Below are 144,179 nucleotides of genomic sequence, written 5' to 3' on the forward strand. Positions count from 1 at the left end.
TCTGGAGCTGGCATGTCAGTTAACTGCTAGTAGTCTGTTGTTATTTATGTATTATTGTCATTTTATTTATTTTCTTTTGTTACATCTTTTGACATCAGACTCGGACTTCTCTTGAACTGAATTTTAATGTGCGTATTGTTATTGTTTTACTTTTCTACATTGGCTAGAGGTATAGGGGGAGGGTTGAGATCTCATAAACATGTTTAACCCCGCCGCAATTTTGCGCCTGTCCCAAGTCAGGAGCCTCTGGCCTTTGTTAGTCTTGTATGATTTTAAATTTTAGTTTCTTGTGTATAATTCGGAGTTTAGTATGACGTCCATTATCACTGTACTATTATGCATATTTTAGGGGCCAGCTGAAGGACACCTACGGGTGCGGGAATTCTCGCTACATTGAAGACCCATTGGTTGCCTTCGGCTGTTGTTTGCTCTATGATCGGGTGGTTGTCGCTTTGACATATTCACCATTTCCTTTCTCAATTTTATTTGATGAAGTTAAAGTTACATCAACTTGAAACTTAGTACACATGTTCCCTATGATATGATCTTTCTAATTTTAATTCCAAATTAAAGTTTTGACACCAATTTCATGGTCCACTGAACATAGAAAATGATAGTGCGTGTGGGGCATTCGTGTACTATGGACACATTCTTGTTTCTCTCACTTTTCCATTATTTTCAACCTGTAGTAAATGTGGAACAACACATTATAGAACACTCATCTAGAGGTCTCTTCTAGAACCTTCTCAACTAAACAAGTATTATATAACTGTACCTCCGAAATATTTTTATGTGAGTAAACCATTAACCAAATTTTTAACATGATATAGGACATATAAACAGATGAAACGACAACTTTAAATTCTTCTCATATGACTTTATTAAATTTTTTGCACAAGTGATATTTTCAGGTATACAATAAAATTTAACATTATTCTGCAAAACAAACATTATAAAGCAAAAATGTTCTAATACAAAAATTAACAATGAAAGTAGTTCATTAAAACATATTGCAAATAAAACTGTAAACACTAAGATATTTCAAAATGTTGTTAAGACATCTAGAAAAAAAAACAGCAATTTGTTTGATAATGTATGATGCATCATGCACATACATACATTTTGTATATATATGGATTTTTTTAGGAATTTATATGAATTTGACACCCTTCTATGATTTGTTAGGGCTTCTTTTTATCCACTTAATTAACAAATATTGCATAAACATGATCTTGACTTATCAGCAAACTAAACATTTAAGAAATGCAAAATTGAAAATTGGTAAGTGGAACATAATATTTTTAATCCAATTAAACTATATAAATGACAAACTTGCCAAATAAAACAGTTTATCATCAGAATTGTTGCTTAAAGAACAAGATTTAAAAGCTTGATAAAGTTAAAGATGGAAATGTCAAACCTATGTCTTGTCTCCAGAAGAGCGATAGAAAAATAAAACATATCTAAATCATATAACTGATTATTGAATAGAATCTTGTTTCTGATACTTTTTAAGTATGAGGGGGAACAAAATCTATAACAACTTTATAAAGGAATCCTGATAGAAGCTCCAGTAGGAATGCTAAAAACATGTAACATTTACAGAACAAAAAACAAAAAAGCCTTTTTCTTTGATGCAGCTAATCAGCTATCAACCTTATTCCTACATTAATAAGAGAATAATGTTACATAACAAGTTATATCTTGACACAAATATTAATGAATCACATCATATGATTTGCACCCTTCTCCCATGATTTAATATTTCATACCTGAATGGTTAAAATATGGCTCCTTGGTCATAACCACAAAACAATTTGCATAACTTATCTCATGTATGATAATAGATGAATAGTTATTAACTACCTAATTCATGTCCTAGATGTTCTGAATATATAATCACTGGTTTTGAATATTGCATGATTTATATGACTATGAAACAATCAAACAAATAATCTTATAATTCAAAACACATAATTCATATGAATATGAAATAAAAAAGCGATGATTGTACAATTTTAAACATATGATACTTGTTAACAAATAATAATAATTTTACATATATAACAATATAAATTAAAAAAAAAAATAAATAAGAAACAACAACATAAGTATCTGAAATATTAAATGCCTAGAACAACACGTTATGTTTTTTTGAAGCATTTCAGTTATGCAATGCCATCTTCATTTCTCTCCTTTTTTTACAAATCAATTGCTGTTTGGAAAAACCTTTGAAGAAAATGACCCAAAAAAATCTGAATTAAGTTAGTCCCTTGATTAATTTGCAAGATCTTACTTCCACCATCTATATCAACCGAATAATTTGTAACATAAAAAAATGATTCTTGAACACTGAGCTAAAATTATCAACATATGATTTTGTTTTGTACTACAGATCATTGTATGAAAATTTCATTGAAATCAGAAAAACATTAAAACATCTGTTTAAAATGATTGACAACAACAGTAACAGTGAAATGCTGTACAACTTCAGGTAAGATACTAGTAGTTATTTGTATGATTTATAACTGTTGCAAAGTAATCTATGGTCGCATTGATTCAAGTAACCATGAAAGTCACCAAATACTTTTCTGCATGATCAAATATAGTTATTACTAAATAAATTACATTTTCAATGAGTTAAACCCCACCTATTGTGAGTACACTTAATGACTGAAATTGCAAATAGACCCAGTCAATTAAACTGAATCACATTTTCCATTCAATGCATGTTTTCTGTATAAAACTCCTATGTTCATTCTTATTGCACAAACATACAACTATGACATACACAAGTTTAACAAATGTTTCTATCACAGAAAATATATGGTTTCATATTCTTGTAGACAGTGCTAAACATTTCAACATTCTGGAATTCTAGTTTTTTGTCTATTAGTTCTATTCATCTACTATCAACTTTTATTTCGATGTTCTTCTTTCCAGGCTTCAATCTTCTCCTGTAGTTCTGCATGTGGTATAACCATATCTAATGATAATGCCTCCCTGTTGAATGGATCATTCTGATCGCTGAAAAAAAAAAAGAAATACAAATTACTTCAAAGGTTGTCAAATTTACAACTCATAACATGTTACCATTACAAATAAGAAAAGACCTCTATTTTCTTGAGAGTAAATAATGCATAACACTGATTTACTGGTAGGTCTAAGGATCCAGTATCATGGAACTTGTATTGATGCATCTAATTGACTAATGTTTGGTTATGGTAGATCTATATACTAAATTGAGCCCATGAGTAAATTAGATCTATCTATGAAATTGATCATTTGAGTGAATTATCTCCATCTACAAAATTGAGCACATTAGTAAATTAATCTATCTAGGAAATTGAGTCAGTACATGAGTAAATTGGATTTATCTTCAAAATAGGACACATCAGTAAATTAGATCTATCTAGGTTACTGAGCGCATCAGTAAATGATCTATGAAAGAAAATGAGCATATGAGTAGATTAGATCTATCTACAAAATTGGGCGCATGAGTAAAGGATTTATCTATGACAATTGAGCACCTGAGTAGGTGTCTGATTATGGTAGTCTTTGGTAGATCTGTCAATGAAATTGAGTAAAGTGTTTGGTTATGATAGATCTATCCACAAAATTAAGCAACTCAGTAAGTGTCTGGCAGATCTTTTTTTCCATTTTAGAATCTGAGTAAGTGTTTGATAAATTTATCTACAACATGAATCACATATTATACCTGAGTAAATGTCTGGTAGATCAATTTTAAAATTTAGAATCTGAGTAAGTGTTTAATAAATCTATCTACAACATGAATCACATATAATACCTGAGTAAATGTCTGGCTATGGTAGATCTGTCCACTATATTCCCAGAAGAAGGTAATATCACAGGATCTTTCATTAATGTTCCCATAATTTCATCTAAGAATTCTTCTGGAGGATCAGCAAATAGTTCTTCATCTGCTTTCTGTTGTACTCTTAGTTTCTATAAAAAAAAAATTCTGAGTCATATAAACTTGCATGCTATCTTAAAATGCTCATGACACAATCCTTTAGTGGTGTACTGATTGATAGTTTAGTTTATGAAAACAGGGGTCATCTGTTTCCAACCATGCGAGGGCTGTATATAGCCGGTCAAGGTTGTTAAAAACTTCCATTATCATTTATCTATTAAAATTAAAATTTGGATTTGACCTAGCTTTCCGTATCTGTGAGTACTTAAAACAACCTCTCAAGAGCCTGAATCGCTCACCTGGTAAACAATGCCTTATTGAACATATTGAACCATGCCAGGCAAACATGTACAGCTAACAATTCTTCAATATTACAAATATATATGACTTACTGTTTATAAATAAAGAAAATGAGACCAAAACACAAACACTTAAAACTTAGCAATGGACTGTGAAAATGAGGTCAAGTTCAAATAAAACCTGCGTAACCGACATATAGATCATAAAGTATTTTCATACACCAAATATAGTTGACCTAATGCATAAAGTATTAAAAAAATAGACCAAAACTAAAAAAGTTAACTTTGACCACTGAATTATGAAAATGAGGTCAAGGTTAGATGACACCTGTCAGCTAGACATGTACACCTTACAATCATTCTATACACCAATTTTAGTAAACCTATTGCATATATAGTATAAGAACTAGAGGCTCTAAAGAGCCTGTGTCGCTCACCTTGGTCTATGTGAATATTAAACAAAGGAAGCAGATGGATTCATGACAAAATTGTGTTTTGGTGATGGTGATGTGTTTGTACATCTTACTTTACTGAACATTCTTGCTACTTACAATTATCTCTATCTATAATGAACTTGGCCCAGTAGTTTCAGTGGAAAATGTTAGTTAAAATTTACAAATTTTATGAAAATTGTTAAAAATTGACTATAAAGGACAATAACTCCTTAGGGGTCAATTGACCATTTCCGTCATGTTGACTTATTTGTAAATCTTACTTTGCTTAACATTATTGATGTTTACAGTTTATCTCTATCTATAATAATATTCAAGATAATAACCAAAAACAGCAAAATTTCCTTAAAATTACCAATTCAGGGGCAGCAACCCAACAACAGGTTGTCAGATTCATCTGAAAATTTCAGGGCAGATAGATGTTGACCTGATAAACAATTTTACCCCATGTCAGATTTGCTCTAAAGGCTGCGGTTTCAGAGTTTTAAGCCAAAATCTACATTTCACCCCTATGTTCTATTTTTAGCAATGGCGGCCATCTTGGTTGGTTAGCCAGGTCACGGGACACAATTTTTAAACTAGATACCCCAATGATGATTGAGGCTAAGTTTGGTTTAATTTGGCCCAGTAGTTTCAGAGGAGAAGATTTTTGTAAAAGATAACTAAGATTTACGAAAAATGGTTAAAAATTGACTATAAAGGGCAATAACTCCTAAAGAAATCAACAGACCATTTTGGTCTTGTTGACTTGTTTGTAGATCTTACTTTGCTGAACATTTTTGCTGTTTACAGTTTATCTCTATCTATAATAATATTCAAGATAATAACCAAAAACAGCAAAATGTCCTTAAAATTACCAATTCAGGGGCAGCAACCTATCAACGGGTTGTCCAATTCATCTCAAAATTTCAGGGCAGATAGATCTTGACCTGATAAACAATTTTACCCGATGTCAGATTTGCTCTGAATGCTTTGGTTTTTGAGTGATAAGCCAAAAACTGCATTTTACCCCTATGTTCTATTTTTAGCCATGGCGGCCATCTTGGTTGGTTGACCAGGTCACCGGACACAATTTTTTAACTATATACCCCAATGATGATTGTGGTCAAGTTTGGTTCAATTTGGCCAAGTAGTTTCAGAGGAGAAGATTTTTGTAAAAGATGACTAAGATTTACGTAAAATGGTTAAAAATTGACTATAAAGGGCAATAACTCCTAAAGGGGTCAACAGACCATTTTGGTCATGTTGACTTATTTGTAGATCTTACTTTACTGAACATTTTTGCTGTGTACAGTTTATCTCTATCTATGATAATATTCAAGATAATAACCAAAAACAGCAAAATTTCCTTAAAATTACCAATTCAGGGGCAGCAACCTATCAACGGGTTGTCCGATTCATCTCAAAATTTCAGGACAGATAGATCTTGACCTGATTAACAATTTTACCCCATGTCAGATTTGCTCTAAATGCTTTGGTTTTTGAGTTATAAGCCAAAAACTGCATTTTACCCCTATGTTCTATTTTTAGCCATGGCGGCCATCTTGGTTGGTTGGCCGGGTCACCGGACACAATTTTTAAACTAGATACCCTAATAATGATTGTGGCCAAGTTTGGTAAAAATTGGCCCAGTAGTTTCAGAGGAGAAGATTTTTGTAAAAGTTAACGACGGACGACGACGACGACGGACGACGGACGACGGACGCCGGACGCCGGACGCCAAGTGATGAGAAAAGCTCACTTGGCCCTTTGGGCCAGGTGAGCTAAAAACAGACCAAAACACAAAAACTTACCCCTATGTTCTATTTAAAGTAAGGGCGGCCATGTTTTTTGACGGATCAAAAATCGAAGCACACACTTTGTGCAGGATAATCTAAGGAACTATCATGCTAAGTTTAATCCAAATCCATTCAGTAGTTTCAGAGGAGAAGATTTTTTAAAGTTAGCAAATATGATGAACAAATTGTGAAAAATTGTCATTAAAGGACATTTACCCCTTAAGGGGTCAATTGACAATTTTGGTCATATTAACCTATTTGTAGATCTTACTTTGCTGATCATTTTTGCTGTTTACAGTTTATCTTTATCTATAATGATATTCAAGATAATGACCAAAAACTGCAAAATTTCCTTAAAATTACCAATTAAGTGGCAGCAACCCAACAATGGTTTGTTTGATTCGTCTGAAAATTTCAGGGCTGATAGATCTTCACCAAATGAACATTTTTACCCCATGTCAGATTTGCTCTAAATGCTTTCGTTTTTGAGATATAAGCCAAAAACTGCATTTGACCCCTATGTTCTATTTAAAGTAAGGGCGGCCATGTTTTTTGACGGATCAAAAATCGAAGCACACACTTTGTGCAGGATAATCTAAGGAACTATCATGCTTAGTTTCATCCAAATCCATTCAGTAGTTTCAGAGGAGAAGATTTTTTAAAGTTAGCAAATATGATGAACAAATTGTGAAAAATTGTCATTAAAGGACATTTACCCCTTAAGGGGTCAGTTGACAATTTTGGTCATATTAACCTATTTGTAGATCTTACTTTGCTGATCATTTTTGCTGTTTACAGTTTATCTTCATCTATAATAATATTCAAGATAATGACCAAAAACTGCAAAATTTCCTTAAAATTACCAATTAAGTGGCAGCAACCCAACAATGGTTTGTTTGATTCATCTGAAAATTTCTGGGTTGATAGATCTTGACCTAATGAACATTTTTACCCCTGTCAGATTTGCTCTAAATGCTTCCGTTTTTGAGATATAAGCCAAAAACTGCATTTGACCCCTATGTTCTATTTTAAGTAACGGCGGCCATGTTTTTTGATGGATCAAAAATCGAAGCACACACTTTGTGCAGGATAATCTAAGGAACAATCATTTTAAGTTTCATTCAAATCCATTCAGTAGTTTCAGAGGAGAAGATGTTTGAAAAATTGTTAACGACGACGACGACGGACGCCAAGTGATGAGAAAAGCTCACATGGCCTTTTAGGCCAGGTGAGCTAAAAAAGATACTTTGAGTTTGAATGTATTGTTTTTCTGTTAATTGTGTTTGCCTTAATGTAAATTGGATAAATCAAGCCTTTTTCAGCTGATTTTTGTTCTTATGTTGAGTTGTTACACCAACACTGTCTATGATGATGAAAAGAGTTAAACACTCACAAACAAGTTTAACAAAGCCACATCCTTTATGTGCCATATAGGCCTTCACGTGCTAGGATCATGTAATCAAGCAGTTGCTATTTGTGTTAGAATGCATTTAGTTGCTTATTTGTTGTAATGGTATCATTTAGGCCATTGAATTTCTCTTATGAAGGTAGTTTGAAAATGTAAAATACAGTTCAAAACTTAATTAATTTACCTGATTTTTTAAATGAAGATTTTCCATATTTTCTAACATTGAAGCAGGTTTATGTATTTTCTTGAGAACGTTAATAGCTTTAGGAAAGAGATCATCGGAGTAAGATCTTCCATCATTAACAACAGCAATACAAAAGTTAACATCCTCCTCTAAGTTGAGATAAATCTGTGATATGTCAGATACTGTCTCTTGAGGTTTAAACTCATATTCATCTTTGTCTTTCACTTTAAAATTTCTTTGTTTTGGTCCAACCTGAAATAATACATTTATAAATATCATTTTCTAGTAAATTTGATTACTAATCAAAAGGTTTAACATCTAAGCTTTTAAAAAAAAATATAATGAAGAAATTTATAATAAGCAAGTTAACATTTGTAGTATGTGCGTTTGGATTGATGATGTATCTTTTTGTAGTATTCACTGTTGTGACAGTGAGTAATGTTTTTTCATAATTGATTTTTATATACTAAGCTGCTCATTATTGAAAAACTCTGTGAACATTTACTATGGCAAGCATGTGAAAGTTAAACTCCCTTAAAATTTCATTTTTATCTAATATTTCATGGTAAGTGTTTCTCAGTTAAGTTTTCTTTGTGTACTGTTGTATGTCTGTTTGCTTTTTTTTCTTTTAGCCATGAAGTTGTCAGTTTATTTTTCTTTTAGCCATGAAGTTGTCAGTTTATTTTTCTTTTAGCCATGAAGTTGTCAGTTTATTTTTCTTTTAGCCATGAAGTTGTCAGTTTATTTTTCTTTTAGCCATGGAGTTGTCAGTTTATTTTTCTTTTAGCCATGAAGTTGTCAGTTTATTTTTCTTTTAGCCATGAAGTTGTCAGTTTATTTTTCTTTTAGTCATGAAGTTGTCACTTTTATTTTTCTTTTAGCCATGAAATTGTCAGTTTATTTTTCTTTTAGCCATGAAGTTGTCAGTTTATTTTTCTTTTAGCCATGAAGTTGTCAGTTTATTTTTCTTTTAGTCATGAAGTTGTCACTTTTATTTTTCTTTTAGCCATGAAGTTGTCAGTTTATTTTTCTTTTAGCCATGAAGTTGTCAGTTTATTTTTCTTTTAGCCATGAAGTTGTCAGTTTATTTTTCTTTTAGCCATGAAGTTGTCAGTTTATTTTTCTTTTAGTCATGAAGTTGTCACTTTTATTTTTCTTTTAGCCATGAAGTTGTCAGTTTATTTTTCTTTCAGCCATGAAGTTGTCAGTTTATTTTTCTTTTAGCCATGGAGTTGTCAGTTTAATTTTCTTTTAGCCATGAAGTTGTCCGTTTATTTTTCTTTTAGCCATGAAGTTGTCAGTTTATTTTTCTTTTAGCCATGAAGTTGTCAGTTTATTTTTCTTTTAGCCATGAAGTTGTCAGTTTATTTTTCTTTTAGCCATAGAGTTTTCAGTTTATTTTTCTTTTAGCCATGAAGTTGTCAGTTTATTTTTCAACTTCTGAGTTTGAATGTCCTTTCTTCTCTTTTAAAGTAAGGTTTTGCACTTTCAATATGTTAAAAGCTTTTATTACAGGCATACATGCAAGGTATTTTTTATTTAAGTGGGCGTTTAGATTGTTTGTGGTTAAAGTTGAAACTAAAATATGGAAATTGGGTATTACTGCCAAATGAACAACTATCAATAACATCAAAAGAATAAACCTATCCTATAGGCTCTGGACTTGCAACAGGCATGTTTATATGTATGTGGCAGGGTCTAATATGTTGGTGAATGCTAAAACCTCCCCTCACTTTGGATAATAGTGTAATAGTGAAGCAATTTGACTAACTGTATAAAAAAGCAATTTGACTAACTGTATAAAAAAGCAATTTGACTAACTGTATAAAAAAATAACTAGTAAAATGCACTTATTAAATCAGGAATATTTATTTTAAAATAATATAGATTTCTGTGTGATTGGTATTCTGTGTCTTACTGTCTGAAGGCTTATCAATATGGCTACAAGTAGCAGGACAATGTTACAGGACTTCTTCACCACTTATTTATGTAGAACTATTTGTTTGCCCAACCATTAGGCAGAACATATTTTTTTTATTGTATTTTCGTATTCAATAAAGTTTTTACTCATACTTACTAAATTGACCAAGAAGTAATTTAACATTCCTGAGATTCGATCAACCATAGAATTATGACAAAATATTGTTTTGATCTCTCTAGTCAATAGTTCTAACATATGTATGGTATGATTTCCCATCACATTATGATAACGAGCTATCATACTAAGTTGTCGTAGACTCATTTCAGCTTCCTGTCTTTGTTCAGGTGTCATGTTGGTCCATTCCCCTTGTTCTTTGGCTTGTTCCTTATCTTTGATTTGACTCATGTACTGCATTGAAAAGAACAATTTTATACTTTTGTTTTTTCCATTTTATCAATTTTAAATTGAAATCATGTATTTTCATTAATTTGCATTCTATTTTAACCATGTTCTCTTTGTATTTTTTTTTTGTCTTCTTCTGTTAAAATCTGATCACTTTCAAATACATGTATATAAAAACTGTCAATATTCAAAATGAAAGAACAAAATAGTTTTGACACATTGTCTCAATAATGAATAACGGTAAAGTGTTACAAAGGTGAATGATGAGATGTTAATATTAATAGTACTAATTTTACTGTACAAGAGGCATTAAGTTATATTATAACTGTGCTGTCAGATATTAAAAAATATCTGATAATGTGTAAATATTTCAATATAGGTGAAAAACCATATATAATGTTTTGGTATTTTTTAATTTTTTTTAGGTAGATATCTGATTGAAGTTTACCCAACATTATATTTCTTAACAATAACTATAATTAAACTTACATCTAATGCCTCATCTAACAGGAAGATAGCATCGTTAATGAGGAGATTTATAAACCTCAGGAATAAAGGTGCATCTGTTGCTTCTATATTCTCTTCAGCAAATCTGGATAAACTCTGAAATATAATTTAGGAAAATTCTATAATTGGAAAATTACTTCTATATTACTTTAGTTTGTTTATATCTTGAGTTTTTTATGGGATTGTTTTCATTAAATAAATCTCTTAACTACCAAGGGTTATCTCCCCTATCAGAATAATCAAACTATTTCATGTCATATATTAACAACTGAGATTTTTTAACAGACCATAAGAGACAAAATAGACGAAATGTAAACTAAACTGACCAGAAGAAAAAAAACATGGTTTGAATACATTTTTATATAAATTCCTTTTTTTGCATTAAAACTAAGCTGTTTTACAATGTTTTGTATAGCATTCAAATAAAAATATTGAATAATTAACTAGCGAAGTCTTTGATGGCTTCCGTCCCCATCTTTTATGTAAATATTCATTGTGTTTATAAAATAATGTTTATTTGAACATTTCACATCAAAAGCAGTTATGTTTAGAGATGAGGAATGGAAACTAAGAAAGATAAATATATATATTTATCAAACAATTATTCACTTATCATATTGCATTCTTTTTTGACAAGCTTTGTGTTTCTTGATTTTATCAAAGTACCTTAATGGCATTTCTATGTGATTCTATTTCCCATATATGTTCTAGTACTTGGTACATAGGTCTTCTGTAATTAAACTTCTGTTCAAACTGTACACTCTGGCCTGTCATCTCTATACTAACAAATACATGTAGTAACTTTTCTGCCAAATGGTCAATTAATGGATGCTGTACAAATAACTGCCCTTTATAATATCTGTAAAACATGGGTTAAATCTATTAGATGAACAGGTTGGTAAGAAAAACTTTTTTTCTGGAATATGACAGCATTTTTGTAATTGTTCAGATTTGGTTTTTAAAAGTTGCATTTTTGGTTTAGTTTCAATTTTTAAGTTAGCCTTAAAGTTTTGAACAGTGCTTTTCTCATTGTAATTGCAGATATTACAATCTCTGGCTTATTCCTTGTAATTGCAGATAAGATCATAAAAAACATACATAGAGATATAAATGTGTATCTGACCATCTTACAGTGTTTATATATCTCAACTTGTACGATTCGCTCGTGTATGTAACAATGTTTTGATTTTAAGGAGAGAAATGTATGTATAACTGAAAAATTATTACACCAGGGTTTTCGATATCACAAACTAGTCAAAACATTTACTAAATTTTATCATCGGTATAAGGACATCATTCGGAAATATAGCTCAACATGCAGACTTCTTAAACGTTCAGGTATTTCATATCCAATATTTTATGGAAATATTCTTTATAAAGCACAAAAATGTTAGTATTCACCTCAGAAGCTAACAAAACCTTTAAATAGACTTATCAAGAAGGGATATAGTTACAATACTGTTGTCAGGTCATTAAAGATTGCATATTTTGGCGTTAATATTGATTCACTAATAGGGTCTTTGCATCGGAACTAAACACATTTATTATTAATAAACCAGTTGTTGGCATGACACAGGTTATGTTCTTCTCATATATGTTATGATGGTATGATACTAAACCCCTTACGGGGAGGATTGTGTCTGATATTCATATGATGAAGAGATAATTTTTCAATCAGTTTAATTGAAGTCTGGAGCTGGCATGTCAGTTAACTGCTAGTAGTCTGATGTTATTTATGTATTATTATCATTTTGTTTATTTTCTTTGGTTACATCTTCTGACATCAGACTCTGACTTCTCTTGAACTGAATTTTAATGTGCGTATTGTTATGCTTTTACTTTTCTGCATTGGCTAGAGGTATAGGGGGAGGGTTGAGATCTCACAAACATGTTTAACCCCTACGCATTTTTGCGCCTGTCCCAAGTCAGGAGCCTCTGGCCTTTGTTAGTCTTGTATTATTTTAACATTTAGTTTCTTGTGTACAATTTGGAGTTTACAATGGCGTTCATTATCACTGAACTAGTATATATTTGTTTGGGGGCCAGCTGAAGGACGCCTCCGGGTGCAGGAATTTCTCGTTGCATTGAAGACCTGTTGGTGACCTTCTGCTGTTGTCTGCTCAATGGTTGGGTTGTTGTCTCTTTGGCACATTCCACATTTTCATTCTCAATTTTATTACAAGTAGCAAAACAATTCTAGTTTTACAGCTCACATAATTACTTAATTAACTTGCTTAGCAATGATAAACATTCTAAATATTTCAAAATTTCAACTAAATCAGGCAAAATTATAAATAATGTATTAACCTTGATAAAAGAGTATGTCTGTACTTTACCACAAGTTAACAATCATGTGGAATAACAATGGAACTTGTGTATTTACCTTGACATTAGAGCTCTGTTCTGGGTTTGATCACTTGGTAACAACATAGCTAAAGTTTCAGCTAATTCTGCTCTCAAATGTGGGTTCTTCATACGATCTGGATTACCCATATATACCAATATCAATGTCATAAAATGGCTTAGTTTCTCACCAACAAACTGAAAGAAAATCATAGTTATTAGCTGCTTTATACAAATACTACATGTATATTCAGGATAACTTAAGAACATAAATTGATGTGTACAAATGCTTAAATTATATTTGCTTAATCTATGTTATTGAGCTGCTGTCTAATTGAAGTATAACTGTTTCCCTTTTTTTATAGTTACTACAATAAAACATGCTGAAGAGATGGCTCATGTTTAACATACCATTGGTAAAAGGGAGGCAACACACAGCCTAAACCACAAGCTACATGACAGATATAACCATGGTGGACAGTTCATCAGGAGCATTACCAAACCAGTTGTAGTAAAATACTTGTGAAATGATCCTGATTAACTTCTTAGTTTTTTAGTTAATCCTATTATACCTATTGGACACCTTTACCGTATTAACATACCTCAAAGACTTGATCTTTAAATCGATGCAAAAATTGTGTAAAGTCTGTAATATTTCCCATAATAAATTCTGGAATGCATGATAGACATTTTGGTGCTTCATCAGGAAGAGGGAGTGTAATATCACTGAAGCATTGTGGGTTATCCTTCACAGCAACAAGGCACATCCATGTTGCAGTTGATATGTGAAAGTTCAATGACATTTCTAAAAATTTGGGTTCTGTTACAGCTGCCCTAATACTTAGGTAAATAGTCATTCCTGTATAAAAAAAAATACATGTATCATTAAGGTTAAATGAATTACAAAAGGAAAACTTAATCTCATACTATAAAATGTGTGTAATGTGTATGCACATATCTATGAATGTAATCTGGATTTTTTTAATAAAAATTGTAATAAATATATCTGTATTTCAGTTTAATATGAGTTCAGTCTTCTTTTATAAATGTCTCTTTTCGGTTCACCCTCTTTTCAATAGTATTAATAGTTAGAGGGATAAAAGTAATCAGTCAAAATGCTAAATATTTAATCCATAGATGTTCTCCATCCCTGTAATAGATATTTTAAACACGATCTACTGAAAACCAACTTATTTTCGTGAATACTTGAGTTCACAATAACCCCTTCGTAGCCTACTTCATGTTAACATGTTTTTGTTTAAGAAAGTATCCAAGTATAACAATTTTAGAACAATTAATATTGGCTATACATGAAAATAAATTGTTTGTCAAAAGTAGTTTGTTTACAGTAAAGTCTGTTCTAGAAAATGCTATGTCCCCCCCTCACCCGCCAGGGAAGGCATTCTTTATTTTAAATATTATGTGGGTGGTTGTATTTGAAATACCAAAATGCAAAGGGGAGTGTTGTTCTAATTTATTTTTATTTCTGAGTTTGGTGGGGATTAATAATAAGTGCTGTTCCTTGGGGGTGGGGGTGGAGGGAGGGACATACTATTTTCTCGAACAGCCCTAATGATAACAGATGCTTCATACCTTCTTCCATTTTACTTTTGAGCTGTCTGACTGGTTCCATTGAATCATTTCCTCCTTGGTTTGTAGCATCCTGATATAAACGTTGTATTCTTCCTAAACTTTGATTTAGCTTTACAAACTTTTCATTCAAAGGTTTGAACCCCATATTTAAACATTGATGAGTCAAGAAAAAACACTCAGATATAAAATTGTAAGATTCTAAAGGTTCCAATTGTTCATTTTCTGCCAGTGGTATTAAACATGTCTCTTTATTCAACCCTAAAAATAAACAAAATTATTTTAAGAAATTTCAATACAAAGTAAAAAGAGTTTTAATTAGGTCTTTCCACTTTTCCGTGGAAAGACCTATTGGATTTCTTCTGATTGTTATTATTTTTTTTTTTTTTTTTTTTCTTCCACCTAATTTTTTTCCTTCGCTGTTTTTTTGTTTCGCAAGATGTCGCTTAGATTTTTGGAATATGATATCGAACAGTTTATACGCTTTTGAAACCAACTCTGCTTAACCGAATACTTTCCCAAATAAGAGTTATCCCCCCGAACACTGTTTTCCTTGTTATCTCTAAGGCTTCGTAACCGTATAAGAAACAGACAAATTTATTTTTCCAAATTGCTCGTTATATCATCAGGATGTTGTGTTTTATTTTGACCGAAGCCGTATATACATGTAGATTCCATATGAGAGTTATCCCCCCTTTTATGTTTGATATAAGAATATGCATTTCTAACTGGTAAACCATAAGTGATAGAGACCTAGGGTCTTTTGATTTGAGATCCTTGGTCCAAAAAAATGAAAATAAGGTCAAGGTCAAAGGGCAAGGTCATATTATAAATTTTGATTTTGGCTTATTTTCACTTATTTTCAAAAGCCATATAACTTATCGACAAATTATTTTTACTAAATTGTTAGTTGCGACATGTCGTAACTTATAAATTTTGGTTGAAAGGGTGCGTAGACAATAAATGGGAGTTTTCGCCCCTCCTATGTTTAGAATTATGCATAAAGTGATATTACTCATGAACTATACATATTAAGGAACTAGTGTCTTTAGGTTTAAGATCCTTAGTCTATGACCTTGAAATTGAGGTCAAGGTCATAGGTTAATTGGACGTTCTAGATTTTGACCTTTGCTCCAAATTCATATTTAGACATCATAAAGTCATAGGAACTGACATATCAACTGAATTTTTAATATTTTCACATCAAAATATGTTGTAAGTGGTGGAAAGACCATCAATGGTTCTCTGAACAATTGGTTTTTAATTTAAGTTTGTAATTTTTAATAAATAAATTGCTTTTAGTAGCCTTTTTGAAAAATATTCCCTTTCCATAAATAAACAACTATCATGCATATAAACAATATACATATATAGAAAATCTGTTTAAACATAGTAATAGTGGATCCAGAGATGATTTCCTCATTCTTTCAGGTAATAATTCTCAAATACATCTTTAGATAAGAAAATCAAAATATGAAGTCTAATAATGGTAGTAATTCTATTTGATTTCACTGATTTCCTAAAGCACTAGATAAATAAAACAGCAGCCTTGCTTTACTTGTACAGAAAACTGAATTAAATCCATAAAAATATTTGTCTTTTAAAAGCGTAAGTATATGTAACAATGATTTTCTAAATTACAATTTAGGGGAGACAATTACTTTACTTACCAAATGCATGTATATTTTTCTGTTGGCTCTTGTCGTTGTCATTATTAATGTCCACAGAACAATAGGTGGGTTGCACTTTAAGAAGTTTGTCACATTGTGGTTCAGAGAAAGGCACAGACAGTTTTAACATTAAATAACATAAATTTAAACAGAATCCATCATATGCATACATCTGATTAAATAACTGAGGCATCTGAGCTGACCAAATCTTAGATTTACCTACAATAAAAAAAAAGGAGTCAAAAATGTTTTTAAATGATGAACGTTTTGGCCACCTATTCATGGTACATAAGTTGATAAATGAGTTAATCCATTGGTTTCAAACAAGTTTTTTGACCACTTTTTCCTAGTACATGAGCTGAAAAATAAGTTAAACCATTGATTTAAAATAATGTTTTTGACTCGTTGAACAGACGAGGACAGAATTCACCTAACATCAAGGGATGAAAAGAGCTCACAATTAAGTCAATGATTTATAAGAAGTGGTGTGTAGTGAAATAAAAATTCTATCATATGTTAATTTGGATGAGGCTTTTATCAAATAAACTTGATACTGATTGATTTACTGTGAACTTATGTTTTAGAGGGCAGAAATTTTTGGAATTGAGGGAAATTCTATTTTTTTTGGATTTGCCAGTCTGCATACCAGCCTATTGAAAACAAGTACTTTGTTCAACATTTGAAATTTTTGTTTACCTATAAACAAAAAATAAAAAATATATTGGTAACCTCATAGAAAAATGAGATCACACTATACCCACCTGAGTTAGCAGATATACATCTACCTATCCACAGTAGTGTACCATGTTTAGCCTGTGAGGATGATTTGATTAAACTTAGGAAGAAGGTATGAACTTTATCTCCAATTCTTGTCAAAGGCTACAATAAAAATTACAATGCAGTTACTAAATAAAGAATTAATATACAATGAAAAAACCGTAGACACCTGATTCAGGTAGATACATTTTGTAAAAAGTGATGGCTAAAATGTTTCTTGCTTTTTTTACAATCCAAGAAAAGGATCAAATTGTTCAAAAAATTATACTATTCCAACTTGATAAAAACAAAAAACATATGAAGTGTATTAACTATACCTGATGAATATTGTTCTCCATAGCATCAATATCTCTTTGTGATTTTGATGCTGGATCTGAGAAAAATTCACATGGGCCAAGTTCTGACCTAGGAATAGAACTAAAGCAGAATAACGACCCTAGTAAAGTCTGTTCATAGGTCTTTCCTTTGTTCCAATCTCTTGGTGCACTATGGTCCAGCAGTACCTATAAACACCATATTTATTATATAAATATATTTTCAATATTATAACTAAAAAATATAAATAATGAACCTTTTAGTTAGGAAGCTGATTATGTGTAGATGGGGAAGCTACAGATATTTGATGTGTTTTTTTTTAATTTTTATTATTTATAACTTCCAATTTACAACATAATAATATACACAAATATAATAGCAATAAATAATATATAAATCTATAGATATTATCTAATAAATACATCTTTCTATTAAGGAGCAATTTTTTTTTAAACATGTATACAAATATAAGATAGAGAGTAAAGCAGTTTGAACACCAGAGAGAGAGAGAAAAATAGAGAGGGAATATTGTGGTGAGTGTTCAATATAATTAATCTAGACATTGAATTCTATTTTAGTATAGTAAGTATATATATATATATATAGATATTTGATGTTGATTTTCTTCTCAAGAAAGAAGTTGGAATGGTGAAAGCAAGAAAAGCAATTGAGATGAGATGACAAATGATAATCTGATAATCGCTATTTTACCTATGATTACGTTGTTAATTTCATTGACAACATGCATGTGTGTCCTTGGTTTCTAGCAATAATTTTTCATATCACTTGACTGTGCTGAGAAAGGAAACTATTAGTTAGATCAAAGGACAATTTCGAAAAATAGCGATAATAAATTTAAAAGTTATTTTGATAAATGATTGGTCAGTATTGAAAACATATTATAGTGATTGTGAGACTTACCTTAGCCATTTCTGGATGTCTTGTAAAAAATACCATAAAATCTATATTTTTGAGAACATTTGGGTTCATCAAGGTACTATCTTTCATCATATTGTTCTTCAGTGATTCTAGAACTGGTTTAAATACGTCATTTAAAGATCCATCTTCTTTACTTTTATCTATCTCTTCCACAACTCGATCAAAAAATTCTACCATAATCACATGACTATATGCTGTAATGTAGAAACACAGATAAATTCATTATCCTTTCAATACCACAAGCATTGGTGTGGCTTTTGAAATTTTGGTCCTTCAAACCAAAAGACATATTTTTCAAGAATTTGTCACTTTTGCATATAAGTTTAGTAACATAACAATTATAAAACAAAGTAAATTCAGGATTTCCAACATACCAGATTACCCATGTAATATTTTAGAAGAAACTATCAATCAATCATCATTTGTTCCTACTTACATGATAAGAAACTGTCCTCTGACTGATAAATATCAACAAACTGTTTGGACAAGTTCTGTTCATATAAATCTGGTTGTTGTAAACAGGTCTTAGCATTCATAACAATCACCGCCTTGCATTTATTCATTTCTGCTTTCATCTTTGGCATCTGCAATGAAATTGTGTGTGTGTGTAAATAGCCTTAAGAAATGTACAATGAACTCAATGGTTTGAAACAAGGCATCAAGGTAATGATATAACTCCCAAGATACTATTTAATCAGAACTAATCTCTTAACGTGATAAAGATATTGCTCACATAACTCTTACTATAATTTTCAATAAAACCAGATGAAATCCTGAGAACATTTCCATTGAGGAATATCATTAAAAATATTTGTGGGCACCTTTTCTTTATCCAGACTTACTTATTTGTAATATTTACTGTTAAATAAATCTAAGCACAAGATCCAATATAAAATCATTTCCAACTCCAATGAAGTTTAGTCCACATTTTCAATGGTAATATCTCAAGTAAATCATATATGTACCTTATTTTGACTTTCCATGTTCTTTACTCTAACATAACACTGATATAGGTAATGTAGAACTTGTGATTCTCCAGCTATTCTTGCAGACTCAGCATCTTCTGTTTTAGCTGATGTAAGTGATACTATATATAATCCTGGCTCTCTCATAAGTAATCTCTCAAATACAGCCTATTGATAGATCATACTAAATATAATGAACAAGTAATGTTTATACATTCCTTGCAAAAAAAAGAGGCATCTAGAAATCTATATGGCTTGGTTGACTCCTCAATTTATGTTTTTGTGTGTTTACATTGATATATCTTAATGGTAATAAAAAAATTGTTTTACACAAATTTCTACTTTATTGAAAATCTCTAATCTGAGTTTCACTGAAAAGTAGCACCTTTAGATAACTAATCCAGTCAATTGATTCATCCTGATTAAAAACCCATTGATAACATAGCCAATGGATCTGTTGCAATCGGCAGAGTAACAACAGATAAATTACCCAACAATGGATAACATATTATCCAGAATGTATAACTTCACCCATCAGGTTGGATACATATCCAGTAACGGGCTACAGCCAGATATTGTAAAAGGAGCTAGGAGTGATAAGGCAATATCATTATCATCAAGCACTGTTAATTTTGAGCAACTTTTTCTATATATTTACTTAGGCTTAGTCAATTTGTTTCAGTAGTACAAATTTGGAGAAACAGTCTGTCGGTCAACAGATACTTACTTGTTCTAAACAGTCCATATCTAACCATGTTTGTCCCTCTAAAGTCTGTGCTAAGTCTGTCATAAATACACATCTAGATGGTCTTTCTGTATAGGCTTCAGGGTCTGTAATGTAGGAAATATCATGCATAAAACGTATCCTAACAATTAAATTCACATGTAATCACTTAGCTTTTATCATGTTTATCATTGTAGTATATAAAACTAAGAAACCGTTTTGTAAAAACTGTATAAAGCCTAGCAGTGATGTAACTGTACAAATAAACAAAAAAAAACATCAAATTTATTTTTTCGGTAATAATTATATATAATCAAATTAAACATATATATATATAAATACATTCCCTATTTCAATTCTTAATCTTAAAAAATAAATAAATGAAATTTAAAATAACATTCAGTACATAAAATCAAAAATTTGGATAGTATTTTTCCTTGTACCTAACATGTTCAAATGCAAGGGTGATAAGTTTGTTATTGCCTTATAACTGTCTTCAAATGAAACTGACCTTTTTCAAGAGTTAGCAGAAAAATGGTTTCTATGAGATTGTTGATTTCTAGTTTATACTCTGCCACAGATTTCCAGTCTTCAGCTTTCATTTCTACTGCTATAACTACAAAATCATTTGATAATGTTTATCTATACTTGGAACTTGTATAATTGTATATTCAAAACTTGAAACTGCATTTAAATATTCTTTCATTTTTTAATGAATAAATTAGGCTATTTTATCTGGAGATAAATTTAAACTAGGAGCTTGCTTAATGTTGATGAAAAACTAACTTATGACATGAACTTCATAGGTTGAGTTCCATAATGTAAGAAAATCTAATGTACACCCTATTCAGTAGAAATGGAAACTCTAATCTGCCAATTATTGATAAATGTGTAAAGTATATCATTGATGTTGATGAGTGTTACATTTTAAAATCCACCTCATAATCAGGCAATATCACATGATGATGAACTTGATACCAAATTTCAGGAAGCTCTGATTTGAAGAAAATTGCCATTAAAATGTTTATGACAGACAAACATTTCGAGATGTTTTTTCTGCATCAAAAATGTCAACAACAACAACAACAATACTTTATTTAACATTAAGCTATATAACTTATCTTCCCTTAGTTCCTAATCATAGAAAAAGCATAAACAAAAGGGCAAACATATATGGTATATTAGTAAAAAAGTCAAGTATGATGATTATATTCAATACAACTTGGTAAAAAAAATAAAAAAAATACCCATGATAAAATAGTCTGACAGTCACTAGATAAGATATAAAATGGCTACACTAGCAAGCCAAACATATATAACATAAATAAACATGATTAATATGACTACATCCTATAAATAAAATAGACATACCTGGTTGTGATTCAGGTGTTTCCTGTTCTTCCTTAGAAGATTGGAAGCTATAGGGCACATCTCCACCAGTCAGCAAAGCTGCAAATGGATTGTTTGATAAATCTTTCTGTTCCGTCATCTTTTCATCAGATATCCTGCAATATTTAAATTAAAAGCATGAATAAAAGGAGATCTATATATATATATATATATATATATATATATATATATATATATATATATATATATATATATATAACTCGTCTAAACATCAACCCAACAATGTTAGATCTGTAAATTTGCTTTCGCAAATTTTTGGTTCTTCCCTCGCCGGGATTCGAACCCATGCTACTGTGATATCGTGACACCAAATCGCCTGCACTGCAGCCGTCCCGCTAGACCACACGACCACCTGGGCTCTCAAAAAAAGAGCTTTCGGTGGGCATGTGTTACCTTTCCACGTCAGTTTTAATCTAGCGGCGTACTACAGTACATGATATATAAGGCATGAAGATGTTATTGTTACAGATCAGCTAAATTATCTATAGTAAAGGATCCTACAAATTAATGTAAGATACAGTCACAGAAAATAATTATATTCATAAGTACGTCTGAGTCAGTGACAACCCTACAACAGATGTATCCATCGGATCGCCATCAATGATGGTGATACATGGCTGTGTACATAATGTATATACAACTCGTCTAAACATCAACCCAACAATGTTAGATCTGTAAATTTGCTTTCGCAAATTTTTGGTTCTTCCCTCGCCGGGATTCGAACCCATGCTACTGTGATATCGTGACACCAAATCGCCTGCACTGCAGCCGTCACGCTAGACCACACGACCACCTGGGCTCTCAAAAAAAGAGCTTTCGGTGGGCATGTGTTACCTTTCCACGTCAGTTTTAATCTAGCGGCGTACTACAGTACATGATATATAAGGCATGAAGATGTTATTGTTACAGATCAGCTAAATTATCTATAGTAAAGGATCCTACAAATTAATGTAAGATACAGTCACAGAAAATAATTATATTCATAAGTACGTCTGAGTCAGTGACAACCCTACAACAGATGTATCCATCGGATCGCCATCAATGATGGTGATACATGGCTGTGTACATAATGTATATACAACTCGTCTAAACATCAACCCAACAATGTTAGATCTGTAAATTTGCTTTCGCAAATTTTTGGTTCTTCCCTCGCCGGGATTCGAACCCATGCTACTGTGATATCGTGACACCAAATCGCCTGCACTGCAGCCGTCCCGCTAGACCACACGACCACCTGGGCTCTCAAAAAAAGAGCTTTCGGTGGGCATGTGTTACCTTTCCACGTCAGTTTTAATCTAGCGGCGTACTACAGTACATGATATATAAGGCATGAAGATGTTATTGTTACAGATCAGCTAAATTATCTATAGTAAAGGATCCTACAAATTAATGTAAGATACAGTCACAGAAAATAATTATATTCATAAGTACGTCTGAGTCAGTGACAACCCTACAACAGATGTATCCATCGGATCGCCATCAATGATGGTGATACATGGCTGTGTACATAATGTATATACAACTCGTCTAAACATCAACCCAACAATGTTAGATCTGTAAATTTGCTTTCGCAAATTTTTGGTTCTTCCCTCGCCGGGATTCGAACCCATGCTACTGTGATATCGTGACACCAAATCGCCTGCACTGCAGCCGTCCCGCTAGACCACACGACCACCTGGGCTCTCAAAAAAAGAGCTTTCGGTGGGCATGTGTTACCTTTCCACGTCAGTTTTAATCTAGCGGCGTACTACAGTACATGATATATAAGGCATGAAGATGTTATTGTTACAGATCAGCTAAATTATCTATAGTAAAGGATCCTACAAATTAATGTAAGATACAGTCACAGAAAATAATTATATTCATAAGTACGTCTGAGTCAGTGACAACCCTACAACAGATGTATCCATCGGATCGCCATCAATGATGGTGATACATGGCTGTGTACATAATGTATATACAACTCGTCTAAACATCAACCCAACAATGTTAGATCTGTAAATTTGCTTTCGCAAATTTTTGGTTCTTCCCTCGCCGGGATTCGAACCCATGCTACTGTGATATCGTGACACCAAATCGCCTGCACTGCAGCCGTCCCGCTAGACCACACGACCACCTGGGCTCTCAAAAAAAGAGCTTTCGGTGGGCATGTGTTACCTTTCCACGTCAGTTTTAATCTAGCGGCGTACTACAGTACATGATATATAAGGCATGAAGATGTTATTGTTACAGATCAGCTAAATTATCTATAGTAAAGGATCCTACAAATTAATGTAAGATACAGTCACAGAAAATAATTATATTCATAAGTACGTCTGAGTCAGTGACAACCCTACAACAGATGTATCCATCGGATCGCCATCAATGATGGTGATACATGGCTGTGTACATAATGTATATACAACTCGTCTAAACATCAACCCAACAATGTTAGATCTGTAAATTTGCTTTCGCAAATTTTTGGTTCTTCCCTCGCCGGGATTCGAACCCATGCTACTGTGATATCGTGACACCAAATCGCCTGCACTGCAGCCGTCCCGCTAGACCACACGACCACCTGGGCTCTCAAAAAAAGAGCTTTCGGTGGGCATGTGTTACCTTTCCACGTCAGTTTTAATCTAGCGGCGTACTACAGTACATGATATATAAGGCATGAAGATGTTATTGTTACAGATCAGCTAAATTATCTATAGTAAAGGATCCTACAAATTAATGTAAGATACAGTCACAGAAAATAATTATATTCATAAGTACGTCTGAGTCAGTGACAACCCTACAACAGATGTATCCATCGGATCGCCATCAATGATGGTGATACATGGCTGTGTACATAATGTATATACAACTCGTCTAAACATCAACCCAACAATGTTAGATCTGTAAATTTGCTTTCGCAAATTTTTGGTTCTTCCCTCGCCGGGATTCGAACCCATGCTACTGTGATATCGTGACACCAAATCGCCTGCACTGCAGCCGTCCCGCTAGACCACACGACCACCTGGGCTCTCAAAAAAAGAGCTTTCGGTGGGCATGTGTTACCTTTCCACGTCAGTTTTAATCTAGCGGCGTACTACAGTACATGATATATAAGGCATGAAGATGTTATTGTTACAGATCAGCTAAATTATCTATAGTAAAGGATCCTACAAATTAATGTAAGATACAGTCACAGAAAATAATTATATTCATAAGTACGTCTGAGTCAGTGACAACCCTACAACAGATGTATCCATCGGATCGCCATCAATGATGGTGATACATGGCTGTGTACATAATGTATATACAACTCGTCTAAACATCAACCCAACAATGTTAGATCTGTAAATTTGCTTTCGCAAATTTTTGGTTCTTCCCTCGCCGGGATTCGAACCCATGCTACTGTGATATCGTGACACCAAATCGCCTGCACTGCAGCCGTCCCGCTAGACCACACGACCACCTGGGCTCTCAAAAAAAGAGCTTTCGGTGGGCATGTGTTACCTTTCCACGTCAGTTTTAATCTAGCGGCGTACTACAGTACATGATATATAAGGCATGAAGATGTTATTGTTACAGATCAGCTAAATTATCTATAGTAAAGGATCCTACAAATTAATGTAAGATACAGTCACAGAAAATAATTATATTCATAAGTACGTCTGAGTCAGTGACAACCCTACAACAGATGTATCCATCGGATCGCCATCAATGATGGTGATACATGGCTGTGTACATAATGTATATACAACTCGTCTAAACATCAACCCAACAATGTTAGATCTGTAAATTTGCTTTCGCAAATTTTTGGTTCTTCCCTCGCCGGGATTCGAACCCATGCTACTGTGATATCGTGACACCAAATCGCCTGCACTGCAGCCGTCCCGCTAGACCACACGACCACCTGGGCTCTCAAAAAAAGAGCTTTCGGTGGGCATGTGTTACCTTTCCACGTCAGTTTTAATCTAGCGGCGTACTACAGTACATGATATATAAGGCATGAAGATGTTATTGTTACAGATCAGCTAAATTATCTATAGTAAAGGATCCTACAAATTAATGTAAGATACAGTCACAGAAAATAATTATATTCATAAGTACGTCTGAGTCAGTGACAACCCTACAACAGATGTATCCATCGGATCGCCATCAATGATGGTGATACATGGCTGTGTACATAATGTATATACAACTCGTCTAAACATCAACCCAACAATGTTAGATCTGTAAATTTGCTTTCGCAAATTTTTGGTTCTTCCCTCGCCGGGATTCGAACCCATGCTACTGTGATATCGTGACACCAAATCGCCTGCACTGCAGCCGTCCCGCTAGACCACACGACCACCTGGGCTCTCAAAAAAAGAGCTTTCGGTGGGCATGTGTTACCTTTCCACGTCAGTTTTAATCTAGCGGCGTACTACAGTACATGATATATAAGGCATGAAGATGTTATTGTTACAGATCAGCTAAATTATCTATAGTAAAGGATCCTACAAATTAATGTAAGATACAGTCACAGAAAATAATTATATTCATAAGTACGTCTGAGTCAGTGACAACCCTACAACAGATGTATCCATCGGATCGCCATCAATGATGGTGATACATGGCTGTGTACATAATGTATATACAACTCGTCTAAACATCAACCCAACAATGTTAGATCTGTAAATTTGCTTTCGCAAATTTTTGGTTCTTCCCTCGCCGGGATTCGAACCCATGCTACTGTGATATCGTGACACCAAATCGCCTGCACTGCAGCCGTCCCGCTAGACCACACGACCACCTGGGCTCTCAAAAAAAGAGCTTTCGGTGGGCATGTGTTACCTTTCCACGTCAGTTTTAATCTAGCGGCGTACTACAGTACATGATATATAAGGCATGAAGATGTTATTGTTACAGATCAGCTAAATTATCTATAGTAAAGGATCCTACAAATTAATGTAAGATACAGTCACAGAAAATAATTATATTCATAAGTACGTCTGAGTCAGTGACAACCCTACAACAGATGTATCCATCGGATCGCCATCAATGATGGTGATACATGGCTGTGTACATAATGTATATACAACTCGTCTAAACATCAACCCAACAATGTTAGATCTGTAAATTTGCTTTCGCAAATTTTTGGTTCTTCCCTCGCCGGGATTCGAACCCATGCTACTGTGATATCGTGACACCAAATCGCCTGCACTGCAGCCGTCCCGCTAGACCACACGACCACCTGGGCTCTCAAAAAAAGAGCTTTCGGTGGGCATGTGTTACCTTTCCACGTCAGTTTTAATCTAGCGGCGTACTACAGTACATGATATATAAGGCATGAAGATGTTATTGTTACAGATCAGCTAAATTATCTATAGTAAAGGATCCTACAAATTAATGTAAGATACAGTCACAGAAAATAATTATATTCATAAGTACGTCTGAGTCAGTGACAACCCTACAACAGATGTATCCATCGGATCGCCATCAATGATGGTGATACATGGCTGTGTACATAATGTATATACAACTCGTCTAAACATCAACCCAACAATGTTAGATCTGTAAATTTGCTTTCGCAAATTTTTGGTTCTTCCCTCGCCGGGATTCGAACCCATGCTACTGTGATATCGTGACACCAAATCGCCTGCACTGCAGCCGTCCCGCTAGACCACACGACCACCTGGGCTCTCAAAAAAAGAGCTTTCGGTGGGCATGTGTTACCTTTCCACGTCAGTTTTAATCTAGCGGCGTACTACAGTACATGATATATAAGGCATGAAGATGTTATTGTTACAGATCAGCTAAATTATCTATAGTAAAGGATCCTACAAATTAATGTAAGATACAGTCACAGAAAATAATTATATTCATAAGTACGTCTGAGTCAGTGACAACCCTACAACAGATGTATCCATCGGATCGCCATCAATGATGGTGATACATGGCTGTGTACATAATGTATATACAACTCGTCTAAACATCAACCCAACAATGTTAGATCTGTAAATTTGCTTTCGCAAATTTTTGGTTCTTCCCTCGCCGGGATTCGAACCCATGCTACTGTGATATCGTGACACCAAATCGCCTGCACTGCAGCCGTCCCGCTAGACCACACGACCACCTGGGCTCTCAAAAAAAGAGCTTTCGGTGGGCATGTGTTACCTTTCCACGTCAGTTTTAATCTAGCGGCGTACTACAGTACATGATATATAAGGCATGAAGATGTTATTGTTACAGATCAGCTAAATTATCTATAGTAAAGGATCCTACAAATTAATGTAAGATACAGTCACAGAAAATAATTATATTCATAAGTACGTCTGAGTCAGTGACAACCCTACAACAGATGTATCCATCGGATCGCCATCAATGATGGTGATACATGGCTGTGTACATAATGTATATACAACTCGTCTAAACATCAACCCAACAATGTTAGATCTGTAAATTTGCTTTCGCAAATTTTTGGTTCTTCCCTCGCCGGGATTCGAACCCATGCTACTGTGATATCGTGACACCAAATCGCCTGCACTGCAGCCGTCCCGCTAGACCACACGACCACCTGGGCTCTCAAAAAAAGAGCTTTCGGTGGGCATGTGTTACCTTTCCACGTCAGTTTTAATCTAGCGGCGTACTACAGTACATGATATATAAGGCATGAAGATGTTATTGTTACAGATCAGCTAAATTATCTATAGTAAAGGATCCTACAAATTAATGTAAGATACAGTCACAGAAAATAATTATATTCATAAGTACGTCTGAGTCAGTGACAACCCTACAACAGATGTATCCATCGGATCGCCATCAATGATGGTGATACATGGCTGTGTACATAATGTATATACAACTCGTCTAAACATCAACCCAACAATGTTAGATCTGTAAATTTGCTTTCGCAAATTTTTGGTTCTTCCCTCGCCGGGATTCGAACCCATGCTACTGTGATATCGTGACACCAAATCGCCTGCACTGCAGCCGTCCCGCTAGACCACACGACCACCTGGGCTCTCAAAAAAAGAGCTTTCGGTGGGCATGTGTTACCTTTCCACGTCAGTTTTAATCTAGCGGCGTACTACAGTACATGATATATAAGGCATGAAGATGTTATTGTTACAGATCAGCTAAATTATCTATAGTAAAGGATCCTACAAATTAATGTAAGATACAGTCACAGAAAATAATTATATTCATAAGTACGTCTGAGTCAGTGACAACCCTACAACAGATGTATCCATCGGATCGCCATCAATGATGGTGATACATGGCTGTGTACATAATGTATATACAACTCGTCTAAACATCAACCCAACAATGTTAGATCTGTAAATTTGCTTTCGCAAATTTTTGGTTCTTCCCTCGCCGGGATTCGAACCCATGCTACTGTGATATCGTGACACCAAATCGCCTGCACTGCAGCCGTCCCGCTAGACCACACGACCACCTGGGCTCTCAAAAAAAGAGCTTTCGGTGGGCATGTGTTACCTTTCCACGTCAGTTTTAATCTAGCGGCGTACTACAGTACATGATATATAAGGCATGAAGATGTTATTGTTACAGATCAGCTAAATTATCTATAGTAAAGGATCCTACAAATTAATGTAAGATACAGTCACAGAAAATAATTATATTCATAAGTACGTCTGAGTCAGTGACAACCCTACAACAGATGTATCCATCGGATCGCCATCAATGATGGTGATACATGGCTGTGTACATAATGTATATACAACTCGTCTAAACATCAACCCAACAATGTTAGATCTGTAAATTTGCTTTCGCAAATTTTTGGTTCTTCCCTCGCCGGGATTCGAACCCATGCTACTGTGATATCGTGACACCAAATCGCCTGCACTGCAGCCGTCCCGCTAGACCACACGACCACCTGGGCTCTCAAAAAAAGAGCTTTCGGTGGGCATGTGTTACCTTTCCACGTCAGTTTTAATCTAGCGGCGTACTACAGTACATGATATATAAGGCATGAAGATGTTATTGTTACAGATCAGCTAAATTATCTATAGTAAAGGATCCTACAAATTAATGTAAGATACAGTCACAGAAAATAATTATATTCATAAGTACGTCTGAGTCAGTGACAACCCTACAACAGATGTATCCATCGGATCGCCATCAATGATGGTGATACATGGCTGTGTACATAATGTATATACAACTCGTCTAAACATCAACCCAACAATGTTAGATCTGTAAATTTGCTTTCGCAAATTTTTGGTTCTTCCCTCGCCGGGATTCGAACCCATGCTACTGTGATATCGTGACACCAAATCGCCTGCACTGCAGCCGTCCCGCTAGACCACACGACCACCTGGGCTCTCAAAAAAAGAGCTTTCGGTGGGCATGTGTTACCTTTCCACGTCAGTTTTAATCTAGCGGCGTACTACAGTACATGATATATAAGGCATGAAGATGTTATTGTTACAGATCAGCTAAATTATCTATAGTAAAGGATCCTACAAATTAATGTAAGATACAGTCACAGAAAATAATTATATTCATAAGTACGTCTGAGTCAGTGACAACCCTACAACAGATGTATCCATCGGATCGCCATCAATGATGGTGATACATGGCTGTGTACATAATGTATATACAACTCGTCTAAACATCAACCCAACAATGTTAGATCTGTAAATTTGCTTTCGCAAATTTTTGGTTCTTCCCTCGCCGGGATTCGAACCCATGCTACTGTGATATCGTGACACCAAATCGCCTGCACTGCAGCCGTCCCGCTAGACCACACGACCACCTGGGCTCTCAAAAAAAGAGCTTTCGGTGGGCATGTGTTACCTTTCCACGTCAGTTTTAATCTAGCGGCGTACTACAGTACATGATATATAAGGCATGAAGATGTTATTGTTACAGATCAGCTAAATTATCTATAGTAAAGGATCCTACAAATTAATGTAAGATACAGTCACAGAAAATAATTATATTCATAAGTACGTCTGAGTCAGTGACAACCCTACAACAGATGTATCCATCGGATCGCCATCAATGATGGTGATACATGGCTGTGTACATAATGTATATACAACTCGTCTAAACATCAACCCAACAATGTTAGATCTGTAAATTTGCTTTCGCAAATTTTTGGTTCTTCCCTCGCCGGGATTCGAACCCATGCTACTGTGATATCGTGACACCAAATCGCCTGCACTGCAGCCGTCCCGCTAGACCACACGACCACCTGGGCTCTCAAAAAAAGAGCTTTCGGTGGGCATGTGTTACCTTTCCACGTCAGTTTTAATCTAGCGGCGTACTACAGTACATGATATATAAGGCATGAAGATGTTATTGTTACAGATCAGCTAAATTATCTATAGTAAAGGATCCTACAAATTAATGTAAGATACAGTCACAGAAAATATATATATATATATATATGTAAGGTATTATTATAACACAATCTGACTAATGTAAATTTGACTAACATTTGTATAAAAATTTATGCATTTTATGTTACTTATTTGTATTGTTGTATAGCATAATTTATTATTTGAAAGGTTTGTTGAATGCATACCCATACTGATTTCTAAAAAAACTGTATCCCTACTAGCGAACGGAAACCTTCAATATATACATAATGATTAGTACAAGTTATTCAATATTTTCCTTTTTTTTTTTAAATTACTGCCAATTGCATTGAGTGTGTAGTAAAGGACTAGGCTACTTTGAAAGAATGGTAGAATACCTTACCCATTGTGTATCATCATTACAGCGGATATAGGTACTAACCAAGCGGGCATGATCTATTTTGACCTTACAGGTTAACGAAAATCTTTGTTTTGCTTTATCAGTATTCAATGTACATTTCTCAACATTTGAAATTCCTGCTCCCAAATAATTTTTGCATCGATTTTTTCCTATTTATAAAACAATTTTGATATTCTAATAAGAACAATTTACTTGTACATGCGCAAATAGTTGTTAATGTCAACACAAACTTTCAATTTCGATACAGTTGTCGAGACATTTACATGTTTTATCTGAAAGAAAGCTAATACAGGGCAAAAATAATAGTTACCAATCATTAACCTACCTGTGATTACTCATTCCTTGAAATGTTTTGGGTAATAAAAGAGTATAAAAATAAAGTTTTTGTGTACGGTGTACAACAACTCAACTATGCACCATACAGAAGGATTTATGTGATCAGCTAACCACCGTACACAACACTTCTTTTGGAAAAATAACACTCTATGTATTAAAGATTTCAAATTATGCAGGAAGGCATCAATGCTTATAAATAGCCTTCCAATTAGCAAGACGATTCCTCGTACTGAGGATTTTCGTGCATTTCAAATGCATTGTGATATTGCAATTTCCATTGAAAAAACATGCTTTTGTGCCTGTCCCAAATCAGGATCCTATAATTCGGTGGTTGTCGTTTGTTGTGTTTTGATCCCGCAGACTGCAGTATACCCAGTACAGTAGTCAGTAACTCAAATTGTATTATGTTGTAAATAGTGTTACTATGCGTGGACCTAATAATTGTCTTTCGTTTGAAATATTTGCTACGTTTTTATATTTCTGTCACCTTTCTTACGTTGAAATTAAAAATAAATATACATAGAATCAAAGACACGTCAGATTAAATGACAGACCTAAGGACTTCCATAGGAAATCATCCCGAACAAAAGTAGTTCACCAATAAACCCGTCTTTCCTTCTATCTTTTCTTTAAAAAAAATAACTAAATTATGTGGGAAAACAATCTGAATATTAAAGTTCAACAATTAATTTAATGGTTAATATTTCAGAAACATTTAATTTTATTCCTGTTAGAGGGAAACTTTGTTCAATGAAGTGATCATTTGCTCGCTCTTCAAGTGCAACCGAGTTCACCTTTTCGTATCCTGGTTCCCGGTGGGCCGGTACTACGTTCCAGGTATTAGCTAATAGCCATACTCTCTCATATTGGTATATGTGTAACATACTGAATCTCAGTACTGAATATTGCATTCGGGGTTCCAGTCTAACCTTTTCGCTAATTTTTATATCGGGAAATGTGCAAGTTTGAAATCAACATAAAAATGTGTACAAAAGAGAAAAATTAAAATAATCGAGACTAGCAAAAGATGAAAATTAATAGTATTCTGTCATAAATAAATCCTTCTTCCCTCTGGAGATTTTCTTCCGCCGGAAAAAGTACACTGGCGGAATCAAACCACTGTTACAAATCCAGAGATTGGCAAAACAAAGATATCAAATACCAACGAAAATGCAAATTTCCCCCAATCTACGAAAATTTATACCCACAAAATTGATGAGTCCTCAGTATATTATATAAATATATATTGAATTATTCGAGTGCATCAGCACATTGTAATTATTATTTCTAAATGTTATGGTTAAATTCTGTGATCATTGCCTTTATTCACTTATCTGTACATACTTTTATATGTCCTAATGTTTTCAGGTGTATACAGTTGCTATTTTATTATTATTATTATTATTATTATTAGTATTAGTATTAGTATTAGTATTAGTATTAGTATTAGTATTAGTATTAGTATTAGTAGTAGTAGTATTAGTATTAGTATTAGTATTATTATTATTATTATCATTATCATTATCATTATCATCATCATCATTATCATTATCATCATTATCATCATTATCATCATTATCATCATTATCATCATTATCATCATTATCATTATCACTATCATTGTCAAAAATATTTAGTTTCGTGATCGTTTTTTTTTTTTTTGTCGCAATATATATTTCGTTCAATTTTTTTACTGTGCCATTTCTTAATTTTCAAGGACTCGAAATATCTTGCTGCTGTTATTGTGAATGATATTTTTAGACAATAATCAAAAAGACAATGTTGATATTCGACTACATTTATCGACCAGATAGATTTTTCACCAGATGTTGCAATCTAACAGCACTGAAATGAACACTTTATTGTTTCAAATATTCATTATCAGGGTTACACTAATGACTGGACCGAATGACAGGACCAAATGAAAAATGATAATAACTTTTTATCAAATGATGAAATCTTATTATATTTCAAATTTGAGATCAATCCTTTGAGAAATGAAAAAGTTATTAGCATTTTTCATTTGGTCCTGTCATTCGGTCCTGTCATTCGGTCCAGTCATTAGTGTAACCCTCATTATCATATTCATACGCTTCGCTCTTCAAAATTGAGATTAAAAAAGCTGATGTCAACACTGGCGGAAAGTTTAAAGAAACAATATAATCTAAATGGATAGTTCCTCATCTTTTCGTTCATTTTCGTCAGAAAACCCATGGAGTGCTACTGGAAGTACGCTGGCTCCACTGACAAATGCGTTGAAAATAGCTGAAAATACAGGCCATATTAGAAAGGTTAGGATTTGAGCACTGAAAACTAGTCTTGTTGCAACTTGCTAAAATTATAAAATATAATATGAGGCAGGCATTACCTGTGAATGGGGACGAAGTTTGTTTAAATTGGTTTTTTTTTGTATTTTTAAAAATATTTGTTAAAAAAAGATACGGAAATACCGTAACGTTTCCGATTTTGGTTCTGTTGTTAGGGATTTTACTTGTGACGTTATTTAAGTTATGACGCAGGGATGATTCCAGGTGTTTTCAAATGGGTCCCTTGAACATCAAATTGGGAATTTTATAAACATAAAATCTAAGACGAAATAACATTATTTTCCTGTAAACACGGAAAATGTATATTATTAAGTTTAACCTGTACACTGATGTTCATTTAAATTGTAACGTTTTGAATAATTCTGGATGGGCTACTGTTATGACATGAATATCATTGAAAATGATGCACTAGTCTATCATCTTAGCTATAGTCACCTAGGCCTATTACAAAAACATATATTTCAGCTAGCATAAACCACTGAAAAAATTATTCATCAGGTATTTTTTCAACAGCAGGTCATCTCTAAAAATTTACCTTGATTCAAATGGATTTCAAATTGGACTGGTCAATTGTCGAATTCAGAAAAGCAATTACAAAAGTATACTTAATTGATAAGATATTTAAAACAATATTGGACTAGTGTTCTTTAAAATTATTTTGAATCATCTTCAAAACTTTTGAAATAGTTCCAAAATGATGACATCGTATTTCATGAATGGTCTATCATCAACATTATTTTCAAAAAACGCTCAAACTTTTGTCCTTTGATGAAATAATTTCTTTTACAAAACAAGTTTTCATCATATTATATAACCGGCTCTGCTGGGCGATCTGCTTTTACGAGATCGGCACCCATTAAACTTTATCCATCAATGTTATATCAAAATTTGAATTTTCTCTCTGCCGAGGTCTGCTTTGACACCCATTTTTATCAACCTGCTCGGCGATCTGCTTTTACAAGATCGAATACTCCTATAACATATTAATCAATTGAATTCGGCTGATAAAATTTTTTGCCACATTTTGACTGACATAATTAAATGGTTGTTAATAAAATGAGATCGTAAACATCTAGCATTCTTATCCGGATTTTAAAACGTTTTGACAACAAACTATGAAAAATTATAGTTGCCTTAATCGGTGACAGACACTTTTCCGGAAATATCGATTTTTATTTTATTTTCCTGAATTGGGAATTCATTTTCATGTACATTTTTTTGGGGCCGCTGTCCGATTTAAGGGCCGCTAAGCGGCCCTAAACTATATAGTGGAATCATCCCTGTGACGTCATGTTCAATGATAACAAAGAAACGCAATGCATCAGGTAGGCCTAACGTTAATTCATACCAAAGACAAAGAATGATTAAAAATGAAATATTGGTATTGTGTTCCTTGAGTTCCTATATTTTACTAGACTAATCAAAGTCTCACGACAACAAGACCGGAAGAAGGAAGTAGAGTTATGTGTTCTGCGCAGATCCGGAAATTAAAAAACACGACAAAAAAAAAAATTGAACGATTTTGAGTTCATTAGTACAATGAAAAATTCGGGAAATTTTCCCAATTTTTTTTTTTTTTTTTTTTTATTGAATTTTCTACTGTAATAGGGGACTTCGTCCCCATATAATTATGTCTGGTTTATCAGATAAAGAACATATATACAATAGCCTTATGTTTTACTGTATTGGACACTTAAACAGAATATAAGATGTGACATTGGCGAATCCACGAGGGGGAGGGGGTTGTAACCCCTTTTTTGCCCGAACAATGCATTTGAATGGGAACATATAGTTGGAACCCCCCTCCCCCCCTTTGTCCTGGGTTGGGTGTCCCCAGGACAAAGGGGGGAGGGGGGTTTTTAAATGGCTGGATCTGCTACTTTTGGTATGATTGCCAATTAATGATCATGATCAGACAACTTTCAACCAAAATTCCACTGATCAGCTGATAGTGGGCACTATACACCTTATCATTATCCCTGGCTGACCAGAGAGAATCTATCCCGCTTGCACTAATGATGTCAAACCACAATAACTTTTCCATTATAATGGCATCAGATATTTTGTATTATGAAGTCAAAATTTTTAAGGGAACCTGTGTGATGTGCAGTAATGGCAAATAGTGATAAGATGTGTTAAATGTACTTTATCGTTGTGTCATATGTTTTGGTATCATCCATACATGTATTTCATCAGTTTCGTTTGCACACACATATATTTTGACGTTTTTTTTTCGGTTTCTATATTTGGAACAACAACAACACTACAACTTGACAAATTTAAAACATATTCAAAGTCACTTTAGAAGACACTAGGACAAATTTAATAAAACTGACCAGTTAAGCCATTTTAATTAAATTTCAAAAATATGCTTCACTAGAATAGTTGTTGAGAAAAAATCTGAAGGGTTACATAAAGTACAGATTTGTTGTTTGCATGTTAGACACCGGATCTTCAAGACATGTGACTGTCATGTGTATTTTTAGTCGTTTTTATTACAAACCAGCCAGTTAAAATTGACAGGGTTCCTATGTAAATAAACTCATCATAGATACCAGGACTAAAATGGTTGTTCAAACTCCATTCCTTCAATATTCTATTAACAATCCTTAATACATTTGTACATTAAGGGACCACATCAAAAGTTCAATGTAGGATAAAAAACTTAATTCACATAGTTTTTTCACTGACTCCCCCACCCCCCTCTTAACATAATTTGAGAAAAATTGATTGACCAATAGGGATATATGTAAAAATCGATTTTGGATAAACAAAACTTGCAGAATTTTAACCCCCCACCCCCAAACTATTCGAATTCAGTTTTTTATCCTACATTTTTTTGTACATGTACATCCATCTTTTGATGTCGTCCCTAACTTGGCCTAAGATGAAAACAGTCTTAGTTTTTTACATTTAGTCACAAATTTTGAAAACTGCATTTTTAATTCAAAAAAGTAATGTCTTTTGTAAAAACCCAGTAGGGAGTACCAATCTGAAAAAAAAATGACAATGTTAAAATTCAGGCATGAAGCATCAACCAAAAACTATTTACAAGATACTTTTAGAACTGAAAAGAATTAAATAACTTTTTTATGATTCAATCAATAACCTGAACCATATGACTTTAGAAAATACTCATTTCCGGATTTTATAGTCATTTCCTGTCTGTGTACTGATCCAGTTTTTATACGACAGCAAAAATAAATAAAAAAATTTGGTTGTATATTGGTATCACGTTGTCGTCAGCTTCATCGTCGTCAGCGTCGTCTGAAGACGGATGGTTTCCGGATAATAACTTTAGTACAAGTTGATAGAAATCAATAAAATTTTAACACAATGTTTATAACCACAAAAGCGAGGTTGGGATTGATTTGGGGGTTATGATCCCAATGGTTTAGAAATTAGGGGCCCAAAACCAGCATTTATCTTGTTTCAGGACAAAAAGTTGTGGATAAGTATATCAATTGCTCTGAAATTATACCACAATGTTCATACCATTAAGTAGAAGGTTGGGATTAATTTTAAGGGTTATGGGCAAACAGTCTAGGATTTAAGGGCCAAAAAGGGTCCAAAAACAAGCATTTTTGTAGTTTCAGGACAATAACTTATGTATTACTATATGGATCTCTCTGACATTGTACCACAAGGTTCCATATAACGAAGGGAAGGCTTGGGGTTAATATCCCTGAACATTTAGGAAAAAGGGCCAAAAAGAAGCATTTTTCTAGTTTACAGACAATAACTTTTGTTCAAGTGTATGGATCTCTCTGAAATTATACCACAAGGTTTTTACTACAAAGGAAAGGTTGGAATTGAGTTTTGGTGTTCTTTGTCCAAGGGAAAGGGGGGTCAATAATGGAGGGGCCCAAATAAGCATTTTTGTAGTTTTCAGTCAATAACTTGTGTTTAAAAGTTTCCATACCATGAAGGGATGGTTAGTATTGACTTTGGGGTAATGACTCAAACTGTTTTAGAATTAGGGGCAAAAAAGGGGAAAAATTAGGTTTTTCTGGCCAATGGACAATTAAGACAATTTGAAAACAGAAAAAAAGGGAGGTAATTCAAAAACATTTAACATACAATGTTGAGTATGTTTAAAGGAGTAAGTTCGGTAAGGGCCATATTTGGCCCCAATTATAAAGTTCATGGTTAGAAGACAATAATTGTTTTAAGTTGCCTTAAAGACATGTGAGAAAGTTAAACAGAGCTGTTTTTGTCAAAATTTAATTCTAACACGTTGATTTTTACATCCCAAAAAGGTCAAGATAAGGGATTTTGGTGAAATTTGACAAAATCAGCTGGATTTTAACCAAATAAAGGACCAGAAAACATAGAGCGCAGGCGTCGACAAGCTTAATATTCAAATAAGACATGTTAAATGTCTTCACAAACATTATTTTAAAAGATCTTTGTTGTCGACGTATGCGCTCTATGTTTCCTGTCAAATAATCTTTGGAAATTTACCCATTTTCATTGATTTTTTCGTGAAAAATCAATATGAGTACAACTTGTGACGTCATAATGAAACGCAAAAACGTAAAATTTTCAACAAAATGGCTTATATCCTATATAGTCAATGTATTAGCTATGATTTATCGTGATATTGGTCAATAAATCCGAATTTAAAATCTACGCTAAAAAAGGGGGCCATTTTAGGACCTTATGGAACATACTCCTTTACCTCCCTTGCACTGCTTGTAAATTATGTATAAAGAAATGTCAGGTTTTGGACTAATTGCAAAAAAAGGGGGGTAGTAGTTTTCATATTTTTATTCCTCCAAATTTCTCAAATTTCCAAATTTTTGAAAAGTTTAAGAAGAAATCTTTAATTGCACAATATTGTGCAATAGGTTTGTAAGATCTTGATATTTTTTTTTGTGTCAGAAACTCATATTATGTCAAAAATTTGATCAAAATCCAAATTCAGAGTTGTATCAAGCTTGAATGTTGTGTCCATACTTGCCCCAAAAAAAAAATCGTAGAAAGCCTTGACAAAAAAATCAGACAGAGCATGCTTTTGAAATTTTAGTACACAAATGGAGAAAAACTCAACAGTGAAAACCTTAAGCAGTGAAAATTGTTATTAGTACGAAAACACATCACACGAGGATAATACATACTTTCCTTATGATACTTTATGATGTTTTCCGGTACAGGATACTCACAGTCGCTCTTCACCAGACTCATAGTATTAATATCTCTATAATTTCTGTTGTTGCATCTGGTTATTTCAGCTTAATAATCAGAATTATAGATTTCTTTGTATTCCCAGTACATTATTTAGACTTATTTAATCTATTTTTAAACGCATTTATACATGTAGAAGAGGCTTTTGTTACTTTATCTGGTAGCTGACTTCATGTATTCCGTAATTTGGCAATTCTGACTGCAAAGCTATTTTTCCTCAGACTGGTTTTAAATCGTTGTTGAATGATTTTATAAAATTGAGAATGGAAATGGGGAATGTGTCAAAGAGACAACAACCTGACCATGGAACAAACTAAAGCAGAAGGTCACCAACAGGTCTTCAATGCAGCGAGAAATTCCCACACCCAGAGGCGTCCTTCAGCTGGGCCCAAACAAATATATATACTAGTTCAGTGATAATGAATGCCATGCTTTTAAGAAAGCTTTTGATGTTGTTGATCATGAAATTCTATGTAAAAAACTTCTAATTTATGGCTTCCATGAAGACACTGTTGATTTTTTAAAATCATATTTGAGTGAAAGAACACAGCAAGTCCATATAAATAATCAGTTTTTTGATAAAAAGTTTATAAATTTTGGTGTTCCACAGGGCTCAATACTTGGTCCCATTTTGTTTGTTTTGTTCATAAATGACCTTCCAATACACATCAAAAACTGCCATACAGACTTGTATGCTGATGACACAACTATGCATACATCAGGAAAGACTATTGGTGATATGCAATTAAAAGTACAAGATGATCTCCAATGTGTTGAAAAATGGTGTCATGAAAATAGCATGTTCATAAATTCGGATAAGACGAAATGTATGGTTATAGGTACAAGACAAAGGCTGCGTTTAAATCAAGCAGATCCAGTTCTAACTATTGAGAATAATATTCTTCAAAAATCATCAATTGAAAAATTTTTAGGTATTAGAATTGACTCTAATCTGTCCTGGAAAGGCCATATTAATTACTTATGTTCATCAATTTCATCTAGAATTTTTTTACTCTCTAAAATCAAGAAATTTCTAAATATTGATCTAAGAAAATTATTTTATAATGGTTATATTCTCCCACTGATAGATTATTGTTGTATTATTTGGAGTGGTTGTGCCAAAAATGAGCTAGTCAGAATAATAAAATTGCAGAAAAGGGCTGCAAGACTTATTTTAGATGCTGATCCACTTTCATCATCAGCTCCACTGTTTAAACAGCTTGGATGGATGACAGTAGAGAACAGAATCTCATACCACAAATCAGTTTTGATGCATAAATGCCTTAAGAATGAAGCCCCTGTATATCTCACTGAAAAGTTTAAAGAAATGCCAGAAATAAACCAATATTGTTTGAGAAATGCCTCTTTCAAAAATTTACAAGTTCCAAAAGCCAAAACAGAGCTTTATAAGAAATCTTATATATACAGATATATTCAGGATCTATTTTATGGAATAACTTACCAATATCCCTGAAAAAATCAACCTCAAGTACAAGCTCATTCAAAAAAGATTTAAAAAATTACTTGATGGAACATTAAGAAGCTGTGCATTTTTTATATGCATAATAATTTTCACACACTTACTCAAACTTATGATATTGTTGATGCCAATACTATACATGTCATATATGAATTTGTAACTTTTACCTGTTTTGAAAATTGTATATTTCATAACAATTTTTTATTTCATTATTCATGTATGTGTGTCTGTTTGATATTTTGTAATTGTTTGTTATATTTCATTGTATTTCATGAGGGCCTCAGGGAAGATTAGCTTGTGTAACCCTCTTTGAATAAAGAATTATTAGCTCACCTGACCTGAAAGGTCAAGTGAGCTTTTCTCATCACTTGGCGTCCGGCTTCCGGCGTCTGTAAACTTTTACAAAAATCTTCTCCTCTGAAACTACTGGGCCAAATTTAACCAAACTTGGCCACAATCATCCTTGGGGTATCTAGTTTAAAAAATGTGTCCGATGACCTGGTCATCCAACCAAGATGGCCGCCATGGCTAAAAATAGAACACACGGGTGAAATGTATATTTTGGCTTATATCTTTGAAACCAAAGCATTTAGAGCAAATCTGACGTGAGTAAAATTGTTTATCAGGTCAAGATCTATCTGCCCTGAAATTTTCAGACGAATCGGACAACCTGTTGTTGGGTTGCTGCCCCTGAATTGGTTATTTTAAGGAAATTTGGCAGTTTTTGGTTATTATCTTGAATACTATTATAGATAGAGATAAACTGTAAACAGCAATAATGTTCAGCAAAGTAAGATCTACAAATAAGTGAACATGATCAAATTGTTAGAGGACCCCTTAAGGAGTTATTGCGCTTTATAGTCAATATTGAACAACTTTTCATCATTTTTGTGACTTTGTGTACAAAAATCTTCTTTTCTAAAACTATGGGCCAAATTTAACCAAACTTGGCCACAATCATTACTAGGGTATCTATTTAAAAAAAGTGTCTAATGACCCAGCCTACCAACCAAGATGGCCAACATCGGTAAATACAGTAACAGGTGAGCGACACAGGCTCTTGAGAGCCTCTAGTTATTATATTATTATTATATTATACTAAACTTGAAATTGTACACAAGAAACTAAAATTAAAAATAATACAAGACTAACAAAGGCCAGAGGCTCCTGACTTGGGATAGGCGCAAAAATGCGGCGGGGTTACACATGTTTGTGAGATCTCAACCCTCTCCTATACCTCTAGCCAATGTAGAAAAGTAAACCCATAACAATACGTACATTAAAATTCAGTTCAAGAGAAGTCCGAGTCTGATGTCGGAAGATGTAACCAAAGAAAATAAACAAAATGACAATACAACTGTAATACATAAATAACAACAGACTACTAGCAGTTAACTGACATGCCAGCTCCAGACTTCAATTAAACTGATTGAAAGATTATGTCTTCATAATATGAATATCAGACACAATCCTTCCCGTTAGGGGTTTAGTATCATACCATCATAACATATAACATCATACCATCATAACATATAACAAGAACATAACCTGTGTCATGCCAACAACTGTTTTTTAAATAAATGTGTTTTGTTCCGATGCAAAGACCCTATAACATGTATAAGTGAATCAATATTAACGCCAAAATATGCAATCTTTAATGACCTGACAACAGTATCGTAACTATATACCTTCTTTTAATAAGTCTATTTAAAGGTTTTGTTAGCTTCTGAGGTGAATACTGACATTTTTGTGCTTTATAAAGAATATTTCCATAAAAAATTGGATGTGAAATACCTGAACGTATAAGAAGTCTGCATGTTGAGCCATATTTACGAATGATGTCCTCTTACTGACGATAAGGGCAGGGGTCATTGTTAGTATTAGCTTTATTTAAAGTAAGTTCAACAGGATAAATTTCTTGAGTATACATACTGAAGTCGTCATTATTGAGAGCCAAAATATCATCCAGATATCTAAAAGTATTACATTTATTAAATTTGTGTATATGATGTTGTTTCGATGGGTCTTTGCTGATTTTTGTCATAAATTGTAACTCATAGCAATACAAAAACAGGTCCGCAATTAGTGGTGCACATTTGAATTCCGATAACCTGACGATATACAGAATCTTTTAAGCGAACAAAAATGTTATCTAGTAAATATTCAAGGGCAGAAATAGTATCAAAGCATGTCCAATTGACATAGTTTTTTTGTTTATTGCTACTAAAAAATTACCTAAAAGAGTTTGAACATATACATTCACATTCTGACTTTTTAAATGCCCATTTAATTAGGTGTGTGAATTTTTCCTGAATGAGAATCTGAGGCAATGTGGTATATAGGGTAGAAAAATCAAAACTTTGAACAGATTCAAAATCACTGATATAAACTTGGAATTTATCAAGTTCTTCCAACGAGTTCTTGACACTCCAAAAGTAATTAATTCCACTATTTTCGAAGGCCTTATTTGAACAATTTATTAACAGGTTTTTGATTGTATGGTCAACCAAATGTACTGGTAAGAAGAATAGACAATTTAGTAGTGGAGCAATGGCTTGAAGACAAAATGAATCTATATTTGTACTGTGTTTTGTGTAACTTCGGAAGCCAATACATAGTTGGGACTTTCATTGTATTTTGTTCTGCTTGTAAAGCGGTAGCTAAAAGTTTATGTTTTTTACAGATGTCGTTATCTGAAAATGGAGTCAGTTTGAATGTTGGTGAATTGGTGATTTCTTTTTATAACTATTAACTCTTGTGCTGTGCCTATTTTCAATGTTTAAAACTAGTTAAAGATATTTATGTTCTAGTTTCTGGATTGTATTTTCCGTTTAATATCTTATAGACCTCAATCATGTACCCTCAAACCATTCTATATGAAAATGTTGGTAGCCTTAGTTTTTTCAATCTTTCCAGGTAACTTAATTGAATCCAGGTATCTGGCATGTCACCCTTTTTTATACATTTGATTTTGTCAATAAATTTCTTTTATTTATTTTTACTACTCATGAAGTCCTCCTTGAAACATTCACTCAACTCATCGAAGTTGTGCTCTTAATGTTCTTGTTCTTTTTATATTATAAATATGAAAAATTAAAAACATTTAAAGTTAAATAATAAATGTTAAGTTCATCATATTTATGTATAAAATTTTAAAACCTTTTAAAGCAAACTCACACAGAAACTCGAATGAGACAGTCTACAGAATAGTTGATGTATTTTTGTACTAAAGGAGAAGAGAATCCAAATGAAGTAGAACTTAGCAATTATCATTCAGAGTGCAGCATTCTGCACCCATACTGCACATATGCTTAGTATTAAAAGGCAACTATATGTCTTATGTAAATCAATAGATCTTATAAAACAAGTTTATTATTGTATAATAATGACACTTTTTTCTATGTATTTCAGAGAATAGGTTTTGATGTGCATCAACTTCAAGATGACTACCATCACAAGCTGCCATCTTTAAAACTTATATCACAACTCAAGTCATTGTCTAAAATGAGAAAAGAACACCACAAGGTATTTAACTGTATTTACTTAACTTCATAGGAATAAATCATTCAACATATTTACTGTTTAAAAAGGTTACAATGAACTGAATAGAAAAGAGGAGTGCTAATTTATCTTCAAATTAACTTAAATCTGATTTTGGTCTTGGTTTACATTAAGAAGTATAAAGACTCCGGTACATATATATAAAAGGCTATTATTTGAACTCGGGATTTTTTTCTTATTTTTGGAATTTGCATAATTTCTTGTGCTTGAAATTTTAATTAAATTCCATGTTCATTCTGTACTTAAATGTTCTGTGCTGTGCAAAGAAGATAGTACATTTTCAATAGAATGTACTGTGCCGCGCATAACACTATCTATACAGAATACATTGTATGGAAAGTGTTATGAACTGCTCAAACATTATAATACCAAATTGACATGGAATTTATCAAAAATTTCAAGCACAAGAAATTATGCAAATTCCATAATAAAAAATAATTCCAAGATCAAATAAAAGACTGTTATTATGCTCTTTTTATATTAGACAGTTTTACAGTGCCTCAAACTACAGAAGATATTTTGTACTTAAATTAAGTATGGTTTGAAGTATCATCAGACACAAGTCAGTTGTCAGTCTTTATATTTTTTATCTTTTAACAGGACTAAGGAGAAGATCTCACACACTTAATTTCCAAGGGCTTGTATAACATTTCAGGCATTAATTATTACTGTTTGTATATTTTCTAGCAAAATTTTTAAATAGGTTAAATTTGTGTATCGACTTGGAAATAAAATTGGTTAAAAGTGCATAATTAATTTATCATGTGAACAGGTGGCTATTTATTCTTGAAACTTATTTACATTAATAAAAATAGATATGTAACAATTTGGCTATTGAGGAAATTCAAATCTTTTAAGGGACAATTTCTGCCACAAAATAGGAGATGGTCAGCAACTGTGAAAGTTACCAGAAATAATAATTATAATATTAATGCAATTAAAAAACATGGACCTTATATTTATTTTCAGATAAATTTAGAAGTTCAAGCAAGAATGCAAGACAAAGAAACAAGTGATTTAACACATTTAAAAGTTTTAGGTAATATATATCGAAAGTTTGTATTTTGTTTATATTATTATGAGCACATCCATTTCTTCTTACCCAACAGTGCTGTGTAAGTGGTTACTCTATTTTTCATCAGTCATTTTCAACATCTTAGCACACCATACCATATAAAAAAGAAGATGTGTAACTGATGATATAGTTGGAATTCTTGATGTCCTATTATCTATAATCATTAGCATGAGTTAAAATGTATGTACAACAGCACTATCTCTAACTAACCAAGACATTAACACACATAAACTAAAAATAAGCATCATACAATCCTAAAGTAGCTTAGACTCTTGATAGACAAGACATTGACACACATAAACTAAAAAAAAACATCATGCAATCATACAACAGCTTAAGCTCTAAATAGCTAAGACATAAACACACATAAACAAAAAAATAAACATCATACAATTATAAAGTAGCTCAGACTCTTGATAGACAAGACATTGACACACATAGACTAAAAAAACATCATACAATCATATAGCAGCTTAAGCTCTAAATAGCCAAGAAATTAATACACATAAACTAAAAAATAAACATCATACAATTATAAAGTAGCTCAGACTTTTGATAGACAAGACATTGACACACATAAACTAAAAATAAACATCATTCAATCATACCACAGCTCAAGCTCTAAATAACCAAGAAATTTACACTCATGAAATAAAAAATAAACACAATCATACAGCTGCTCAAACACAAGCTCTTGATAGCCAAGACATTAAAACATGTAAACTAAAAAATAAACTTCATACAATCATACAGACGCTCAAGCTCTAAATAGCTAAGACATAAACACACATAAACTAATAAAATAAAACATCACACAACTATACAGCAGCTCAAGCTCTCAATAGCCAAGACATTAACACACATAAGCTTAAAAGATACTGTAGAAACATTAATTTTCGTGGTGTTAAAATTTCCTGGTTTTGTCCCTATATAAGATTTCATGGGGATTTAACTTCTTGGTTTACAGTAAAAGGAAGTGACATTATATGTAGGTTTAATTTTCGTGGGTGGTTTAATTTTCGAGGATGAACTCTTTCCACCAAATAAAAGAAACTAAATCCTCCAGGAAACATTCTGCTTTTACAGTAAACCTTTTACAATCATTCAGCAGCTCAAGCTCCAAATAGCCAAGACATTAACAAACAAAAGCTAAAAAGATAAACATCATACAATTGTACAGCAGCTCTAGCTCTAAATAGCCAAGACATTAACAAACAAAAGCTAAAAAGATAAACATCATACAATCATAAAGTAGCTTAGACTCTTGTGCAAATAGTCATCTTAATCAAATATAATGATGGCCTCAGCCCTAAGATTTGTGCTATTGAATATTAATCCCAGCATTAGTAGAAAATTCATTTTGATTGATTCCACAAACCCTTTGGAAAGTGCACTTATTTTAAAGATAATTATCTATTGAATTCATTTAATGCACACATGATCTGATAATTGTATCTTATAAAATTGTATTTGTGCTGATTGAAACCAAGATGGCTGGATTAAAAATTGATAGTCTCTTATGCTTTTTTCATACTTTTGTGATTTATAATAGGAAAAATCAGAACATTATTTTTTATTTAGGTGAGAAGATAGATAAAGTTCAAAGTTTAAATTCACATATGCAGTCAATCATTGACAGTAAGGCACAGCTACTGACCAGATTACAGCAACCATATGTTGGAGAATTCATTAAATTAGAAGCACAGTATCACAGGTATGTCATAATTAGATTGACTCTTTTTTAAATGCAAGCACTCTGGCTATTTCATGACAGCCTGTTTTTAATAGAGGAAGAAATGATGAAAACAATCAACTATAAAGAGGAAGTCAAAATTAAAGACGGGCATGCTCATTAGAGATTGGTACTCAACAGTTTTTTTTTCATTGTGATTAAATTGTTAGTTACAACAATTAGAAGGATCCTTGTTTATAGCTGAAATGATGATTTCCTGGGAAAATTAGATGACCTCTGACCATGTGATACAGGTGACTGTTGAAAAGAGTTCAATTATATAAAGAAAAAATTGCAGATGTTCAGAAAATGACCCTAAAGGGAGGTGACTGCTAAACGAGGTGAACGATAAGGCAGGTTTGACTGTGAGTGTACACTGATCTTCAACAGTTCAATAAACCATTTAAAAATGTGAACTTTATCATGCTTTACAACCAGTATCAAATATGTTATTCTATTCAGGAAGATAAACAATTGGATGTAATTTCAAACCACTGGCAAATGATTATGAATTGATTACAAATCATATAAGTCACAGGTTTTAACAATACATTGTATTTTTCATTTCAGATATGCAAGTGAATTTCTTCCCGAGATAGCCCCATTATTAGCAGATCTTAGTACACATTTAGACAATATATCATGGATGAAGTTTCTGAACTTACCAGATTCAAAAATGGTATGAATAAGTCTTCAAAAGAAGCATGCATTTATATTTCATGCCACATAATACTCTGATCAAAACTATTTAAAAATTGTAAATACCTTTATTCCTGTAAAATTTGAGACATGAATTTATTAGTTATTGTTTTTATATTGTACTTTAAAAACAAATTGTTAAGTATAAGCTAGTGAAACAAAATTGTTTTAAATTAAGATTACCAAATTCCAACACATAAGTTAGGGTTTTTTTTATTATGAGAGAGGTTTTACTCATTGTTGAAGGTTGTATGGAGATCTATGTTGTTAATTTTTTTGTCATTTTGTTTCTTGTGGAGAGTTGGCAATCATACCCCATTTTCTTGTTTTTATCAATTTAAGACTTTTTTTCAAAGAAATAAGTAAGCATAATAAAACTACAAATGGAAATACATGTATACTTGTCTTGTGAATAACATGTCTTCATTTTCAAATGAATGAAGATAATTGTTACATACCTCTATTTGGTATTTCTGGTTACCGGAAATGTAGGACATAATTTAGCCTGTTTATTGTATTTTACGGGACTGTATACCTTTTTTATGCTTGTCGGCGGCGAACAGTTAGTGTCGTCTGTCACCCATGTGTTGTGTTAGATGGCAGTAAAATAAAATTTGGAAAACGAAAAGCGTGACTTCAATCCCATAGTCCCCCCAGACAACAAAAAGGATTGAGGCCCACGACATGGTGGAGGACTTAAAAGGCTCTTATTAGCGTAAATATTGCTTTTATTTGTGATATAATTTTTGGTGAACATTATTTTTGCGAACACGTGGAAGTGGACAATTTTGTCAGCGACAAGTCAGCTACATATTTTGATTAGTATCTCATAATTATTTGGTGATAAAGTATCGCCAGTGCATGTCTCAACAACTCAGCAATCCGATATTATCCGTTTTCGTTTATTTAGGAAGGAAAAATGATGCATGCATAGACAGGGTGATAATAGTATCGCCAGTATTATAATATTGCATTCCAAATTAAATAAATGTGCAGTAAACAGTTTTGAATACGTGTGTAGACATATAATATTTTCGATGTTCCAATTAATACTTGTTTGGTGATATTTGTATCGCCAATGAGTTTCAAGTAGTGCCTATTGTATCCATTCTATTAACATGAACACAAAGTTTTGTACCGGTAAATGGTGATTATGTCAGATGAAAATTCCGAGCCTTCTATAGAATACAACGAATATCAAAGCGATTCAGAAACGGACAGTAACATACAAAGTTTATCTTCTAGATCATTATTAAGTGACGGATTCCTTGAGGATAACGAAATTGTAGGACTAACAGAGTTTGATTTACAAAATGTAGGTGATGTTAATTCTCCAGACAACACTGCAAATTTTGAACCAGAAATAAATGTGTTATTAGCCGAGGCAAGTCCAATTACATCTACCCCACAACCGTTAAATGTAACAGAAATCCCCACAGAATCGGTTGATCTACCTATTAAGATTCAGACTACTTCAATAATGAGCAAATTAGTCAGGTGTCGTGAATTTTCAGGATACCCCCAAGATAATGCGAAAGGATTTTTCAGTGAATTTGAATCTTACGCACTTCTCCATGAATTGCCAGAAACAGACAAAAGACGCATTGCAGCATTTCATTTACATCTAAAGGGGCCTGCGTTAACTTGGTACAATTCTTTGAGTGACGAGTCTAAAAGTTCGTGGATAACAATTTGTGTTTTGTTCAAGGAAAAATATATAAATTTTAGTTGGCAAAGCGCAACAGTTATAATGGAAAGTGAAATTTTCCAAAACATGGTATTATCTCCGGGTCAGTCGTTAGAAGATTATTTCAGTCAGCTGTCGGAAAAAGCTCAAATATTAAGAAAGCATGACCACGAGTTAGTAGCAAAATTTATAAGTGGGTTGCCCGAAAAAATGTCGTTTTTTGTACGTGCTGGTCAACCAGTCGATGCACACCATGCCTTAACTTCTGCAAAAATGGCGGAAGCCTGTGGGTATAGACAACACGGAGACTCTATAAATGCTCTTAAACATGAAAATAAACATGCACCTCGGCAGTTGCCAGGAAAATCAAACAGTACTGATTCCAACCAGAGCGAGGTTATCCGTGATTTAAAAAATCAGGTTGCTATTCTTACCGACTTAGTTCAGGGTAAACGCAAGGAGCATGTTCAGAGTGAACCATCACGTTCTGATGTTCATGACATTAGGGATCAAATCGGACAGTTAAGCGGTCTGATAACTAGTATGGCAGTCAGGGAAGTACCCCACAAAGAACCACAAAGACCTGAAAATACAAGCACGAATAATGCAAATACGTCTCGTTTTGACTCAGCTGAATGTAGGAGATGCAAAGGTCTCGGTCATTTTTAAAGAGTTTGTAACTGGAACGGGTATGGTCAATTTCAACCGTCTGATCAATGCCAACTGTGTAATCAGAATGGCCACATTGCTCAATCTTGTACCAAACTGGAGTTTTATGCACAGGGAAACAGAACCAACCCGGGTGTGGGGCACAATCGTCCGGGTTAACTTCGTCTATTGGTGCCGATTTTGATAAAAATTCAACTAAAGATAAATTTTTGTACATAACTGTTTTATTTGGTGATCTAAGAATAGCTGCATTAGTTGATACAGGGAGCTCTATCAATGTCATTTCTAAATCTTTGTATGATTCGATATCCGATCGTCATAAACTTTATTTTGAACAACTAAGTGAATCGGAAATTCGATTAGCCAACAACGATAAAATCAGAATTAACGGAATATCCAAACTTCAAGCCACAATTCATCAGAAAAATGAAATTATTGAAACATATATCATTCCCAAAACATCTCATCCTTTGATTCTCGGTACTGAATATTTACGAGAAAATAAAATTGTTTTAGATTTTAGTGATTTTAGTTGTAATCAGAAGACTGTGCCAGTTAAAACAGTTAAGAGGATAGAACTTGAACCGAATACAGAATACTTGACTTTTGGGAAGTTACCAAATTACGTTACAGTCGGATTGCAAGGGATATGCGTAAACAGCAAATTTTCAGTTAACCACAAGTTTTTAGTTGCCAAATCTTTAGTTGTCGTTCCTGTCAATCGCAAAGTTCCGATTAAATTATTGAATGCTAGTAATGTGAAAATAACGATTCCAAAAGGCAAAAATATTGCTGAATTTTCAACATTATCGAATGAGTACACTTATGTTGCAATGTCTGAAAAACCCGAGATACCCGAAGTGCAGAATATTCAGTTGGTTGCTAATGAAAATGGACTGCGGACCGATAATTCCGAACAGCAATGTGACATTAAAGACAGTCCCGACAGGCAAGAAATTTTGACCAAGATTAAGACAGATTTTGATTTATCCGATCATTTAACACACGATCAAAAATCAGATTTAGCTGAATGTTTGTTGGATAATCTTGATTTATTTGTGACGAAAGAAAATCCAAACCTTGGATATACTCATTTAGTGGAGCATAAAATACATCTGAAGCCGAATGCTGTTGGTAAACATCATAAGCCGTACAGGTTACCCCCTTACAAACGTGAGGTTTTGCGTGAGCAACTGGATAACTTGCTTGAACAAGGAATAGTTGTGCCAGTTAGTGAACAAGAGGAGCTACCCATTACAAGTCCGATAGTATTAGTCACAAAGCGAAATGAAGCGTCGAATAGTAAGACTTCAACTCAAAGTTATAGGTTTGTTTGTGATTTTAGACATTTAAACGCGCAAACAGAAGATTTTAAATATGTTATACCAAACTTACAGGAACTGACGGAATCCTTTGCTGAAATAGTACCAAATTATATAACTTCGATAGATTTATCTTCCGGATTTTTTCAGATGGGCATATCCGCCGAATCTTCAAGATATACCGCTTTCAACACATGTTTTGGAACGTACAAGTTTTTAAGGCTGCCAATGGGGTTAAAGACGGCACCTAACACATTTCAGCTTCTAATGGACAAGGTACTGCGTGGTCTAAAATTCAGAACTTGTTTGTGCTATTTAGATGACGTATTGATCTGCTCTGAAACCTTTGAAAAGCATTTAGACGATATAAAAGAAATCTTTAAACGATTTCGAGATGCAGGACTAAAACTTGGACAGAAAAAATGCCATTTTGCAAGTGAGACGTGTATTTTTCTTGGACACGAGATTTCTAAACATGGGATAAGACCCCCAAAAGATCGAGTGAAGGCTATTGTCGACTTTCCAGCACCACAGAATATAAAACAACTTCGTCGCACAATTGGATTATTTAACTGGTTTAAAAAGTTTATACCAAATTTCAGTGCTATAATTAGTCCACTCACTAAACTTCTGAAGAAAAATCAAAAATTTGAATGGAAAATTGAACAATCTACAGCATTTCAAAATCTTAAAACTCATCTTGTAAATACCGATAATCTCAGTTTCCCCCGTTTCGATTTACCGTTTATATTGGCTGTGGATACTTCATCAAAAGGAATAGGGTACATGCTTTATCAGAAGGACCCAACAAAGGAAAAACCAAATATCATTCGTTTCGGATCAAAGTCTTTATCACGATGGCAGCAGTCGTATGGTCCTACGAAATTAGAGTTGTTGGGAATGGTCACTAGTATTCTTGACTGTGCGGACTATTTAAGGGGTACACAATTTATCGTGGAGTGCGACCACCAAGCACTCCAACCATTGTTTATGAAGCAATTCAAAGGAGCTATTTATGAGCGTTGGCTTGCCATTCTCCAGCAATTTACATTTGAAATTCAATATAAGCCTGCAGAACAAATGAAAGTCGCTGATGCGCTCTCAAGATGTGAAAATCCCCAAAACATTCCGATCGAAAGCCCTGCAGAAGATGATCCGTTTTTCCCCTTGGTAACAGAAAATACAGGAGAAATACGTTTACCCGGTGGAGTGAAATTTGTTGATTTATTTGAATCGAATGATAATACCGACGTTGTTGTACAGGCTATAGACATAGTAGCTGACAAGCACATCGATTTATACAGTGTAGAAACTGACGAGCATGACTCGCTAAATGATCCATATGATGCCGATACGGACGAGTCAGACTCTTATGTACATAATCGCAAAAAGAAATTTGGCAGAAATAATCAGAACGTTGAACAACTTGCTAATACTTTGCGCGATTTTCAAGTTGGTGCAAATACCTCTAACATCAAAAAGTTACAACGGAAAGATAGCGATTTAAAGAAAATCATTGCATATTTAGAAGATGATGTTTTGCCAGATTCACAAAAAGAATCTCGCCGTATTTTATTGGAGTCGTGTGATTTCATTTTAGTTGACGATGTGTTATATCACCGTAGAAAGGCAAAATCAGAAAGGACAAAGAACATGAGTGAATTTCAACTTGTTATTCCTAAGCAATTGATTTCGCAAATTTTAAAAATTACTCATGACTCCCCATTAGGTGGACATAGTGGAATTCAGAATACTTTAGACTCTGTTAGAGAGCGTTATTATTTTGCGCGAATGGGTAAAATAATCAGTGAATACGTGCAATCTTGTCATGAGTGCCAGTCACGTAAAGTTAGCAATTTAAAAACGAAAGCAAAAATAGTAGCATATCCTACTCCTAGTGAACCATTTCAAGTATGGCAAATGGACATTTTTGGACCACTTGTTTCATCAAATAATGCCAATACATACGTTTTTACAGCAGTTGATGCTTTCAGTAATTTCTTGTTTGCTGTGCCATTAAGAAATAACGATGCAATATCAGTTTCTCAGGCAATTTTCAATTTTTTCTGTAATTTTGGTGTGTGTAGCACGGTTATTTCAGACCAAGGATCAGAATTTATTGCCAAATGTACAATGGAAGTTTGCAAAATGTTGAATGTAGAGCAAGAATTTACACCTAGTATGATGCATCACTGTTTGGGTCGCTGTGAACGTACACATCGTACCTTAGCGGAGCGTTTAACGCCTTATGTTTTAGACAATAAACAATGGGAAGAAATGCTTCCTGGAATAGTATTCTCAATCAATAGTTGTGTAAATTCAGGATCAAAATACTCTGCTTTTGAAATTGTCTACGGAAAAAGGCCAAATTTTCCGTTATCGCCTTCTTACATAGTTGATTTTAAAGATATTCCGAAAGATGTAAAAACCTATGTTGAGAATTTGAATGCCCGTTTGAACATTATTCGAGAGCATGTAAAATTGAATACCCTTGTTGCTCAACGGAAAATGGTAGAAACCAAAAATAAAAATGCACATGAACTAGATTTGACCGTAGGCGACAATGTTTATTTATCCAGAGAGCCCGTTGGACAAGGCAGGAAATTTCAGCATATTTATGATGGACCGTTTACTGTAACATGTCTTCCGAGTGCTTATCTAGTTATTTTAAGAGATCCAACAGGAAAGAGAAATTTTCGCCGTCCCGTGCACATCAATAGATTAAAGCTTGCACATATACGGGTGCCCTTACCAGCACCTTATTTTAACCAACAAACCGACGAAAGTGAAAATACTAGCAGTAAGTCGGATAATAGTTCTAGCTCCGTTGACAGGGACACCTCGGAGAATTCTAAGTCTATTTCTACAAATGTTACGACAGAAAGTGACGCCCCGGATACAGATGTGGTTTCTCAACATGATACTACAAATTTAAATAGACCAAGAAGGAATATTCAGAAGCCTGTGCGGTACCGTGATGATAACTATATAGACCCCGATAAAATAGTGGATTCATGCGAAAACAATCAATTGAAAGTAAAACGTATTCTTGCCAAGCGAAAAGACGGTGCAAATTTCGTTTACTTGATTCAGAAAGTAGGAGAACCAGCACAGAATGCAATTTGGCTCCCTTTATCAAAATTACCACCCAAAGCACAAACCTTGCTACTTTCAAGACCACCGCCGTTGATTCAGTAGTTATATTTTTAGTAAAATTTCGCATGGTGATGATTGCATCGCCAAACGATTAGCTCAAGTCAAATATGTCATATATTGAAAAGTTATTCCAATGAAACAATCAGAGTGCCGTAGATGAAATTTCAGAAATCGGTTTAATTCCTTGTTTTGGTGATGATTGCATCGCTAAACAGAAAATGCGTGCGTTGTAAAGTGATGATTGCATCGCTTAACTGAAATTATACACTTCGTTTAAAAATAGCATTGATTGGATGTCTTACAAAATTTAGTTGCGACCTTTTTAAAGTGATGATTGCATCGCTCAATTTATTTACACTTCGTTAAGCAATACCTATGGTTGGACTTTTGAGGAAGATAAATATATATGTATATTGTTGTTTTGGTGATGATTGCATCGCTAAACTAACATAACATTCGATTGCGGGATTTACACAGTTTATATGAACTATGCAGAAGGACATAATCTTCTTGATTTGTGACCTTTTTTTTGGTGATGATTGCATCGCTCAATTTATTTACACTCCGTTAAGGGCATCCGATACAGTTTCAAGGGAGTTAACTCTTGGCGCGACGTTAAGCGTTTGAATTCCCGCAAAACGTCACATTTTGCGGGACGTAATGCGTGTCATTTTCCGTAATAAGAAACGTAATGTGGAATTTCCATGCTCCAATTTCTGTTTCTCCCGCGTGCTAATTTCTACGCCATTAATATTAGTCAGTGCATTTGATTCTACCAGGATAACAGTCTAATAACATAATAAGAAATAAAACACATTACTGTTTCTTTGAGATCTTCAACAAATATCGTATAGTGAGCAATCTCAAGACGACTGACCCTTTTGGTGTTACTAATATCATGCATGTCAATTAAAATTTTATTTTCATTCATCATCCACGATTTGGTCCGGATCCGATTTTTTATTACAGCACAGAAAACCAATGATATTTTAAAACTAATACTGAAAATGTATGTACACGAAGAAGTCAATTTTCTTTCTAAACAATTTATTCAATTTATTTATGTAAAAAAAATAATGGTATACCGCTTATACAAACAATGATACAACTTTAATAAAAGAAGTTTCTATTTCCTCCACGTTGCACGTAGTTTATCTAACAAAAGGCAATAGCAAACAATATGTTTATACACCCGTAAAAATTTTGACGGGACATAATGGTATAAAAATGCCCGCGTCCGTCTGTCCGTCGTAAATATGGTACAGCATATTATCATTAAACTGAACATGGTTGTTTTTTTCAGTCATGATGGTCAAACGATCTGTATCATTTTTGGTTAACTTTATGAGTTACAGGACTTCGTAACAAGAAGTTTTTTTTTAAAGGTCGCGCTGTATCTAGAAAACGTTTTATGACTATTGCTCAAAACTTTACACACTTCTTGGTTACATAATTCTGAAGAATTTGTATATACTTTTGAGAATGATTCAGAATTTGATTTTAAAGTTATTGAGTTTATGACAAAAAGGGGGTGGGAGTTCACATGTCGAGCCCTATCTCAGAAACTATCTATAATTATTGCATAAAACTTCACATACTTTTTAGTTAAATTATTCTTAAGATCTGTATACTTTGGTGATGATTCTTTAATTCATTTTTGAGTTCTTGAATTTTTATTGAGTTTCAATTTGGGGATCATATAAAACATGTTGTGATATATAAACTTCCTATTGAGCAAGAATAATGAATGAGTCAGGATATATCTAGCATGACTTCCCGTACAACCCCCGTGTTATTTTAAAAACATATATTATGTTGTTTTTTGTTTTTTTTTTCATAAGACGAAGGGCGTATCATGCGCTCGAAGCGTAGCTGTTTATTTTTTCCTTTATTTTTTTTATAGATATATTAGAGAAATGACGGAATGACAGAAAATACAATGCAATTTTCAATACAATTAATATTTCCAAATGGCATAACTCTTTTAAAGAATAGTTGATATGCACTGATTTTCGAACGTGTCCATACAATATCAGTTTTATATAAAGTTGGCAAGAATGGTACACTTGAAAAATCTAATTAACCAGAAGTCCGGAAGGACAGACAGGGGAATGGACATTCGGTATTTTATGTACGCGCTGTGGTGAAAAAAATATATAGTTATTTACCATTAAAATTACGCTATGAGAGAATGATTTTAATCGCAACTAATCGTAATATATTCACTCCTCTCGCTATTAATTCAATCGTTTTCTAGCCAAATCAAAAATTTCAAAATTATAGTTTCTCTGTCTGGACAAAAGCATCCATTAGCAAATTGAAGATTCTCCTTTGTAAGATTTTGCTTCTGTTTTCTGACCACATAAAACAGAAGATGTGGTATAATTGCCAATTAGACAACTCTCAACAAGAAACAAACATGACACAGAAATTAACAACTATAGGTCACCGTACGGTCTTCAACAATGAGCAAAACCCATACCGCATAGTCAGCTATAAAAGGTCCCGAAATGACAAGGTAAAACGGCATAATTTATGTGCTGCAATTTATGTACAAAAAAAAGAAGTTCCGTTTGCAGGAGAATGCTGAGTTCACACGTAATTCGAATTAGTTTAATTCGCAATCGAAATGTTTTACGTCCTAGCGTAAATTCTAATTCAAATTGCAATGCGCGTCAAATTTGATTACTGTCCAATCGACGCTAACTTTTTTAAAATTCGTATCAACAAAAACGGATTTTCTCAGTGATAAAAACGTAAATTAAAGGATATTAAGGAGTATGTGTAATGAAACAGCAGCCACCAAACAAAACAAAACAAAGAACAACATATAAAGGTCATCATACAGTATGAAATAATATACGAGTGTGTACGGTAAATGTACCTTCCTGTATGTCATGTTCTAAATTGCCGAGTCTTTAACTTTTGAAAGCCGTAAAAATTATCAACAGTCCGTAATAACTTTTCTTGAGATGTTTCTCACTTAGACCACAAACACAGAGAGGTATTTGTTATTCACATGATTTTACTTTCGAAAACAATGTTACCAATTTATAGATCTATAGTACTTTACAAGCAATTTTTATACATCTGAAAAATGTCGCCGGTAATTTGAAGCGAAAACGTCGAAATTGTCTGCCAGCGACGTCGTGCACTTTAGCGCTAACGTTGAGGTTACAAAGGGGTGACGCAATTTTTTAGGATAAATCGCGATTATCATGGAATCCAGCACGGTGACCTATATTTTTTATTTGAGATTTGGAAAAAGCATGACAAAATGCAGTTTATGTAGAAAAATGATAAAAATGACATTTTCAGAAACAGTTTTTTTTCCATTTTTTTAGGTTTAGAAAAATACCACTTTGAGCATCTGGTCCGCAATGTCAAGCAAGACTTGAATGATTTTATAGTTGTTCGTGTAGTGATTTATTTTTTTCTTTATTGCCATTTATCACAGCTTCAGATTGAACCCGATCTTAATAATATACGACGAAGAATATCTGCTCCAAAAATTTTATAACATTGCCTATTTTTTTTACAAAATTGCACAAATCCCCAATTTTCAGCCTCAATTTTCTCGAAAACAAGCACGGTGACCTATGTTTTATTTTGTGTTTTATTTTATAACTCGCCAAGGCCTACAACATATTTCAAAATTATAAAAATGACATTATATGGAGAAACTGTATCGGATGCCCTTAAGCAATACCTATGGTTGGACTTTTGTTCTGCTGTTTTGGTGATGATTGCATCGCTAAACTTACATACCTTAGATCGCGAGATGTGAGCAGTTACAGTCATACCCTGATTTTCAGCTATGGACTATACAGAAGGACATAATCTTCTTGATTTGTGACGTTTTTGGTGATGATAGCATCGCTTTAATTGAATTGCACTAATGTACTTTTATTTACTGTTATTTTCGTATGATATTACGATTGATTGTTTTGATTTTTCTTAAAGATATGCATTTCTATCAAATGTTTCATTCAAAAGGTATATATATCATGAAGCTAGAAAAGGCATTAATTGAACTAGATGTGTTACATGCAACAGAATTGAAAAGTTTTTCAAATACTTGCGAAAGTTTTTCTCAGTTGAATATATAACGGTGTACAGAGTGTTAGTGTCTGCTGGAGTGAAAACCTGTATATTTTCTATAACATTGTTTATTGAGGCTGAGAGTGTATGTATATATGTCTATCAAAATTATTTTCATGAAACTTCTGGCTACTTTATAAGTGTGTGTGTGATAGTGTTATACTAGATTGTGTTATTTAAAATATTTATATTAAGAGTTTCTGGTCTCTGCTAGCAGCACTGTGATTAGAGCACAAATTGTAACCAATATATAGCAAACTTAAGAGTTGAGTCAACTGTATGAAAGTTATATTCATCTTATATATGATATAGTATATATGCAAGTACAAACAAAACTGTGTCCATGTACGGAGTTAGTAATGCCAGAGTGAGAAAGGGTGTATACAAATTTGAAACGTTTTTTATTATTATTATTATTGTATTATGTCATATTGCTGTCTGCATTTCCAGTGACCAGACCAAAATTTTTCAAATTTTATATTTGGGCGGGGGATGTTATATACCTCTATTTGGTATTTCTGGTTACCGGAAATGTAGGACATAATTTAGCCTGTTTATTGTATTTTACGGGACTGTATACCTTTTTTATGCTTGTCGGCGGCGAACAGTTAGTGTCGTCTGTCACCCATGTGTTGTGTTAGATGGCAGTAAAATAAAATTTGGAAAACGAAAAGCGTGACTTCAATCCCATAGTCCCCCCAGACAACAAAAAGGATTGAGGCCCACGACATAATATTGTATGGATTTCATTGTTAAAATGAAATAATTGTCCGTGGCGGATCCAGGAATTTTCATAAGTGGGGACCCACTGACTGTCTAAGGGGTGGTGGCCCGCTCCGTTCACGATTCAGTGATTCCCTATTTAAGCAACCAAATTTTTTCCCAAAAAGGGGGGGGGGGGCCGGGCGCCCCCCTAAATCCGCCTATGATTGTAGCATAAATTATTCATACCAGAATCATATATTTTATGGAAAATCACTATTGCCATGGTATTTTACCCTTGAAAATAATAGAACAGTATGAAACTTATACAATTAATAAAAGAGATATATATTTTTATTACATTTTTTGGCATAAGAAAATTCTCTCTCAAGCACAATTAGTTATGATAAATGACATTTTATCTTTTCAGGATAACATGCTAACAGAATTAGGTAGTACGTTAGCATCATTACAGACCACATTCCAGTCTTTGTGTCAAATGAGAAACAGTATGACTAATGTTTATTCTCACCAAGCTATAGACTGAGGATGCATTGAATGAAAATCCTTTTTTTTATAAGTTAACACACACAAATTTATACATATGTTTTTATTAAAAAAAATAATAATACATTGTATACTTTAACAATCCTTTAGCCAAAACTTCCTTCAGTCAAATGGTGTTATAATACAATTACATGATCATTATAAATAGATTGATTGATTGTTGGTTGCCATTATAAATAGATATACCTATTTTATTCTTGATCAGCTGAACATCTCAAAAGTTTCATTTTACACAAGCAAAAAGCAGTTGTCTGATTTCAAAACATTGTCAAATAGATACATAGGATCAAAACAGGAAGGTTCAAAGAAGTTGTATACATAGGGTGAACGCTATTGTTTAATTGTCCCTTCCTTATAAAGGTAGGCTGTTCCTGAAAGCTGGTCGCTTTCAAGGTCACCTGATCATTGTGGAATTTAAATTTGAATTTGGAAACATCAAACAATTTTGTAGCTATTCCTGAAGTATCACCATAAAACTCGTCCTTATTTTCTGAAGGATAGAGCACAAATGTCAAATAACCATATATCAATTTCAATTTATTCTTCTCTGTGTGTTTGCCAATCCTAATTTTACCATATGCTTTATTTTTATACGTCCCAATGTATTCTTTCTGACCTCTTGTTATATTTCTGTCTTTTGGGTAGATAGGTTTTACTTGTGGTATGTCGGATTTTAACCATGGTTCAGGATAGGTACATATGGTTGATGTATTTAGATATGGGACATGACCAGTGTAAACATCAAATATATAATTATGTAATGTTAGTCTGTACAAGTAATTTGGATCATTTCCAGTAAATGCTACAAAAATGCCAATATCGGCTTCAGGATACCAGGATAACATTGCTCTATATCCCCATGTTGAGCCAGTATGAACAACCATTCTGTACCCTAAAACAAGAAAAAATGAGAATGTAGTGAAATGTTTCATAATGGCTACAAGTTTTGTATTGTGATCAGTTTTTATTACAGCTGATTGCACTGAGTGTGTAGGAAACAGTAGAATCCTTGGTTAGCTTGCTTGTTAGCTGAACCGTGAAGTCATTACTAGGTTAGATAAACTAGTCCGACAGATAACCAATATATCTATCTGTAGGACTTCAAAAGGAGAGTAGTATACTTTACCTTATAATGACTTCTCGTTTCAGCTAACAAGCAAACTTATGAAGGATTCTACCTTATCATTGATATTGTTATATTTATAAATTAACTGTTTACAAAATATTCAATTTTTAGAAACACTAAGGCTTTTCTACCTCAGGCATAGATTACCTTAGCTGTATTTGGCAACACTTTTAGGACTTCGTACTTTATTTGGCTTTACAACTTTTTTGGATTCGAGCGTCACTGATGAGTCTTTTGTAGACAAAAAGCGTGTTTGGCGTATATATAAAATTTAGTCCTGGAATCTATGATGAGTTTATTCCTACACACTCAATGAAATCGGCTGTAATGGTTTCCATCTATCTATAAAGTCTTCAACATATAAGGCAAAACAGTAAACCAGTTGTTTGTGTGTATAAATTGCCCCAGTCATGGGAATATAATTTAAGGAGTATTTGATTGATTGTTTGTGTGTATAAATTGCCCCAGTCATGGGAATTTAATTTAAGGAGTATTTGATTGATTGTTTGTGTGTATAAATTACCCCAGTCATGGGAATATAATTTAAGGAGTATTTGATTGATTGTTTGTGTGTATAAATTGCCCCAGTCATGGGAATATAATTTAAGAAGTATTTGATTGATTGTTTGTGTGTATAAATTGCCCCAGTCATGGGAATATAATTTAAGAAGTATTTGATTGATTGTTTTTGTGTATAAATTGCCCCAGTCATGGGAATTTAATTTAAGGAGTATTTGATTGATTGTTTGTGTGTATAAATTGCCCCAGTCATGGGAATTTAATTTAAGGAGTATTTGATTGATTGTTTGTGTGTATAAATTGCCCCACTCATGGGAGTATAATTTAAGGAGTATTTGATTGATTGTTTGTGTGTATAAATTGCCCCAGTCATGGGAATATAATTTAAGGAGTATTTGATTGATTGTTTGTGTGTGTAAATTGCCCCAGTCATGGGAATTTAATTTAAGGAGTATTTGATTGATTGTTTGTGTGTATAAATTGCCCCAGTCATGGGAATATAATTTAAGGAGTATTTGACTGATTGTTTGTGTGTGTAAATTGCCCCAGTCATGGGAATTTAATTTAAGGAGTATTTGATTGATTGTTTGTGTGTGTAAATTGCCCCAGTCATGGGAATTTAATTTAAGGAGTATTTGATTGATTGTTTGTGTGTATAAATTGCCCCAGTCATGGGAATATAATTTAAGGAGTATTTGATTGATTGTTTGTGTGTATAAATTGCCCCAGTCATGGGAATATAATTTAAGGAGTATTTGATTGATTGTTTGTGTGTATAAATTGCCCCAGTCATGGGAATATAATTTAAGGAGTATTTGATTGATTGTTTGTGTGTATAAATTGCCCCAGTCATGGGAATATAATTTAAGGAGTATTTGATTGATTGTTTGTGTGTATAAATTGCCCCAGTCATGGGAATTTAATTTAAGGAGTATTTGATTGATTGTTTGTGTGTATAAATTGCCCCAGTCATGGGAATATAATTTAAGGAGTATTTGATTGATTGTTTGTGTGTATAAATTGCCCCAGTCATGGGAATATAATTTAAGGAGTATTTGATTGATTGTTTGTGTGTATAAATTGCCCCAGTCATGGGAATATAATTAAAGGAGTATTTGATTGATTGTTTGTGTGTATAAATTGCCCCAGTCATGGGAATATAATTTAAGGAGTATTTGATTGATTGTTTGTGTGTATAAATTGCCCCAGTCATGGGAATATAATTTAAGGAGTATTTAATTGATTGTTTGTGTGTATAAATTGCCCCAGTCATGGGAATTTAATTTAAGGAGTATTTGATTGATTGTTTGTGTGTATAAATTACCCCAGTCATGGGAATATAATTTAAGGAGTATTTGATTGATTGTTTGTGTGTATAAATTGCCCCAGTCGTGGGAATATAATTTAAGGAGTATTTGATTGATTGTTTGTGTGTATAAATTGCCCCAGTCATGGGAATATAATTTAAGGAGTATTTGATTGATTGTTTGTGTTTAACCCCACTTTCAGCACTATTGGCTATGTCATGGCCACCAGATTTTATTTGGTGGAGGGCATAGTAAATTGTGACCTTTGGTAGGAAAATTGGTAATCCTATTGGTAAATTATTACAGTCAAAATCCCCTGTTAGGTGTGGTGTTCGATCCAAGCTCATCAGTAGTGATAGGCTAGTGATAGATGAACGAATTGTACAACTCTGTCACCAAGGCCTCTTTTTTAATATTGAAAAATGTTAAATGTGTCAAATTTGCCTCTGCTCAGTGTTTCATTAAGTTTTGCTAATTATCAAATCAAGTTGCTGAATGAAAATCCGACTATTCTGCAACATCCATGGGCACACATCGAACGAATTAAACTGTTGAATGTGTCAAAAAGTAAAATAACAAACTCGGAGGAAAATTAAAAAAGAAAAGTCCCTCATCAAATGGAAAAATGAAAAGCTCAAATACATCAAACGACTTGATACAGGCATTTTGTTCTGTAGACTAATGCAGAAAACATTAGATTGTTAAAACTGGTTTTGTAGCTAGCCAAACCTCATAAATACAGGGTACATTCATATTTCATAAACATTTATGCTCATGAATATGCATTTAATATTGGACACTAGATGTTAAACTATCAATCAACCAAGGTTTGTTTTGCTAGAATGACGAAATTAATGAATGCCAAAAATATCGACCGGGTATTGAACGGACAAAACTAAAAAAAATAGTAATGGTCTGATCCTTGCAGCAGGTACATTGAAAAGAGATATTGAGTTTTTAAACTGTGTTCATGTTATCTTTAATTTGACTCTCGTATTGAAGTTATGAACACAGTAATTAATTAGGTTTTTGAAAGTGTAGTGGTAAGAAATAGACATAATTTGTTTATGATTTTTCTGGCCTGTTAACACATTTTCTCTGATTACTTGCCTCTATAATATCCGATTCTCCAACCCAGTGCGTAGTTACTTTGAATATTCGTGAGTGGAATGTCCGGCTTGGAGAAGTATTTGTGTGTGTAAGTATAGGAAATTGTATTCACCGGAGTAGTTATATCTATAAAGGCCTGTTCTGAAATCAATCTGGTACCGTCTTGAAGCTTTCCTCCATTTAGAAAGAAACGTGTCCACTTAGACATATCATTGGCAGTAGTAAGTATGCACACTGATCCACATATTTCACCATATTGCCTGAAAAATGTATATTAGTATTTCATCTAGTTGATATATATCCTTTTTTCTCATTCAAATCAACGTTTTTTAACGGATTTTATTTTTACCATTAATGTGATAGTTAAAAAAAAATATTCGATCACAAACGTTGAATGTTATGAACCTAGGATGTTCTAATATATTTTAGGACTACGTTTAACCGTATCACAGTAGTCACAATTCAATGGTGCGTTTTGGGGTTGAAAACAAACATGGTTGACGCAATAGCATTTTATCATTTATACCTGGGACTATTATACTAGTCCCAGTTTATACATATTTTGTTTTCACTAAGACTAAAAGGTGCCCAGCTCTCTTCCTGTTTCAAATTCTGTATCCGACGATGCAGCTACAATTTTCAGTAAAAATAACTATTGCCTTGTTGGTGTCACTCAAATTTTAGGAATAAATTAGAGTACTTGCCTTGTAAAGTTATATTCCACCGGATGGAGTTCACCGTAATATTCCACGTATCCTTTGGCCAGCAAAATCTTTTCTGGGTCTGCTGTTGTAGCAAATGTTGATGTATTCATCCCTAAAGGTTCAAATATGTGCTTGGTTACTAAATTCTCCCATGAATCATTGCCTATGAGTTCAGCAAGGTAGGTAACGACTCCATACATCAAATTGTTATACATGTAACTACCTCTAAATATACCCTCTGGTTTCAGATATTTAAATCGACTGTAAATATATAGAAATAAGAAGATGTAGTGTTAGTGACAATTAGACCAAATGTATGTAGATGTAAGAGACGCAAAGAGTTGATATTATGCGTGATTTTGTTTGATAATTTTTTACACCAATCAAAAAAAATTTCATTAAACTTTTTGTTCTTACTTTAATGTTATAATTCTCACATACAATCAATGATTATACTTTTCAAATCTCTGGTACTATGTTCTAAAAGTGTGATATTGTTGTCTGTCATTTTTTCTTAATTTCACTGTTATACTCACGCTAATAGATTTTTCCGGGTAAGATCAGTGTCAAATCTCATCTCATTGTGTTTCGGGATACCTGTTTTGTGGGAAAGTAAATCTCGTAGTGTGACGTAGTCAGATCTTAAACTGTCGTAGAAAATCTTCTTTCCATGTAGAATTTTCTTTAATCTTGTATCCAATGTATAGCTATTTAAAAGAAAAAAAAATCAATTTGTAAACAAATTAAGTGTAGTACAAGCTCCAACGGTTAGATCACCTATTGAATAAACCAGAAATCTTTTTAAAATCCACATTTCCCATCACTTGGCGTCCGTCGTCCTTCGCTGCGGTCATTCCTTTTACAAAATGTTTCTCGTCTGAAACTACTGAGGTAAATTCAACCAAACTTGGCTACAATCATCATTTGTGTGTGTATTCAGTTTTAAAATGCGTCCGTTGACCCTATCTATCAATCGACACAGCAAAAAATATTTCACCAAGACAAGTTATAAGCCAAAATGACGGAAATCATCAGTCGAATCCTTATTGGAATTATTGCTCGCCAATAAAGGCAACAGTAGTATACCGCTGTTCGAAGATAACGATTTTAGATTTTTAGACTAAAAAGACAGACAGACACTTTGAATAGCAAAAATTATCAGAATACAAGATCTTGAATAAGACACATTTTGATGAGGTTAGAATCAACAAAACAGCGATGTGTTTTTTCATGAATTGTATTGCTATCTACACTGTTGCTTAGAGTTCATTGTTGAAGGTGCACATATACTAAGATGAGCATCACAGATTCTTTAAGGTCTTTGGTTTATACTGACTGTGTACTAGCAAGTGACTTACAATGAACAGAACACAACAGATTCAAAAACAAACAAAAAATCAAAATTCATTCAAAATCAATCATTATCTATTGTAATGATCGTTACACTGGGGGGAATTTATGCTGTACTAGGAATATAATAAATTAATGTGTCTGTTTCATACTAACCTTTTGTTAATGTCTGATATTCATAGTAATGTCTCCCTAAACATTTTTTTCTAACAAGCCATTTGTGGTTATCACATGTAATGAAAGCTTGGTGAACAGTCAGATCGAAAAACAATTGATAATAAAATGTGTTATAACATGAAACGATTCACGAAAGGTACCAGAGGGACAGTTAAACTCATAGATCGAAAATAAACTGACATCGCCATGGATAAAAATGAAAAAGACAACCAGGCAAATAACAGTACACAAGACACTCCATAGAGAACTAAAGACTAAGCAACACCAAAAACTATGGGTGGTCTTAGGTGCTCCGGAAGGGTAAGCAGATCCTGCTTCACATGTGGCACCCGTCGTGTTGCTCCTATTATTACAAACCCGGTAAGAAGTTTAATTCGGTAGGTCACATTCATGAAAAGGGAAGGGGTTGTAGTTACGACGTAATGAACATATGAGTTACACGATATATTAACCCAAACACATGTACATAATCATCAACTATAGTACCGTCAAATCAACGGCCATTCAGATCAATACAACTTCCCGATGGTAATTTTACAGTGCTATTGTGTAAAGTTGACACAAATACGAGCTGTTATATAACTTCAAAAACAAAGGAAAGGTAAACAATTACCTCGACTTGCCAACTTTCTAGGATGTTTACTCAATCAATGTAATAAAGATTAACATCCAAGGCCGCTTTGTGTTGTTTGACGACATTTACTACCCATAAGGGTCTGGTCATTGTTTTCCTCTAATAGTTGATGTGTTTCCCTCGATTTTAGTTTGTAACCCGGATTTGTTTATCTCAATCGATTTGTGACTTTTGAATACCGGTGTACTACTGTTGCCTTTATTTCGTTATAGATAAAAATTATTTTCTGATATTGAATAAATTCTTTAATAACTTACTTGGTTTTCTCCTCTATAAGCTTTGTAAGCAGAACACTTGCGAAAGCTTTTGACAGTGATGCTATTTGAAAAAGTGTATCCCCTGTCACAGGCGTCTTCTTTTCTATATCCTTAAATCCATATCCTCCAACGAACAAAACTTTATCAGATCTGACAACAGACACCGTCAGACCTACGGTTTTGTTAGATTTAAACTTGCAATCCAAAGTATCCTTTAATACCTGATCGATTTGGACGTTTTCACTTCCATTAACACAGAAAACGAACGAGTATAACAGAAAAACTCGAAACATTTTTAAGTATGCGATACTACGTTTTCATAACGATGCAAGAATAAATGCAGGCGTATGTGATCATCTGCCATGCATTTATAATTCCTGCATCTGATGATACTATAAATAACTAATGATAATAATTTGTACATGTATATGATCATAAACTTGATATCGCATTGTCATATCAGACACTAAAACAGGAGGACAATGTACTATGTGCGAAGCTAACTGCAAGAGAGGTAGATGTCTGCAAAATGAACAGATGTGGAAATATTTCTGGCACCAAATGGCTTGCATAAAATACTGGTATTTTGAAAACTATAATATTAAACCAGAGACATATAATCTCTGATTAAACTTAAGGATTTTGAACATATTTAGAGGCGGATTTAGAGGGGATAGGGGGCCCGGGCTCCCCTTTTTTTGGAAAAAAAATTGGTTGCTTATATAGGGAATCACTGAAGCGTGACTAAAGTGGGCCCCCTCTTAGGCAGTCAGTGGGTCCCCACTTATGAAATTTTTAGATCCGCCACTGATATTAGACTATTTGTCAACATAAAGCTGCGCATGAATACATGTATTAACTTGCATGACCATGGAATAAATATAACACAGCAACTTTTGGATAATAATCACTGACATTTTTATACTACTATGCAATAAGTTTATATATCATAATCATGGTAATCTAAACAACAGTGTAAGTCTAGATGTTAACTCATTCATCCATTCTTAAATTTTACGGACGCCATCACGAGTTGGTTGAACGCCATCACTGATGATATCGGATATGTTCTTTATGTCGCAACTACAATCCCCTTCACTTTTCACAAATGTTACCTACCGAATAAGACTTCTTACCGGGTTTGTAATAACATGAGCAAACGACGGGTGCCACATGTGGAGCAGGATCTGCTTACCCTTCCAGAGCACCTAAGATCACCCATAGTTTTTGGTGTTGCTTAGTTTTTAGTTTTCTGTGGCGTATCTTGTGTACTATTATTTGTCTGGTTGTCTTTTTCATTTTTATCCATGGTATCGTTCTTCCTTCTTTTAAGGAAATAAAGAATATTTGAACGTTATTTTCAGTATAAACCAGTGAAACGCCGTGTGAGTATGTATGTTTTTAACATTGTATTGTTGCCTCGCCTTTTTATCCCCTCCCCCATTGTTGTTTCTTCTTACCCAAATGAGCTTTTTATTCCGTAAATAAATGTTTTTGTACATTTATTTGAGGTATGCAGCCTTCATAACAAACATAATGTTTTTGTGCAAGAAATTCTTCTCCCCTCCAAATCTGACGGAGCGAAAATTTTAAAAATGTTGAGCCCTACTAATTGTCGATATGTGTCAAAACGGTCAGACTATTTCTTTTAGGAGTAATTTCCCTTAAATGATAAAGTTGGCTGTGTGTTTTTTTTTTTATTCTTATCGATTATTGAGATAGATAGAAACTTTAAATTGCAAAAATTATCGACAAAACAAGTTCTGCTATTCGAAATCGTCAGTCGACTCCTTATTAGAGATATTGCCCTTTAATGAAGATTGTCACCAATATTAAGCATTATTACCTGATATATAATAAGATATAATAGATAGATAGTTACATGAATATGCAAAAAGGGTCAGCAAAAGACGAGATCTACAATTAAGTGTACATGTTAGAAATCGTCCAACTGCTCCTTATTTGAGTTATTGTACCTTTAATGACGATTTTTTACTATGTTTGGCGTTTTGCTTTATATGATGAAAATAATAATAGATAAATAGACCATTTCATCACAAAAATTATCAACAAGGCAAGATCTACGAACAAGTCAATTTTGCCTATACATATTTAGTAAACTATCACTCTTTATGGGTGTGATTGACCTTAAATGAAGATTTTCCCCCAAAAATTGTGTTTTGAGAAAAAATTAAAGTCATAAGAAACCTCAAATTAAAAAAATAATGCAATATCCATGCTTTTTTTGTTGATTGTTGACAAACAGGTGACAATCGTTAAACTTCGACTTTAACACACGAACCTGCCAGATTTTCACAACACTGACCGATTGAAAAAAAATTGACGATTATTCGAAATTTATGCGAAAAAAATGATGAAATCGTGCACAGAAGACTAACTTTATGATGTTTGTATGCATTGGTTCAAGAATTGGAATCACATTTCTCACCGGACACTCGTTTCTTATTACTTTAAAGACGACAGAGATAAACTAAACAGACTAAATGATCAGCAATACCAAATAAAAAAAAAACAAAAAACAGAAATGAATTATATTATCGTCTACAATGTTTGAGAGTGTCCTTTGTAGAGATCGTTTGAACCTCTTATTGAATCCGTGCTGTACAGATACTTATATTTGTTCAATTCAGACATGTCTCATTGCTTGATTGTTGCTTGCTGAATCCCCATTGTCATATATTACATTTCATATTATAAATGTACAAGCACTTTGATTATCAACTGCCTTTTGTATTTCAAATATGCAAGTCATTTTTTTCTTTCAAGTGCAGTAAGTTATGGCACACAAAAACACGATTTCTTCTCCCTTTTCTTCCCGGTTACGAGTCGAACTCTATTAAAGTAGATGGCTTGTAATTGGTAACTTTTTTAAAATGTTTATGATACATACATGTCATAAAACGCTTAAAACAAATCAAATATTTTAAAATACACATGGATTAGGGTATTTATCCCTTAACTATTGCCTTTTGTCTTGTTAATAGCAAGAATTTTATTTCCAAAGCAAATGAGTTTCATAATGTTTTGTAAAGAATGTTACCATAAAATATTGGATGTGAAATACTAGTACCTGAACGTATAAGATGTCTGCATATTGATTTATATTTACGAATGATGTCCTTGTACCGATGATACAATTTAGTAAATATTTCGACTAGTTTGCGATATCTATATATTGACTTAATAATCAAAGGTATACAACACTATGTAAACCATTTTTCTTTCATAATAAACATTTTATTTTTAAGATAAGATGCCTCAGAATTTTTGTAAATGATTTATTTCAATTTTCCAGAATAAGGTAGTACGTTAGAATCATTACAGACCACATACCAATCATTGGTAAAAATTCGGCTTTGAGTTTTCCTGGTGAAGATAAATCATGGAAGTATTTAATGTGTTTCATTTCCATTTAGCGTGTAATATGATAAACTATATGACCAATGTATATTCTCACTTTTTTAAGGAAAGCTCTTCCTAACAGTTGAAGGATGTAATGGAACCATGACGTTTGGGTCATTGTTACACATATACGTAACCATTCTTTGTTTGTATATATTTTCTGAATCTTTTCATGGTGAAGTTTTGTTAAGATGTTCATGTGAAGACAACGTGTTTGTTTACAAATTTATTTCAATGTCTGATTCTATGTTTTAATGATATTTATTTAAACCAGAAGTTGTAACATATATGTATTTATGTGTTAACTGAATTTTAATGTGCGTATTGTTATGCGTTTACTTTTCTACATTGGCTAGAGCCTAGAGGTATAGGGGGAGGGTTGAGATCTCACAAACATGTTTAACCCTGCCGCATTTTTGCGCCTGTCCCAAGTCAGGAGCCTCTGGCCTTTGTTAGTCTTGTATTATTTTAATTTTAGTTTCTTGTGTACAATTTGGAAATTAGTATGGCGTTCATTATCACTGAACTAGTATATATTTGTTTAGGGGCCAGTTGAAGGACGCCTCCGGGTGCGGGAATTTCTCGCTACATTGAAGACCTGTTGGTGACCTTTTGCTGTTGTTTTTTTCTATGGTCGGGTTGTTGTCTCTTTGGCACATTCCCCATTTCCATTCTCAATTTTATTTACAATCTTTCGATGCAATAATACCTGAAAACTCTATGATATTTGTGTTGGCCTACAACCTTTATCTGTTACTACGATCAGTACCAATAAAAAAAAAAAGTCAATGAAACGGCAATAAAACATTCAAAACGAAATAAACAAAATGAGCTCATTAAAAGTTTTAATGATCCCCCACTTCAAGTAAGTACCTATATTTAACTAAGTAAACTCTGCGTCAGATGATCACTTCTAAGGTTCCATTAAAACAAAATAAAAAGCAGATGTTTGATTTAGAACAATGTCAAACAGACACATAAGATCACAACAGGAAATCTCATAGAAGTTGTATACAATGGATAAGCGTCGTTGTACAGTTTTCCTTTTTTGACGAAGGAAGGCTGCTCCTGAAAGCTAGAGGCTTTTAAAGTCACCTTATCATTGTTGAATTTGAATTTGAATTTGTAAAAATCAAACGATTTTAGAGATATTCCTGTAGTGTCGCCATAAAACTCATCCTTAGTTTCTGAAGGATAGAGCACACATGTCAAATAACCATACTTCAATTTCAGTTTATTCTTCTCTGTGTGTTTGTTAATCTTAATTTTTCCATAGGCTTTATTTTTATACGTCCCAATGTATTCTTTCTGACCTCTTGTTGTATTTCTGTCTTTTGGATAGTTAGGTTTTACTTGTGGTATTTCAGATTTTAACCATGGTTCTGGATAGGTACATATGGTTGATGTATTTAGATATGGGATATGACCAGTATACACATCAAATATATAATTATGTAATGATAGTCTATATAAATAATTTGGATCATTTCCAGTAAATGCTACAAAAATGCCAATATCAGCCTCAGGGTACCAGGATATCATTGCTCTATATCCCCTTGTTGAGTCAGTATGGACAACCATTCTGAACCCTAAAACAAGAAAAATTGAGAATAAGTTTGGAGTGAAATGTTTATAATATCTATTTGGTTGTAAATTGTGATATTAGCTGATATTACCAAGCATTTGATTGCTGATTAATTTATCTCTAGATCACACACTTTTAGCTTTTGTCATCACTAAGTCATAGCATCTTCTTAGTCAAATTAACGTATCCAAATGGAATCTATTTCTCCGTCAAAAATTTACACAGTATTGCATACTAAGTGGAATCATTAAAAACGTCGTGGATGACAGGCCTTATAATTTAGGAATTCGTACATCCTTGGCTTACATTTTTTTGGTTACAGCATTCCTGATATATTCATAACCGTTATGGCCTATTTACCTTCCGGAGCACCTGAGATCACCCCTAATTTTTGGTGGGGTTCGTGTTGTTTATTCTTTAGTTTTCTATGTTGTGTCATGTTTACTATTGTTTGTCTGTTTGTCCTTTTCATTTTTATACGCCCGTCAAAATTTTGACGGGACGTATTATGGTATACAAATGTCCGGTGTCTGTCTGTCCGTCTGTCCGTCTGTCTGTCAGGCGTAAATATGTCGCACCGTAACTTGAGAACGACTTATCCAAATTTCATGAAACTTAATATAGTTGTTTCTTATGATGGTCAAATGATCTGTATACTTTTGGTGAAAATAAGATCTAAACTTTTTGAGTTACGGCACTTTGTAACTAAAACAGGGGTGTGTTTTTTTCACATGTCGCACCGTATCTCAAAAACGATTCCTGATTATGGCTTAAAACTTTAAAGACTTTTTAGTTATATTAATCTTAATATCTGTATACTTTTCGGTGATGATTCAAAATTTTATTTTTGACTTATTGAGTATTTTGTAAAAAAAGGGGGAGGTTTTTTTTACATGTCGCGCCTTATCTCAAAAACGATTTATGATTATTGCTTAAAACTTTACACATGTCTTTGTTATATTAATCTAAAGATCTGTATACTGTTTGGTGATGATTCAAAATTTCATTTTTGAGTTATTGAGTATTTTGTAAAAAAGGGGGAGGGTTTTTTTTTTTACATGCTGTGGCGTTTCTCAAAAACAATTTATGATTATTGCTTAAAACTTTACACACTTCTTTGTTATATAAATCTAAAGATATGTATACTTTTTGGTGCTGATTCAAAATTTTTATTTTTAAGTTATTGAGTATTTTGTTAAACAGGGGAGGTTTTTTTTACATGTCACGCCGTATCTCAAAAATAATTTATGATTTTTGCTTTAAACTTTACACACTTCTTTGTTATATTAATCTAAAGATCTTTATACTTTTTGGTTTTGACTCAAAATTTTATTTTAGTGATATTTAGTTTTTTTGTAAAAAAAAAAAAGGGTTGGGGGTTTCACATGTCCTGCCGTGTCTAAAACAATATATGGCTATTGCTCAAAACTTTCTCAGAAACTATTTATGACTATTGCATAAAACTTCCACACAAGACATCGGGCGTATCATGCGCTCATGACACAGCTGTTTATTAGCCATGGCGTTGTCAGTTTATTTTCGATTAATGAGTTTGACTGTCCCTCTGGTATCTTTCGCAACTCTCTGATTGCTTGCTTGTTGGTGTTTTAAATAACGCCACGTTCAGCACTGTTGGTCATATCACGATGGCCATATTTTAAGAGAAAGCTGGAGTGTCCAGAGAACCACAACTTTCGACAGGAAAACTGTTAACCTTATTTGATTTGGTTGGAGTCGAAAGCACCTTCCAATAACACAGACATAGAGACTTGTGTGTGTGGCCACATGTGGGGTTCAAACTGGGTTTTGCATTGACAGCCTCGGTGTTAACAAGCTAGTGGTACATTAGATGAACCATTTAGACCATTCCACCATCGAGGCTCATATTTTAGTGATGTAAAATATGTCAAATCCATCTGAGTTTAGACATTGATTTTTACTAAATATCAGATGATATTATCGAAGCGCTTTACTGTATGAAAGTTTCACTATTCTATATTTTCAAAGAGCACACATAACAGGAACAATGTGAATTGTAGCAATAAGTAAACTTTAAGGGTAGGCGTAAATAAGACTGCTCACCAATTATTAAAGCAGGGTATATTCATATCTAATAAACATGTTATTTTTTTAATATTTGCCGCTGGGTATTAATAAACAATCAATCCATCTATCATGATAAATATTATTAGAATGACGAACATGATGAATGCCAAAAATAAGACTCATTTTGACGAGCGCATCCGACATGAATTTTAATTTGTTTTTGAAATTTATAATTAATTAACTAAACTGTTGGGGTCGTGTATGGGACAGACAAAAGTAACACAAAAATAATTGCTCTAACGCTTTTAGCAGATTCATGTTAAGAAATAATAAGATAACTATATACATGTATCAATTAAGTAGTATTTGAATGTGCAATATACAAACTTGGTCAATATTTTTCTCTGTCCAAATGACACAATTTATCGGAATACTTGCCTCTATAATATCCGATTCTCCAACCCAGAGCATAGTTGCTTTGAATATTCGTGACCGGAATGTCTGGTTTTGAGAAGTATTTGTGAGTGTAAGTATAGGTTATGGTATTAACAGGAGTAGTTATGTCTATAAAGGCCAGTTCTGAAATCAATCTGGTACCGTCTTGAAGCCTTCCTCCATTTAGAAAGAAACGTGTCCACTTAGACATGTCATTGGCAGTAGAAAGTACGCACCCTGCTCCACATATTTCAGCATATTGCCTGAAACAGATAATGTTTTTCAACAAGTAAATATGCAATTGCTCAACGTTCAGTTTTTATTCAATTCACATTTTATAAACTTAAAATCATTTTCATAACAGCGTAGACAACCGCAATACTAATTTTGGTAAACATACTGAATCATTTACCTTTAACTTGCTTGTCATCAGCTATCGATAACAGTGGTTTTATGCTCTCGCAGTCTGTCGGAGCCCTTCCAGAGGGCATTTAAATATAATAAAAGAGTTAAGAACATGCAGGTGCACGAGAAGAAAAAAAAGAAAGTTTAAGTATTCAACATCGAAATCAACACACAAGGTTTAGTCCTTTGCTATTTATTCGTTTCATTTTATTTAGTCGTTTTGAACCTTTGGCGACCCCATAGTGTCTATAATACGTACAATATGACAAGTGGGTGTGACAGACGAACGTTTTACTAATCTGACTCAATCAGTTGATACCCTGAGCGCATCAAGAAATAGTGGTCTTATCTACGCTGTTATGAAAATGATTATATGTTGACGTACAGTATTTTCTTGTTGGACTGCTAATGGCTAAAAGAGGGACGAAAATACCAAAGGGACAATCAAAACAAACTGCTAAACCATTAGCGACTTTCATAGACCCTTCATATATATATATCATAAAATCTTGAATATTATCTTGTACTTTGAAAATATTGCAACGGAATGTTTATATGCTTAACAAATATTTTTCATATGTTATGAAAACAAATGAAAAAACAGATGTTGCCATTTTTCCTGTGAGTGTGTTTATTTCCACACCATTTAATCTCTTTGTACTGACGAGTCTTATGTAGACGAAACGTTTCAAATTATAAGCCTGGAACCTTTGATAACTATTTACACCACTGGATCGATGAATAGGTGGGAACGTTTTGTCCCCGAAGGTATCACCAGCCCAATAGTCAGCACTTCGGTGTTGACATGAATATCAATGATATGTTCATTTTTATAAATTTACTGTTTGCAAAAGTATGAATTACTCAAATTACTAAGGATTTTCTTATCCCAGGCAAAGATTACCTTAGTCGTATTTGGCACAACTGTTTGGGATGTCGGGTCCTCATTTTTTCAACTTTGTACTTGTTTTTGGCTTTCAAACTTTTTTGATCTGAGCGTCACTAATGAGTCTTATATGTAGACGAAACGCGCGTCTAGCGTATCAAATGATATGCCTGGTACCTTTGGTAACTATTATTTACCTTGTTATCTCTTTTATTTACCTTTTTATCTCTTTGATTTACCGTTCTTTTGTTGTACTGTTATAGCACTGTCCAAAGTTAGGGGGAAAGTTCATACTAGTTTTACCACGCCACATACTGTATGTGCTTATCCTAAGTAAAGAGCCGCTAATTTAATGGTTGTCGTTTGATGATGTATATCATATTTGATTTTCGTCCATTCTTTTGTACATAAATCTAGTTTTCTCGTTTGAATTGTTTTACATGCGTCATTTCAGGTTCTTTTTTCAAATTTCATGAATAAATGATAATACTTGCCTTGTAAAGTTATATTCGACCGGATGGAGTTCACCGTAATATTCCTCGTATCCTTTTGCCAGCAAAATATTTTCTAGGTCTGCTGTTGTAGCAAATGTTGATGTTTTCATTCCTAAAGGTTCAAATATGTGCTTGGTTACTAAATTCTCCCATGAATCATTGCCTATGAGTTCAGCAAGGTAGGTGACGACTCCATACATCAAATTATTATACATGTAACTACCTCTAAATATACCCTCTGGTTTCAGATATTTAAGTCGACTGAAAATATATAGAAGTAAGAAGATTTGGTGTTAGTGACAATTAGACCAAATGTATGTAGATGTAAGAGACGCAAAGAGTTGACATTATGAGTGATTTTGTTTGATAATTTTTTACCCTAATCAAAATTGGAGTTCACAGTAATATTCCACGTATCCTTTTGCCAGCAAAATATTTTTAGGTCTGCTGTTGAAGCAAATGTCGATGTTTTCATTTCTAAAGGTTCAAATATGTGCTTGGTTACTAGGTTCTCCCATGTATCTTCCCCTATTATCTCAGCAAGGTGAATAACGACTCCATACATAAAACTATTAGACATGTAACTACTTCTAAAACACCCTCTGGTTTCAGATATTTAAGTCGACTGAAAAAGAAAGCATGTTTTTTATTTAAATTTAAGAAGATGTGGGATGATTGACAATGATACGACTATCCGCCATAGTCCAAATGTACGTAAATGTCAGAGATGATAGTATGTGTGATTTTTTTTATAATTTCATTCTTGTTTTAAATGGTTTTTAATTTATAAAACTTCTATTTTAAATGTTATGAACCTTGCATACAATCAAGGATTACTATAAAGATTTTGCCAAAAAGATTTATACGAATATATACTACTTATTATTACTGAATTGATAAAAGAATCTAAGGATTCCTTCGAGGGTATCACCAGCCCGATAGTCAGCACCTCTTTGTTGACATGAATTATCAATGATATGGTAATAATTATAAATTAACTGTTAACAAAACTTTGAATTTTCGAAATTGAAATTCTAAAGCTTTTTTTTTTTTTATCTCAGGAATGTATAACCTTAGCTTTATTTAGCAAAACTTTTAGGAATTTTTGGTCCTAAATGCTCTTCAATTTCGTACCTGAAATCACTCCCAGTTTTTGGTGGGGTTTGTGTTGCTTGGTCTTTAGTTTTCTATGTTATGTCTTGTGTACTATTATTTGTCTGGTTTCATTTTTATTTTTTAGCCATGGCGTTATCACTTTATTCGATCTATGAGTTTGGCTGTCCCTCTGGTATCTTTTGCCCTCTTTTACTGATGAGTCTTTTGTAGACGAAACGTGCGTCTGGGGCAAATATAAAATTTCAATCCTGGTATCTATGATGAGTTTATTGTCATTCTTTACTCGTTTATCTATTGTGAGCAGTGAGCACGGAGCGAGTCATGGATGATGTTACGACACTCATTCCGATTAAAAATTGACGGGGACAATATGTAGCTGAGCAATGATTTCGACTCTAGGTTATAAACGATGTTAGGGTCTCATGTTATGACATGGGAACTGGGGCCAAAAATGTATTCGGAATTACTGCAATTTCATGACTGTGTATTTTCATGAGTGTATTGGCACTAATATCAAAATATCTAGATAAAACACATAGTTCCGGGTAGATATTTTGTAAACATATCAAATAAGAGGGAGTTCAGTATTATCAAAAAAGATAGGAATTTGTTCTTTAACAGAATCATTATCAAAGATACCGGTAATACAGTCAAACCTGTTTTAAGAGACAACTTAAGGGAGAGCAAAAAGGTTGTCTCTAAGGACAGGTGGTCTTTTTTGAAATACAGGTTCAATTTAAATAAAATATACTTCAGATTGATCTAAAATTGTTGGTCTATCAAAACAGGGTTTTGATTAATACAGGTGGTCTTTTAAGCATGTTTGACTGTATTTACAATATCAAAACCTTTATTGACACATTAGAATTTTTATGAGAGTAAAGGCAATGAATTTTGGGGAAAAGTTCTGAATAACAATATACAACTATAATTTGAACGATTTCATACTTAGGACTGCAATATGGAATTGTCTTACAACTCTCTGAAATTTTATGTAATTTTTTTACAGGTAAAGCTTGGTTAAATACTAGAAGTGGTATTTTGCTGTCTGTCATTTTTTCTTTAGCATAGTTATACTTACGCTACTAGATTTTTCCGGGTTAGTTCAGTGTCAAATCTCAATTCATCATGTTTCGGGATACCAAGTTTGTGGGACAGCAAATCTCGTAGTGTGACGTAGTCGGATCTTAAACTGTCGTAGAAAATTTTCTTTCCAGGTATAATTTCCTTTAGTTTTGTGTCCAAGGTATAGCTGAAATGGAATTATGTGAAATTCATAAACGATTACAGTGTCGTACATTTCATCAACTGACCTTTTCAAAATAATATATCATAAATAAATGTCCAATTTAATTTTATTATGAATTTTCAGAATATGACGTTTTTAACTCACCTGGCCAATAGGTCAAGTGTGACTCTTCCCGTCACTTTGCATCCGTCGTCTGTTTTCCTCGTCCGTTAACGAAATATATACTAATAAAGGCAATATAAGTATATCGGTGTTCAAAAGTAATTATTCGATTGAGACTCAGAGAAAACATATCCGGAAAACAAACTAATACCGAGGGAAATACATAAACTGTTAAAGAGGGAAACAAAGGAACAACAGGAACACTGAAATACAACAAAAGCAAACACCAACTTACATAAAAACCAACTATTTGATAACAACAGTCATAGTCCTGACTTGGTACTTGACATTTTAAGCAAAATGGTGGGTTATGTTACTTTTAATACCGGCCTTTTCATGATGGTCTGAGTTCCATAGTCATATCTCATTAAGCACGTTTCATTGAAAAGATATTGGTAATCATAACATATAATGAAAGATTGATTTAAAGCCAAATCAAAGACAAATTCATAATGATTGATTGATTGTTGGTTGCTTTACGCCGCATGATAAATTCATAATGAAATGTTTTATAACATGAAAGGATTTATGAGTTACAAGATCTTTTAACACCAGAAAAATGTATATAAACATCGGCCTTTAGTGCTTAACAGAACTATAATTTAATGTAGAGTTGACATAAATAAGAGTTGTTATATAACTTCAAATACAAAGGTGAGGTTTACTTGCTTGCCAACTTTTTATGATGTTTGCACAATAATTGTAATAAAGATTGACATGCGAAGGGTGGTTTGTGAATAAGTGCAGCTATCTTCAGTATACTATCATAGTTTGTATATTGAAGGCAAAATATCTGTTTTTAGTTTTTCCCTCGAACAAACCCTCTTTGAACGAGTGGCAGTCCACATTTCCGACCTTATCACGGTCCTGCCCACATTGCAGATTTCAAATTCGAGAAGTTCAATTGATACAGTATTATCTTTTCCCTTCGAAGAAGGCAATCATTATTAAATTAGCAAAGAATATACGAATATTCAAAATGTGCTGCAGTAGGTATTTTATTTTGTCTGTTTCGGAAAAGAAAAACAATTGATTTTATTAGAAATATTAACTTAATTGGGTTTCTTGTTATTTCAGTTAAAACAAAGCAAATATTTCAGAAAATCAAAATCAACAATTAATGCCTTCTTCAAATCTTCCTGCAAAGGACAGTACAATGTTTGGTAAGGCTACGACAAACCGCTGTCTGAATGTGCATATCTTAACATCGTTTTAAACGGTAGTTTCAAATTAACATATGGCTAGCTATTCAAGACAAAATGAAACAATGGCTATTAACTTTAAAAAGATCTTCTCAAATTGACTTAATTATCTAGTAACATACTTTGTCTTCTCTTCTATAAGCTTTGTAAGCAGAACACTTGCGAATGCTTTTGACAGTGATGCTACTTGAAAAAGTGTATCCCCTGTCACAGGCGTCTTCTTTTTTATATTTACAAAGCCATATCCTCCAACGAACAAAACTTTATCAGATCTGACAACAGACATCGTCAGACCTACGGTTTTGTTAGATTTAAACTTGCAATCGAAAGTTTCCTTCAATATTTTGTCGATTTGGACATTTAGTTGACCATTAAGACAGGCAACGACAGAATATAACAGAAAAAATCTGAACATTTTGACTTGTAACATACAGTGTTTTCATTACGATGAAAGAATGAATTAAGGTGTTTTCGGTAATCTGTCATGTATTTATGCATCTCGAGCAACTATTATTAACAAATGATAATTGGTACTTGTATATGATTATTTACATGACATCGCATTATGTCTTATCAGATGAAATAAACAAGTTGACAATATACTATTTTAAGCTAACAGTAAGAAAGTTGAATATTTGCAAAATGCGTCTGAGACGTAGAAATATTTTCTGGATTCAAATATCTTCGACATGTAACAAAGGTAGTGTGGCTATTATAATATTTAATAAAGGGGCGAAAGATACCAGAGAGACACGCCATGGCTAAAAATGAAAAAGACAAACAGAAAACAGTAGTACACATGACACAACATACAGCCCGTAACAGAGTAGTGATCGAATTCGAGTTTCTTTACCTTCAGAATAAGTTACGTTATCGACAAACTTATTTCAGAAGTGACATAATTTAATTTTCTTCATCGACAAAATATTTCATGTCCAACGTGTAAGTTTTCATTGTTTAAATCGAAGTTTTTTTTAACACAGTAAAACATTTTTTTATAATCAACCTCTGTCATTGGCATTTTCATTTTAACGGTAAAGGATTAAATACGGGATCTCCGAAATTTCTATCATTTGTTACGAGGAAATCATTATTCAATCGAACATATGTCTTTGTTCATGACACATATTATGAAATACAAAGGAGTTGAAATGATCAAATACTTTTGAACTGACGGAAACAAAAATACATTATCTAGAATGTGTGTTCTGTCATAAACAATGGCTTCGTCGTGCGAATCGACGAGATCATGTTACATGTAACTGATCTTAGCTGTAGAAACAGTTGGTGCGACCTCGATAAAATCATTATTATAGACTCCTAGTCCTAGGAGTCGATATTAAGAATTGAACGATGGACAGTCAGTGCGTGAATTTTTCTTGCTACCTGATTGGAAGATATTACGAGACGTGAATAATCAAAGTTTATTGGTTGGTTAGGACAATCCAAACCTAGTAAATGTCCTTCAATCCCGTAGAGTATCGGGTTTGTCCTCTCTATTTTAGCAATTAGATTTTGCCTGGTCATTATTCATGCATATTCATGATATTGGTACACAGGTAACTCGTATCTATAAATAGTCGAATGTTCTAGAGTTTCGTAAACAACAACGTTAAACGATATATACTACTTCATAACGTGTGACCTCACGTGTGTGGTAAAATTTGTTGATTGATGCCCGTGGCTATTCTTACTAGTAAATGAATAACTCTACAAAGCGAGAGCACTTTCCGTTTTCATCAGCTAAGAGTCGACTAGCCCTTTTTGAAAGGCTAATGCTTGTCAATTTAATATAAGCGATAAATATTCATGACTACAATGATAATGAATTTATTAGAGTCACATCCATTGTTTCTACTGTAAACATGAACTCGTCGGTTAGTGTAATGAAGACCCTTTTAAAGATTGAGATTGTTGGTTTATTCTTTACACTTTCGAGGTATTAAAATCATTTCAGTGTTTATTTAAAGTTAAATTTATTTTCAAATCTCTTCTGTTTAAAATTGTCGAAACTTCCGTTTAAGATTTCTGTGGTAAACTATCTTTTCTATAGTTAGGACCATTTTATAATATACCCTTTTGTACAAGAATACTTTCTTTATAAAAGTATAGATCTGCTGGTTATAGATTTTTTTTTATAACTTTCATTATTGTGACGACGCGCTATGAAATTGTAAATTGTATATAAATTTTTGGTCATAAACACAAATCTTTTATAAACAGTTCGACGAGTGCGTCAATGTTACAATAGTCTGTTTACTGTAAGTTACCTAGCTTGGCCCGATTCATCTGTCATTTATAGAAACTAATTCACCACTTTCTGAGACATTCATTTTTATTTCCCCATCAGACATGGAGCTACATTTGTAACTAAAAGAACACTGTCAAATTAAAGAAATTTGACATGATATACTGAAACTTTCTTATAATCATTTAAATACTGATTTTCTTAGATATGTGATTTTTCATGGTCAAACCTTTTCATTGTTAACGGACATTTTGAGATTTTTTATTGTAAAAAAATGGTGTTTTTTAAAGAAATCAACATTCAAAATTTAGAACTTCATGAACATGTACAGGAAGCTGAATTATTTCACATCTATGTACTACTTAAAATTGTACTTCGATCTGTTGCGTCCTTAAAATGTTCTGACCGTCCTAAGATTTAATGTACGGAAATGTTTCGGTAAATTAAATTCAAATCCGAATTGAATGTTTATGACACACAAAAAGAGAAACCAGAATCTCTTAATGACCAAACATATGTACAGGTTGGGGCGATTTAGAGCTTTTCAGAAGGAGTGAGATTCCACCCTTGTTGAAAGCCTTGTGGAGACCTCTAGATTTTTAAATTCCCTCCGTTTTTCTCATGGATGGAGTGTGGTCTCTCTTTAAATTACCCCATATCTTTTCTTTTTCCTATTTACCGAAGGTTCCATGTGAAAATTTCTATTGGATCATATCTGTTAAACTAGAATGTACAAAACAAACCCGAACTAGAAATCCATTTTTTTCTAATAGAGCACCTTACATTATCGTCAATGAGTTCAAGCATGTGAAAAATTATATAATCATACACAAGAAAGAAACCCTGAACGGGTTTTCAGCAATAATTTTTACCTATTTAATATTAAGTAAGTATAAACATGTACATGTATTTGATAAAGTACAGATATAACAAAGAAACTGCCCGGTATCCGACGTAAGAGTACACTTTTTACTGCACGCGTAGTCGGGTGCGTTCACTACGAGGACAAACAGGAAGTAGACGAAGGACAGACCTGAAAAGGGGAGACACGGTACAATTCACCTTGATAAAGCTTCAGACCAAATATAAAACCAATCCGACATACACAAGCCGATATATATTTGACAAAAATTTTATAGACCGGACTTACAGACGTACAGAAAGGGGTAGTAAATCTTCGATTTAATGTTTACTACCACAGAAACAATGACTGCGACTCAGATAAATTCATTATGAATAGCATAAATATTCATTGATTGAATCACAATGATCATGACTTTATCGGGGTCGCATCCATCGTTTCTACAATAAATAGACCTCATCGATTTGCTCAATGTAGATATTATATACTGCTTGCACTGTGAATATTTATGGGATTCAACACTGTAATAGTTTTTCTTTCGTCTAATACAGAATACTCCATATCTTTTCTTTTTCATACCTATCTGTTTATTATGTCCCCGGGATTATGTCAATCATACATTGTTGCAATACCGACATGCTTGTACTTTGTCACAGAAAAAACTGAAATAAATTTCCTTCAAATCGAAGTAAAAATACATATGTACCATTTGAAATGTTGAAGACAAAATTGCTCTATATCTTATGTTATTGACGAATATTTGAAATTTAAACCTCTATAAGATGTGATGTACGGCATTTCATTTTATCATTGGTAATGATCCTTATCTAACAGAGAAGAAATAAATATTCATAATTCTCAGAAAGTTTTCATAAATATTGTTAGATACCACTAATCGTTCCAACAATCAAGACAACAGAGACTAACAGGGAAAAAAATATGAAAATGAAAAGATGACTTAAGTGTTAGCATGTTCAGGGAGACGGCACTCAATTTACCAAAAAAATAATTGATGTTTTAAGGAACTGTAGAGGTCTCCACAGGTTTTCAACAAGGGTAGAATTCAAAACCTTGAATATGAAAGCCTCGAAATCCATGATACTTTTTCTGTGCGGTAGTTATATCTACAAAATCCAATCATGTACACGACATATAATACTTGTATATTCATACATGTATATTCATACATGTATATTCATATATTGGGAATTTATTTTTTGTTTCCAAACAGAATTATAAGGTTATGTATAAGTGCCTCCGTTCACTGCACAATTATAAATTGTCTTCCTAAAGACCAGCAAAAATAAATGGCACAAGTTCACGTAGTCATAAAAAAGTCGTATAATTTACGTTATCGAACAAAAAATCAGAAATACGGAATGTATGTGAATGGTTAGGAAATCCGTTTCCCCTACATGTTTTAAAAGTCAAAGAAAAATGTTTTCCCTGATACAAACGTTTTAAGAACCAGCTTTGTGTAACTTATAGACACATTCGACTGGATATAATGAAGTTAATATGTTTACTCTGATTTGAAATTATCTTTTAGAACATTTTTAGTAATTGAGAACCTTTTTTGGCCATTATATATTTTGGAGAACATCTTTTTTACTGATTTTTACTATAAAAAATTTTCTCTGTTTGTGCCATTGCAAGAAATAGTTTTGCTCGTTATTTTGTCATATTATTAAAAAATCTATACAGCAAAATATTTTCCCGTTTTAACTGTACTTGAAAAAAGTTTGGCATGTGAAACGGACTAGGACATATACTAACAGAACTACAAATACCAGTCCTCCATTTTGTGTATACATATGAGAAAACATTTCAAAGTTATTGATTGAATTCAAATCCATCACACATACGGTACACATTGTAGTCCGAAAAAATAAAGGACTTCATTCCTATCAAACACCTTTTTAATTGTTGACCAGTATATTTCTTTTAGTTTTTGGGAAAAATTGTAAAGGAAATAATACTATCAAGACGTCCTTCCATAAATCTTTTTTTCTGTTCTGACTTTGAAGAAATGACTACTTTTCGCCCAATCGAAATGGTGCATGGACATATTTTGGTTCATATTATTAGAATTATTTTCAATATTATCGGTATTAAACTTGATTATCGACACATGAAAGTTTGTCAGCATTGTCAATCTTTTTAACGTTAAAGTACCAATAGTTCGGTCACTACTCAATTAAGTTTGTCGATAACGTAGCTAATTTTGACGGTAAAGAAACATCAATTCGATCACTTCTCTGTTACGGGCTGTAGAAAACTAAAGACTAAGCAACACGGACTCCACCAAAAACTGTGGATGATCTCGGGTGCTCCCGAAGGGTAAGCAGATACTGCCCCTCATGTGGCACCCGTCGTGGTGCTCTTGTTATAACAAATCTGGTAAATAGTCTAATTCTGTAGGTCTCATTCATGAAAGGGAAGGGGATTGTAGTTACGCAGCCTTTATATAACTTTTAGTAAGTGTGAACACTCTTGATAATTTATCATAAACATTCTTGTACCTGCATTTTCATTTTGTTACCACTGCCACCAGTATCATAGGATTGCACGACTAGACGGACTTTTATTGTAACCGTTATATGTCAATTATATTATCTAACTGCTAAATATTTAAAGCCAGAGTTTTTTAGTGTTGCTACATAAGTCCCTTCATATTTCCATATGCCTGTCTTGAGGAAAGAACCTTATTAGTGACTGTCTGTAGACATACTGCAATATTTTACCCTTTAGAAAATGTTGAGATGGTGTTAGTCTTTGTATCTGTTAAAATAAGTCTTTTCTTTACTTGTCTAGTTTGAAAGCTTGGAATTTTGTATAACTCTCGTCTGTCAAGGAAAACTGTATGAATATTCGATTAAGCTAGTTTTGGGAATCAATATCAGGAATTAGGTTGGCACACAAATATTGGTAGAATACCATTAAGAAAAGAGGTACACGCCTGTATTGCTCACCTGTGGAAAAAATTCGACTTTGCTCATTAGCTAATTTGATTTTAAATACACAATCTTTAACTACTCGTTGTGTTGCTGATCATTTTAGCAATTTACATGTTTTACCTGGCTCCTATATTTTTAGATAGTAGAAAAAAAGTGCTAAAAAACAGTAAAAATCTACAATTCAGTGCAGTCACTTGCTAGGATTGTGAAAATTTCAGTGTAGATAATCTTTGCAAATAAACTTTTGACCTTGTTTCTTTAGTTTTTAAATAACAGCAAACCAACGGGAAAAAAATTTCCATGTAAAAATAATATTTCTTGACAATAACCCAATAACAGGTTCACATATTTTTCTAAAATTCTCATGTTAATAGATCTTGTTGTGCTCATCATTTTTGCAATCCCCTTTCCTTTTCACGATTGTTACCTTACGAATAAGACTTCTTACCGGGTTTGTAATAACATGAGCAACACGACGGATGCCACATGTAGAGCAGGATCTGCTTACCCTTCCAGAGCACCTAAAATCACCCATAGTTTTTAGTGTTGCTTAGTCTTTAGTTTTCTATGGCGTGTCTTGTGTACTATTATTTGTCTGGTTGTCTTTTTCATTTTTATCCATGGTTTCTTTCTTCCCTCTTTTAGGGAAATGAAGAACATTTGAACGTTCATTTTCAGTATAAACCAGTGAAACGCCGTGTGAGTATGTATGTATTCAACATTATATTGTTGCCGCGCCTTTTTATCCCCTCCCCCATTGTTGTTTCTTCTTACCCAAATGAGCAACAGTCTTTTATTTCGTAAATAAATGTTTTTGTACATTTATTTGAGGTATGCAGCCTTCATAACAGACATAATGTTTTTGTGCAAGAAATTCTTCTCCCCTCCAAATCTGACGGACCGAAAATTTTCAAAATGTTGAGCCCTACTAATTGTCGATATGTGTCAAAACGGTCAGACTATTTCGTTTAGGAGTAATTTCCCTTAAATGATAACTTTGGCTGTGTTTTTTTTTTTTATTCTTGTCGATTATAGAGATAGATAGAAACTTTAAATTGCAAAAATTATCGACAAAACAAGTTCTGCTATTCGAAATCGTCAGTCGACTCCTTATTAGAGATATTGCCCTTTAATGAAGATTGTCACCAATGTTTAGCATTGTTACCTGATATCTAATAAGATATAATAGCTAGATAGTTACATGAATATGCAAAAAGGGTCAACAAAAGGCGAGATCTACAATTAAGTGTAAATGTTAGAAATCGTCCAACTGCTCCTTATTTGAGTTATTGTACCTTTAATGACGATTTTTTACTATGTTTGGCGTTTTGCTTTATATGATGAAAATAATAATAGATAAATAGACCATTTCATCACAAAAATTATCAACAAGGCAAGATCTACGAACAAGTCAATTTTGCCTATATATATTTAGTAAACTATCACTCTTTATACGTGTGATTGACCTTAAATGAAGATTTTCCAAAAAAAATTGTGTTTTGAGCAAAAATTAAAGTCATAAGAAACCTCAAATTAAAAAAATAATGCAATATCAATGCTTTTTTTGTTGATTGTTGACAAACAGGTGACAATCGTTAAACTTCGGCTTCAACACACGAACCTGCCAGATTTTCACAACAACACTGACCGATTGAAAAAAAAATTGACGATTATTCGAAATTTATGCAAAAAAAAAAGATAAAATCGTGCACAGAAGACTAAGTTTATGATGTTTGTATGCATTGTTTCAAGAATTGAATCCGTGCAGTACAGATACTTATATTTGTTCAATTCAGACATGTCTTATTGTTTGATTGTTGCTTGCTTGCTGAATGCTCATATATTACATTTCATATACTTTGATTATCAACTGCCTTTTTAATTTCAATATGCCATTTTTTTCTTTCCAGTGCAGTAAGTTATGGCACACACAAAAACAAGATTTCTTCTCCTTTTTCTTCCCGGTTACGAGTCGAACTCTATTAATAAAATTAACGGTACCAATTTTCTTGCACCAGATGCGCATTTCGACAATACATGTCTCTTCAGTGATGCTCGTGGTCAAAATATTTGAAATCCAAAGCTTATATAAAAGATGAAGAGCTATAATCCAAAAGGTCCAAAAAGTATAGCCAAATCCGTGAAAGGAATCAGAGCTTTGCATGAGGGAGATACATTCCTTAATTTATAATAATTTCTATCATTTTGTAACAGTAAATTTTCATAACACAAAAAATCCGTATTTTCATGCCAGTACCGAAGTACTGGCTACTGGGGTGGTGATACCCTCGGGGACTAACAGTCCACCAGCAGAGGCATCGACCCAGTGGTAGTAATAAAATTAACGGTACCAATTTTCTTGCACCAGATGCGCATTTCGACAATACATGTCTCTTCAGTGATGCTCGTGGTCAAAATATTTGAAATCCAAAGCTTATATAAAAGATGAAGAGCTATAATCCAAAAGGTCCAAAAAGTATAGCCAAATCCGTGAAAGGAATCAGAGCTTTGCATGAGGGAGATACATTCCTTAATTTATAATAATTTCTATCATTTTGTAACAGTAAATTTTCATAACACAAAAAATCCGTATTTTCATGCCAGTACCGAAGTACTGGCTACTGGGGTGGTGATACCCTCGGGGACTAACAGTCCACCAGCAGAGGCTTCGACCCAGTGGTAGTAATAAAATTAACGGTACCAATTTTCTTGCACCAGATGCGCATTTCGACAATACATGTCTCTTCAGTGATGCTCGTGGTCAAAATATTTGAAATCCAAAGCTTATATAAAAGATGAAGAGCTATAATCCAAAAGGTCCAAAAAGTATAGCCAAATCCGTGAAAGGAATCAGAGCTTTGCATGAGGGAGATACATTCCTTAATTTATAATAATTTCTATCATTTTGTAACAGTAAATTTTCATAACACAAAAAATCCGTATTTTCATGCCAGTACCGAAGTACTGGCTACTGGGGTGGTGATACCCTCGGGGACTAATAGTCCACCAGCAGAGGCATCGACCCAGTGGTAGTAATAAAATTAACGGTACCAATTTTCTTGCACCAGATGCGCATTTCGACAATACATGTCTCTTCAGTGATGCTCGTGGTCAAAATATTTGAAATCCAAAGCTTATATAAAAGATGAAGAGCTATAATCCAAAAGGTCCAAAAAGTATAGCCAAATCCGTGAAAGGAATCAGAGCTTTGCATGAGGGAGATACATTCCTTAATTTATAATAATTTCTATCATTTTGTAACAGTAAATTTTCATAACACAAAAAATCCGTATTTTCATGCCAGTACCGAAGTACTGGCTACTGGGGTGGTGATACCCTCGGGGACTAATAGTCCACCAGCAGAGGCATCGACCCAGTGGTAGTAATAAAATTAACGGTACCAATTTTCTTGCACCAGATGCGCATTTCGACAATACATGTCTCTTCAGTGATGCTCGTGGTCAAAATATTTGAAATCCAAAGCTTATATAAAAGATGAAGAGCTATAATCCAAAAGGTCCAAAAAGTATAGCCAAATCCGTGAAAGGAATCAGAGCTTTGCATGAGGGAGATACATTCCTTAATTTATAATAATTTCTATCATTTTGTAACAGTAAATTTTCATAACACAAAAAATCCGTATTTTCATGCCAGTACCGAAGTACTGGCTACTGGGGTGGTGATACCCTCGGGGACTAATAGTCCACCAGCAGAGGCATCGACCCAGTGGTAGTAATAAAACTAACGGTACCAATTTTCTTGCACCAGATGCGCATTTCGACAATACATGTCTCTTCAGTGATGCTCGTGGTCAAAATATTTGAAATCCAAAGCTTATATAAAAGATGAAGAGCTATAATCCAAAAGGTCCAAAAAGTATAGCCAAATCCGTGAAAGGAATCAGAGCTTTGCATGAGGGAGATACATTCCTTAATTTATAATAATTTCTATCATTTTGTAACAGTAAATTTTCATAACACAAAAAATCCGTATTTTCATGCCAGTACCGAAGTACTGGCTACTGGGGTGGTGATACCCTCGGGGACTAACAGTCCACCAGCAGAGGCATCGACCCAGTGGTAGTAATAAAATTAACGGTACCAATTTTCTTGCACCAGATGCGCATTTCGACAATACATGTCTCTTCAGTGATGCTCGTGGTCAAAATATTTGAAATCCAAAGCTTATATAAAAGATGAAGAGCTATAATCCAAAAGGTCCAAAAAGTATAGCCAAATCCGTGAAAGGAATCAGAGCCTTGCATGAGGGAGATACATTCCTTAATTTATAATAATTTCTATCATTTTGTAACAGTAAATTTTCATAACACAAAAAATCCGTATTTTCATGCCAGTACCGAAGTACTGGCTACTGGGGTGGTGATACCCTCGGGGACTAACAGTCCACCAGCAGAGGCATCGACCCAGTGGTAGTAATAAAATTAACGGTACCAATTTTCTTGCACCAGATGCGCATTTCGACAATACATGTCTCTTCAGTGATGCTCGTGGTCAAAATATTTGAAATCCAAAGCTTATATAAAAGATGAAGAGCTATAATCCAAAAGGTCCAAAAAGTATAGCCAAATCCGTGAAAGGAATCAGAGCTTTGCATGAGGGAGATACATTCCTTAATTTATAATAATTTCTATCATTTTGTAACAGTAAATTTTCATAACACAAAAAAATCCGTATTTTCATGCCAGTACCGAAGTACTGGCTACTGGGGTGGTGATACCCTCGGGGACTAATAGTCCACCAGCAGAGGCATCGACCCAGTGGTAGTAATAAAATTAACGGTACCAATTTTCTTGCACCAGATGCGCATTTCGACAATACATGTCTCTTCAGTGATGCTCGTGGTCAAAATATTTGAAATCCAAAGCTTATATAAAAGATGAAGAGCTATAATCCAAAAGGTCCAAAAAGTATAGCCAAATCCGTGAAAGGAATCAGAGCTTTGCATGAGGGAGATACATTCCTTAATTTATAATAATTTCTATCATTTTGTAACAGTAAATTTTCATAACACAAAAAATCCGTATTTTCATGCCAGTACCGAAGTACTGGCTACTGGGGTGGTGATACCCTCGGGGACTAATAGTCCACCAGCAGAGGCATCGACCCAGTGGTAGTAATAAAATTAACGGTACCAATTTTCTTGCACCAGATGCGCATTTCGACAATACATGTCTCTTCAGTGATGCTCGTGGTCAAAATATTTGAAATCCAAAGCTTATATAAAAGATGAAGAGCTATAATCCAAAAGGTCCAAAAAGTATAGCCAAATCCGTGAAAGGAATCAGAGCTTTGCATGAGGGAGATACATTCCTTAATTTATAATAATTTCTATCATTTTGTAACAGTAAATTTTCATAACACAAAAAATCCGTATTTTCATGCCAGTACCGAAGTACTGGCTACTGGGGTGGTGATACCCTCGGGGACTAACAGTCCACCAGCAGAGGCATCGACCCAGTGGTAGTAATAAAATTAACGGTACCAATTTTCTTGCACCAGATGCGCATTTCGACAATACATGTCTCTTCAGTGATGCTCGTGGTCAAAATATTTGAAATCCAAAGCTTATATAAAAGATGAAGAGCTATAATCCAAAAGGTCCAAAAAGTATAGCCAAATCCGTGAAAGGAATCAGAGCCTTGCATGAGGGAGATACATTCCTTAATTTATAATAATTTCTATCATTTTGTAACAGTAAATTTTCATAACACAAAAAATCCGTATTTTCATGCCAGTACCGAAGTACTGGCTACTGGGGTGGTGATACCCTCGGGGACTAACAGTCCACCAGCAGAGGCATCGACCCAGTGGTAGTAATAAAATTAACGGTACCAATTTTCTTGCACCAGATGCGCATTTCGACAATACATGTCTCTTCAGTGATGCTCGTGGTCAAAATATTTGAAATCCAAAGCTTATATAAAAGATGAAGAGCTATAATCCAAAAGGTCCAAAAAGTATAGCCAAATCCGTGAAAGGAATCAGAGCTTTGCATGAGGGAGATACATTCCTTAATTTATAATAATTTCTATCATTTTGTAACAGTAAATTTTCATAACACAAAAAAATCCGTATTTTCATGCCAGTACCGAAGTACTGGCTACTGGGGTGGTGATACCCTCGGGGACTAATAGTCCACCAGCAGAGGCATCGACCCAGTGGTAGTAATAAAATTAACGGTACCAATTTTCTTGCACCAGATGCGCATTTCGACAATACTTGTCTCTTCAGTGATGCTCGTGGTCAAAATATTTGAAATCCAAAGCTTATATAAAAGATGAAGAGCTATAATCCAAAAGGTCCAAAAAGTATAGCCAAATCCGTGAAAGGAATCAGAGCTTTGCATGAGGGAGATACATTCCTTAATTTATAATAATTTCTATCATTTTGTAACAGTAAATTTTCATAACACAAAAAATCCGTATTTTCATGCCAGTACCGAAGTACTGGCTACTGGGGTGGTGATACCCTCGGGGACTAATAGTCCACCAGCAGAGGCATCGACCCAGTGGTAGTAATAAAATTAACGGTACCAATTTTCTTGCACCAGATGCGCATTTCGACAATACATGTCTCTTCAGTGATGCTCGTGGTCAAAATATTTGAAATCCAAAGCTTATATAAAAGATGAAGAGCTATAATCCAAAAGGTCCAAAAAGTATAGCCAAATCCGTGAAAGGAATCAGAGCTTTGCATGAGGGAGATACATTCCTTAATTTATAATAATTTCTATCATTTTGTAACAGTAAATTTTCATAACACAAAAAATCCGTATTTTCATGCCAGTACCGAAGTACTGGCTACTGGGGTGGTGATACCCTCGGGGACTAATAGTCCACCAGCAGAGGCATCGACCCAGTGGTAGTAATAAAATTAACGGTACCAATTTTCTTGCACCAGATGCGCATTTCGACAATACATGTCTCTTCAGTGATGCTCGTGGTCAAAATATTTGAAATCCAAAGCTTATATAAAAGATGAAGAGCTATAATCCAAAAGGTCCAAAAAGTATAGCCAAATCCGTGAAAGGAATCAGAGCTTTGCATGAGGGAGATACATTCCTTAATTTATAATAATTTCTATCATTTTGTAACAGTAAATTTTCATAACACAAAAAATCCGTATTTTCATGCCAGTACCGAAGTACTGGCTACTGGGGTGGTGATACCCTCGGGGACTAATAGTCCACCAGCAGAGGCATCGACCCAGTGGTAGTAATAAAATTAACGGTACCAATTTTCTTGCACCAGATGCGCATTTCGACAATACATGTCTCTTCAGTGATGCTCGTGGTCAAAATATTTGAAATCCAAAGCTTATATAAAAGATGAAGAGCTATAATCCAAAAGGTCCAAAAAGTATAGCCAAATCCGTGAAAGGAATCAGAGCTTTGCATGAGGGAGATACATTCCTTAATTTATAATAATTTCTATCATTTTGTAACAGTAAATTTTCATAACACAAAAAATCCGTATTTTCATGCCAGTACCGAAGTACTGGCTACTGGGGTGGTGATACCCTCGGGGACTAACAGTCCACCAGCAGAGGCATCGACCCAGTGGTAGTAATAAAATTAACGGTACCAATTTTCTTGCACCAGATGCGCATTTCGACAATACATGTCTCTTCAGTGATGCTCGTGGTCAAAATATTTGAAATCCAAAGCTTATATAAAAGATGAAGAGCTATAATCCAAAAGGTCCAAAAAGTATAGCCAAATCCGTGAAAGGAATCAGAGCTTTGCATGAGGGAGATACATTCCTTAATTTATAATAATTTCTATCATTTTGTAACAGTAAATTTTCATAACACAAAAAATCCGTATTTTCATGCCAGTACCGAAGTACTGGCTACTGGGGTGGTGATACCCTCGGGGACTAATAGTCCACCAGCAGAGGCATCGACCCAGTGGTAGTAATAAAATTAACGGTACCAATTTTCTTGCACCAGATGCGCATTTCGACAATACATGTCTCTTCAGTGATGCTCGTGGTCAAAATATTTGAAATCCAAAGCTTATATAAAAGATGAAGAGCTATAATCCAAAAGGTCCAAAAAGTATAGCCAAATCCGTGAAAGGAATCAGAGCTTTGCATGAGGGAGATACATTCCTTAATTTATAATAATTTCTATCATTTTGTAACAGTAAATTTTCATAACACAAAAAATCCGTATTTTCATGCCAGTACCGAAGTACTGGCTACTGGGGTGGTGATACCCTCGGGGACTAACAGTCCACCAGCAGAGGCATCGACCCAGTGGTAGTAATAAAATTAACGGTACCAATTTTCTTGCACCAGATGCGCATTTCGACAATACATGTCTCTTCAGTGATGCTCGTGGTCAAAATATTTGAAATCCAAAGCTTATATAAAAGATGAAGAGCTATAATCCAAAAGGTCCAAAAAGTATAGCCAAATCCGTGAAAGGAATCAGAGCTTTGCATGAGGGAGATACATTCCTTAATTTATAATAATTTCTATCATTTTGTAACAGTAAATTTTCATAACACAAAAAATCCGTATTTTCATGCCAGTACCGAAGTACTGGCTACTGGGGTGGTGATACCCTCGGGGACTAATAGTCCACCAGCAGAGGCATCGACCCAGTGGTAGTAATAAAATTAACGGTACCAATTTTCTTGCACCAGATGCGCATTTCGACAATACATGTCTCTTCAGTGATGCTCGTGGTCAAAATATTTGAAATCCAAAGCTTATATAAAAGATGAAGAGCTATAATCCAAAAGGTCCAAAAAGTATAGCCAAATCCGTGAAAGGAATCAGAGCTTTGCATGAGGGAGATACATTCCTTAATTTATAATAATTTCTATCATTTTGTAACAGTAAATTTTCATAACACAAAAAATCCGTATTTTCATGCCAGTACCGAAGTACTGGCTACTGGGGTGGTGATACCCTCGGGGACTAACAGTCCACCAGCAGAGGCATCGACCCAGTGGTAGTAATAAAATTAACGGTACCAATTTTCTTGCACCAGATGCGCATTTCGACAATACATGTCTCTTCAGTGATGCTCGTGGTCAAAATATTTGAAATCCAAAGCTTATATAAAAGATGAAGAGCTATAATCCAAAAGGTCCAAAAAGTATAGCCAAATCCGTGAAAGGAATCAGAGCTTTGCATGAGGGAGATACATTCCTTAATTTATAATAATTTCTATCATTTTGTAACAGTAAATTTTCATAACACAAAAAATCCGTATTTTCATGCCAGTACCGAAGTACTGGCTACTGGGGTGGTGATACCCTCGGGGACTAATAGTCCACCAGCAGAGGCATCGACCCAGTGGTAGTAATAAAATTAACGGTACCAATTTTCTTGCACCAGATGCGCATTTCGACAATACATGTCTCTTCAGTGATGCTCGTGGTCAAAATATTTGAAATCCAAAGCTTATATAAAAGATGAAGAGCTATAATCCAAAAGGTCCAAAAAGTATAGCCAAATCCGTGAAAGGAATCAGAGCTTTGCATGAGGGAGATACATTCCTTAATTTATAATAATTTCTATCATTTTGTAACAGTAAATTTTCATAACACAAAAAATCCGTATTTTCATGCCAGTACCGAAGTACTGGCTACTGGGGTGGTGATACCCTCGGGGACTAATAGTCCACCAGCAGAGGCATCGACCCAGTGGTAGTAATAAAATTAACGGTACCAATTTTCTTGCACCAGATGCGCATTTCGACAATACATGTCTCTTCAGTGATGCTCGTGGTCAAAATATTTGAAATCCAAAGCTTATATAAAAGATGAAGAGCTATAATCCAAAAGGTCCAAAAAGTATAGCCAAATCCGTGAAAGGAATCAGAGCTTTGCATGAGGGAGATACATTCCTTAATTTATAATAATTTCTATCATTTTGTAACAGTAAATTTTCATAACACAAAAAATCCGTATTTTCATGCCAGTACCGAAGTACTGGCTACTGGGGTGGTGATACCCTCGGGGACTAATAGTCCACCAGCAGAGGCATCGACCCAGTGGTAGTAATAAAATTAACGGTACCAATTTTCTTGCACCAGATGCGCATTTCGACAATACATGTCTCTTCAGTGATGCTCGTGGTCAAAATATTTGAAATCCAAAGCTTATATAAAAGATGAAGAGCTATAATCCAAAAGGTCCAAAAAGTATAGCCAAATCCGTGAAAGGAATCAGAGCTTTGCGTGAGGGAGATACATTCCTTAATTTATAATAATTTCTATCATTTTGTAACAGTAAATTTTCATAACACAAAAAATCCGTATTTTCATGCCAGTACCGAAGTACTGGCTACTGGGGTGGTGATACCCTCGGGGACTAACAGTCCACCAGCAGAGGCATCGACCCAGTGGTAGTAATAAAATTAACGGTACCAATTTTCTTGCACCAGATGCGCATTTCGACAATACATGTCTCTTCAGTGATGCTCGTGGTCAAAATATTTGAAATCCAAAGCTTATATAAAAGATGAAGAGCTATAATCCAAAAGGTCCAAAAAGTATAGCCAAATCCGTGAAAGGAATCAGAGCTTTGCATGAGGGAGATACATTCCTTAATTTATAATAATTTCTATCATTTTGTAACAGTAAATTTTCATAACACAAAAAATCCGTATTTTCATGCCAGTACCGAAGTACTGGCTACTGGGGTGGTGATACCCTCGGGGACTAATAGTCCACCAGCAGAGGCATCGACCCAGTGGTAGTAATAAAATTAACGGTACCAATTTTCTTGCACCAGATGCGCATTTCGACAATACATGTCTCTTCAGTGATGCTCGTGGTCAAAATATTTGAAATCCAAAGCTTATATAAAAGATGAAGAGCTATAATCCAAAAGGTCCAAAAAGTATAGCCAAATCCGTGAAAGGAATCAGAGCTTTGCATGAGGGAGATACATTCCTTAATTTATAATAATTTCTATCATTTTGTAACAGTAAATTTTCATAACACAAAAAATCCGTATTTTCATGCCAGTACCGAAGTACTGGCTACTGGGGTGGTGATACCCTCGGGGACTAATAGTCCACCAGCAGAGGCATCGACCCAGTGGTAGTAATAAAATTAACGGTACCAATTTTCTTGCACCAGATGCGCATTTCGACAATACATGTCTCTTCAGTGATGCTCGTGGTCAAAATATTTGAAATCCAAAGCTTATATAAAAGATGAAGAGCTATAATCCAAAAGGTCCAAAAAGTATAGCCAAATCCGTGAAAGGAATCAGAGCTTTGCATGAGGGAGATACATTCCTTAATTTATAATAATTTCTATCATTTTGTAACAGTAAATTTTCATAACACAAAAAATCCGTATTTTCATGCCAGTACCGAAGTACTGGCTACTGGGGTGGTGATACCCTCGGGGACTAATAGTCCACCAGCAGAGGCATCGACCCAGTGGTAGTAATAAAATTAACGGTACCAATTTTCTTGCACCAGATGCGCATTTCGACAATACATGTCTCTTCAGTGATGCTCGTGGTCAAAATATTTGAAATCCAAAGCTTATATAAAAGATGAAGAGCTATAATCCAAAAGGTCCAAAAGGTATAGCCAAATCCGTGAAAGGAATCAGAGCTTTGCATGAGGGAGATACATTCCTTAATTTATAATAATTTCTATCATTTTGTAACAGTAAATTTTCATAACACAAAAAATCCGTATTTTCATGCCAGTACCGAAGTACTGGCTACTGGGGTGGTGATACCCTCGGGGACTAATAGTCCACCAGCAGAGGCATCGACCCAGTGGTAGTAATAAAATTAACGGTACCAATTTTCTTGCACCAGATGCGCATTTCGACAATACATGTCTCTTCAGTGATGCTCGTGGTCAAAATATTTGAAATCCAAAGCTTATATAAAAGATGAAGAGCTATAATCCAAAAGGTCCAAAAAGTATAGCCAAATCCGTGAAAGGAATCAGAGCTTTGCATGAGGGAGATACATTCCTTAATTTATAATAATTTCTATCATTTTGTAACAGTAAATTTTCATAACACAAAAAATCCGTATTTTCATGCCAGTACCGAAGTACTGGCTACTGGGGTGGTGATACCCTCGGGGACTAATAGTCCACCAGCAGAGGCATCGACCCAGTGGTAGTAATAAAATTAACGGTACCAATTTTCTTGCACCAGATGCGCATTTCGACAATACATGTCTCTTCAGTGATGCTCGTGGTCAAAATATTTGAAATCCAAAGCTTATATAAAAGATGAAGAGCTATAATCCAAAAGGTCCAAAAAGTATAGCCAAATCCGTGAAAGGAATCAGAGCTTTGCATGAGGGAGATACATTCCTTAATTTATAATAATTTCTATCATTTTGTAACAGTAAATTTTCATAACACAAAAAATCCGTATTTTCATGCCAGTACCGAAGTACTGGCTACTGGGGTGGTGATACCCTCGGGGACTAATAGTCCACCAGCAGAGGCATCGACCCAGTGGTAGTAATAAAATTAACGGTACCAATTTTCTTGCACCAGATGCGCATTTCGACAATACATGTCTCTTCAGTGATGCTCGTGGTCAAAATATTTGAAATCCAAAGCTTATATAAAAGATGAAGAGCTATAATCCAAAAGGTCCAAAAAGTATAGCCAAATCCGTGAAAGGAATCAGAGCTTTGCGTGAGGGAGATACATTCCTTAATTTATAATAATTTCTATCATTTTGTAACAGTAAATTTTCATAACACAAAAAATCCGTATTTTCATGCCAGTACCGAAGTACTGGCTACTGGGGTGGTGATACCCTCGGGGACTAACAGTCCACCAGCAGAGGCATCGACCCAGTGGTAGTAATAAAATTAACGGTACCAATTTTCTTGCACCAGATGCGCATTTCGACAATACATGTCTCTTCAGTGATGCTCGTGGTCAAAATATTTGAAATCCAAAGCTTATATAAAAGATGAAGAGCTATAATCCAAAAGGTCCAAAAAGTATAGCCAAATCCGTGAAAGGAATCAGAGCTTTGCATGAGGGAGATACATTCCTTAATTTATAATAATTTCTATCATTTTGTAACAGTAAATTTTCATAACACAAAAAATCCGTATTTTCATGCCAGTACCGAAGTACTGGCTACTGGGGTGGTGATACCCTCGGGGACTAATAGTCCACCAGCAGAGGCATCGACCCAGTGGTAGTAATAAAATTAACGGTACCAATTTTCTTGCACCAGATGCGCATTTCGACAATACATGTCTCTTCAGTGATGCTCGTGGTCAAAATATTTGAAATCCAAAGCTTATATAAAAGATGAAGAGCTATAATCCAAAAGGTCCAAAAAGTATAGCCAAATCCGTGAAAGGAATCAGAGCTTTGCATGAGGGAGATACATTCCTTAATTTATAATAATTTCTATCATTTTGTAACAGTAAATTTTCATAACACAAAAAATCCGTATTTTCATGCCAGTACCGAAGTACTGGCTACTGGGGTGGTGATACCCTCGGGGACTAATAGTCCACCAGCAGAGGCATCGACCCAGTGGTAGTAATAAAATTAACGGTACCAATTTTCTTGCACCAGATGCGCATTTCGACAATACATGTCTCTTCAGTGATGCTCGTGGTCAAAATATTTGAAATCCAAAGCTTATATAAAAGATGAAGAGCTATAATCCAAAAGGTCCAAAAAGTATAGCCAAATCCGTGAAAGGAATCAGAGCTTTGCATGAGGGAGATACATTCCTTAATTTATAATAATTTCTATCATTTTGTAACAGTAAATTTTCATAACACAAAAAATCCGTATTTTCATGCCAGTACCGAAGTACTGGCTACTGGGGTGGTGATACCCTCGGGGACTAACAGTCCACCAGCAGAGGCATCGACCCAGTGGTAGTAATAAAATTAACGGTACCAATTTTCTTGCACCAGATGCGCATTTCGACAATACATGTCTCTTCAGTGATGCTCGTGGTCAAAATATTTGAAATCCAAAGCTTATATAAAAGATGAAGAGCTATAATCCAAAAGGTCCAAAAGGTATAGCCAAATCCGTGAAAGGAATCAGAGCTTTGCATGAGGGAGATACATTCCTTAATTTATAATAATTTCTATCATTTTGTAACAGTAAATTTTCATAACACAAAAAATCCGTATTTTCATGCCAGTACCGAAGTACTGGCTACTGGGGTGGTGATACCCTCGGGGACTAATAGTCCACCAGCAGAGGCATCGACCCAGTGGTAGTAATAAAATTAACGGTACCAATTTTCTTGCACCAGATGCGCATTTCGACAATACATGTCTCTTCAGTGATGCTCGTGGTCAAAATATTTGAAATCCAAAGCTTATATAAAAGATGAAGAGCTATAATCCAAAAGGTCCAAAAAGTATAGCCAAATCCGTGAAAGGAATCAGAGCTTTGCATGAGGGAGATACATTCCTTAATTTATAATAATTTCTATCATTTTGTAACAGTAAATTTTCATAACACAAAAAATCCGTATTTTCATGCCAGTACCGAAGTACTGGCTACTGGGGTGGTGATACCCTCGGGGACTAATAGTCCACCAGCAGAGGCATCGACCCAGTGGTAGTAATAAAATTAACGGTACCAATTTTCTTGCACCAGATGCGCATTTCGACAATACATGTCTCTTCAGTGATGCTCGTGGTCAAAATATTTGAAATCCAAAGCTTATATAAAAGATGAAGAGCTATAATCCAAAAGGTCCAAAAAGTATAGCCAAATCCGTGAAAGGAATCAGAGCTTTGCATGAGGGAGATACATTCTTTAATTTATAATAATTTCTATCATTTTGTAACAGTAAATTTTCATAACACAAAAAATCCGTATTTTCATGCCAGTACCGAAGTACTGGCTACTGGGGTGGTGATACCCTCGGGGACTAACAGTCCACCAGCAGAGGCATCGACCCAGTGGTAGTAATAAAATTAACGGTACCAATTTTCTTGCACCAGATGCGCATTTCGACAATACATGTCTCTTCAGTGATGCTCGTGGTCAAAATATTTGAAATCCAAAGCTTATATAAAAGATGAAGAGCTATAATCCAAAAGGTCCAAAAGGTATAGCCAAATCCGTGAAAGGAATCAGAGCTTTGCATGAGGGAGATACATTCCTTAATTTATAATAATTTCTATCATTTTGTAACAGTAAATTTTCATAACACAAAAAATCCGTATTTTCATGCCAGTACCGAAGTACTGGCTACTGGGGTGGTGATACCCTCGGGGACTAACAGTCCACCAGCAGAGGCATCGACCCAGTGGTAGTAATAAAATTAACGGTACCAATTTTCTTGCACCAGATGCGCATTTCGACAATACATGTCTCTTCAGTGATGCTCGTGGTCAAAATATTTGAAATCCAAAGCTTATATAAAAGATGAAGAGCTATAATCCAAAAGGTCCAAAAAGTATAGCCAAATCCGTGAAAGGAATCAGAGCTTTGCATGAGGGAGATACATTCCTTAATTTATAATAATTTCTATCATTTTGTAACAGTAAATTTTCATAACACAAAAAATCCGTATTTTCATGCCAGTACCGAAGTACTGGCTACTGGGGTGGTGATACCCTCGGGGACTAATAGTCCACCAGCAGAGGCATCGACCCAGTGGTAGTAATAAAATTAACGGTACCAATTTTCTTGCACCAGATGCGCATTTCGACAATACATGTCTCTTCAGTGATGCTCGTGGTCAAAATATTTGAAATCCAAAGCTTATATAAAAGATGAAGAGCTATAATCCAAAAGGTCCAAAAAGTATAGCCAAATCCGTGAAAGGAATCAGAGCTTTGCATGAGGGAGATACATTCCTTAATTTATAATAATTTCTATCATTTTGTAACAGTAAATTTTCATAACACAAAAAATCCGTATTTTCATGCCAGTACCGAAGTACTGGCTACTGGGGTGGTGATACCCTCGGGGACTAATAGTCCACCAGCAGAGGCATCGACCCAGTGGTAGTAATAAAATTAACGGTACCAATTTTCTTGCACCAGATGCGCATTTCGACAATACATGTCTCTTCAGTGATGCTCGTGGTCAAAATATTTGAAATCCAAAGCTTATATAAAAGATGAAGAGCTATAATCCAAAAGGTCCAAAAAGTATAGCCCAATCCGTGAAAGGAATCAGAGCTTTGCATGAGGGAGATACATTCCTTAATTTATAATAATTTCTATCATTTTGTAACAGTAAATTTTCATAACACAAAAAATCCGTATTTTCATGCCAGTACCGAAGTACTGGCTACTGGGGTGGTGATACCCTCGGGGACTAACAGTCCACCAGCAGAGGCATCGACCCAGTGGCAGTAATAAAATTAACGGTACCAATTTTCTTGCACCAGATGCGCATTTCGACAATACATGTCTCTTCAGTGATGCTCGTGGTCAAAATATTTGAAATCCAAAGCTTATATAAAAGATGAAGAGCTATAATCCAAAAGGTCCAAAAAGTATAGCCAAATCCGTGAAAGGAATCAGAGCTTTGCATGAGGGAGATACATTCCTTAATTTATAATAATTTCTATCATTTTGTAACAGTAAATTTTCATAACACAAAAAATCCGTATTTTCATGCCAGTACCGAAGTACTGGCTACTGGGGTGGTGATACCCTCGGGGACTAATAGTCCACCAGCAGAGGCATCGACCCAGTGGTAGTAATAAAATTAACGGTACCAATTTTCTTGCACCAGATGCGCATTTCGACAATACATGTCTCTTCAGTGATGCTCGTGGTCAAAATATTTGAAATCCAAAGCTTATATAAAAGATGAAGAGCTATAATCCAAAAGGTCCAAAAAGTATAGCCAAATCCGTGAAAGGAATCAGAGCTTTGCATGAGGGAGATACATTCCTTAATTTATAATAATTTCTATCATTTTGTAACAGTAAATTTTCATAACACAAAAAATCCGTATTTTCATGCCAGTACCGAAGTACTGGCTACTGGGGTGGTGATACCCTCGGGGACTAATAGTCCACCAGCAGAGGCATCGACCCAGTGGTAGTAATAAAATTAACGGTACCAATTTTCTTGCACCAGATGCGCATTTCGACAATACATGTCTCTTCAGTGATGCTCGTGGTCAAAATATTTGAAATCCAAAGCTTATATAAAAGATGAAGAGCTATAATCCAAAAGGTCCAAAAAGTATAGCCAAATCCGTGAAAGGAATCAGAGCTTTGCATGAGGGAGATACATTCCTTAATTTATAATAATTTCTATCATTTTGTAACAGTAAATTTTCATAACACAAAAAATCCGTATTTTCATGCCAGTACCGAAGTACTGGCTACTGGGGTGGTGATACCCTCGGGGACTAATAGTCCACCAGCAGAGGCATCGACCCAGTGGTAGTAATAAAATTAACGGTACCAATTTTCTTGCACCAGATGCGCATTTCGACAATACATGTCTCTTCAGTGATGCTCGTGGTCAAAATATTTGAAATCCAAAGCTTATATAAAAGATGAAGAGCTATAATCCAAAAGGTCCAAAAAGTATAGCCAAATCCGTGAAAGGAATCAGAGCTTTGCATGAGGGAGATACATTCCTTAATTTATAATAATTTCTATCATTTTGTAACAGTAAATTTTCATAACACAAAAAATCCGTATTTTCATGCCAGTACCGAAGTACTGGCTACTGGGGTGGTGATACCCTCGGGGACTAATAGTCCACCAGCAGAGGCATCGACCCAGTGGTAGTAATAAAATTAACGGTACCAATTTTCTTGCACCAGATGCGCATTTCGACAATACATGTCTCTTCAGTGATGCTCGTGGTCAAAATATTTGAAATCCAAAGCTTATATAAAAGATGAAGAGCTATAATCCAAAAGGTCCAAAAAGTATAGCCAAATCCGTGAAAGGAATCAGAGCTTTGCATGAGGGAGATACATTCCTTAATTTATAATAATTTCTATCATTTTGTAACAGTAAATTTTCATAACACAAAAAATCCGTATTTTCATGCCAGTACCGAAGTACTGGCTACTGGGGTGGTGATACCCTCGGGGACTAACAGTCCACCAGCAGAGGCATCGACCCAGTGGTAGTAATAAAATTAACGGTACCAATTTTCTTGCACCAGATGCGCATTTCGACAATACATGTCTCTTCAGTGATGCTCGTGGTCAAAATATTTGAAATCCAAAGCTTATATAAAAGATGAAGAGCTATAATCCAAAAGGTCCAAAAGGTATAGCCAAATCCGTGAAAGGAATCAGAGCTTTGCATGAGGGAGATACATTCCTTAATTTATAATAATTTCTATCATTTTGTAACAGTAAATTTTCATAACACAAAAAATCCGTATTTTCATGCCAGTACCGAAGTACTGGCTACTGGGGTGGTGATACCCTCGGGGACTAATAGTCCACCAGCAGAGGCATCGACCCAGTGGTAGTAATAAAATTAACGGTACCAATTTTCTTGCACCAGATGCGCATTTCGACAATACATGTCTCTTCAGTGATGCTCGTGGTCAAAATATTTGAAATCCAAAGCTTATATAAAAGATGAAGAGCTATAATCCAAAAGGTCCAAAAAGTATAGCCAAATCCGTGAAAGGAATCAGAGCTTTGCATGAGGGAGATACATTCCTTAATTTATAATAATTTCTATCATTTTGTAACAGTAAATTTTCATAACACAAAAAATCCGTATTTTCATGCCAGTACCGAAGTACTGGCTACTGGGGTGGTGATACCCTCGGGGACTAATAGTCCACCAGCAGAGGCATCGACCCAGTGGTAGTAATAAAATTAACGGTACCAATTTTCTTGCACCAGATGCGCATTTCGACAATACATGTCTCTTCAGTGATGCTCGTGGTCAAAATATTTGAAATCCAAAGCTTATATAAAAGATGAAGAGCTATAATCCAAAAGGTCCAAAAAGTATAGCCAAATCCGTGAAAGGAATCAGAGCTTTGCATGAGGGAGATACATTCTTTAATTTATAATAATTTCTATCATTTTGTAACAGTAAATTTTCATAACACAAAAAATCCGTATTTTCATGCCAGTACCGAAGTACTGGCTACTGGGGTGGTGATACCCTCGGGGACTAACAGTCCACCAGCAGAGGCATCGACCCAGTGGTAGTAATAAAATTAACGGTACCAATTTTCTTGCACCAGATGCGCATTTCGACAATACATGTCTCTTCAGTGATGCTCGTGGTCAAAATATTTGAAATCCAAAGCTTATATAAAAGATGAAGAGCTATAATCCAAAAGGTCCAAAAGGTATAGCCAAATCCGTGAAAGGAATCAGAGCTTTGCATGAGGGAGATACATTCCTTAATTTATAATAATTTCTATCATTTTGTAACAGTAAATTTTCATAACACAAAAAATCCGTATTTTCATGCCAGTACCGAAGTACTGGCTACTGGGGTGGTGATACCCTCGGGGACTAACAGTCCACCAGCAGAGGCATCGACCCAGTGGTAGTAATAAAATTAACGGTACCAATTTTCTTGCACCAGATGCGCATTTCGACAATACATGTCTCTTCAGTGATGCTCGTGGTCAAAATATTTGAAATCCAAAGCTTATATAAAAGATGAAGAGCTATAATCCAAAAGGTCCAAAAAGTATAGCCAAATCCGTGAAAGGAATCAGAGCTTTGCGTGAGGGAGATACATTCCTTAATTTATAATAATTTCTATCATTTTGTAACAGTAAATTTTCATAACACAAAAAATCCGTATTTTCATGCCAGTACCGAAGTACTGGCTACTGGGGTGGTGATACCCTCGGGGACTAATAGTCCACCAGCAGAGGCATCGACCCAGTGGTAGTAATAAAATTAACGGTACCAATTTTCTTGCACCAGATGCGCATTTCGACAATACATGTCTCTTCAGTGATGCTCGTGGTCAAAATATTTGAAATCCAAAGCTTATATAAAAGATGAAGAGCTATAATCCAAAAGGTCCAAAAAGTATAGCCAAATCCGTGAAAGGAATCAGAGCTTTGCATGAGGGAGATACATTCCTTAATTTATAATAATTTCTATCATTTTGTAACAGTAAATTTTCATAACACAAAAAATCCGTATTTTCATGCCAGTACCGAAGTACTGGCTACTGGGGTGGTGATACCCTCGGGGACTAACAGTCCACCAGCAGAGGCATCGACCCAGTGGTAGTAATAAAATTAACGGTACCAATTTTCTTGCACCAGATGCGCATTTCGACAATACATGTCTCTTCAGTGATGCTCGTGGTCAAAATATTTGAAATCCAAAGCTTATATAAAAGATGAAGAGCTATAATCCAAAAGGTCCAAAAGGTATAGCCAAATCCGTGAAAGGAATCAGAGCTTTGCATGAGGGAGATACATTCCTTAATTTATAATAATTTCTATCATTTTGTAACAGTAAATTTTCATAACACAAAAAATCCGTATTTTCATGCCAGTACCGAAGTACTGGCTACTGGGGTGGTGATACCCTCGGGGACTAATAGTCCACCAGCAGAGGCATCGACCCAGTGGTAGTAATAAAATTAACGGTACCAATTTTCTTGCACCAGATGCGCATTTCGACAATACATGTCTCTTCAGTGATGCTCGTGGTCAAAATAATTAAAGTAGATGGCTTGTAATTGCTAACTTTTTTTAAATGTTAATGATACATACATGTCATAAAACACTAAAAACAAATAAATATTTCAAAATACACATGGATTAGGGTATTAATCCCTTAACTACTGCCTTTTGTCTTGTTAATAGCAAGAATTGTATTTATTATTTTATTTTATTTACGAATGATGTTCTTGTACCGATGATGCAATTAAGTAAATATTTCGACTAGTTTATGATATCTATATATTGACTTAATAATCAAAGGTATACAACACTATGCAAACCACTTTTCTTTCATATATGATAAACATCTTATTTTTAAGATAACATGCTTCAGAATTTTTTTAAATGATTTATTTCAATGCTTCAGAATTAGGTAGTACGTTAGAATCATTACAGACCACATACCAATCATTGGTAAAAATTCGGCTTTGAGCTTTCCTGGTGAACGTAAATCATGAAAAGCCTGTCAGTCAGGCATAGATTACCTTGGCTGTGTTTGACAATACTTTTAGGAATTTTTGGTCCTCGTTGCTCCTCGTCGGCTTCGAACATAGAGCAGACAACAGCCGAATGCCACCAATGGGTCTTCAATGTAGCGAGAAACTCCCGCACCCGTAGGTGTCCTTCAGCTGGCCCCTTAAAAAATATATATACTAGTACAGTGATAATGGACAACAAACTAAACTCCGAATCATATACGAGAAACAAAAATTAAAAATCATTCAAGACTAACAAAGGCCAGAGGATCCTGACTTGGGACGGGCGCAAAATTGCGGCGGGTTAAACATGTTTACTAGCAGTTAACTGACATGCCAGCTCCAGACCTCAAATAAACTGATTGAAAGATTATGTCTTCATCATATGAATATCAGGTACAATCCTTCCCGTTAGGGGTTTAGTATCATACTATCATAAAATATATGAGAAGAACATAACCCGTGTCATGCCAACAACTGTTTTTCAAATAAATGTGTTTAGTTCCGATGCAAAGACCCTATAAGTGAATCAATATTAAAGCCAAAATATGCAATCTTTAATGACCTGACAACAGTATCGTAACTATATCCCTTCTTAATAAGTCTGTTTAAAGGTTTTGTAAGCTTTTGAGGTGAATACTGATATTTTTGTGCTTTGTAAAGAATATTAACATAAAAGATTGGATGTGAAATACCTGAACGTTTAAGATGTCTGCATGTTTAGTTATATTTACGAATTATTTCCTTATATCGATGATAACATTTAGTAAATGTTTTGACTAGTTTGTGATATCGAAAACCCTAGTGTAATAATTTTTCAGTAACACATAAATTTCTCTCGCTAAAATCTATACGTTGTTACATACACGAGCGAATCGTACAAGTTGAGATATATAAACACCATAAGCTGGTGACAAGGGAACGTCACCATCTAAAAATGGATAATTAACGATAGGAAATGAATCTTTTATCATAAATTTTTGTATTAAGCTTCCCGTTAATGATATAGTTATAAAGATCGAGGAAAGGGCAGTGGCCGTTGTTAGTATTAGCTTTATTTAAAGTAAGTTCAAGAGGATAAATTTCTTTAGTATACATACTGAAGCCGTCATTTTTGAGAGCTTCTGTTTGACATATGAACAATGTATATTCTCACCAAACTGTATGCTAATGATGCTATATATGAAAATCTTTTTTTATATAAGTTAACACAAACAGATTTTATTTATATGTTTTTATGAAAATATTTTTTGGTACAATGTATGTTTCAACAATAACAATATTTTTTAAGTAAAGCTCTTCCTAACAGTTGAAGTATGTAATGGAACCATTACGTTTAGGTCATTTTTACACATATACGTATTCCTTCTTTGTTTGTATATATGTTCTGAATCTTTTCATGGTGAATTTTTGTTAAGATGTTCATGTGAGGACAACGTGTTTGTTTACAAATTTATTTCAATGTCTGATTCTATGTTTTAATGATATGTATTTAAACCAGAAGTTGTAACATATATGTATTTACAATCTTTCGATGAAATAATACCTGAAAACTCTATGATATTTGTGTTGGCCTACAACCTTTATCTGTTACTACGATCAGTACAAATAAACCCAAATACATTTTTAAAAAAAAGTCAATGAAACGGCAATAAAACATTCAAAACGAAATAAACAAAATGAGCTCATTAAAAGTTTAAATGATACCCCACTTCATGTAAGTACCTATATATAACTAACTCTGCGTCAGATGATCACTTCTAAGGTTCCATTAAAACAAAATAAAAAGAAGATGTTTGATTTAGAACAATGTCAAACAGACACATAAGATCACAACAGGAAAACTCATAGAAGTTGTATACAATGGATAAGCGTCGTTGTACAGTTTTCCTTTTTTGATGAAGGAAGGCTGCTCCTGAAAGCTAGAGGCTTTTAAAGTCACCTTATCATTGTTGAATTTAAATTTGAATTTGTACAAATCAAACGATTTTAGAGATATTCCTGTAGTGTCGCCATAAAACTCATCCTTAGTTTCTGAAGGATAGAGCACACATGTCAAATAACCATACTTCAATTTCAGTTTATTCTTCTCTGTGTGTTTGTTAATCTTAATTTTTCCATAGGCTTTATTTTTATACGTCCCAATGTATTCTTTCTGACCTCTTGTTGTATTTCTGTCTTTTGGATAGTTAGGTTTTACTTTTGGTATGTCGGATTTTAACCATGGTTCTGGATAGGTACATATGGTTGATGTATTTAGATATGGGACATGACCAGTATACACATCAAATATATAATTATGTAATGATAGTCTATATAAATAATTTGGATCATTTCCAGTAAATGCTACAAAAATGCCAATATCAGCCACAGGGTACCAGGATATCATTGCTCTATATCCCCTTGTTGAGCCAGTATGGACAACCATTCTGAACCCTAAAACAAGAAAAATTGAGAATAAGTTTGGAGTGAAATGTTTATAATATCTATTTGGTTGTGTATTGTGATATTAGCTGATATTACCAAGCATTTGATTGCTGATTAATTTATCTCTAGATCACACACTTTTAGCTTTTGCATCACTAAGTCATAGCATCTTTCTAGTCAAATTAACGTATTCAAATGGAATCGATTTCTCCGTCAAAAATTTACACAGTATTGCATTATAAGTGGAATCATTAAAAAGGTCGTTGATGACAGGCCTTATAATTTAGAAATTCGTACATCCTTGGCTTACATTTTTTTTGTTACAGCATTCCTGATATATTCATAACCGTTATGGCCTATTTACCTTCCGGAGCACCTGAGATCACCCCTAATTTTTGGTGGGGTTCGTGTTGTTTATTCTTTAGTTTTCTATGTTGTGTCATGTGTACTATTGTTTGTCTGTTTGTCCTTTTCATTTTATACGCCCGTCAAAATCTTGACGGGACGTATTATGGTATACAAATGTCCGGTGTCTGTCTGTCCGTCTGTCCGTCTGTCTGTCCGGCGTAAACATGTCGCACCGTAACTTGAGAACGACTTATCCAAATTTCATGAAACTTAATATAGTTGTTTCTTATGATGGTCAAATGATCTGTATACTTTTTGGTGAAAATAAGATTTAAACTTTTTGAGTTACGGCACTTTGTAACTAAAACAGGGGTGTGTTTTTTTCACATGTCGCACCGTATCTCAAAAACGATTCCTGAGTATGGCTTAAAACTTTAAAGACTTCTTAGTTATATTAATCTTAATATCTGTATACTTTTTGGTGATGATTCAAAATTTCATTTTTGACTTATTGAGTATTTTGTAAAAAAGGGGGAGTTTTTTTTTACATGTCGCGCCTTATCTCAAAAACGATTTATGATTATTGCTTAAAACTTTACACATGTCTTTGTTATATTAATCTAAAGATCTGTATACTGTTTGGTGATGATTCAAAATTTCATTTTTGAGTTATTGAGTATTTTGTAAAAAAGGGGGAGGGTTTTTTTTTTACATGCTGTGGCGTTTCTCAAAAACAATTCATGATTATTGCTTAAAAACTTTACACACTTCTTTGTTATATTAATCTAAAGATCTGTATACTTTTTGGTGCTGATTCAAAAGTTTTATTTTTAAGTTATTGAGTATTTTGTTAAACAGGGGAGGTTTTTTTAACATGTCACGCCGTATCTCAAAAATAATTTATGATTTTTGCTTAAAACGTTACACACTTCTTTGTTATATTAATCTAAAGATCTTTATACTTTTTGGTTTTGACTCAAAATTTTATTTTAGTGATATTTAGTTTTTTTGTAAAAAAAAAAAAAGGGTTGGGGGGTTTCACATGTCCTGCCGTGTCTAAAACAATATATGGTTATTGCTTAAAACTTTCTCAGAAACTATTTATGACTATTGCATAAAACTTCCACACAAGACGTCGGGCGTATCATGCGCTCATGTCGCAGCTGTTTATTAGCCATGGCGTTGTCAGTTTATTTTCGATTAATGAGTTTGACTGTCTCTCTGGTATCTTTCGCCACTCTCTGATTGCTTGCTTGTTGGTGTTTAAAATAACGCCACGTTCAGCACTGTTGGGCATATCATGGTGGCCATATTTTTAGAGAAAGCTGGAGTGTCCAGAGAACCACAACTTTCGACAGGAAAACTGTTAACCCTATTTGATTTGGTTGGAGTCGAAAGCACCTTCCAATAACACAGACATAGAGACTTGTGTGTGTGGCCACATTTGGGGTTCAAACTGGGTTTTGCATTGACAACCTCGGTGTTAACAAGCTAGTGGTACATTAGATGAACCATTTAGACCATTCCACCATCGAGGTTCATATTTTAGTGATGTAAAATATGTCAAATCCATCTGAGTTTAGAAATTGATTTTTACTAAATATCAGATGATATTTTCGGAGCGCGTTACTGTATGAAAGTTTCACTATTCTATATTTTCAAAGAGCACACATAACAGGAACAATGTGAATTGTAGCAATAAGTAAACTTTAAGGGTATGCGTAAATAAGACTGCTCACCAATTACTAAAGCAGGGTATATTTATATCTAATAAACATGTTATTTTTTTAATATTTGCCGTTGGGTATTAATAAACAATCAATCCATCTATCATGATATATATTATTGGAATGACGAACATGATGAATGCCAAAAATAAGTCTCATTTTGACGAGCGCATCCGACATGACATTTAATTTGTTTTTGAAATTTATAATTAATTAACTAAACTGTTTGGGTCGTGTATGGGACAGACAAAAGTAACACAAAAATAATTGCTCTAACGCTTTTAGCAGATTCATGTAAAGAGATAATAAGATAACTATATACATGTATCAATTAAGTAGTATTTGAATGTGCAATATACAAACTTGGTCAATATTTTTCTCTGTCCAAATGACACAATTTATCGGAATACTTGCCTCTATAATATCCGATTCTCCAACCCAGAGCATAGTTGCTTTGAATATTCGTGACCGGAATGTCTGGTTTTGAGAAGTATTTGTGAGTGTAGGTATATGGTATGGTATTAACAGGAGTAGTTATGTCTATAAAGGCCAGTTCTGAAATCAATCTGGTACCGTCTTGAAGCCTTCCTCCATTTAGAAAGAAACGTGTCCACTTAGACATGTCATTGGCAGTAGAAAGTACGCACCCTGCTCCACATATTTCAGCATATTGCCTGAAACAGATAATGTTTTTCAACAAGTAAATATGTAATTGCTCAACGTTCGGTTTTTATTCCATTCACATTTTATAAACTGAAAATCATTTTCATAACAGCGTAGACAACCGCAATACTAATTTTGGTACACATACTGAATCATTTACCTTTAACTTGCTTGTCATCGGCTATCGATAACAGTGGTTTTATGCTCTCGCAGTCTGTCGGAGCCCTTCCAGGGGGCATATAATAAAAGAGCTAAGTACATGCAGGTGCACGAGAAGAAAAAAAAGAAAGTTTTAGTATTCAACATCGAAATCAACACACAAGGTTTAGTCCTTTGCTATTTATTCGTTTCATTTTATTTAGTCGTTTTGAAACTTTGGCGACCCCATAGTGTCTATAATACGTACAATATGACAAGTGGGCGTGACAGACGAACGTTTTACTAATCTGACCCAATCAGTTGATACCCTGAGCGCGTCAAGAAATAGTGGTCTTATCTACGCTGTTATGAAAATGATTATATGTTGACGTACAGTATTTTCTTGTTGGACTGCTAATGGCTAAAAGAGGGACGAAAATACCAAAGGGACAATCAAAACAAACTGCTAAACCAGTAGCGACTTTCATAGACCCTTCATATATATATCATAAAATCTTGAATATTATCTTGTACTTTGAAAATATTGCAACGTAATGTTTATATGCTTAACAAATATTTTTCATATGTTATGAAAACAAATGAAAAAACATATGTTGCCATTTTTCCTGTGAGTGTGTTTATTTTCACACCATTTAATCTCTTTGTACTGACGTTTCAAATTATAAGTCTGGTACCTTTGATAACTATTTACACCACTGGATCGATGAATAGGTGGGAACGTTTTGTCACCGAAGGTATCACCAGCCCAATAGTCAGCACTTCGGTGTTGACATGAATATCAATGATATGTTCATTTTTATAAATTGACTGTTTGCAAAAGTATGAATTACTCAAAATACTAAGGATTTTCTTATCCCAGGCAAAGATTACCTTAGTCGTATTTGGCACAAGTTTTTGGGATGTTGGGTCCTCATTTTTTCAACTTTGTACTTGTTTTTGGCTTTCAAACTATTTTGATCTGAGCGTCACTAATGATTCTTATATGTAGACGAAACGCGCGTCTGGCGTATCAAATGATATGCCTAGTACCTTAGATAACTATTATTTACCTTTGGTAACTATTATTTACCTTGTTATCTCTTTTATTTACCTTTTTATCTCTTTGATTTACCGTTCTTTTGTTGTACTGTTACAGCACTGTCCAAAGTTAGGGGGAAAGCTCATACTAGTTTTACCACGCCACATACTGTATGTGCTTATCCTAAGTAAAGAGCCTCTAATTTAATGGTTGTCGTTTGATGATGCACATCATATTTGATTTTCGTCCATTCTTTTGTACATAAATCAGGCCGTTAGTTTTCTCGTTTGAATTGTTTTACATGCGTCATTTCAGGTTTTTTTTCAAATTTCATGAATAAATGATAATACTTGCCTTGTAAAGTTATATTCGACCGGATGGAGTTCACCGTAATATTCCACGTATCCTTTTGCCAGCAAAATATTTTCTTGGTCTGCTGTTGTAGCAAATGTTGATGTTTTCATTCCTAAAGGTTCAAATATGTGCTTGGTTACTAAATTCTCCCATGAATCATTGCCTATGAGTTCAGCAAGGTAGGTGACGACTCCATACATCAAATTATTATACATGTAACTACCTCTAAATATACCCTCTGGTTTCAGATATTTAAGTCGACTGAAAATATATAGAAATAAGAAGATTTGGTGTTAGTGACAATTAGACCAAATGTATGTAGATGTAAGAGACGCAAAGAGTTAATATTATGCGTGATTTTGTTTGATAATTTTTTACCCTTATCAAAATTAGAGTTCACCGTAATATTCCACGTATCCTTTTGCCAGCAAAACATTTTCTAGGTCTGCTGTTGAAGCAAATGTTGATGTTTTCATGTCTAAAGGTTCAAATATGTGCTTGGTTACTAGGTTCTCCCATGTATCTTCCCCTATTATCCCAGCAAGGTGAATAACGACTCCATACATTAAACTATTATACATGTAAAATTAAAATTGAGAATGGAAATGGGGAATATGCCCAAAAGACAACAACCCGACCATAGAAAAAACACAACAGCAGAAGGTCACCAACAGGTCTTCAATGTAGCGAGAAATTCCCGCACCCGGAGGCGTCCTTCAGCTGGCCCCTAAACAAATATATTCTAGTTCAGTGATAATGAACGCCATACTAATTTCCAAATTGTACACAATGTTTGTGCGATCTCAACCATCCCCCTATACCTCTAGCCAATGTAGAAAAGTAAACGCATAACAATACGCACATTAAAATTCAGTTCAAGAGAAGTCCGAGTCTGATGTCAGAAGATATAACCAAAGAAAATAAACAAAATGACAATAATACATAAATAACAACAGACTACCAGCAGCTAACTGACATACCAGCTCCAAACTTCAATTAAACTGACTGAAAGATTATGATTTCATCATATGAACATCAGGCACAATCCTTCCCGTTAGGGGTTTAGTATCATACCATCATTACATATATGAGAAGATCATAACCCGTGTCATGCCAACAACTGTTTTTTGAATAAATGTGTTTAGTTCCGATGCAAAGACCCTATAAGTGAATCAATATTAACGCCAAAATATGCAATCTTTAATGACCTGACAACAGTATCGTAACTATATCCCTTCTTAATAAGTCTATTCAAAGGTTTTGTTAGTTTTTGAGGTGAATACTGACACCTTTGTGCTTTATACAGAATATTTCCATAAAAAATTGGATGTGAAATACCTGAACGTACAAGAAGTCTGCATATTGAACTATATTTACGAATGATGTCCTTATACCGATGATAAAATTTAGGAAATGTTTTGACTAGTTTGTGATATCGAAAACCCTGGTGTAATAATTTTTCAGTAATACATAAATTTCTATCGTTAAAATCTAAAACTACTTCTAAAAACACCCTCTGGTTTCAGATATTTAAGTCGACTGAAAAAGAAAGCATGTTTCTTTTATCTTTCTTTTTTTTATTTAAATTTAAGAAGATGTGGGATGATTGACAATGATACGACTATCCGCCATAGTCCAAATCTACATTAATGTCAGAGATGATAGTATGTGTGAATTTTTTTATAATTTCAATCTTGTTTTAAATGGTTTTTAGTTTATAAAACTTCTATTTTAAATGTTATGAACCTTGCATACAATCAAGGATCAATATAAAGATTTTGCCAAAAAGATTTATACGAATATATACTATTTATTATTACTGAATTGATAAAAGAATCTAAGGATTCCTTCGAGGGTATCACCAGCCCCATAGTCAGCACTTCTTTGTTGACATGAATTATCAATGATATGGTAATAATTATAAATTAACTGTTAACAAAACTTTGAATTTTCGAAATTGAAATTCTAAAGCTTTTTTTTTTTTATCTCAATGTATAACCGTAGCTTTATTTAGCAAAACTTTTATGAATTTTTGGTCCTAAATGCTCTTCAATTTCGTACCTGAAATCACTCCCAGTTTTTGGTGGGGTTTGTGTTGCTTGGTCTTTAGTTTTCTATGTTATGTCTTGTGTACTATTATTTGTCTGGTTTTATTTTTATTTTTTAGCCATGGCGTTGTCACTTTATTCGATCTATGAGTTTGGCTGTCCCTCTGGTATCTTTTGCCCTCTTTTACTGATGAGTCTTTTGTAGACGTAACGTGCGTCTGGGGCAAATATAAAATTTCAATCCTGGTACCTATGATGAGTTTATTGTCATTCTTTACTCGTTTATCTATTGTGAGCAGTGAGCACGGAGCGAGTCATGGATGATGTTACGACACTCATTCCGATAAAAAATTGACGGGGACAATATTTAGCTGAGCAATGATTTCAACTCTAGGTTATAAACGATGTTAAGGTCTCATGTTATAACATGGGAACTGGGGCCTAAAATGTATTCTGAATTACTGCAATTTCATAACTGTGTATTTTCATGTGTGTATTGGCACTAATATCAAAATATCTAGATAAAACACATAGTTCCGGGTAGATATTTTGTAAACATATCAAATAAGAGGTAGTTCAGTATTATCAAAAATGATAAGAATTTTTTCTTTAACAGAATGATTATCAAAGATACCGGTAATCCAGTCAAACCTGTTTTAAGAGACCACTTAAGGGAGAGCAAAAAGGTTGTCTCTAAGGACAGGTGGTCTTTTTTAAAATACAGGTTCAATTTAAATAAAATATACTTCAGATTGATCTAAAATTGTTGGTCTATTAAAACAGGGTTTTGCTTAATACAGGTGATCTTTTAAGCATGTTTGACTGTATTTACAATATCAAAACCTTTATTGACACATTAGAATTTTTATGATCGTAAAGGCAATCAATTTTAAGTTCTGAATAACAATATACAACTATAATTTGAACGATTTCATACTTCGGACTGCAATATGGAATTGTGTTACAATCCTCTGAAATTTTATGTATTTTTTTTACAGGTAAAGTATGGTTAAATACTTGAAGTGGTATTTTGCTGTCTGTCATTTTTTCTTTAGCATAGTTATACTTACGCTACTAGATTTTTCCGGGTTAGTTCAGTGTCAAATCTCAATTCATCATGTTTCGGGATACCAAGTTTGTGGGACAGCAAATCTCGTAGTGTGACGTAGTCGGATCTTAAACTGTCGTAGAAAATTTTCTTTCCAGGTATAATTTTCTTTAGTTTTGTGTCCAAGGTATAGCTGTTAAATGGAATTATGTTAAATTCATAAACGATTACAGTGTCGTACATTTCATCAACTGACCTTTTCAAAATGAAAGATCATAAATAATTTTCCAATTCAATTTTATTATAAATTTTCAGAATATGACGTTTTTAACTCACCTGGCCAATAGGTCAAGTGTGACTCTTCCCGTCACTTTGCATCCGTCGTCTGTTTTCCTCGTCCGTTAACGAAATATATACTAATAAAGGCAATATAAGTATATCGGTGTTCAAAAGTAATTATTCGATTGAGACTCAGAGAAAACATATCCAGAAAACAAACTAAAACCGAGGGAAATACATGAACTGTTAAAGAGGGAAACAAAGGAACAACAGGAACACTGAAATACAACAAAAGCAAACACCAACTTACATAAAAACCAACTATTTGATAACAACAGCCATAGTCCTGACTTGGTACTGGACATTTTAAGCAAAATGGTGGGTTTTGTTACTTTTAATACTGGCCTTTTCATGATGGTCTGAGTGCCATAGTCATATCTCATTAAGCACGTTTCATTGATAAGATATTGGTGATCATAACATATAATGAAAGATTGATTTAAAGCCAAATCAAAGATAAATTCATAATGATTGATTGATTGTTGGTTGCTTTACGCCGCATGATAAATTCATAATGAAATGTTTTATAACATGAAAGGATTTATGAGTTACAAGATGTTTTAACACCAGAAAAATGTATATAAACATCGGCCTTTAGTGCTTAACAGAACTATCGTTTAATGTACAGTTGACATAAATAAGAGTTGATATATAACTTCAAATACAAAGGTGAGGTTTACTTGCTTGCCAACTTTTTATGATGTTTGCACAATAATTGTAATAAAGATTGACATGCGAAAGGTGGTTCGTTAATAAGTGCAGCTATCTTCAATATACTATCATAGTTTGTATATTGAAGGCAAAATATCTGTTTTAGTTTTTCCCTCGAACAAACCCTCTTTGAACGAGTGGCAGTCCACATTTCCGACCTTATCACGGTCCTGCCCACATTGCAGATTTCAAATTCGAGAAGTTCAATTGATACAGTGTTATCTTTTCCCTTCGAAGAAAGCACTAATTATTAAATTAGCAAAGAATATACGAATATTCAAAATGTGCTGCAGTAGGTATTTTATTTTGTCTGTTTCGGAAAAGAAAAACAATTGATTTTATTAGAAATATTAACTTAATTGGGTTTCTTGTTATTTCAGTTAAAACAAAGCAAATATTTCAGAAAATCAAAATCAACAATTAATGCCTTCTTCAAATCTTCCTGCAAAGGACAGTACAATGTTTGGTAAGGCTACGCAAACTGCTGTCTGAATGTGAATATCTTAACATCGTTTTAAACGGTAGTTTCAAATTTACATATGGCTAGCTATTCAAGACAAAATGAAACAATGGCTCATTAACCTAAAAAAAATCTTCTCAAATTGACTTGATTATCTAGTAACTTACTTTGTCTTCTCTTCTATAAGCTTTGTGAGCAGAACACTTGCGAATGCTTTTGACAGTGATGCTACTTGAAAAAGTGTATCCCCTGTCACAGGCGTCTTCTTTTTTATATTTACAAAGCCATATCCTCCAACGAACAAAACTTTATCAGATCTGACAACAGACAGCGTCAGACCTACGGTTTTGTTAGATTTAAACTTGCAATCGAAAGTTTCCTTCAATATTTTGTCGATTTGGACATTTAGTTGACCATTAAGACAGGCAACGACAGAATATAACAGAAAAAATCTGAACATTTTGACTTGTAACATACAGTGTTTTCATTACGATGAAAGAATGAATTAAGGTGTTTTCGGTAATCTGTCATGCATCTCGAGCAACTATTAATAACAAATGATAATTGGTACTTGTAGATGATTAATTACATGGCATTATGTCTTATCAGATGAAATAAACAAGTTGACAATATACTATTTTAAGCTAACAGTAAGAAAGTTAAATATTTGCAAAATGCGTCTGAGACGTAGAAATATTTTCTGGATTCAAATATCTTCGACATGTAACAAAGGTAGTGTGGCTATTATAATATTTAATAAAGGGGCGAAAGATACCAGAGAGACACGCCATGGCTAAAAATGAAAAAGACAAACAGAAAACAATAGTTCACATGAGACAACATACAGCCCGTAACAGAGTAGTGATCGAATTCGTGTTTCTTTACCTTCAGAATAAGTTGCGTTATCGACAAACTTATTTCAGAAGTGACATAATTTAATTTTCTTCATCGACAAAATTTTTCATGTCCAACGTGTAAGTTTTCATTGTTTAAGTCAAAGTTTTTTTTAACATAGTAAAACATTTTTTTATAATCAACCTCTGCATTGGCATTTTCATTTTAACGGTAAAGGATTAAATACGGGATCTCCGAAATTTCTATCATTTGTTACGAGGAAATCATTATTCAATCGAACATATGTCTTTGTTCATGACACATATTATGAAATACAAAGGAGTTGAAATGATCAAATACTTTTGAACTGACGGAAACAAAAATACATTATCTAGAATGTGTGTTCTGTCATAAACAATGGCTTCGTCGTGCGAATCGACGAGATCATGTTACATGTAACTGATCTTAGCTGTAGAAACAGTTGGTGCGACCTCGATAAAATCTTTATTATCGACTCCTAGTCCTAGGAGTCGATATTAAGAATTGAACGATGGACAGTCAGTGCGTGAATTTTTCTTGCTACCTGATTGGAAGATATTACGAGACGTGAATAATCAAAGTTTATTGGTTGGTTAGGACAATCCAAACCTACTAAATGTCCTTCAATCCCGTAGAGTATCGGATTTTTCCTCTCTATTTTAGCAATTAGATTTTGCCTGGTCATTATTCATGCATATTCATGATATTGGTACACAGGTAACTTTTATCTATAAATAGTCGAATGTTCTGGAGTTTCGTAAACAACAACGTTAAACGATATATACTACTTCATAACGTGTGACCTCACGTGTGTGGTAAAATTTGTTGATTGATGCCCGTGGCTATTCTTACTAGTAAATGAATAACTCTACAAAGCGAGAACACTTTCCGTTTTCATCAGCTAAGAGTCGACTAGCCCTTTTTGAAAGGCTAATGCTTGTCAATTTAATATAAGCGATAAATATTCATGACTACAATGATAATGAATTTATTAGAGTCACATCCATTGTTTCTACTGTAAACATGAACTCGTCGGTTAGTGTAATGAAGACCCTTTTAAAGATTGAGATTGTTGGTTTATTCTTTACACTTTCGAGGTATTAAAATCATTTCAGTGTTTATTTAAAGTTAAATTTATTTTCAAATCTCTTCTGTTTAAAATTGTCGAAACTTCCGTTTAAGATTTCTGTGGTAAAGTATCTATTCTATAGTTAGGACCATTTTATAATAAATACCCCTTTGTACAAGAATACTTTCTTTATAAAAGTATAGATCTGCTGGTTATAGATTTTTTTTTATAACTTTCTTTATTGTGACGACGCGCTATGAAATTCAGATTAATTTATAAATGAAGTTGTATATAAATTTTTGGTCATAAACACAAACCTTTTAAACAGTTCGACGAGTGCGTCAATGTTACAATAGTCTGTTTACTGTAAGTTACTTAGCTTGGCCCGATTCATCTGTCATTTATGGAAACTAATTCACGACTTTCTGAGACATTCATTTTTATTTCCCCATCAGACATGGAGCTACATTTGTAACTAAAGAAACACTCTCAAATTAAAGAAATTTGACATGATATACTGAAACTTTCTTATAATCATTTAAATACTGATTTTCTTAGATATGTGATTTTTCATGGTCAAACCTTTTCATTGTTAACGGACATTTTGAGATTTTTTATTGTAAAAAAAATGGTGTTTTTTAAAGAAATTAACATTCAAAATTTAGAACTTCATGAACATGAACAGGAAGCTGAATGAATTATTTCACATCTATGTACTACTTAAAATTGTACTTCGATCTGTTGCGTCCTTAAAATGTTCTGACCGTCCTAAGATTTAATGTACGGAATGTTTCGGTAAATTAAATTCAAATCCGAATTGAATGTTTATGACCCACAAAAAGAGAAACCAGAATCTCTTAATGACCAAACATATGTACAGGTTGGGGCGATTTAGAGCTTTTCAGAAGGAGTGAGATTCCACCCTTGTTGAAAGCCTTGTGGAGACCTCTAGATTTTTAAATTCCCTCCGTTTTCGTCATGGATGGAGTGTGGTCTCTCTTTAAATTACCCCATATCTTTTCATTTTCCTATTTACCGAAGGTTCCATGTGAAAATTTCTATTGGATCATATCTGTTAAACTAAATGTACAAAACAAACCCGAACTAGAAATCCATTTTTTTCTAATAGAGCACCTTACATTATCGTCAATGAGTTCAAGCATGTGAAAAATTATATAATCATACACAAGAAAGAAACCCTGAACGGGTTTTCAGCAATAATTTTTACCTATTTAATATTAAGTAAATATTAACATGTACATGTATTTGATAAAGTACAGATATAACAAAGAAACTGCCCGGTATCCGACGTAAGAGTACACTTTTTACTGCACGCGTAGTCGGGTGCGTTCACTACGAGGACAAACAGGAAGTAGACGAATGACAGACCTGAAAAGGGGAGACACGGTACAATTCACCTTGATAACGCTTCAGACCAAATATAAAACCAATCCGACATACACAAGCCGATATATATTTGACAAAAAATTTTATAGACCGGACTTACAGACGTACAGACAAGGGTAAATCTTCGATTTAATGTTTACTACCACAGAAACAATGACTGCGACTCAGATAAATTCATTATGAATAGCATAAATATTCATTATTCGAGATGGCTTGTAAAACTAAGATTCATTGGCAGTATTGACCACAGCTTTTTATTATTAAACACAAATTTAAATATGTACACATATAGATTCAACGATATATATTGTTCAACTAGATAGATTCATAGATAACTAGATTCATAGATGTATAGATCATTTTTTGGTTACCTCTGGCAACCTACAGATAACTAGATAGATAGATAGATGTATGATCCTGGGATACAGCGATCAACTAACTTAGCTGTTGGATCCTGGGATACAGCAATCCACAAAATGTACTTTTAATATCACTAAAATATAGACAACTGTAACTGTAGTTTATCACACGCAGCGAAGTTGCCAAATTGATTAGGTACGGTATATGTCAAACTCAACCGTACCGGATCAACCGCCACTAAAGTGGGGATGAAGCTGCGATAGGACTGTGGCCAATACTGTTTTAAAATTACTTAAGATATACACATACTAGTACCAAATGTATCTGGATATGTATAAGAACCAGAACAAATAAACATTTCAAGCGCACCTTGCAAATTATTCAGAAATATATCATTACCGAGGTCTGTCAAATGAACACCATCTTCCTTTAAAAAAGTACTATTAGGAAGAATATCTGGATACTTTATATAATGTCCCCCATTCTTTAACACGAATGATGCAATGGCACTATTTATCCTAATTCTGCATGCCATCATGCTATCCTGACTTATTGAATGACGCCAATTTGTTCTCGGTAAAATTTGAGACCAGACAATCGAACTATTGGGTAGATAACTTTGTACCTTCTCCAAGGTGGTCTTGATTTCATTCCTTAAAAACCCTAGTTTTGTCTTCCCCAAATCATTTCCAGCAATATGAAGGACAAGATATTTCGGCGCTTTTTCATATTTCATCAGTCTTTTTATTGTTGATTCCAAATCTTTTATACCCATGCCACCATACCCTTGCCACCAAATTTTAACTCCTATTCTATAGAGACCTAAATTAACACATGCATTTCTTATCAAAGATGAGCCTACTATCCATACTGACACTTCTTGGCCTACAATTTAATACATGTATGTATTGACATGAAATATTCTAAATTGACCATCAAATTCAACGAAATTTATTCAAAATTGTGGTATTCGTATATAACTTTTGAAAGTATCAGAACTCCAACGACCCATTACTTTAATTTGCTCGTCAGAAAAACCAAGCATAGTTGCTGAAGTAGCACTACCGATTCTAAATGAGTGCGTCCCATACTTTGATTGATCAAAACCAATATACCCCAGGGCTTGTTTTAGAATTCCTGAAAACTGATATCGAGTCATCGGAGAGCCATCAAAGTGGCAATATAATTGACCACTAATTCGAGGTCGAATCTTTAAATATTCTTGCAGTAATTTTACCGGACAAATTCCAACATCTGATTGTCGGGCCACAAAAATTGAAATCCCTCGACCTAGCTGGTCTGTTTTTGAAGACGCCAAGTATATTTTTATATTATGATTAGTAACCTCCACATTTTCAATTTTAATGGCATGATTAGACCCTTCCCTGCCACATGCAGTTGTCATTTCACCAACTCGCAGAAATGCAAAAAATCCCATTGAAAAAGCACTAGAAAATAAGACAGCTTCATATCTGGAGCTACAAAATAAGGGCAAAATCTTTATAATATTTTTTAACAGATCTAAAGTAATAGGTAATCTACTGTCAGGTCTCTTTAACTTTGACCTTGCCATTCCATCAATCATTTTCCTTACAACAAATAATTGAGACATATCTTCGTAATTATTAATCTTATTATAAAAACTGATAGCTGAGATATAACGTTTCACCGTAGATGTAGCCATGTCCAAGCAAGACATGTATGCAATGAACTGAGTAATGTGGTTCAATGGTATTGGAAAACTATGATCTAAATCAAAACTATCCCTAAATTTAGCCAAAGCATTTAAGGCTCGTCGATAAGCTTGAATTGTATTAGGAGCAAGCGAACAATTAATTAATCTGTTTGTTTCAGACTCAATATCAAATCTCTGAACTCTTCTGTATTGTTTTCTGGAACCGACTCGGCCCCGGGTGCTAGTTCCCGGAATCTCTTCAACTGAAAACGAGAAATCGAGTCTGCAATTTCATTTTTACAACCATCAATATGTTGTGCTTTAAACTGAATATTGTGCTGCATTGTAAAAAGAACAAGGGGACGAATAAATGCCATCACACGCTTCGACTTGGCAGTTCTTTTATTGATAATGCTAACTAATGCCATATTGTCAATTCGAAATAAAATCTTTCGATTTTCGAAATTTGATGCCCATATAAACATAGCTAAAACAATTGGAACTAACTCTAAAAAAGTAATGTCCCTCATGATTGGCATATTTGACCATGCTTCCGGCCATTTATATTGTGCCCATTTACCATCAAAATATGCACCACAACCTAAATCAGAGTTACCACAGCTGTCAGTGTACAAATGCAACGTTTCATTTGTTATCCACGTGTTTTCTGATAGATAACAATCTCCGTTAAAATGTTCCAGAAAAATCAGCCAAATTTTTGCATCTTCTCTGAGATCATTATTTATTCTAATTGAATAAAAAGGCTTTTTATTTTTTATTGACCCTATGACATCATAAAACCTGCGAAGGAAAGCCCTAGACGAAGTAATCGCCCTTGAACAGAAAGCCATCAAACCCACTACTGATTCTAAGTCCTTGTGTGTAATCTTTTTATTCAACAAATTCGGTTCAAGTAAGGACTTTAGCTTTAACAATTTGTCTTGTGGTATTCTGACAACCATTTCAATAGTGTCAATGACCAATCCTAAAAATTTCAAAGATGTTACAGGTCCAACTGATTTTTCCGAAGCAATCGGAACACCTAGTTCCTCACAAATATCTGAAAAAGTGTCTAGCATCATTTGACATACAGGTGTATCCTCAGGGCCTCCAAATAAAAAATCATCCAAATAATGCACAAGTGATTTCACTCCACTCCGTTCAACTACTAACCAGTGTAAAAAGGTTGAAAACTTATTGAATAAATTACATGAAATTGAACATCCCATAGCCATACTTTTATTTACAAAGAACTTTTCATCAAAATAAATCCCTAATAATTCAAAATCTGATGGGTGCACTGGCAGCAAACGAAAAGCGGACTTTATGTCCCGTACCCCAATCAATGCAGACTTTCCGAGTGAGCTGACCATTTGTATAACTTCATCAAAAGATGCATATTGAACGGAACATTCATCGCGATCAATAAAATCGTTGACTCCGGAACCTTCCGGATATGATAAATGAGATATTAACCTCCAACCTTTCTCTTTTGGTACTAGACCGATAGGAGAAGTCCTAAGAGTAGAAATCGGCTTTTCTAAAAAGGGACCGGCCATCCTACCCGCTTTTACCTCCTGATCTAACTTATCCAACGTTTCAACTTTATGACAATTTGCCGACTGTAAATTTTTGGAAAGAAAAGAAATTCTCGGACCTGAATATTTCAAACGAAAACCACATAAAAATCCTTCATATAATTCTTTTGCTACACCTGCATGCGGATATGCCCTCAGCATATTTTTCAAAACACCAATCTAAATAGGGGTTCTACCAAGTCGCCATAGTTCTGATATTTGGTCTAGATCTTGCTTGTGTGAACTGTGTGGCATTTCTTGGGGAAAATCTGACTCTTGACTCGGCGCTCCTTGTGCGAAATTGAAACTGGGGCCCTGCTCTATACTGAGCCCCGGGTGCCCGAAACTGAAACTGAGAGCCCGTGTTATACTGTGTATTACCAACATGTGGTCTCACATTTCCCAGTTGTCTTTGACAGTTTATAATTGGATGTGAACCATTACACCTTAAACACAAATGGCTATAAAAGCAAGGTCTTTTCCAACAGCTTCCCTCATAGTTATAACTATAGCATTTGTTCCCATGACCACTACTGTCTTGAATATTACTATTAGATACATTTAAGGACACATTTGAGATAGTATTCACTGGTTGCATATATAACAACCAAAGCTCATTGTCTATATTACTCCATAAACTGGATGGTTCATGAGCTTTTCTTAGTCTATATTGCTCATCATAATTTTTCCAACCCATACCTTGGTTTCTTTGAGCCCCAAGGCGTATTGTGTGCATGTATTTTAACAGTTCCTTAAATCGGTTTATGTGCACAGCACAATAAATATAAATAAAAATGATGAAAGCATCTGTCCACTTTTCAATATTTGTAATTTTTTATTGTTGGGAAATGGGTTGTAAAATGAATTCCCCTTGAGCCCATGTCAACTTTTGTTTGTCAGAACCCGTGTTGACTGAATTATTTAATAGACAAGCTAAATCTATGAATTCCCCTTTCAATATTTTTTCTTTAATTGACTGTGTTACATTTATGCCTAGATTCTCATGAACACTTTCAATTCTATTGGGAATTTGTACATAATCATTATTGGTCACATTACCTGTTTGTGACACAAACTGTGTGTTATCAACAGTTGACTGGAGGTCTATTGCTCGTCTTGGTTGCCATGGTATCATGTCCGGAATGTGGACGGAGTTGTCCTGATTGCCAGAAAATGTTGGCATCAACATTCTTGTCGTTGATACTGTTGCAGTTGTTGGTATGGCAGCGCCGTCATGTCCAGATGTATAGATAGCCTCAGGCCTTGTAACCGTCATAGATGATTGTACTGACGCCCGTGACGAAACTCCCTTCGACACCACCGGGGTCCTTCTTACTCCAGCTCTCGCTGATGCTGTACGCTTCCTGGTACCTCTTCTCAACATACTGAAACTCACAAATAGATTTAGTTATTCATTTATTTTTATTAAATTTATTTATTTACTTATTTCAAATTTATTCGTTTTGTTTGTGTGTGTAACCAGAAGTCTTTAATAAATGACAATATATCTTAAAGCTGTAGCCGTTCAAACGATGTATGTATCGTTTTTGTTGAATTGATAGTATGTCGTATTCTACGAAGTAATTACTTCCGCACTGAGTGAATTATTCACCAAATATAAAGTCACAACAAAAATATCATTTCTTTAACTTGTCATATTGTGATTAAATAATTTTTCTTTTATTTCATATTCGGCATCACGTGGCGGCCACGCCGTTTCGAAATTCAACAATTTCTAACTATTTTACAATTTTTTTAATTTTTTAATTAAAACAATTATTTTTTTTTGTATTATCCATATATCTCTTTGCATATTATACATATATAAAATACCAACTTTAATATCCACTATAGTAATCTACTTGATATTTTCAAAATACTTCTCTCTGTAATTATACACGTCTGATCACTTGCAGCTCAAAGTTAAAAAGAACGCTAACGTCAAATTGACGTCACCACTATACATCTTATCGACTACATATGAATTTATAAAGGAAAGCACTGCAACGGCCGAGATTAAAACTTTCCACTAGAATAACCGAATTTATGTATATTACATAAATTCTATTGATTGAATCACAATGATCATGACTTTATCGGGGTCGCATCCATCGTTTCTACAATAAACATGACCTCATCGATTTGCTCAATGTAGATATTATATACTGCTTGCACTGTGAATATTTATGGGATTCAACACTGTAATAGTTTTTCTTTCGTCTAATACAGAATACCCCATATCTTTTCTTTTTCATACCTATCTGTTTATTATGTCCCCGGGATTATGTCAATCATACATTGTTGCAATACCGACATGCTTGTACTTTGTCACAGAAAAAACTGAAATAAATTTCCTTCAAATCAAAGTAAAAAATACAAATGTACCATTTGAAATGTTGAAGACAAAATTGCTCTATATCTTAAGTTATTGACGAATATTTGAAATTTAAACCTCTATAAGATGTGATGTACGGCATTTCATTTTATCATTGGTAATGATCCACATCTAACAGAGAAGAAATATTCATAATTCTCAGAAAGTTTTCATAAATATTGTTAGATACCACTAATCGTTCCAACAATCAAAACAACAGAGACAAACAGGGAAAAAATATGAAAATGAAAAGATGACTTAAGTGTTAGCATGTTCAGGGAGACGGCACTCAATTTACAAAAAAAATAATTGATGTTTTAAGGAACTGTAGAGGTCTCCACAGGTTTTCAACAAGGGTAGAATTCAAAACCTTGAATATGAAAGCCTCGAAATCCATGATACTTTTTCTGTGCGGTAGTTATATCTACAAAATCCAATCATGTACACGACATATAATACTTGTATATTCATACATGTATATTCATACATGTATATTCATACATGTATATTCATACATGTATATTTATATAATGGGGTTTTATTTTTTGTTTCCAAACAGAATTATAAGGTTATGTATAAGTGCCACCGTTCACTGCACAATTATAAATTGTCTTCCTAAAGACCAGCAAAAATAAATGGCACAAGTTCACGTAGTCATAAAAAAGTCGTATAATTTACGTTATCGAACAAAAAATCAGAAATACGGAATGTATGTGAATGGTTAGGAAATCCGTTTCCCCTACATGTTTTAAAAGTCAAAGAAAAATGTTTTCCCTGATACAAACGTTTTAAGAACCAGCTTTGTGTAACTTATAGACACATTCGACTGGATATAAGGAAGTTAATATGTTTACTCTGATTTAAAATTATCTTTTAGAACATTTTTAGTAATTGAGAACCTATGTTGTTTATAGGTAATAGGTGAAATGTTGCATGATCCCTCAAAATGACAGCAAGTGCAGTTTTCCGGACGATTTTCATTTGTACACTTCTAAAAACTGTCAGGTCCTGGCCATTATATATATTTTGGAGAAAATCTTTTTTACTGATTTTTACTATAAAAAATATTCTCTGTTTGTGCCATTGCAAGAAATAGTTTTGCTCGTTATTTTGTCATATTAATAAAAAATCTATACAACAAAATATTTTCCCGTTTAAACTGGACTTGAAAAAAGTTTGGCATGTGAAACGGACGAGGACATATTCTAACAGAAGTACAAATACCAGTCCTCCCTTTTGTGTATACATATGAGAAAACATTTCAAAGTTATTGATTGAATTCAAATCCATCACACATACGGTACACATTGTAGTCCGAAAAAATAAAGGACTTCATTCCTATCAAACACCTTTTTAATTGTTTACCAGTATATTTCTTTTAGTTTTGGGTAAAATTGTAAAGGAAATAATACTATCAAGACGTCCTTCCATAAATCTTTTTTTCTGTTCTGACTTTGAAGAAATGACTACCTTTCGCCCAATCGAAATGGTGCATGGACATATTTTGGTTCATATTATTAGAATTATTTTCAATATTATCGGTATCGACACATGAAAGTTTGTCAGCAATTCGATCACTTCTCTGTTACGGGCTGTAGAAAACTAAAGACTAAGCAACACGGACTCCACCAAAAACTGTGAATGATCTCGGGTGCTCTCGAAGGGTAAGCAGATACTGCCTCTCATGTGGCACCCGTCGTGTTGCTCATGTTATAACAAATCTGGTAAATAGTCTAATTCTGTAGGTCTCATTCATGGAAGGGAAGGGGATTGTAGTTACGCAGCCTTTATATAACTTTTAGTAAGTGTGAACACTCTTGATAATTTATCATAAACATTCTTTTACCTGCATTTTCATTTTGTTACCACTGCCACCAGTATCATAGGATTGCACGACTAGACGGACTTTTATTGTAACCATTATATGTCAATTATATTATCTAACTGCTCAATATTTAAAGCCAGAGTTTTTTTTAGTGTTGCTACATAAGTCCCTTCATATTTCCATATGCCTGTCTTGAGGAAAGAACCTTATTAGTGACTGTCTTTAGACATACTGCAATATTTTACCCTTTAGAAAATGTTGAGATGGTGTTAGTCTTTGTATCTGTTAAAATAAGTCTTTTCTTTACTAGTCTAGTTTGAAAGCTTGGAATTTTGTATAAACTCTCGTCTGTCAAGGAAAACTGTATGAATATTCGATTAAGCTAGTTTTGGGAATCAATATCAGGAATTAGGTTGGCACACAAATATTGGTAGAATACCATTAAGACAAGAGGTACACGCCTGTATTGCTCACCTGTGGAAAAAATCCCACTTTGCTCATTAGCTAATTTGATTTTAAATACACAATCTATAACTACTCTTTGTGTTGCTGATCATTTTAGCAATTAACATGTTTAACCTGGCTCCTATATTTTTAGATAGTAGAAAAAAGTGCCAAAAAACAGTAAAAATCTACAATTCAGTGCAATCACTTACTAGGATTGTGAAAATTTCAGTGTAGATAATCTTTGCAAATAAACTTTTGACCTTGTTTCTTTAGTTTTTAAAAAACAGCAAACCAACGAAAAAAAAATTTCCATGTAAAAATAATATTTCTTGACAATAACCCAATAACAGGTTCACATATTTTTCTACAATTTTCATGTTAATAGATCTTGTTGTGCTCATCATTTTTGCAATCCCTTTCCCTTTTCACGATTGTTACCTACCGAATAAGACTTCTTACCGGGTTTGTAATAACATGAGCAACACGACGGGTGCCACATGTAGAGCAGGATCTGTTTACCCTTCCAGAGCACCTAAAATCACCCATAGTTTTTAGTGTTGCTTAGTCTTTAGTTTTCTATGGCGTGTCTTGTGTACTATTATTTGTCTGGTTGTCTTTTTCATTTTTATCCATGGTTTCATTCTTCCCTCTTTTAGGGAAATAAAGAACATTTGAACGTTATTTTCAGTATAAACCAGTGAAACGCCGTGTGAGTATGTATGTATTTAACATTGTATTGTTGCCTCGCCTTTTTATCCCCTCCCCCATTGTTGTTTCTTCTTACCCAAATGAGCAACAGTGTTTATTCCGTAAATACATATTTTTGTACATTTATTTGAGGTATGCAGCTTTCATAACAGACATAATGTTTTGTGTAAGAAATTCCTGTGTAGGAAAGCTCCCCTCCAAATCTGACGGAGCGAAAATGTTCAAAATGTTGAGCCCTACTAATTGTCGATATGTGTCAAAACAGTCAGACGGGTTTTTTCAGGTGTAATTTCCCTTAATTGATAAATTTGACTGTGTTTTTTTTTATTCTTGTCGATTATAGAGATACTGTGGATTCATTTTTATTCGTGGTATACCAATTTTCGTGGGTTTCGTGGGTCACAGCGAACCACGAATTTAAGAATTCAACGAAGAATAATCCAGATAAATGTGTATGGAGTCGGATGTTTATTTCCGGTTATGTTATGGAGTTCTAGTATAGTGTTGACTAGCGATAAACATTGTAACATAACACAAGTTTTTTATTGAAAGAAGATGCAAGTAGTTTAATTAATAGGATTAAGTACGGGGATATTGCCCGTAGGGAATATTGTTTATGACAGGAACATTTATTTTCACACCTTTTACTTATATGACTGTTTATTATATCATGATTAGGGAAATGAGCTTTCAATCATTAAGTTTTGATTGCCTTATAGAATTCCGACAAGCATTTATAAATTGTAAAACAAACAAATAATTAGTTGTCTTTGTCCATTATTGTAATAGAAATTTTCAATGAACACTTTAACCTAAAATGACCAAGCGAGGATTTTGACAATTCAAAACTTTTTCAATGAATTCCTTCTTTTTTGTTTGTTTTATTATTGATTAAACCAAGGAGGTTATATGATCTCCTAAATCAAAAACAAATCAACGAATTATGTATCTGAATTTTTTTTTGTTATCAGCGATCCACGAATTTACGTATACCACGAAACGTCTTTTTTTCCACTATCCACGAAAATTGATACCCACGAAAATAAATGAATCCACAGTAGATAGAAACTTTAAATTGCAAAAATTATCGACAAGACAAGTTCTGCTATTCGAAATCGTCAGTCGACTCCTTATTAGAGATATTGCCCTTTAATAAAGATTTTCACCAATGTTTAGCATTGTTACCTGCTATCTAATAAGATATAATAGATAGACAGTTACACCCCTAGTTTTTGGTGGGGTTCGTGTTGTTTATTCTTTAGTTTTCTATGTTGTGTCATGTGTACTATTGTTTTTCTGTTTTTCTTTTTCATTTTTAGCCATGGCGTTGTCAGTTTATTTTAGATTTATGAGTTTGACTGTCCCTTTGGTATCTTTCGTCCCTCTTTTACACGAATATGCAAAAAGGGTCAACAAAAGGCGAGATCTACAATTAAATCTAAATGTTAGAAATCGTCCAACTACTCCCTATTTGAGTTAGTGCACCTTTAATGACGATTTTTACTATTTTTGGTGTTTTGCTTTATATGATGAAATAATAATAGATAAATAGACAATTTCATCACATAAATTATAAACAAGGCAAGATCTACGAATAAGTCAATTTTGCCGATATATTTAAAAAAACTATCACTCTTTATGGGTGTGATTGACCTTAAATGAAGATTTTCCCCCAAATTTTGTGTTTTGAGCAAACATTAAAGTCATAAGAAACCTCAAATTCAAAAAATAATGCAAATGTTTTTTTATAACTCAATGGATAGATTTTATATCATGTTAAGGAGCGGTATTTGCGAAAAAATACCAGTCGAGAGAATGTTAAATTTCGCGAGCCGTATAAAAACGCATTGATGATCGTGACGTTACAAGCGTCCAGTCGGATAGAGTATTTTTTGGCAAATACCACGACAGAGAGGGTAAAAAGGCATATCTTTTGGCAAATACCCCGGTGGCGTTAAAAAATTAATGATATTCATTTGATAACAGTAAATTGGTGAAAACTATTATTTGATCGTACATGTTAAACACGTGTTCAATATCCATGCTTCTTTTGTTGATTGTTGAAAAAACAGGTGACAATCGTTAAACTTCGGCTACAAAACACGAAAGTTAATTACCTGCCATATTTTCAAAACACCACTGACCGATTGAAAAAAAAATGACGATTATACGAAATTTATGCGAAAAAATGATAAAATCGTGCACAGAAGACTAAGTTTATGATGTTTGTATGCATTGGTTCAAGAATTGAAATCACATTATTTCTCACCGGACACTCGTTTCTTATGACTTTAAAGAAGACAGAGATAAACTAAACAGACTAAATGATCAGCAATACCAGATAAAAAAAAACAGAAATGAATTATATTATCGTCTACAATGTTTGAGAGTGTCCTTTGTAGAGATCGTTTGAACCTCTTATTGAATCCGTGCTGTACAATAACTTATATTTCTTCAATTCAGACATGTCTTATTGCTTGATTGTTGCTTGCTGAATGCCCATTGTCATATATTAAATTTCATATTACAAATGTACATTCACTTTGATTATCAACTGCCTTTTTTATTTCAACAATGCAAGTCATTTTTTTCCTTTCAAGTGCAGTAAGCTCTAATTCCTTTCACGGATTTGGCTATACTTTTTGGAACTTTTGGATAATTGCTCTTCATCTTTTATATAAGCTTTGAATTTCACATATTTTGGCCACGAGGATCACTGAAGAGACATGTATTGTCGAAATGCTCATCTGGTGCAGAACAAATGGTACCGTTATTGTTATTATGGCACACACAAAAACAAGATTTCTTCTCCTTTTCCTTCACGGTTACGAGTCGAACTCTATTAAAGTAGATCCATACATGTCATAAAACGCTTAAAACAAATCAAATATTTTAAAATACACATGGATTATGGTATTAATCCCTTAATTACTGCCTTTTGTCTTGTTAATAGCAAGAATGTTATTTCCAAAGCAAATGAGTTTAAGTATGTTTTGTAAAGAATATTGCCATAAAGATTGGATGTGAAATACTAGTACTTGAACATATAAGATGTCTGCATATTGATTTATATTTACGAATGATGTCCTTGTACCGATGATGCAATTTAGCAAATATTTCGACTAGTTTGTGATATCTATATATTGACTTAATAATCAAAGGTATACAACACTATGTAAACCATTTTTCTTTCATAATAAACATTTTATTTTTAAGATTACATGCCTCAGAATTTTTTTAATTATTTATTTCAATGCTTCAAAATTAGGTATTACGTTAGAATCATTACAGACCACATACCAATCATTGGTAAAAATTCGACTTTGAGCTTTCCTGGTGAAGGTAAATCATGAAAAGCCTGTCAGTCACATAGAAGTATTTAATGTGTTTTATTTTCATTTAGCATGTAAGATGATAAACTATATGACCAATGTATATTCTCACCCAGCTGTATGCTAATGATGCTATACATGAAAATCTTTTTTTTATATAAGTTAACACAATGGATACAGATTTTATATATACATGTATGTTTTTATGAAAATATGTTTTAGTACAATGTATGTTTCAACAATAACAATATTTTTTTTAGGAAAGCTCTTCCTAACAGTTGAAGTATGTAATGGAACCATGACGTTTAGGTCATTGATACACATATACGTATCCATTCTTTGTTTGTATATATTTTCTGAATCTTTTCATGGTAAATTTTTGTTAAGATGTTCATGTGAAGACAACGTGTTTGTTTACAAATTTTTTTAATGTCTGATTGTATGTTTTAATGACAATTATTTAAACCAGAAGTTGTAACATATATGTATTTCAATCTTTCAATGCAATTTAAAAACTCTATGATATTTGTGTTGGCCTACAATCCTTATCTGTTGCTACGATCAGTACCAATAAACCCAAATACATTTAAAAAAAATGTCAACTTGAAACGGCAATAAAACAAAAATTTCAAAATGAAATAAACAAAATGAGCTTATTAAAAGTTTAAAGGATCCCCCACTTCAAGTTAGTATCTTTATATAAGTAACTCTTCTTCAGATGATCACTTCTAAGGTTCCATTAAAACAAAATAAAAAGAAGATGTTTGATTTAGAACAATGTCAAACAGACACATAAGATCACAATAGGAAGACTCATAGAAGTTGTATACAATGGATAAGCGTCGTTGTACAGTTTTCCTTTTTTGATGAAGGAAGGCTGCTCCTGAAAGCTAGAGGCTTTTAAAGTCACCTTATCATTGTTGAATTTGAATTTAAATTTGTAAAAATCAAACGATTTTAGAGATATTCCTGTAGTGTCGCCATAAAACTCATCCTTAGTTTCTGAAGGATAGAGCACAAATGTCAAATAACCATACTTCAATTTCAGTTTATTATTCTCTTTGTGTTTGTCAATCTTAATTTTACAATAGGCTTTATTTTTATACGTCCCAGTGTGTTCTTTCTGACCTGTTGTTGGTTTTTTTTTGTCTTGTGGATAGTTAGGTTTTACTTGTGATATATATCAGATTTTAACCATGGTTCTGGATAGGTACATATGGTTAATGTATTTAGATATGGGATATGACCAGTATACACATCAAATATCTAATTATGTAATGATAGTATAATTTGGATCATTTCCAGTAAATGCTACAAAAATGTCAATATCAGCCTCGGCGTACCAGGATAACATTGCCCTATATCCCCATGTAGATCCAGTATGGACAACCATTCTGTCCACTAAAAGAAGAAAAATTGAGATCAACTTCAGAGTGGAATGTTTTATAATATCTATAGGTTGAGTTTTGTGATATTAGCTGATATTTCCAACTATTTGATTGCTGCTTAATCTATCTCTAGATCACACATTTATGTTAGCTTTTGTCATCACTAAGTCATAGCATCTTCATAGTCAAATTAACGTATAAACACCTGCTGATCCAAATGGAATCACTTTCGTAATAAGAATTTTGCACAGTATTGATTACTACGTGAAATCATTCAAAAAAGTCTTTGGTGACAGGCCTTTAGGAATTCGTACATTCTTGGCCTATATTTTCCTTTTTGGGGGGTTTTAGTATTCCTGACATATTCATAATCATTGTGGCAATTTTTACTTCTAACCATTTAAACAATGAGAAGAAGGCAGAGCTGTGTTGAATTTGTCCTGTCTTTGTATAAGACATAATGGTAGGTGATACTTTCTCAGCATCATATTCGATACCTTATGATAAGATAAACAAACCGTAAATATCAATAACAAAGTGATCTAACTATTGTGAAAGGATAAAATGTTATAATAAAATATTCTTATTTAGAAAGTGGTTCCTATTTACAGTCAATAAAATGGTTTAAGTCATATTTGTATTCTTGAAGATGTAGTATTGCTGACTGTTTTTAATGTTTTTAATACGAAACAACAAAAACACTGAAGTGCAACCAAAAAAAAACAAAGGACAATGCAACACATACGAAACGAACGTATAACCAATAATAACAAATTCCATCTAAACTCTATTTTGTTAAAGGAATTTGTACCTTAGTTGTTATGCCCCATCTACGATAGAAGAGGGGCATTATGTTTTAATGTCTGTGCGTCCGTTCGTTCGTCCTTCCGTCCGTTCGTCCCGCTTCAGATTAAAGTTTTTGGTCAAGGTAGTTTTTGATGAAGTTGAAGTCCAATCAACTTGAAACTTAGTACACATGTGCCCTATGATAGGATCTTTCTAATTTTAATGCCAAATCAGTGTATTGACCCCAAATTCACGGTTTACTGAACATAGAAAATGATAGCGCAAATCTCAGGTTAAAGTTTTTGGTCAATGTAGTTTTTGATAAAGTTGAAGTCCAATCAACTTGAAACTTAGTATACATGTTCATTTTCTCATTCTCATCCGTATATTATGGACACATTCTTGTTTTAAATATCTAAATTAACAGAAAGTTTTTATGTTTTAATCAAATTGAACGATTTGTGGATCTTGAAGCAAGAAAAACCAAATGGTTGTATGCGTGTACAAAATGGCTTAGTCATTGACATATTTAAGGAATGATTGATTGGATGTTTGTTGGTCAATACTTTTCTCTGTAACAATGGCACAATTTCTCGGAATACTTGCCTCTATAATATCCAGTTCTCCAACCCAGTGCATAGTTGCTTTAAATATTCTTGACTGTAATGTCCGGCTTTGAGAAGTATTTGTGTGTGTAGGTATAGGGTATGGTATTAAAAGGAGTAGTTATGCCTATAAAGGCCTGTTCTGAAATCAATCTGGTACCGTCTTGAAGCCTTCCGCCATTTAGAAAGAAACGTGTCAACTTGTGACATGTCATTGGCAGTAGAAAGTACGCACCCTGATCCACAAATTTCAGCATATTGCCTGAAACAGATTATGTATTCCACCAAGTCAATTTCTAATTGTTTTATTTCATTCACATCATATAAATTTATGTTGCCGTACAGTATTTTTTTGTTGTTACTAAGGGCTAAATAAGTAATGACTTCCATAGACCCTACATGTGTATATCCTAATATCTCGATTATTATCAGGGATTTTTAATTCAATGCCGTTTTGTCTCATTAATTCACCGTTTAAAGAACATTTCAGCATCAGTATCAACACTTATATTTCTAACTTCCGGAGAATCAATGTCCAACCATTGCATAGTAATTAACAGTCAGTGACACGTTTTGAAAACAAAAACAAAATTATAGTTTTTTTATGTTCTTTTTTTTTTGTCGCAATGTATAAGTACCTTGTAATGTCGACTCTGTGTTTTTGTTATATGTATTTCTGCTTAGGATGGAACTGATTAGTTATAAACTGTTTACAATTTATTTATTTTTTTGTTCTTATGTTGTACTCTTATACCACTGTCCAAGGTTAGGGGAGAGTTGGTGCTGTACGCCTTACTGCTAGTTTCGATGCCACTGCTGGTGGGGATTTATTTCCCCGAGGGTATCACCAGCCCAGTAGTCAGCACTTTTTGTGCTGACATGATTTATCATTGATATGGTTATATTTATAAATTAACTGTTCACAAAATTTAGAATTTTTGAAATACTAAGGCTTTTCTACTTCAGGCATAGATTACCTTAGCTGGATTTGGCAAAAATTTTAGGAATTTTGGTCCTCAATGCTCTTCAACCTCGTACTTTATTTGGCCTTTTTACCTTTTTGGGATTCGAGCGTCACTGATGAGTTTTTTTTTTGTAGACGAAACTCGCGTCTGGCGTATATACAAAATTTAGTCCTGATATCTATGATGAGTTTATTAACTAGACACATTATGTATGGACCTGTCCCAAGTCAAAAACATGTAATTTAGTGGTTGTCGTTTGATGCTGTATATCAAATTTGTGCGTATTTTGGGTTTTTTTTTTTGGTTCATTGTTTTGTACATAAATCAGGCCGTAACTTTTCTCGTTTTAAATTGTGTTACATTTATAATTTCGGGGTATTTTATAGCTGACCAAGTGGTATGGGTTTTACTCATTATAGTAGGACGCCGGTATAGTGACCTATATTTGTTAATATTTGTCTTTTTGGTCGCTTTAGGAGAGTTTTGTTATCAGCAATCATACCATACCTTCATATTGTTATAGTTCATGCACAAGCATTTTATCATTCATATTTCTACTGTTTTATCAAAATTAAAAGGTGCTCAGCTCCATTCTTTTCCAAATCCTGCATCCACTGATGAAGCTCCTTTTTAATCAAACTTTCTATTGTCTAGTTAATGTCATTAATATTTTATAAATAAATAATAATACTTGCCTTGTAAAGTTGTATTTTTACGTAAATGTTAATAAATAAGCTTTGGATTTCAAATGTTTTGGCCACGAGCATCACTGAAGAGACATGTATTGTCGAAATGCGCATCTGGTGCAAGAAAATTGGTACCGTTAATTTTATTACATACAATCAATGACTACTTTATCAATCATTTATATACTATACTAGAAGTGGACCATTGTTGCCTGACAATTTTTCTAAATCTGTATGTTTTACTTACGCTAATAGATTTTTCGGAGTAAGATCAGTGTCAAATCTCATCTCATTGTGTTTCGGGATACCTGTTTTGTGGGACAACAAATCTCGTAATGTGACATAGTCTGATCTTAAACTGTCGTAGAAATCTTTTTTCCATGTAGAATTTTCTTTAATCTTGTATCCAAAGTATAGCTGTTGAATGGAATTATATTAAATGTGTAAACAATTGTAGTGCAGTGCAAGCTTCAACGGCTAGATTAGCCAAGGAAAAGACCAGATTTTTTTCAAATCCTTTTTCAAAATATTACGATTTTTACCCACCTTGGTAAAATGGCAAGTGTGAGCATTCCCAATCACTTGGTGTCCCTCGTCCGTCGCCTTGATCTGTTAACTTTTACAAAATCGTTTTCGTCTCAAAGTACTCAAACTCAACCAAAATATGTTTTCATTGTTGAAGGTGCAAATATACCAAGGAGAGTAAATTAACACATACACTTTAATTTCTACGATTTATTAAAGCAATGATGATATTTACTGTGTATTATCAATTGTGACTTACAATGGACAGAACTAATCAGAAACATTAACAACAAAAATCAAAATTAACATAAAAGCAATTATTATCTATTGAAATGAGATTTACAGGGCATTTATGCTTTGCTTGGAATATATAATAAAGTAATGTGTTGGTTTAATACTAGCCTTTTCTGAATGTCTGAGATTCATAGAAATGTCACTTAAACAATTTGATTTGAGCATATAAAAACATACAAAAACCTTGGTTAACAGCAAAATCGAAGAACTAAAAATGAAATGTGTTATAAAATGAAACAATTTATGAGTTACAAGACCTACTAACCTCATAAACATGTACACAATCATCAGTTGACACACATACGTGTTATAATATAACTTCAAAAACAAAGGAAAGGTAAATAATTACTTCGACTTGCCAAACTTTCTAGGATGTTTGCTTAATTATTGTATACTCATATGCGGCTTAGCTTAGCGAAAGGTAGTGCGACGTAATCAGTCAAACAAACTTTATTAGATTAACTCTCTAAGGAACGATCGTTTCCATTGGTCAATTCAAACCTTCGACCTCACACCTTCGAAAATAGAACACACATACTATAACGTTGAATGGACTGATTAATATTCACGTATCTGGTCAAGGTCGTTTAAAGCTTCCATCGACATATTCTCATACATGATTCCAATCACAATTCTAGGTTTTATAAATGTGCATGTGAAATTCATTGGTTTTATAGTTTTCTGAAATTGGTAGTAAAGTTTGAACTTTAAAATCTTAACAGTTTTCATATCTAAATATTCAATTTAAATGTCTCCTCTAAATCAAGGGACGACATCACAAGTTCAATGTAGGATAAAAAAAAAACTCAATTCACATATTTTTTTCATTTATTCCTCCCCCAAGTTGCTTATCCTGCATTTTATTTTACTCAATGGACTCGATGAATTAACGTTGTACTTGAAAATGAAACCGTACTTTTCTACAAACACTTCATATTCTTTTCCAAGTTTTATGTATTCGACATAGGATAGCGATTTTTTTCTGATTACGTTTACTTGAAAAAAAAAAAATCCCGAAATTGTAAGTAAATTCATAACATGTAACCAACCATGCTAAAAACGGAGATGGCCAATCATGGCACAAGGGATGATTAAATGTAGTTTATAAACTCCAATGATATACTTCATTAGGTTTTGTTATTCTCGGTTGAAAAACGAACGTAAATTATATATAGTAAATATTTATAGACCGTTGGTTTTCCCGTTTAGATGGTTTTACACTAGTAATTTTGAGGACCTTTATAGCTTGTTGTTCAGTGGCTCCGTGTTGAAGGCCGTACATTGACCTATCATGGTTTACTTTTATAAATTGTTATTTGGATGGGGAGTTGTCTCATTGGCACTCACACCACATCCTCCTATATCTATGTAAATAGACACAAACAGTTTTTAAAAGTGTTTATTCATTAAATCATTCAAATGTATCGATAGAAAGGTGAGTTTCTTCTTGTGCATGCATTTAGTCATCCTTAATTTCTTGATATTTTGTATATCAGTTTATCATACACGTTTCGTTTTGTATTTCATTTTAAATACGAATACATACTACATATACTTTAGCGGACAGTTCAACAATGTTATGCAGCTCTATTCTTACAGTATAAAATTGAAAGATAAATGTTCATCCATTTAAAATCGAAAACAGTACTTTTATATTGAAAAAAATGACACTGAAATTAACAACTATAGGTCACCTTACGGCTTTCAATAATGAGCAAAGCCCATACCGCATAGTCAGCTATAAAAGGCCCCGAATTCAAACAAGAGAATTGTTCCTTATAAACTACGATTTCTCACAAGTATTAATTTATTATTTAGTTCCACACATGCATAAGAAATAATCTTCGCCGATGTAACATTTCAATTTATTACAACAACATGCCTTAACTGAATTCATTCAGGTGCACCATTCATACGATTTAAGTTATTTTGTTTCTATCTTTGGGGGACAATTTCCTCCGTTTATGGTACGCTTATAGCTACATTTTTGTACTGTGTGTATGTTTTATAGCATGAAAATAATAAAAGAGGAATGTCAGTGCAACCCCTGATTAATGATTGTAATGGATCAGTATTATGAGATACTTATTAATAAGTGACTACGACATTATTAGGATTATAACCTATCGTCAGTATGAAAGAAATTAAAAGTGGTTCATATATTCATCCGTATAAAAGCAGCGCTACATTAAAGACCTGTTGGTGACCTTCTGCTGTTGTTTTTTCTATGGTCGGGGGGTTGTCTCTTTGACACATTCCCCATTTTCATTCTCATTTTTACCTGTATTTTATTTTATCCTTATATTTCTCATGATGCCGGGTACAATATAATTGAGTTGCTGCATGCAAAAAACTTAGAATATTCTTTAAAACAAACTATCAGTATGATATTTCGACCCCACTACTTGAAGTTAATAACTATATCAGTTTAATATTTCGACCCCACTATTTGAAGTTAATAAAACATTTATTTATTTCTTGTGACCAAAGGTTTGTAAACTAAACAAATAATTGTTTTTACGTTCGTAGTAACATAGTAAATTCCATTGTCGGTCACCTGTGTCAATTCACGTGCACACTTATTACATTGTTGTTGTTTTTAAATCTTTCGGCCAATGAAATGAGACGTAACAAGTTGTTTGTTTGTGATACGCCAGAATGTTATCAATGAACTATCAAACGCTAAAGTCGACTGCATTTCAGTATAATAAAGACTAACATCCAAGGCTGCTTTGTGTTGTTTAACGACATTACTACTCATGAGGGTCTGTGCATAGCTTAAATAAATGCAACAGTAGTATACCGCTGTTCGAAATTCATAAATCGATTGAGAAAAAAGCAAATCCGGGTTACGAACTAAAACTGAGGGAAACGGTTATGGTGCTTATTTGCATTGAATGGGTAAAATGAGATATATCACGAACTTTGTTTCTATCTTATATAGTTTTGAAATTAAGCACAAATTAGCTGATTCAATAAAATATATATAGATACTGTTTTAACATCATAGTTTCTCACATTTAAAGACGAATATCACAAAATGAAGGCAATCGCTCACTGACTGATTAAAATAGTTCATTTATATGTTTGTTGGCGTTTGTTAATGTTGCACTTCAGTCTTCCTGTTGTTCCGTTGTTTTCCTCTAATAGTTGATGTGTTTCCCTAGATTAAGTTGGTAAACCGGATTTTTTATCTCTCAATCGATTTATGACTTTTGAACACCAGTATACTACTATTGCCCTTATTTCGTTATAGATGAAAATCATCTTCTGATACTGAATGCATTATTTAATAACTTACTTGGTCTTCTCTTCTATTTGCTTTGTAAGCAAGACGCTTGCGAATGCTTTTGACAGTGATGATTTTTGAAAAAAAAGTATATCCCCTGTCACAGGCGTATTCTTTTCTATATCCACAAATCCATATCCTCCCACAAACAGAACTCTATCTGATCTGACAACAGATACCGTCAGACCTACGGTTTTGTTAGATTTAAACTTGCAATCTAAAGTGTCCTTTAATACTTGATGTGTACTTGGTGTAATACATGTGATAATCTGCCATATATTTATAATGCATGCATCTGATGTAAGTATAAATAACTATTAATGATAATTGGTACTAGTATATGATCATTTACTTGATATCGCATTGTCATATCAGACACTCATGTTGCCTCATGTGCAAATGCGCACGAAGAGGATTAAGTAAGTAAGTATCAGACACTTAAACAGGAGGACAATGTACTAGTTGTGAGGTTTACTGCAAGAGAGGTAGATGTCTGTAAAATGAGCAGACATTGAAATATTTCTGGCACCAAATGGCTTGCATAAAACGCTGGCATTTTGAACACTGTTGCATTAATCCTCAATGCTCTTCAACTTTGTATTTATTTGGCTTTTTAACTATTTTGATCTGAGCGTCACTGATGAGTCTTATGTAGACGAAACGCGCGTCTGGCGTATAAAATTATAATCCTGGTACTTTTTACACCACTGGGTCGATGCCACTGCTGGTGGACGTTTCGTCCCCGAGGGTATCACCAGCCCAGTAGTCAGCACTTCGGTGTTGACATGAATATCAATTATATGGTCATTTTATAAAAAAAATTTACAAAACTTTGAATTTTTCAAAAACTAAGGATTGTCTTACCCCAGGAGTAGATTACCTTAGCCATATTTGGCACAACTTTTAGGAATTTTTTTATCCTCAATGCTCTTCAACTTTGTATTTATTTGGCTTTTTAACTATTTTGATCTGAGCGTCACTGATGAGTCTTATGTAGACGAAACGCGCGTCTGGCGTATAAAATTATAATCCTGGTACTTTTGATAACTAATTGCATTAAACTTACGTATTTTGAACATATTAGATTATGTGTCAATATAGAGCAGCGCGTAAATTCATGTATTATATTGCATGACCATATGATAAATATAACACAGTAGCTTTTCGGTAAGACCCTAAGACATTTTTATACTACTATACAACAAGTTTAGATATCATAATCATGGTAATCTACACAACAGTGTAAGTCTAGATGTTTTAACTCATTCTTCATATTGAAAAAAGTTCAAATTGCTTAAAAGAAAGTGCCAAATATTATGACATAATTTTAGTTCCAAATGGTGAAGTTGAAATTATACTTTCTAAAATTTCACGGAAGCCATCCCGAGTTGTTTTTCCGCTATGGAATATTCGTTTTAC

The 144,179-nt window shown here is 33.8% G+C and overlaps 3 protein-coding genes and 2 long non-coding RNA genes across 9 annotated transcripts; 1 reads left to right on the forward strand and 4 right to left on the reverse strand.

Annotated features, from left to right (window-relative positions):
• Positions 1-862: 862 nt before the first annotated feature.
• On the reverse strand, positions 863-32,220 carry LOC143045687 (ubiquitin conjugation factor E4 A-like). Of its 5 annotated transcripts, none has more exons than XM_076218374.1 (19): positions 32,141-32,220; positions 21,580-21,713; positions 20,720-20,824; positions 20,212-20,315; positions 19,485-19,652; positions 18,956-19,103; positions 18,502-18,713; positions 17,583-17,768; positions 17,250-17,367; positions 16,489-16,707; positions 14,822-15,079; positions 13,831-14,087; positions 13,269-13,426; positions 11,552-11,744; positions 10,868-10,981; positions 10,133-10,384; positions 8,056-8,307; positions 3,809-3,966; positions 863-3,027 (listed from the first exon to the last, which is right to left on the reverse strand). In XM_076218374.1, the coding sequence occupies exons 2-19, from the start codon at positions 21,695-21,697 to the stop codon at positions 2,913-2,915; spliced, it is 3,135 nt and encodes a 1,044-aa protein (XP_076074489.1). In that variant the 5' UTR covers positions 21,698-21,713; positions 32,141-32,220; the 3' UTR covers positions 863-2,912. The 5 variants fall into 5 exon arrangements, with proteins under 5 accessions (XP_076074489.1, XP_076074488.1, XP_076074490.1 ...); XM_076218373.1 differs by having other exon boundaries at positions 32,173-32,219; XM_076218375.1 differs by having other exon boundaries at positions 32,150-32,213.
• Positions 32,221-33,740: 1,520 nt separating this feature from the next.
• On the forward strand, positions 33,741-59,987 carry LOC143045688 (uncharacterized). The gene is made up of 6 exons (XM_076218378.1): positions 33,741-33,944; positions 44,059-44,172; positions 45,178-45,247; positions 46,865-46,997; positions 47,586-47,694; positions 59,782-59,987. Exons 1-6 carry the CDS (start codon positions 33,822-33,824, stop codon positions 59,896-59,898), a joined length of 666 nt encoding a protein of 221 aa, XP_076074493.1. The 5' UTR covers positions 33,741-33,821; the 3' UTR covers positions 59,899-59,987.
• LOC143045689 (uncharacterized) lies at positions 59,947-64,236 on the reverse strand. Its single transcript, XR_012968991.1, has 2 exons — positions 63,981-64,236; positions 59,947-60,810 (listed from the first exon to the last, which is right to left on the reverse strand). It is a non-coding gene; the product is annotated as an uncharacterized LOC143045689 (long non-coding RNA).
• A 450-nt stretch (positions 64,237-64,686) lies between these two features.
• Positions 64,687-67,469, reverse strand: LOC143045690 (uncharacterized). Its single transcript, XR_012968992.1, has 3 exons — positions 67,103-67,469; positions 65,221-65,391; positions 64,687-64,945 (listed from the first exon to the last, which is right to left on the reverse strand). It is a non-coding gene; the product is annotated as an uncharacterized LOC143045690 (long non-coding RNA).
• Positions 67,470-138,895: 71,426 nt separating this feature from the next.
• LOC143046824 (uncharacterized) lies at positions 138,896-143,817 on the reverse strand. The gene is made up of 4 exons (XM_076219885.1): positions 143,799-143,817; positions 142,773-143,055; positions 142,191-142,248; positions 138,896-139,069 (listed from the first exon to the last, which is right to left on the reverse strand). Exons 1-4 carry the CDS (start codon positions 143,815-143,817, stop codon positions 138,896-138,898), a joined length of 534 nt encoding a protein of 177 aa, XP_076076000.1.
• Between the last annotated feature and the right edge of the window lie 362 nt (positions 143,818-144,179).

This window comes from Mytilus galloprovincialis, chromosome 9, assembly GCF_965363235.1.
Source record: "Mytilus galloprovincialis chromosome 9, xbMytGall1.hap1.1, whole genome shotgun sequence".
Lineage (NCBI taxonomy): Eukaryota > Metazoa > Mollusca > Bivalvia > Mytilida > Mytilidae > Mytilus > Mytilus galloprovincialis.

Coding starts and splice junctions, on each gene's coding strand:
- LOC143045687 (XM_076218372.1), bottom strand. Junction 13,427..13,830: donor TTAAAGATCAAGTCTTTGAG/GTATGTTAATAC, acceptor ATTTTCTTTCAG/TTTGTTGGTGAGAAACTAAG. Junction 10,385..10,867: donor TGTTAGATGAGGCATTAGAT/GTAAGTTTAATT, acceptor TTTTCAATGCAG/TACATGAGTCAAATCAAAGA.
- LOC143045688 (XM_076218378.1), top strand. CDS start 33,822: ATGGATAGTTCCTCATCTTTTCGTTCATTTTCGTCAGAAAACCCATGG. Junction 33,945..44,058: donor ATACAGGCCATATTAGAAAG/GTTAGGATTTGA, acceptor TATGTATTTCAG/AGAATAGGTTTTGATGTGCA. Junction 47,695..59,781: donor ACTTACCAGATTCAAAAATG/GTATGAATAAGT, acceptor TTATCTTTTCAG/GATAACATGCTAACAGAATT.
- LOC143046824 (XM_076219885.1), bottom strand. Junction 142,249..142,772: donor CAAATAGAAGAGAAGACCAA/GTAAGTTATTAA, acceptor CATTTATTTAAG/CTATGCACAGACCCTCATGA. Junction 139,070..142,190: donor AACACAAAGCAGCCTTGGAT/GTTAGTCTTTAT, acceptor TCCATTCAACAG/CTATACTTTGGATACAAGAT.